Source organism: Mangifera indica, chromosome 10, assembly GCF_011075055.1.
Source record: "Mangifera indica cultivar Alphonso chromosome 10, CATAS_Mindica_2.1, whole genome shotgun sequence".
Taxonomy (NCBI): domain Eukaryota; kingdom Viridiplantae; phylum Streptophyta; class Magnoliopsida; order Sapindales; family Anacardiaceae; genus Mangifera; species Mangifera indica.
Window position 1 is genome coordinate 6,582,661 of NC_058146.1, and position 137,426 is coordinate 6,720,086.

At 31.9% G+C, this 137,426-nt stretch overlaps 11 protein-coding genes across 15 annotated transcripts; 5 read left to right on the forward strand and 6 right to left on the reverse strand.

Annotated features, from left to right (window-relative positions):
- The first annotated feature begins 2,711 nt into the window (after nt 1-2,711).
- LOC123227606 (receptor-like kinase TMK3) lies at nt 2,712-6,429 on the forward strand. Its single transcript, XM_044652665.1, has 2 exons — nt 2,712-5,284; nt 5,694-6,429. Exons 1-2 carry the CDS (start codon nt 2,959-2,961, stop codon nt 6,200-6,202), a joined length of 2,835 nt encoding a protein of 944 aa, XP_044508600.1. The 5' UTR covers nt 2,712-2,958; the 3' UTR covers nt 6,203-6,429.
- Nucleotides 6,430-8,493: 2,064 nt separating this feature from the next.
- LOC123227608 lies at nt 8,494-20,468 on the forward strand. Of its 2 annotated transcripts, none has more exons than XM_044652667.1 (20): nt 8,494-8,703; nt 8,783-8,855; nt 8,988-9,110; nt 9,605-9,774; nt 10,178-10,327; nt 11,564-11,704; nt 12,193-12,253; nt 12,826-13,139; nt 13,535-13,666; nt 14,519-14,638; nt 15,221-15,307; nt 15,429-15,548; nt 15,758-15,878; nt 15,972-16,097; nt 16,495-16,629; nt 17,729-17,880; nt 18,118-18,258; nt 18,855-19,175; nt 19,741-19,889; nt 20,074-20,468. In XM_044652667.1, the coding sequence occupies exons 1-19, from the start codon at nt 8,635-8,637 to the stop codon at nt 19,849-19,851; spliced, it is 2,667 nt and encodes an 888-aa protein (XP_044508602.1). In that variant the 5' UTR covers nt 8,494-8,634; the 3' UTR covers nt 19,852-19,889; nt 20,074-20,468. The 2 variants fall into 2 exon arrangements, with proteins under 2 accessions (XP_044508602.1, XP_044508601.1); XM_044652666.1 differs by having other exon boundaries at nt 8,495-8,703; nt 20,071-20,468.
- A 2,286-nt stretch (nt 20,469-22,754) lies between these two features.
- On the forward strand, nt 22,755-29,559 carry LOC123227609 (protein CHROMOSOME TRANSMISSION FIDELITY 7-like). Its single transcript, XM_044652668.1, is given in 9 exon segments — nt 22,755-22,893; nt 25,134-25,347; nt 25,927-26,212; nt 26,301-26,396; nt 26,505-26,573; nt 26,930-26,954; nt 26,957-27,278; nt 27,619-27,751; nt 29,197-29,559. Coding segments are annotated over 8 exon segments (1,140 nt in total). The 5' UTR covers nt 22,755-22,893; nt 25,134-25,171; the 3' UTR covers nt 29,230-29,559.
- A 4,705-nt stretch (nt 29,560-34,264) lies between these two features.
- Nucleotides 34,265-35,799, forward strand: LOC123227610 (syntaxin-121-like). Its single transcript, XM_044652670.1, has 2 exons — nt 34,265-35,094; nt 35,165-35,799. Exons 1-2 carry the CDS (start codon nt 34,536-34,538, stop codon nt 35,599-35,601), a joined length of 996 nt encoding a protein of 331 aa, XP_044508605.1. The 5' UTR covers nt 34,265-34,535; the 3' UTR covers nt 35,602-35,799.
- Nucleotides 35,800-42,874: 7,075 nt separating this feature from the next.
- LOC123227611 (putative deoxyribonuclease TATDN1) lies at nt 42,875-51,652 on the forward strand. Its single transcript, XM_044652671.1, has 12 exons — nt 42,875-42,999; nt 43,102-43,122; nt 43,231-43,331; nt 47,018-47,075; nt 47,173-47,216; nt 47,337-47,417; nt 47,896-47,966; nt 48,070-48,180; nt 49,018-49,100; nt 49,977-50,193; nt 50,606-50,689; nt 51,405-51,652. Exons 1-12 carry the CDS (start codon nt 42,978-42,980, stop codon nt 51,472-51,474), a joined length of 963 nt encoding a protein of 320 aa, XP_044508606.1. The 5' UTR covers nt 42,875-42,977; the 3' UTR covers nt 51,475-51,652.
- Nucleotides 51,653-58,716: 7,064 nt separating this feature from the next.
- Nucleotides 58,717-65,062, reverse strand: LOC123228303 (nuclear transcription factor Y subunit A-2-like). Of its 4 annotated transcripts, none has more exons than XM_044653655.1 (7): nt 64,871-65,062; nt 63,760-64,079; nt 63,578-63,675; nt 62,587-62,880; nt 60,886-60,995; nt 59,983-60,123; nt 58,717-59,524 (listed from the first exon to the last, which is right to left on the reverse strand). In XM_044653655.1, exons 4-7 carry the CDS (start codon nt 62,810-62,812, stop codon nt 59,099-59,101), a joined length of 903 nt encoding a protein of 300 aa, XP_044509590.1. In that variant the 5' UTR covers nt 62,813-62,880; nt 63,578-63,675; nt 63,760-64,079; nt 64,871-65,062; the 3' UTR covers nt 58,717-59,098. The 4 variants fall into 4 exon arrangements, with proteins under 4 accessions (XP_044509590.1, XP_044509589.1, XP_044509591.1 ...); XM_044653654.1 differs by having other exon boundaries at nt 63,268-63,675; XM_044653656.1 differs by lacking the exon at nt 63,578-63,675 and having other exon boundaries at nt 59,983-60,057.
- A 1,607-nt stretch (nt 65,063-66,669) lies between these two features.
- LOC123228302 (very-long-chain aldehyde decarbonylase CER1-like) lies at nt 66,670-70,959 on the reverse strand. Its single transcript, XM_044653652.1, has 9 exons — nt 70,889-70,959; nt 69,682-69,905; nt 68,700-68,932; nt 68,387-68,606; nt 67,903-68,281; nt 67,709-67,816; nt 67,322-67,621; nt 67,017-67,190; nt 66,670-66,930 (listed from the first exon to the last, which is right to left on the reverse strand). The coding sequence occupies exons 1-9, from the start codon at nt 70,946-70,948 to the stop codon at nt 66,745-66,747; spliced, it is 1,884 nt and encodes a 627-aa protein (XP_044509587.1). The 5' UTR covers nt 70,949-70,959; the 3' UTR covers nt 66,670-66,744.
- A 14,768-nt stretch (nt 70,960-85,727) lies between these two features.
- LOC123227202 (nuclear transcription factor Y subunit A-10-like) lies at nt 85,728-90,408 on the reverse strand. Its single transcript, XM_044651904.1, has 6 exons — nt 90,161-90,408; nt 89,521-89,814; nt 87,956-88,065; nt 87,785-87,853; nt 87,039-87,179; nt 85,728-86,599 (listed from the first exon to the last, which is right to left on the reverse strand). Exons 2-6 carry the CDS (start codon nt 89,744-89,746, stop codon nt 86,195-86,197), a joined length of 951 nt encoding a protein of 316 aa, XP_044507839.1. The 5' UTR covers nt 89,747-89,814; nt 90,161-90,408; the 3' UTR covers nt 85,728-86,194.
- Nucleotides 90,409-124,810: 34,402 nt separating this feature from the next.
- LOC123227868 (agamous-like MADS-box protein AGL80) lies at nt 124,811-125,743 on the reverse strand. The gene has a single exon (XM_044652992.1). It carries the CDS (start codon nt 125,741-125,743, stop codon nt 124,811-124,813), a length of 933 nt encoding a protein of 310 aa, XP_044508927.1.
- Nucleotides 125,744-129,090: 3,347 nt separating this feature from the next.
- LOC123227869 (agamous-like MADS-box protein AGL80) lies at nt 129,091-130,026 on the reverse strand. The gene has a single exon (XM_044652993.1). The coding sequence runs from the start codon at nt 130,024-130,026 to the stop codon at nt 129,091-129,093; it is 936 nt and encodes a 311-aa protein (XP_044508928.1).
- Nucleotides 130,027-134,197: 4,171 nt separating this feature from the next.
- On the reverse strand, nt 134,198-136,420 carry LOC123227171. Its single transcript, XM_044651859.1, has 3 exons — nt 136,045-136,420; nt 134,795-134,902; nt 134,198-134,708 (listed from the first exon to the last, which is right to left on the reverse strand). Exons 1-3 carry the CDS (start codon nt 136,342-136,344, stop codon nt 134,397-134,399), a joined length of 720 nt encoding a protein of 239 aa, XP_044507794.1. The 5' UTR covers nt 136,345-136,420; the 3' UTR covers nt 134,198-134,396.
- Nucleotides 136,421-137,426: the final 1,006 nt, after the last annotated feature.

Below are 137,426 nucleotides of genomic sequence, written 5' to 3' on the forward strand. Positions count from 1 at the left end.
AAAGATTGCATTTTCCCTCCTAGGGTTTGTTTCCAAACCCTTCCAATTTCCAAACCCTTCTTCGTCGCTTTCTCCGACGCCATCAACGACCGTCTTCCCCTCCCAACGGTTTATCTTTTACCGACGACCCCTCTCAACTCGACCTCAACGCTTCCGATGCAGAGAGAAGCCGTCTAGAAAGAGAAATAGTCTTCTCAGATGACGAAGACGAGATCGATCGATCTCGTCTTCGTCGTCTGGGAAGACGATTGTCTTCCCAGATGAAGACAACTCGTCTTCCCAGAGGACGACGAGTCGTCTCGTCGTCTTGTCTTCGTATGGGAAGACGTCGTCTTCCCAGACGACGACGACGACTGGGAAGACGAAGAACTTCATCTTCCCCGATGAAGTTCTTCGTCTTCCACAGCTTCTCCGACTCCGATTGGAAGTCCAAATGGAAGGAAAGAGATCTCCGAAAGGTGAGGATGCTTCAGGAGGGAGAGACCGTCGACAATGGAGCCGGAGACCCTCGACAATGCTTCGGGAGGGTGAAACTGCGATTTTTTAAAACTTAGGCTGGGGGAATTTTAGTTTTTAAAGTTTAGGGGGGCAAAATGTATTCTATTTTAGTTTATTTTTAATATTCTAAAGAAAATGATGATTTTACCCTTATCACCATTAGAGTTTTGTTAAATCTAACCGGTCATGGGTGGGTGTTTGGTGTTTCCATAATTAAAAGGGAAACATTTGAAAAAACGCTAAACCTTGGGTGGTTTATAGTCGTTTGGCCTTTTTTAAATTTTATATGTGTATATTAGCTTGACTTTAAAACTTGGGTGGGACAATAAATTTACAAATAACTCCGATGAAATCTTCGTAGATTTGAAATTTCTAGACAAGACTAGTCTTGATTTCGATCTCGTGATCTGACTTAGCCTCTTCTTGTCCATGTGTCCCACCACATACTTTCTTTATCCATATAATATTCTGTTTTAAATGAGGTTAAACTAATAATTTCATTTAGCGAACACATAAAATTATGCGTACCATCCACCCGTAATTATGGCAAAAGTCGTGGGCACTGTTCCTAGGTTTCTCTTTTATTTACCAATTTGCCCTTTTCTTCAATTTATGTATTCTTGGTATGATTTATGGTCTTTAATAATCTTTATCGATACCACTACTTTAAGTTGATCATGATTGATTAATTAATTATTGAAGTATCAAGATTACTTAACATCACTTTATCTCCATGCACATCAATGATCTATGTATGCATAAATGCCTGTTTTTTATATGAATAAAGGCAAATTTTAGACGTGAAATGAGAATAAAACTGATGAAGTATTAAAATTTTTAAGATAAAAGTTTAGATTTGAGTCTCTGTCACGTTTATAAAATCTTGACTTATCTGGTATACTAATTATGAATCTGATCATTATATTTTAGGTTTATCCATCTAATAAATATGTTTGATTCTATCATCACATCTCAGGTTTACCTATTCAACAAATATATTTATAAAACTTTGACTTACTTGATATATAATTATGGATTTGATCACTGTACTTTAAATTTACCTATCTAACAAAAAAAAAATAAGTTTTGATTTATTCAATATAATTGATTTCCGATTAAAAATAAGGATAAATTTTAATTTATTCAATATAATTAATTTTATTTTAAAGGAATAATCAGATTCGGACGAGTTTTTTATTACCAAAAAAGAAAAAAGACAAATTTTGGTTATACTGGTTATATTGTAAATTTTGTTGATATTAAATATGTTATTAATTGACAACAATCTATAGAAACTGTGACTAAAAATGTTATTTATCAATTGATCGTTTAAAAAAACAATGAAAGTATTAGCAATTAGAGATAATGAGGAACACTTCATACAACAATATATCTTATCAATATCTACGAAATCTCTATTCATCTTATATTTACAAAAGAAAAAACAATAATCTTTTATCAAATCGAAATCATCATACTAATATAATTATCATGTTCTTGTACATTTAAAACAAAAGTAAATACAATAACCACAGGTAACTCCACTTCTCTGTCCAAAGACCACCAATGAGATAGAAATATAAAAAAATTGATGCATAGAGGAAAAAAATCCAAGAAATAAATTATTTCACCTTAAAATTCTATAGACATCATCTTTGGGTTATCATCAGTATATAACTCCATCAAAACACTTTTTTTATAAATAAATAATATAATCGTGAACATAAAATTTAAGATAACGAGGTGAATTACATTTAAAAACTGAATTAATAACAAAATTTACAATTATATTTTTATATTTATCTATTCATGAAAATTGTAATAACTATGAAATAAAACTCTTGGTAAATTACTCCATCAATTAATCACCACTCAATAATTATTAACTAATCCTCTAAAAAAAATATCTAATTAGATTACAAAAAAAATAATACCCTTTATAGTTAATGATGTAAGAGGAAAAAAAACTATCATAAGAGTGAAGAAAAATTGTGTTCTATGTTACAAATGAGGTAAGAAATTAATAATAAAAATACTTTAGAATGTTGCCTTGAATGTGAAAATTCTTATATTTTTAATCTCTTTGTTGACAATTTCTCATCACAGATCCGCCTTTAATGTTCCTGAACCTTACAGCTTTAATCTTTTTTTTTTGTAATATTTTATGTTATCTCTTTAGACAAACAATGAGAAAGAACAGAGTTCTTTTACTATAGTTTGTATTTTTAACTTCTCTCACTCTATCTCTACAGTGTTTATGTGATCCGAAAATTCTGTGTTGTGTGCTCAAGTTTCCATTCTGCATGCAAGATTTCAGGTGGGTATTTTGAGGAGTAGCCATTGGAAGTGAAATGAAGCTCCTTTATAACCAGCTTTTGTTTTGTGTGGTTGTTTTCAAATGGTTGTGCTGTTTTACTCACAACCATTTTGTTGCAACAGAAACAAAACCACAGGTCTAGAATGAGAATTCAGCTTGTTTTGTCACTGGTTTTCTTAGTTTTGACACCTGTTTTAAGTGTCACTGATCCTGGAGATGTTGATATCCTGAACCAGTTCAAGAAGAACTTGGAGAATCCAGAGCTCTTGCAGTGGCCTGAAAATGGTGACCCTTGTGGCCCTCCAAGTTGGAAACATGTGTTCTGTGCTAATTCAAGGGTTACTCAGATTCAAGTTCAGAGTGTTGGGTTGAAAGGTCCTTTGCCTCAGAACCTGAACCAGCTTTCCAAGCTAGAAAATCTTGGTTTGCAGAAGAATCAGTTTAATGGGAAGTTGCCAAGTTTTGGGGGCTTATCAAGTCTGAAGTTTGCATATTTAGACAAGAATGAATTTGATTCCATTCCTGCAGATTTCTTTGATGGTCTTGTGAGTTTGGAGAGCTTGGCATTGGATGATAACAATTTTAATGCTACTACAGGGTGGTCTTTTCCTGAGGGGTTGAAAGATTCAGTACAATTGTCTAATCTCTCTTGTATGAATTGTAATTTGGTTGGCCATTTGCCAGATTTTCTTGGAGGGCTTTCTTCTTTGCGAAACTTGAAACTTTCAGGAAATAGTTTGTCAGGTGAAATTCCAGGGAGCTTTAAAGACTTGAACTTGGTGAATCTTTGGCTGAATGATCAGCAAGGTGGTGGACTGAGTGGTCCAACTGATGTGGTGGCCAATATTGTTTCACTTCAGACTCTTTGGCTTCATGGGAACCAGTTCATAGGAAAAATTCCAGAAAATATTGGTAATATAACTGCCTTGAAAGATCTTAATTTAAATAGTAACAAACTTGTTGGCCTTATTCCTCCAAGCTTAGCAAGTATGCCATTAGACAATTTAGATTTGAACAATAACATGTTAATGGGTCCAATCCCTGAGTTTAGTGCAAATAAGTCTTCTTTTAGTTCAAATCCATTCTGTCTACCGACTCCAGGGCCTTGCGCCCCGGAAGTTATGGCTCTTATCGAGATCCTTGATGGGTTAAATTACCCTCAGAGGCTTGTTGCTTCATGGTCTGGCAATAATCCTTGCACATGGTTTGGATTGGGTTGTGATCACAATAATAAGGTTAATGTTTTGAATTTGCCTGGTAGTAATCTTAGTGGCACACTGAGTCCTTCAGTTGCAAAGTTAGATTCTCTTACTCAGATTAGACTTCAGTCTAATAATCTTAGGGGTGCTATTCCAATGAACTGGACTAGTTTGAAATCTTTAGCATTGTTGGATCTCAGTAGAAACAACATTTCCCCTCCGCTGCCTAAATTCAGTGATTCTGTGCATCTAGTAATGGAAGGGAATCCTTTATCGAATATGAATCAGTCCAGGACAATTCCCGGAGGTAGTCCATCCAGGAGTTCAGGTTTATCTGACGACCCATCTGCTCCAACCAAAGGCTCAAATTCTGGTGCTGTAACTTCTTCAGTTGAACCAACCAAACCAAAAAGCTCCAAAAGAGCTGTTTTGGTAGCAATTGTAGCTCCGGTTGTTAGTGTTGCAGTTGTTGTTCTTCTGGCAGTTCCTCTATACACCTATTGCCGTAAGAACAGAAAAGACACCTTGCAGGCTCCAAGTTCTCTTGTAATTTACCCAAGAGATCCATCTGATTCAGATAATATGGTTAAGATTGTTGTTGCTAATGAAAGCACTTCAACAGTAACTGGGAGTGGTTCTGCTAGTATAAGCAGTAGTGGGATTGGTGACTCTCATGTCAGTGAAGCTGGAAATCTGGTAATATCAGTTCAAGTTCTTCGAAATGTGACTAAGAATTTTGCTTCAGAGAATGAGCTCGGCCGTGGAGGTTTCGGTGTAGTTTACAAGGGAGAGCTGGATGATGGAACTAAAATAGCTGTGAAAAGAATGGAAGCTGGTGTCATTAGCAGCAAAGCCCTGGATGAGTTCCAGGCTGAGATAGCTGTTCTTTCAGAGGTCCGACATCGTCACTTGGTATCTTTGTTGGGTTATTCCATTGAAGGCTACGAGAGAATTCTTGTTTATGAGTATATGCCTCAAGGAGCTCTAAGTAAGCATCTGTTCCACTGGAAGAGCTTAAACTTGGAGCCTCTCTCTTGGAAAAGGAGGCTAAATATTGCCTTAGATGTTGCCAGAGGGATGGAGTATCTTCACACTCTAGCTCACCAGAGTTTCATACATAGAGATCTTAAATCTTCAAATATCTTACTTGGGGATGATTTCAGAGCAAAAGTTTCGGACTTTGGGTTGGTGAAACTTGCTCCCGATGGTGAGAAATCTATCGTCACAAGGCTTGCTGGGACTTTCGGATACTTGGCACCAGAATATGCTGGTAACCATTTTTTTAAGTCCTCTTTTCATGTCTTAAACTGGTACTTGATATAGATAGCTGTTATTTTGTTTAATATCTTGACAAATATGTACGTACTGCCAGAATATGCTGGTGAGAAATCAGTAATGTTTTTAGACTTACAAGAGTAATCGCCATATGCTCCACAAAAGTATCAGAACTTTTCTAAAACAACTTAAATTGCATATACAGAAACAGGTTAACAGCCTCAGGCAATAATTCACCGAGCTTGGTAGCCAACCACATCAGAAGGATAAGAATGTCTAGATGTATTTTTCTTAATTTGGTAAAATATAGGAATATTTATGTGATTATCTAATTTCCTTATCGTCCAATTTTATTTAGGATAGTATTGTACTAAAACTAACTTTCATGTTCTAATTGAATTTAGTGACAGGAAAGATCACAACAAAAGCTGATGTTTTCAGTTTTGGGGTTGTGTTAATGGAGCTCTTGACAGGATTGATGGCTCTTGATGAGGACAGGCCCGAGGAAAGCCAGTACTTGGCTGCATGGTTCTGGAACATAAAATCAGACAAAGAGAAGCTGAGGGCTGTTATTGACAGGGCCTTAGATGTGAAAGATGAAACATTTGAAAGTATCTGCACTATTGCTGAACTTGCTGGACACTGCACCACAAGGGAACCCAGTCAACGGCCAGACATGGGGCATGCCGTGAATATACTAGCACCACTTGTTGAAAAATGGAAACCATTGTATGATGATCCAGAAGATTATTGTGGCATCGATTACAGCCTACCCTTGAACCAAATGGTGAAGGACTGGCAGGAAGCTGAAGCGAAGGACATAAGTTATATGGACCTAGAAGACAGCAAAGGTAGTATCCCAACAAGACGAACTGGTGTTGCAGAATCTTTCACTTCTGCCGATGGTCGGTAAAAAAGGTATTTTGATGGCTTTCCTAGACACAATACTTCTTTCGGTAGTTGTAGATATAACATAATTCCATTCTTCCTGTTTGAGAATTCAATGTCAATATGTTGTTGTAGTGTTGATTAAGATGGAGACTTTAGATATTCTGTTGTGAGAATTTACATGCAATACTGATGTTGATAGGGAGCTCCGATGAATGAGAAGTGTTTATCAACTGTAAATTCATTCCTATATCCCGCATTGCCTCTTCATGAACTTCACAAAGTTTAACTTTTGATTGAAACATTCTGCAAGTCATATGAACTCGTCAACTTTCACCTAATTTTCCAACAGCTTTAACTGTTTTTAGTACTTTTCACCTGTAAAGCTAGGTGCTTGTTTTTTATAAGGTTCCTTATTTTATTTTAACAAGAAAAGAGAATGAAAATGTGTAGAGATTCATTTTCAGAAGTGGAGCCTAGGTCACATGTTCTCCCACCAGCTTAATTCCAAGTAAATGGGACCATTTCACCGAATCACCAGGCATTTCTTAGTAGTTACATTGGGCAGAGGGCAATTGATCTTGGCATTATCACATTATGCTTTCTGATATGTCGTTAGTGGGACTACCTTATTTTTAATGACTAAAATGCCACTCCTACGTGGATAGGATAGTGGGTTGTATCATCTAGGGTTTAATGTGACCCATTATGTATACTTATTAGTAGGTTGGGTTGATCCATTAAAAATGACATGTTTACGGCGTGACCCAACCCCCCTGAGCTTTGCTGGGTCAGGCCTTAGTAGGCTTTTGCGGTCCAACTTGCCAAACAATTTTTGAATGTATTATTAATTATTTAAAATTAATAATGTACTTATATTTCTTTATATTCGAAATGAACCGACTTTAAATTTTTACTTAAAATATCTTACTTATGATGAAGGATAATTGTTCTTATATGATAGAAAATATAATAAATCATACTTAAAAAACAAAATTAATCATAAAATTTATAAGACTCAATATAAATTTGTGATACTCTTTTAATCATTTTCAACATTTTTTGCCAATTTTATTATATTTTAAATGAAAAAAGATAATCAAATAACTGATATGAATTCATTCGAATTAACTCAAATGAGAAGGAAAAATAATAAATACTATATGAGAAACCAAGAGTAAAATCAAACATCTTATTCCCATTCTCTAATTTAAGAAATTCAGATGAAATAACGATAAAGCAAATCCGGTGCGCATTGTTCACTTTTGCCTCTCTTCCTAACACGTACTTCAGTTTTTTGCGCCATTGAAAGGAGATTCAAATTTCAAATCATGTTCAGAAAATCAAAATGTGTGAAATGCTACGAACTTGAAACATAAGCCAGAGAGGCTTCGAGGTGCAGGTTTGGAAAACACGAGACAACTCGTCTCTCTCTGGGAAGACAAGTCAACTTCATCTGGGAAGACAAGTCAACTTTATCTGGGAAGACGATCATTTTCCCAGACAACATCTTTTGACATCGGATAGGTTGGGGTAAAGTTGAGACGGGCTGTCGGAGGAAGGAAAACCATCGGGAGGAAGAGAATATTGTTAATGTTTAGTTATTATTATGATTTATTTATTTTTTAATAAATATGAAGAACTAGAAGTGAATAATTTTTATTAGATTCAAACCGTAAACAAAACCATATTTTTTCAGTTTAGTTTAGTTGGATTTATTATTTTTTCAAACCGTTTTTTTTAGTTCGGTTTGAAAAATGTCTTAACCACACCAAAATGGACTGCACACCCCTACAAAGCTATATTAAAAAAACCCCAATTTTTCCTTCTAAATCCTTAACCTCCCTACCTTGCAGGATTCACACTCTACCAGCCAGACACGTTCTTCAATTTGAAGTTTGCTGTCCAAGCTTTTGCAGTACGCCCAAGCCTTCTTCAATCTCCAGTCAAAGAATCATCGGTGGAGTTCAGTCCTCGTTCTGTTTTTCCAGAAATTGTATGCGTGTTGAGTCTGAAGCTTATGCTGTTTGTCAGGTTTTTCAGAAGGGGTGATTTTACAAGCGTTTAAAATTGTGGGGATAGGCCTGAAATAAGCCCGAAATTTGGTGAAATTTAATGATTTTTACTGAAAAAGAAAATTGAGGCTTGAATGAATAGACCGAAAGCCCAAGCCCAGAAGTTTTTTGGCCTGGGCATTAACAGATCAGACCAGTTCAATAGGCGCGATTGAGAGGCCTAGTACCCAAACAAAAGGATTGAATTATGTTCCATAAACCCTTTAGGGGGATTATAATTTGCCCATTTTTTAAAATAAAAATTAAATCTGCCAAATCCCCAGCCCAAATCAATTTCTTCAAGGTTGCGAAAGATTGTGTTATATTCTCCTCTTTCAATTATTGACTGAAACCGCAACAAAAAAGATAAAAATTACATCCCTATATTGTACAGGAGTACATAATGGCCCGTTCTAAGGCTTCATCCAAGAAGCAGCAGAAGCCGCAAAAGCAACGCGGTGTTGATTTCAAAGTAACCATGAACTTTTACTCTTTGTTTTCTTGTTTTAGTATTGATTATTTTATGATTTTTTTTATTTTTTTATTTGTAGAAAATCAAGAGAAAGCTTGGCAGGAAGCTGCCGCCACCCAAGAATTCTACAAATACTGAGATTAAATCCAAAGGTGAAGAGTATGTCATGTCAAACTTGAGTTATCAGTTGTATTTTTTATTTTTCTACAATTTTTTATTATTTTTATTTTGTATGAACCGAGTAATGAACACTAGGGATGACAATTTACCTGTGTTGTGAGCAGCTATTATACTTCCAGAGCAAAGTTTGGCGTCAGAGAAGGTGGGATTAGCTGTTAGCAAGAAGGGCTTGACTTTGAAAGAGCTTCTTCAGCAAACATCCCATCACAATGCAAAAGTTCGGAAAGGTGTTCTAGTTCAGTTTTGCTGTATGCATGGCTTAAATAATTAAAATTAAGGATATGAGGATGTTGATGTTGATTTGATAATGGCAAATAATGCACCATTTCATCATTTAGAAGTAGAAAAATGTTGGGTTTTAGTTACTTTGGATTAAAATATATGTGGACATTGGATTAGCTATGTCTGAGGCGAATATTTTTTCACATAAGAAAAAAGGTAATCAGCTTTCCTGCTGTAAGATTGATGCTTGGAAATGAGTTATCCATTGGTTTATCTATTCTGTTGGGCTTTGTGATTTATAAATGTCCTGTTCTTGTAGAATGCTTCTTTGTTATTATTTTGCAAAATAGTGTTTAAGATAATTCTTTCGAAGTGTGCTATAACCTTTTTATTGCTCTTTATTGATTTTGCATTTTAGGCTATTAGCATCAATAACAACTATATTCCTCTTTATAGAAGTGGCAATATTGCTGTTGACATAAATTATTTCTTCTTGAAGATGCATTGATGGGAATTAAGGATTTATTTCAAAAGCATCCAGGAGAGTTAAGGTTGCACAGATATGCAGCTATGGAGAAGTTACGAGAACGTGTCTGTGATGATGACAAACTTGTCAGAGAAACACTATATCAATTATTTAAGACTGTGATATTTCCTGGATGCAAAGAGGTAACTCTTCATTTCATGTATTTGTTTGAATAGATCAGAATTGATCAGGTTGCTACTGACTCACAATTACATCCGTAGTAATATTCTCTGAGTTATGCTTCTGGACACCCAAATGGCACCCTAATTTTTCCCTATTCTGATCCATTTGTTTCTGCTCTAATTAGTCTGCTTTGTATTCTTTTTATCACCCATTACCTGTATCTGTACGATGTGTTACACCTTCTATGTGATTGCAATTCTGTATCTTTTTTGTTCATGTCATCATGGACATTTGGTGAGCAGTGTTTAACTTTGGTCCTCATTATAGATGTTTTTTCATCATCATTACTATTTTTGTTGTATGCAATACTTCTAGAATCAACAATATCTTCAATTCTCTAATGGTTGTCTGTTTCTTGTCCAGGATACTCAAAGACCTTTTATTTCCTTGATGATGGCCTATATTTTCAATGCAATGACGAATTTAGCAATTGATGTTCGGTTGATGGCTTTCAAGTTTTCTGATCTTGTTGTGCAGTACTATCCACCTTCCTTTTTTTTGTATGCTGAAAAGGTACTCAATGTCATTATTCATGTTGTCAATCTTTCAATGTGAAGATTTTAATGGAATTTAATCCTTTTGGTACAATCTTAGATAGCCTTTCTGGGAGGCTATATTTTCGTGTCATCATGTTTTGGACTCTTGTGTCACTATTATAGGTGTTTGAAAAGAAGTTGCATGCTTTTTTCCTATTCATTTCTCTCATATTTCTGAAATGTCTGCATATTGTTGTTTAAGAAAAGGGTAATAAAATGCATAACAACTTAATGAGCTTGCTTATAGTGCTTGGTTGTTGTTTTACAAAACTGGGCTTTATGATGGTTTATGTATTCTGCATTGACGGAATTTTTCCTTTTAAATATATTAATTAGATTTGTTTTTGTTTTTGGATGTTGATGCTATTTAGTTTTTTCTCTGGGGAAAAGGGAAAATATTGTTTATTTTTTAAATTTATAATCTTTTTTCATTTTTATGCAATTGTATTTTTGGTTGTCATTGAAATTAAATGCCCTTTTTGATACTTCTCTAGTTAATATTTGTGTATTATAGACAAATATACTCTTACATATAATACATATAGTGTCGGCATATACATTGGTCAAATTCCTATATATATATATGTATATATTAGTGATTCTCTAGTCAAGATGTTTTCTTATTAATGGTGTCAGGGCAATGTTTGATCACTCTTGGATTTGATACGTAAATTATCATTTAACAGTGAGTGAATCTTATGAAATTTATTTAAGGATGGTCCTAGCTAGAGAATTTTTCTATATATATATATATAATATTCTTTCAGCTGGCTGGGCCGGTGCTCATTTTTTCACTAATAAGACAAAAATTAATATTCTAGTACTAATTTGGTTGTTTTTCATCATACTGACACTGCTGGATTTTCTTTTCACTTTGCTGCTGCATTTATTTCTTCCGGTTGTGCCCACAACTTGTTGTTTCATTATTAACTTGTTGTTTTTCAAATATGATTCTATTTAGTCTATTATTTTTCATAGTTGACATCCTAATGAAGGAAAAATTATTTTTTCCTGTTATGGTTCTGGGGCCTTAATGGTTTATAGTTTGAGAGATACTTTATATTCTTTTAGATAATATTTTGGAGCCCTGCTTAGGTTCTCAGGATGGCTTGATGTTCTCCAACTTTATATCTTCTTTTGATTCAATGTAATTATCTTTTTTTCTTGGTATATATATGCTGCAAGTTTTACGGTTTGATTGTTTCACCAACAGATTCTCCAAAATTATAAGGATATTCTTCAGAAAAACCAATTATACTTACAAGATATGGGCAAGCTCAAGAGCGCTCTTGCTGGGTTGGTACACTGCTTGTCACTCTTGCCATGCGAAACAAGTCAAGGCTTGTGTGAAAAGGTACTGTCAATTTGTCAGTCAAACAAAACTGTAGTACACATCTCTGCTCTCTCATTCTTCTTCTTCTCGATAGAAGCCAATGTTATGGTAAAATTATGAGGAGTCCATTGCATCTTCAAACATATTTATTATTCCATCCTACTTCATAAATCTTTTATTACTAGTTTCTCGTAATGTTTATGCATTTTGTGTGTGTAATATTAGCATTTGGGATGGTGATTTTTTCATTTAAATTGAAGTGAGAAGGATTCTAGACCAAAGACATTGAGTTCTTTTTGCAAGTTAACATATAATTTCTGAAGAGCTAATTTAGAATCTTCTTGAAGAGTGTGACCTTTCCTCCGGATTTTCAGTTCTTTTCAAGTACAGTAATTTAAGAATTTACATTGATGTATTATAGTCATCAAAGTCCTTATTTGCTTGCTGATTGTCAAGTCTTTTGCCTTCTTAGCACTTAATAATTAAAGCTCTTTCACTTAATCTCATAGAATATTGCTGGAGAAGGAATATTGCATTCTTTTGAGTCTGAACTACCTACAGAAGTTTCAAGTAAGTGAAAGCACATTTTACCTTATCCCTTCTCTCTTTGCTTTTTGTTTTTACTGTGATGGTATGGTCTTGAAGTTCTGCAGTCAGCATTAAATCAAGCAGTTTTCTGGAGTTTAGTTATGTTAACTGGTTGTAAGGCTTAAGCTTAGGGAGTATCTTCTGTCATATTGCTTTCTCTCTATCCTGTGTTGCTTTTAGTTGTATTACTTGGTTGTGGTGTAATTTTAGTGATAACATTGAATAAGTTCATAATCGTGCATTGATGATAACATCATTTGTTTGTATTTTACTTTGTTATTCTTGATTTTGACAAGTCGTACCATACTTTTTACCTTCAAATTTTGTTAGTTTCCTCTAAAAACAAATGTCTTGCATGTGGTCTTGTTATCTAGTGAAGGAGAAAGTGATTTCTACATCTGAAAGTTATTTTTTTAATGGCATAAGTTTTGTTGTAAGTATAAAATAATCATGATACCTTCTTCCTTATTGTCTTTTTGCTTTCCAATTTTTATTATTTTGGGTTGGTGAAAGATATGTTTCTGTTGTCACATCTTCTGCATTTTTGTGTGTAGGGTTTTCTTCCATCACAAAGAAACTAAAGGATCTTGTTCCAGTTTTAGTCAGCTGTTTCCAAGAATTTGTTCCGTTGGTTCATGGCATGACATCACTGGATGCACAATCATTTGATTGTATGCATTTTATACTTCAAAGCATAGATCTAGCATTTAGATTTTTTGTTTATGGAACCCACCAGGGTAAACCAGCGTTACAACCTTCTTGTGGAGGACCTGATGCAGCAATATTGGATCAAACTATATTGTCGGTATTGTTGAAAAAGTTATTCAGTGTATTTCCTCTAAATCCAATGCATCACCTTTCTGATAAGGTATTACCTATTATAAATTTTGTAATATCTATTGTTGTTTCTGATTGACCATTTCTTATACACTTTGCTTCATATTGGTATTGCAGTTTACTTCTATTTTATATCAAAACCCTCTTTCCTATCCCTCTTTATAGTCTTGCAATTATGGAAGTATATATGCCCAGCTTTCATTTCTAAGTTGCATTATTTTGTCATGCTGTTGAACTATGGGCTTGATCGTTGCTTCTAAGCTCATAGATCCTCCATATTTTGCAGTCCCACATTCTCTCATATTTGCCATAATTTTCTTTTCTTTTTTCTATGAGGGGTGTTACATTCCAAAGCTAGCTTGAAATTTTTAATTTATTGCTCTTGCATTAAGAGATATCTCTAATTTTTTTCTTTACACTTGGCAGGTTGATGATAGATACTTTGTCTTGAACATTGTTATTACAAAAATATTTTTGCATTATAGTGAGTGGATTTGCCCTCCTGCTGTCTTGTTGGAGAAATTTCTAGAATTTATAGAAAATGCGCTTCTTGACAAGGTTCGATTTCACAAATGAATTCCTAGTATTTTTTTAATGCTTGGTGATGCATGAAATTGCAATTGATGGTTATTATTATTAATATGTTGATGAAATTTTGAAGTTGATTCGTTATTTTATTCTAATAGTATAAACTATAAATTTCACTTTTTGTACCCAATCATATTGGCTAGTAGGCAATGAGCTGTAGCCAATTAAGAATCAGAGTTTCACAAGTTCAAGTGAAGTTGTCATGTTTGTCAATGTTTAATTAATGAAAGCAATGGGGATAGTTCTATGCACCACTTGAGATTCTCTGTTGACAGTTAAATGCCATTTGAAAAGGTTACAGCTTCCACAGATCATCCGCTGGTGCTGCTTTGTGTCTGTGGTAGTTGGGGACCAGGCTTGGAAGAAATATTCTAAATAGGAGGCCAGTAATGGATGTACATCTGTCCTTGTCCTTTTACTTCTAGAATCATTACAGATTGATTTGTAATGTAGGTAATTTCAGATACTAAGCATTATTAATTCATTTAGAATATGCTTTGGTGAAGGTTAAAAGTAGCCTAGAAGCAAAAATAAGGAATGCACTTTTCTAATCATCCTCCCATAAAGAGTGTGGTGTACCTCATTCTATAACATTGAAAAAATGTGCAAATAGGAGACAAAATACATATTAACCCTGAAATGGGATTTGAATATAGGTTACTCAAGTCAATGTTCTTCTTGGCATAAATTGTTGCTCTGAATCTGTTTGTATGCTGTTGAGATGTTCTGAAATTTTTATGAAAAGATCTTTTGTTTGAACTGGGTATTGAAAATCAAATGATATCTATTCCTTGTAGATTTTATTGATTTATGACTTTGCAGAGCTGCAGCGACACACGGTCTGGTAAAGCTGTTTGGGAAAAACATTTACTTTTATTGCTACCTTTTCTTCCAAAACTTTTGCTGCAAATGACAAGTGATTGGAAGCATCGTCTTTTTCAGGTTTGACGTGTACTTCAAGAATTATTTGATGCTATGATCTGGGGGTAGATTCAAATCAAGCTAACTTGAACTCATTTGTCAACTTAGCTAAAACAAGCTTGGTTTAGCTGAGCTCAAGCTTGAGCTTGGGTTTAAAGGTTTTATATTGTCAAGCTCAAGCTCAAGTTTGGGAGTGTTCGGATTGCTTGTGAGCCTAGAAAAGTTCAATTCGGATAGGTTAAAACAACATTATTTTGACCAATATGCATAGAAACAACATTGTTTTGGTTGATTTTGGTTCAGCAACAATACCAAGCTGAACTCAGCTTGATCTTGGCTCGGTACTGCAACCAAACTCAAGTCTAACTCACCTCAAGCCACTGAACTCAAACTGGTTCAACTTTTTCAAGCTGAGTCAAATTCGAGCTCGGCAATTCACCCCTACTAAGAGCTTGTCTTAGCAAATTACTTTTTGAATTTCTCTTGCTTTATTAAATTTATTGTTCTTATACTTTAAATTTGGTTCTAGATTTGTGTTCTTAAAGATAATGATTTGTGTGAAAATTGATAACAATCAAGGTGCTATTGAAAACTTTATTGCAGGCATTTACCAAGACATTTGAGGATAGCAACCCAGAGTCTTCTCTTAAGTTGGCCTGTCTTTCTGCTATTGAAGAAATGCTTGTTCCTGTAAGCTCAATTTTGCTTCTCAATAACAATTTCTTTTTTCTTGATAATCTTTGTATCTCTCTCACGTTCCAACCTTACTGTAATGAAAACTAACTCTTTACGTTTTCTAAATGAACCTTAGAGAGATGACATGGTGTTCCTAGATGCAAGTGATCCCTTATTTGAATATCAGATTACGTGGATAAGAGCCCTGCCCCAGTTGCTTGTCCTGCTAGATGATGAGCACCCATCCTCCACCCAGGTAGTTCTCTGTTTAATCTCTTGAACACTTGTTGCTGTGGCAGTGAGGCAATATAATTTTGAATATGGATAAAATTGTTGAAGACAAATGCATTAGCAACCTAGCTGGTCATTATATATCAGTTATGATAATCTTCTCTGGTTACCATCTATACCATGTAAATATCAAAAATGAGTGACCAATTTCTTTGAAATTAAAATGTCCTGTAGGTTGTGTTGAAAATTCTACTTTGCCTGGGAAAATGTTCTTACTTGAATTCTACTGTTGCCTGGGAATTTGAGAACATGCAGTACACACTTCATAAGTTCTATAGCTCGTTTCAAGAGGAAGGTGTGCATCAATAGTAGTGAGATTTATATTGTTTAAATTGCACCTCTGAGCCTTGGAATTTGGCTTCTAATCGTAATATTCCTTGTGTTACAGGAGACATAATTTATGGTCCTTTTGTAAGGCTTTCCAGGGATTCTCAAGAACTATCTGTCTGCTGCCTTTACTATTTCTCTAACTTGGGCCCTCTGCTGCTGAAGTCTATAGCTTTTTGTTGCCTATGTAAGAATAAGCGCATTGAGTATTTATGAATTTCATTGTTCTGGCTTTTAAGTGTTATCCTTTCTTAGCATTACACGTCTGAAGCTTTTCGATGGTCTGGGAGGATGACATTGACAATGAGGGAAGGCCTTTTGGCAATTGAAAGAGAGTGAATGTTCCCTTTAAACTGAAGACAGATGTACTTAAAATTTCCATAATTCAGTCATAGGGGCGGTGAATTTTACATTTTTATATATGTGGTACTTGGTTTCATAAAAATATCAAATATGGCAAAAAGGGATTTTTTTTTTTTTTTGTATTTTTGACAGAATCATATGTACCTTAAAGTTAATCAGAAGATAAATATGTTTATTACTTATATTATTTTTGTGATATTTTCCCTGCCTGTATATTTCAGGTCCTGAGTTAGACCCATTTATGCTACTTAGAATCATAGAGGTTCTGCATTCTGCCTTCAGTGTTGGACATATCCAGATTGCTGACAACATCAGTTTCGTCATCACTTTAATCTCCCGTTTTAGAGTTTTTCCTGGTACTGCAGTCATTTCTTCTATTGTCAGTCATATTTTCGTTCATGATTGTTGATAAACCCCTAAAGTTCAAGCTTGTAGAAAGAGCTTAACAGTGCTGTTTCAACTCTAGTTATCACAGGCCAATCCTGGTGGGTCGTGACATTGTGTACCCACTGATATCTAAGACTGAGTATTAGTTAATTGACTTACCACTATGGTCTGAGCACTAATAGATTCAATTAGAAACAAACATAATTGCCTCATGTTATGCTATGGTCTAGTTAACTCAATGAACAAATTCGAATGTATGCCTAACATGTCCCTCTTGGCTATAACATTGTGTTAAGGAATCATAAATCTAAAAACCTGAAATTCATAAAAGTTTCCTTAGAATAGTATCTAAACTTCATTAATTATTTTCATAAAAAAATTGCTTTTTCCATTTTTTTAAAAATTAGATTAACTCCTTTCAAATTTAAACTTGGACAATGATTTCTTACAATTTAACATATGCCTAACACTTCCCTCTTGGCTATAATGTTGTGTTAAGGTTTCATAAATCTGAAAATCTGGAACTCATAAAAGTTTCCCTAGGATAGTATCTAAACTTCATCCATCATTTTCATTAAAAAAATTGCTTTTTTCATTATTTATTCCAAATTAGATTAACTCCTTTCATATTTAAACTTAAACAATGATTTTCTCACAATTTTTGTTTCTTTGATTCATTTTTCCAAATTGGTTATATTACCATTTTATTCTATATTGCATGGTACATCAGCTGTTTCGTATAAAATAGATTTGTGTTTGGCATGCTTGTTACATCTTTTGTAGTGCTTAGCTTGCTTGGAATGTTAACTTTGCAGAAGGTTCCTGTTTTTTCTCCCCTCAAGTGTAAAGCATAAACTGACAAAGGGAAAAATAAATCTTGTCTATGATGACATAATCCCAAACTCTGCCTTTGAGAATTTATCATCTAATAAAATGCTGCTTACCCCTTGCACACTTGAAGATTTTAGATAAACCATTAGTGCTAGACTCCCATTATGTCAACTATTTTTCAATATGCCCTTCATTCTCATATTTTTACTTTATAGAAAGAGGCTTTGGTATTTGCAGAAATTATGCATCCTGCTTTAGAGAGAGATGTGAAAATCTCAAATTGTGGAACTTTCAAGCTGCTCACCAATGCTGTCTGCTCATGCCTGTCACAGATGGGTGATAATTCCCTTGTTTTCCAGCTTCTAGAGAAAGCAATAATTAACCAACTAGTAAGTTGTCATAAAATTTTCTGTCTTTTTTTTCTTTTGTGCTTTACATTGATGATTTTGTTGCACCATGATCTTGATCCTGACAGATCCCCAAGTTCAATTTTGAGAACTTTACGTCCAAATTTATTTCGCTAGTACATATTGATGTGGAGATCATCTTTTGGTTGACTAATGGAAGGCCTTAAAGAAATTTGTGGAAACATAAAGCACTTACAAAATTCATTTTATATGTTGCAGTTACTAAAGCCTCCTCTAGACAATGCATGTGCCATGCTGAGGATGCTTGTTACGCTAGACTCTAAACCCACAATGCTTTCAGAACAGGGTGTCATCACTCTAAGCGAGTATCTCTCAGGATATCTAGTTGATGTTGCTCATGTAAGCATTTTTAAAAATCTACCTTGGCTGTTTAGAAGCTGATTTTATTTAGTTCTCAACAGAATTCCTCTTTTTCCTGTTATCAAGTTTTGATTGGATTTGTGGGGATTGTTTCATGCTTATTGTTAGGGATTTATGATAATGGAACTAAGATTTGTCATAATGAAAATAATTTCTGAGTCTCATTAAAGCACACAAATGCATATGCAATTTAGAGTATCTATCTTTCCTCTGAGAAGAATAACAACTAATCACCATACTGTTATTTGCTTAATGACTGAGTAATACAGAGCCATTTTCACCTTCTGGTTTCAGATTTGGATCTCCTAGGGTATATGTGAATTAAATTGATATTCCTTTTTATTGGCTATCATAAATTAAGTTTGCCTCTCTGTAGGAGATTTTCCAACATTCTTTTGGCACCATATGTTTTAAGAAATTTTAAGAGTATTAGTTTTGCCGTCAATGACATATAATCACAGGTTAGAATGACACCCAGAAACATCTAAATTACCTTAAATCAGGTGCAGCCTATTTAAAGCTAGTATTTCAACACTTCAGTACATGTTACTGATCATATATTCTCTGATTTTCAGTGCATCCCAGAAGATGATGAGATTACTGGCCCTACTTGTACACGGACATGCCGGTATTATATTCTACCTTGCTTTTTCTTGTTTGATAGAAGCCACAAGTTATTGGAACTTGTGTTGAACAAGATGGGGTCACTGATAACTCAAAGCAGTTCGTCAACCTTAGATCATATCTATCTTCAATATGCAATGGACCGATCAAAGAGGATAGATGCAGTTGTTTCTGCAATTTTGTTGATGCATAAGGATGCTAAAGTTCGAAAAATTGTTTCTTTGTTCAAGGAAGAGGTGGTCCATATTTTACAGAGCATAATGTGTGTGCAGGTATTTTTTTCATCTCAGTCATAACATATACCATTTTTGAAGTATTCTACTTTTTTTTATATTTATGATTGCTGTAATACTTAGCAATATATTTAAAAAAATTTTTTGCGCACAAATTTGGATAAGCTCATATCTTTCTTCAATAACTTTATGGGAGTTATGATTGTTTAAGCTAAATGTTGGTTCTGATATGCCTTGTCTGCTAATTGTTTGCTCATACTGGAGAAAACCTCATGCATTTTCTATGCAAGAATGCATATTGGTTGTAATTAAATAGTATACTAGCAAATTTTTGAGGATGTGTCACATGATTGAAAGCTGTTGATTTACAAAATACGTTTCTTAATATCCCTTATGTGCAGTTTCTCTGCTAGGTGTAATTTATCATAAGATGAACCTAATTTGGCAGAAGATAAACTGATACCATCTTAGTGTTGGGTGAAGTTGTTGACATCCAATTTGCTTTTGATTGACAGCAATGATTCCAATGAATGAGGTTTTATGTCTGGTGACATGATTAGTTCTAATGAACTTGTTCTTTCGGTCGGTTTCATTGTTTATGCAGTCTGCAGAGGTAGCCAACCTAAATATTGAAGAAAGGCACAAAATACAATGTGCATACGATCAATTAAAGATGGTCACACGTATGCTACCTAATAGAGTATCAGCTATTTAATCGGATGTACATGACCAACTAATGAAGCTAGATGTGTGGTGAGTCTTGAATCTTTTACCCAGACTGTCTGAAACTGACATTTCATATAGACAAGGGATAGTTTTATATACATTGTTCATTCAGCCATTGACACTATTTCTGTCCATAACAAAGGAAAAGGAAAATTGATGATTATCATATATTGAATATTAATTTCAGTTATTGTTTTTTACCTTGCAGCAGCTTCTACATATGGCATACACACACACAATACATGCAATCAAATCAAGATAATGCATTGCTCATGAGTTATGAGAATGGTATAAGCCTATGAACCTTGTTATGATTCAGCTGATATATGTAAATCCAGGGCATGCACATCTGCAATTTTGAGTTCTCTGCTGGATTACCACCCTTGTTTCCATTTTTATTTTGTTGGAAGAGAAAAAGATGTTCGTCGAAGATGTTCTTTTGCGGCATTTTGATTGATTGTATATAAGAGTGAAATTTTGTGGGAATTTTTTTGAAGGGTTTAATTAACAGTGTCAGGTAAATTATATATCTGCCATGGAAATTTTGGAAGGCAAGGTTTAACATTTTATACAAGTTTTACAGCTAGTATTATTAACAATTGTCGATGTAGGGTTTCAATTTAAATTTGGAAATTTCTAACAAAGAGTTTGGCACGATTACCTGAAGTAGAAATGGTTCTTACAAAGCAACAATTCACCACTGAAAAACTATTGAAATTATGTTGAGGACATATTTTAATTTGGTACACAATGATACGGTTTTTCAGAGGTATTGGTTTAAGCTGTAAAAGTGGATTAGGTCAAATCTTCATAAATTTATGATCTGGTTTGGTTTTTGAGTTATAAAATAAGATTTAGATTGAAAAAATTTTAGAAAAATTATTTACTGTTTGGGTTGTTAAATGGGATCAATATAGATGGAAAATGATATTTATCATGAGGTGTATTGTAATTAATATGGTATAAGAAATGTATTATATGATTTGATATATATTAAGATTGAAAATGAGTCGAACCGAATCTGAATAAGGTTTGGCTCATTTTGGATTGGGTTTTGCTTGAGTTTGGATTTAGATTCGGGTTTGTTGAGCTCATTCGATTATATGTTTGTGATCAAGTTCGTGTTTGTTGTTTGGGGCTTGTGTTTGGGCTTATTCGAATTGAGCTCATTTCGAGTATGAATAAGTTTGTTGTGAATCTAGCTCTATCTTTGGATGGGGGTTAGAAACGATGTCGTACATTAAGGGTTCAAGCGAACCGTGTTTGGTTCACGAGCCCAACAAGTCAAGCATGACTATAGTTTTAGTTCGGACTCGAGTATGTTTTTGTTTTTACTTTTGGGTTTGTGCTCGGGTTATGTTTGTTGTCTCGGGCTTGTATTTGGGCTCGTTCTAATTAAACTCGTTTTGAGTTCGAATAAATTCGTTTTGAATTTAACTCTAATATATATTATTGATATAATAATATAATATAAGTATATATAAAAATTTTAAAATATGTTTATAATATTTTAAAAAATAATATCATGTTAATTATATTTTTTATTATTCTATTTTTTTAAAATTATATTATACAATCGAAAATTTAATATATAAAATTAGTGTTTTATACAAGATTCAATACGCACGATACGACTAACATTGCCACAGGCCGAAGTCAAAAAAGGAAATATCTCTCCCCCTTGTAGCTTAACATCAATTCAAATGCGGAGATTCTATTGGTGATTCTTTTGAAGCCCCGGCAAATGGCTGTGCTTATTTTTATTTTCAATTACCTGAGTGAGAGTCAAAGCTTGGAGGTGCAGAAATAGAGAAAGAAAATATGCTGGCTTTCGAATTAGGCTTAAGAATATTACTGAAAACTACTGTCAGTTGAAATACAGTTCAAGTTACAACTATGCTTTTCTTCCTTTCCAAGCTTGCTGCGGAAAGTCTGGCTCTTTTCATCCACTAGGGACTGCTACTAAGTCAATGAAGCTAAGGTCTTTATTTTATTCCTAATGTTACTGGTTTTGGGAATTGGCATTTTTCTTTAGAGGGGCGGAAAGATTTGCAATCAAATGAATGTGCTTGTGTACTCTTCTTTTACTATTATAGCTCCTGTATAATTTGACTCTAGCCTGCCCGATCCATTGCCCTTAGAGCAAAAGCCGACCTTGTCACCTTGAACTCTCCGGCGTTGTTTCTTGCCGGAAAAGAACCGTAGCTTTGTCATCATCTCAGGCGTCTATCAACTTGTCATCCAACAGTTTTGTAGCTGTGCCATCGTTAGACTGTCTCAGTCGTAGCTCAACTCGCCGGTAAGTCCTTCCCGATTGATTTTTTATATGCAATTTTTTTGTTGTTTACTTGAACTAGATTACAGAGTTAACAAATGTGTCTGTTTCTTTTTCTTTTTAATTCTTTCTTACAAATTTAGCTTAAGTTTATTTACCATTCATTTGGTTGATGAGAAACTGGATAAGTGTCTTCATTTGTCTTTGCATGTTATTAGAAAAAGTGCGGGTGCTTTTGTAATAAAGTTTACTGCATGTTATTAGAAGATGTGAGTAAATTACCATTATAACAAAGAAGTTACAGAATATAAAGTGTCGAAGGATGTGTAATTCGAAAGTTGTAAGATTAAGGGCAAAAAAAAAACTGGGGGATTAAAGACATCTTTTACATTCATAATAAAAAATGTTAAAATCTATATATCCCGGCCTAAACTAGCCCATCGGGCTTTCAGCTTCTTCTCTCTTCTCCTCTTACTCTCAGTAGCTCTCTCTGCCTGATTTCAATGGCGAGTGTACGGATGATAGGTGAGTAGGCTCAATCAATTCAAGACACTCAACTTAGTCTTTGTTGCAGACCAAAATAAAGGAAAATAAATAAATAAAGAGGCAGCGTTTTGTTCTTTGTTTCTGAGTTTAACCGATTTCAGTCACTCAGATGGCATGTCCAAAGGAATGTACCACGGCAAGCAGTGTCACGTGTCCGATATTGCCACCCTTTTGAACCTGGCATGGAGCGCCGGTGTTGATCGAATTATTGTAAGCATTTTCTTTTTTTCTTTTATGAATTATGTTCTAATTTAATTTAAATGTCCTTTATTTGGATTACCTTGTGATGAAAGACTCCTCGTCTTGTTCAAATTGCCGTGTGATAGAGATAATTTTTATTTTATGTTTGGATTCCATGATGTTTTGAGGCTTTGAAGATAGTATAAATACAGGTTGTTTAGAGAGAAGGAAATCTACTTCCTTTCACTCTCTTATACAGCAAAAAATTAAGGTTTTTTTCATTCACTCCCTTCTCTTCAACTTCTGTAGCTTTCATTCACCCTCTTCTCTTCAACTTTTTTAACTTTCATTCGCCCTAGAAAATTTTCTGCGATTCTTCATTTTAGTTACCTATCAATTGAACCTGATAACAACAATTCACTGAAAAAGCAATTTGTCTCATTCAAGATCCTTTAGGCCACTAGTTACTATTGATTCGATTCATCTTGTTCTGACATTTAAACAGGTTATTCTCTCTGGGCTCATTAGTTAGGTGAGTCGCTAATTACTTGGAAAATAGTTGAATAAATTTTGTTGATGTTAAGTGTTTTTTTTTTTAAAGTTATCTTTAGGGTTAGATGAGGGTTTTTTTTTTTTTTAATAATTAAACAGGTTATTCCACCTTTGTTATGCTGTAATTATGAAGATGATTATTTGGTCCCTGTTCCTAAGTCTCCATAACAGTGATTGGCATTCACCTTTGCAGCACCTAATAACTAATAAGACACTAAAGCCTGAAAAATTCTCAAGAAATCTAATGGCCTTAGTGGAGTGCATTTGTTGTGCTTGATTTTTCACATTTTTGTTGAATTAGGTTCACTTGTTGAGTGCTACAAAGGGTAGGAGAAATTTTGTGCATAAGTCTTAAATTATGTATTTGTAGTTAATTTATAATTCTTGATCTTGATTTGTATCTAGTAAAAGTTCTTGATTGGGTGATTCATTTTCTTTTTGTTCTGTGTCTTGCTTATGGTTTATATTTTCATTGTTCAAAGGTGGAAACAATTGTTTTTATAGTAGATACTTTTATAGAAGATACTTGAACTTATAGGAATTGGCACAAAGGGGCTTTTGTGGAATTGGCTATTAAGATTTTAAGTTGAAGATATTAGGAAGATTTTTACTAGAGAATGGATAGAATTCTTTGGCTACATCAGGGACATTATTGTTCTGTATGTGTAAAAGCTATTTTTGGTGGATGTGTAACACTTTTCTGTTAGTAATTAATCAGGAGTAATTTTGCCAGACTGGTTGGGCATGTCAAGAATAGATCACACCAGTTCTTAGGTGTTCCTTTGGTGAGTGTCCTTGAGTATATGGCATTGCTATTTTTATTAACATTAAAATTGATCTACTAGCTATCAATGTATTAGCCTTGGTGAAACATGAGAGCTTCTAGAAATTGCATGTGTGTTGAGTCTGAAGCTTATGGCATGTAAGGTTTTTCAACCTATAGGAATTGCCAAAGTGTTTTTGCAAGCTTTTAAAGTTGTAAGGATGGACCTGAAATATGTCTGAAATAAACCCGAAACCCAAAAAAAATTTAATGAACCGGGCTTGAATAAAAAAATCTGAGACTCAAATGAGCAAGCCCGAATCCTGAGCCTAAAATGTTTTTGAATAGTCCGGGTTTGAACAGGCCAGTCCCAGTTTAGTAGGTTCGATTGACAAGCCCACTTGTATTGCATATGATACAACTCCCAAACAAAAGGACTGAATTATATTCCACAAACACTTTAGGGGGATAATAATCAGCCCATTTTTTTAGGGGGATAATAATCACACTATCCATCTCTCCAACCCAAATATTGTTAGTGCATCGACTTGTTCATCTTCGTCAGAGCATCGACAACGTTTGATGGGAACTTGTCTTCTCTCTGTTGTCGCTTCTCTGCTCTGTTTGTCTTTGACTCCTGTATGATATTCAATTTTTCACATTATTCTTTATATTGTATATTGTACTCTGTGAATCTGTTATGTTATGTTATTGTTAGCTTTTCAAATGTTATTGTTATGCTGTTGGCTTGTTGCAAATTTTGTGATATTATTGTGTCAATTTCGGAATGCATCTGTTGAGAGTTTATTGTCTGTTAGTCTGTTATGTTATTGTTAGCTTTTCAAATATTATTGTTATGTTGTTGGCCTGTGAATTTTGTGATATTATAAAAAATAACCCCTATATTTTTTATATTTACACGTTTTTCCACATTTCCGTTTTCTATCTTTTTTAGAATATACGTTTCCGCGGTTTTGTTTCCATGCTAGTTTGATGCAACCCAAAATCAATTCCTTCTTCAAGCCCTCTTCTTCTTCTTGTTTTTCTGAGCCAAAATCTCAAGACCCAGCCCCCGTTTTGGAGGAAGAAGATGATGAATTGGCAATTTGGGAGAAGAAACAACATGTATTTGTCAATACTTACAAGCGTAGAGCTAAAAAATTAGATAGGTATGGATTTTAGTTTATTTTATTTGTGGGTTTAATTTGGTTTGGTATTTATATGAGTATGAGTTGGGTTTTGTTTGTTTCTTCAAAATTGAGGAAAATGATGGAAAATTGAAGAACGGGAAGCATAAATTTTTAATGTTATCTTACTTAAATAAGGAATATTAATGTTTGGTTATAATTTTTTTTAATTTGTATTGGGCACAATAAATTATATTTGGGTCATTCGAGTGACAATTTCAATTAATTTTATGATTCAAATAGTGATATTATAAGTTTGTTTAGTGATTTTTCTCCTTTAAACTGCAATTAATGGAGTCCATTCTGATTTTTTGAAATTCGTTTGGATTGAAAGGGAAGTGAAATCTGTGTAGAAAGTGCATGGTTTATAGCGTTAAATGTGAAACTTCAAACAGCAGGAATTATAAAATAGAACATAAAACTTGTAATATTGAAATGTCAAATGATGTTTTACAATCAGTACTTTCTAGTATTGCATGGTTCTTCGGTCTAGAGATTTACTGTTTATATTTCTGTAAGACTTTGGGATTACTTACTTTTGGGGTGTTTTTCAAATTTTAGGGCTTCATTTGAGGGTGGAAGAAGTGAGGTAAATGAAGGGTCAAGTTTTGATACACCAAAGGAGGCTAAATTACCAGATTTGAGTCTGAAACCACAGTTGACAGCATGTGGAAGAAAGCTAAACAAGAAGAGAAGCTATGCACAGTTTCATTTAGAATTAGGTCAATCTGATTTTTTTCTTCGCACATGTTCCACTTGTGGAATCCAGTATGCTGCTGGAAATGAGGAAGATGAGAAGGATCACAAGACATTTCACCAGAATTACACACATGGGGTTCAGTTCAAGGTCCAATTTTAGAACCTGTTGTCTTCCATTCTGTTTAATTGAATAGTTGGGACACTTGGTTGATCAAATTGTTGTGTAATTTTATTAGAGTTGGCGCAATGAAAGGCTTGTTCAAATGCCTTGTGTTGAAGGGGGGCGCATTGTTTTGGTGCTAGACTGTGACTCTCCTGCTCAGAGAAATAAGGTTCAGTTTTTCATCTTCTTTTATTTTTCTAATTCAGGGTTAACGGGTGGAGTTGTTCACAGCTGATATTGGTTGGAGAAGTTAATAGGGATTCTACTGGATTGGCAGGTTCAGGAGATTTTGAAGATGATGGAAATTGAGTTGGGTGATGGATGGATCTTTCATAAGCTCTGCAAGGTGCCATATAATTGTATTTACCATTGAAATATTTAATGAACTAGTTATGCATAATCCAAAGTGCTTGCAAAATTTTGTGAGGCTCTTTCATTATTGATATGCTATATAATCTAGGCTTTTGGTTTCCTCAAAGATTGTTTTTACCAGTAGTAGCATTCCTTACTATTAATTTGCATTATTTTAAATTTAAATTTTTTAGATGTGATTGGCTTCCATGTTAATGCTACTATGTATTCCAAATTCTTCACTTCCCAACGTTGAATAATATATGGATAACAGCTCCGTTGCTAAAGCTGAAGTGATTTCTTGATGCCATTCTGATAATTTTTTTTTTTAATCATCTTAAACATTTGCAGGTGTATCTGTTTATTTCATCTCAGAGAGTAGCGGTTGTCTAATTGCTGAACCAATAAAAGAAGCATTTAAAGTTCTATCATACTCAGTTAATGAAAGAACTGATGACACTAACACAAAAGAAACAAGATCAAACTCAACCACTCTCCAGTTTGGGAAAATTATATTACAGAGAGAAGTCATAAAAAGAATTCCTTCGGTCAATTGTTCTAATCTGCTAAATGGAAACCACAATGGCGCAATTTTATGTGAAAAGGAATCCATACCTGCTGTTTGTGGCATTAGAGCTGTATGGGTCACTTCCTCTAACAGAAGAAAAGGCATTGCAACTAATCTGCTGGATGCTGTCAGGTAAATCCAAGAACTCTTGCTTTATCCTTTGTTCTTTATGTAGTTTAGGCTTATTTATGCCATAAAAAGCTCTTATTATCATCCACATATGAAGGTCAATTTTGCCATCTGAATGGTGCAAGTGAAGCATTGTATTTATTTCATATTATAAAGTGGGTCCAAGAATCTATCTAAGATAGTGGGACAACGTCGTAACTGTAAAACACTAAACAATTCATACAGAGGATGCACTGGATGCCCGCATTATATGGTTGAATGAAAAGCTTGATTGGGTTGCTTTTTTCTTGTGCAAAATTGAGTTTTTTAAGATCTTATCTTATTTCTTTTGTTATGAATGCAGGAGAAGTTTTTGCATGGGATTTATTATTGAAAAATCTAAGTTAGCATTCTCTCAACCGAGTTTAGCTGGGAAGGCGTTGGCATCAAATTATTTTGGTGCTGGATCTTTCCTGGTATACAAGGCTGAAGAATCAGTATGTTAGATCCTATATTAACTTTTTAACAAATTTATTGTCTAGTGTCATTCATCCTATTTTTTCTTTTTTTCTAATTCTGCCTGATATATAAACAGACCATGTTGGTAAACAATGGTCTGCCTTTCATTTGTTGTTGCATTGGCTTGTGTGAGATTGAAATTGGGGAAAACAGAGATTAGCATGTCAACTATTTCCTCATTTACCAAGTGTATTTTTGTTTTTTATTGTGTGTATTTCTTGGTAAAATCAGAGATTAGTTTCCTTCCATTAGGATGAGCTTGTAAATAACTATATAAACCATACAGTTTTAATCACAATAAAGAAGTCTTAGAATAATTTAAAAATCTGTATGGTATATAAGCAAAATATTTGGAAAAATTTGTCTTTTTTTCTGTCGGAAGAATCATCAAAACAGTCTCAATGGTTGTCAAAATCTTAAGAATATCATTGGAAGTTGCCAATTCACCTTAGATCTACCAAATCATAATTAGAATCTTGGAGAACTCATTGGAAGTCACTAATTGAAACCCTAGAGTGCTTTCTCCTGGTTAGTGTAAAAAATTCTTAGATAACAGAATTCACTCAAAAGACATCAATATCCTTAAGAACGTGTTGAAATCTACTAAGGAGTTATTAGAATCCACTCAAAAGTTGTTGAGAATTGTACATTTTCCTTCATCATTGTTGGAATTGTTCAAATGTTGTTGGCAACTCAAGGGTTGTGTGATTCTCCTCATAAAATTAGAGATTAGTTTCCTTATATTGGGATCTAGATTTTTGTTTTGCGAGTTTGTAAATAGTTATATAGACCGGTTTTTTCCTTTTAATAAGTAATATTTTTATGGTTATATAAGTGTAATAGGGAGTTGAATTCAAATTATTTATCAGAAAGTTATAATATTTTACTAGTTTTGTTAACTTTAGTTATCTTATACAGTTTTAATAACAATAAAGAACATCTCAAAATTGCTCAAAAATATTAAAAAAAAAATTAAAGATTTGAAGTCGCTGGCTGAAATATGCATTAGCTAAAAGTTTTTAGCTCAAAGTTTGAAGTAATCCTAGCCTTAAATATTAAAAGTTAGCAGAAATTGGGGTATAAGATACGAGATAGTATAAGATCAAAGCTTTTTGCTCAAAATGGCAGCCTTGATTATCATCTATTTGGTAATCAAAGACCTCTGCCATGGAGTATAAGATACAAGATAGCATAAGGCTTGGCATCTGAATTTGGGGTAGCAAAGATTGTGAATTCTTGGTCTTAAAATCAAGCAACCAATGTGGTTGGGATAGTTGGCTACTTGGCCCCTAAATATCTGAGAGATGGCCACACCACTAAGGAATCAGACATGTTCAGTGTTTTGTAAGTTTAGAAATTGCATGTAGGAGGCAAGCGGACAGGGAGCCACTGATAAAGTCAGTTTGGGAACTCTACAAAGCAGGTGAAATTATGCAGGCAGTGGACAAGAGACTAGAATTGAAATTCGAGAGCAGAGAATTGGAATGCTTACTAGTTGTGGGGTTATGGTGCAGACACCCAGTTGAAAAGCAGAGGCCATCTGCAGGACAAGTAATTCAGCTTCTCAATTTTGAAGCAACACTGCCAGTCCTTCCTTAGGAGTTGCATGATCCTCCCCAGAAGCAGATGACTCAGCAGAAGTGTGATTCTAGTCTGTCAAGTTAGTATTAGCAGCCGATGAAATAACAGTTTTGAGAAATTATACTTCAAACAATATTCTGTTACAGGATAACGAATTATTGTAAGTGCAACATTTCATATTACAAAAAACTCATTCATAATACAATAGCTCATGTCCTGTAACATCACTAATGGGAAAAGGATGATAATTACAAGGGCAACATATTTCAGCATGAGAAAAACTATTTCACCAGCAGAACTGTGCATGTCTGTGAAAGAGAAATAAATGATGAGATAAAGAAAATAGCACATAAATAAACGGCAATCTCATAATAAAAGAGGGAGTTTTACTTTAATGTCTAAACAAAATCTTGACAGGTAACACAATCAAGTAAGTTACTCCATATTATTGCTAACCCTGAGATATCTGGAAGCATCGGTTGATAATACATTCACCCAACTTATAAAATGATGTATCCTGGAAAAGGGGAAAAAATAATAGCAAATCTTTGGAACTTTAGATAAATATGTTGGGGTGGGGTGTTAAGGAAAGAATAGCAAGTTGCCTATCATCTTATGGTTGTTGGTCCAAAGAAAATGCAGAAGATTAGTAATGCACATTTTGACTATGCAGTAACTCAACTACAGCAGAAACCACTCCCTTTCCCTCCACAGAAAGGCCAAACCCTGGTTCCTTGATCTTCCTATCCAAAAGCTTGTCCAGCTCACCCCGCAATTTCTGCAAAATACATTAACATGATCAACCACAATTTTTTCATGTTGTTTTACTGAGATTTAGAAATAGATAATTGCATTGCTTTGAAATCTTAGCATGTCAAGAAAAATTCAGTAGAACTAGAAATTATTCTGAAGTTCATCATGCAGCTGTTGCGCACACACTGTACAGTGCTAATAACCCTAAGGGGAGAAGAGACCGTTGGAGGGAGAGGTAGTCGGTGATGACATTAGAGATGACGCTAAAGAGGGAAGAGTAAACTCTAAAAGGGAAAATATTATTTTTTTAAACTTGAACTAGAGGGAATTGTTATTTTTTAGAGTTTATGAAAATAAAAAGATACAATTTTAAAACTAACAGATTTGGTTAATTTTAATAACTTATGAATAGGTAAAAAAGTTTTTTAGAATTAAAGGGTAAAAACTTGAGATATTTTTTGTGTGGGAATAAATTCTTTGGCCTTTTGGAAATATGTTCTAAAATGAAGCTAAAAATAATTTGTCCTCCAGAACTTAAATAATTCTTTTCTACACCTAGTTAATAAAAATGCCAAAACTTTATTAAAAAAAAAAAGAGTGACAAAGCTTTTTCCGTTGCCCGTTCATTTTGAAAGGAAGGTCGAACCAAAAGTAGATACTCTAATGAAGCAATATGGGGCCTCCTTCAATTCTAATTGGCAATGTGAATTTCAAGACTTTCATCTCTCATTATTGTAGTAAATGTTTCGCGGAACTAGTTGTCATCGACGGTCGGACTGGAATCAAACCATCAAATCACCACCCCCCACATCACCTTACCACCGCCACCACCCTCGAAATTTAAACTTTAACCTTTGATCAATATATTAGTCAAGAAGCCACAAATAAATCATACAAACACAAAGTCATAAGTAGAAGACACAAATCAATTAGTCAATTACCATAAAAATCTTCATTAATTGACGAAATTTCATTACAAAATCCATTAAAACGCTACCAAACCAAACTCTAATTGTAACCACCTAAACCATAGAGAATTCTAACTCTATAGCTTCAAAGCATAAATGTCATCCATGATAGGATCTACCTCCTTATGAGTATTCCTAGTGTAGGTCCTTAAACTTAATCATCGGCCTACATGGTAGATGACAGAAGATGAAAGAATGAAAAGAGGAAGAGAATAAAAATGAAAGCACGAAAAGAGAGATAGTTAGGGTTCTGCATAATTTGACTCAAACAATAGAACCAAATCGAACCGTTTAAAAATTTTGGTTTGGTTTGGATTATAAAACAGTTTAGTTTGGGTTACGGTTTGGGAGATTTTCAAATCGAACCAACTAATAAACCATATATATATATATAATTTTGTTTTATAAAAATTGTTAAAACCCTAAGTTATTAACTCATCTCACCAAACTTTCTTTCCTGCCTTTGTTTCTCCTTTGCTGTTGCAGCACCAGACTTCCACCCCTGCCTTAGTTTCTCCTCTGCCATTACAACATCCACCTTGGGTCTCCATCATCACCGTGGTTCTTTCTCGCCAGAAACCATAGCTCCATCACTGTCTTCCTGGTCTTAGTCATCATCTGAAACATCGGTTAACTCGCCGTCATTTAACTTATCATCGTTGTCATCAATAAATCATTAATTTACTTCAAAGACATTAATGATTTGAGATTTAGTAGATTTGAGTCTTTAAAAGTAAATGTTCATAATTGAATAGAGATTTTGTTGAGGAAAGAGTTGTCATTCTATGTGATTTGAGAGAAAATCTCTTAATAAATTGTATGCTCTGTTAGATGATATAAGGAACATGATTCGGTTCTTATCCAAAAATTTTGAAGTTGCTTTTTGTGTTTTCAGTATTTGTTTAATTGAATCATAATATTCATGATTTTGTAGTAGTTGGGTTTTTGTGTTTAAAACTTAATCATTTGAACTTTTTGGCACTGTAACTACAAGTTTCTAATATGTAATATCTCTTACAGGTGTATGTAATGTGAAATTAAATATATTTAGTTGTTATAATCTTAGTTATATATAAGTGACAAACGTATATATGTATAGGTTAATCTCGTTTATTCATGTTAATATAATATTATCTAATGTATAGTTTATTAAATTTTGTAGATAGAAGACATCAATGATGAGTTCCCACTAATTATGCCTTTTGATCATTTGAAAGTTTAATTGAACTAATATTTGAAAGTTGTTGATTATTTTTTTCGACATTTTGTATAGGTTTGTCGATATTACCAGCAATAATATAAAAAATCGATATGTCTCTTTTAAACAGCAAAGTTGAAACGGTAATATTTTCTATTAGCTTATCTTAAAACATATTTACCATTATAACAGTAAAAAAGATTATAATTCTTAGTGGTATGTTTAACATTTAAGTTATATTTTATGTTGTAGATACTTATAATTCATTTATTTTTTATTGAATATGAAATATTGGAAGTGAATGATTTTTATTTAGTTCAAACCATAAGTCAAACTGCACCAAATTGTATATTTTCAGTTCGGTTTGGTTTGATTTGTAATCTAAAATGGTTTGATTTGGTTTGAATTTTTTTCAAACCCTTTTTTTAGTTTGAGTTGAAAAATATTATAAACCACATTAAACCGGATTATGCACACCCCTAGGGATAGTCGAAGAATAAATTTTACAAAAATATAAGATCATAAATGGGAGAGAAAAAAGGCCAAAGAGAAAAGGGGAGGTAAAAAGAAACAAAATAGAGAAATTAAATTTTAGGGATGTAATCAATATTAATTATTTAATACAATTTTTCAAACTAACGAAAATATTATTTAACTAGCTAAAATAACTTCAAAAATTGGATGATGGGAAAACTGTAATTCTAAATTTAAAGGGTCGTTATTTTAGATAAATAGGATAAAAGAAATATTGTTGTAATACCATATATTATTTATTCCTATAATTTTATTGTTAGAGACGAGAGGTTAAGACAACAAAGTCTTAGTTTCGTCGCACCAAACGACGCGTTTTCTTCAGAAATAATATATGGGAAAGTTATGTTGTTATTTAGCCTCTCCGTACTTGGAAGCGACTATCTCACCTTCCTTGTTATTTCCCACGAAATAATTCAAATTACTAGAAGTTTTACCAATTCTTGGTTTCTCTTCTCATAATTTTTATTGTCACATTGAAATAAGTATTTCATATTATCCAATAAAATAATTGACATACTATTGTATTTGTCTAAATTATATTTTTTATTGTATTTTATTATTTATTAGATCAAAATCTATTTATAATAAACTGATCTGACACGTTTGTAGTTAATTATTAATACATAGTTGAAATATTTAAATATGTCCAAACTTTTACATTCCATATTAAAACCAACACACAAAATACATAAAACTAAGGTTTTCTCTATTTCTTCTCCTTATATGCACACGTAAATATATAAAAGATAGTTTCCTAGATACAAAATCTAAAATGCAATACTCAAATAAATGGTGTTATGAAAATAACTCACGTTAGATTTTTAAAAGGTCAATCTCGATATGACCTTGTGTTAGGCCAATCCCGACCTAGTCCATCGGGACTACATGCTAGGCGAGCCAAGTCGGGCCAATCAACTATAATTCGTTCATTCTATTTTCATAAGATTATGATTCTATTTCAGATTGTATTGCAATACTATATATTATATAATTTTTTTTATTAAAAAAATAATAATTCAATTAACAAAATTTTCAATATAAAAAGTAATATAATTATAACTTAAACTTTAAGTAATAAAAAATTATCTAGATTACCCTAATTTTATTATATTCTTATTATTATTAAAATTTTAAGATAAAAGTATTTTTACTTTTATTTAAAATAAAAATATAGTTTAAAAAATATTAATAATAAAATAATTTTAAAAATAATTTAATTAATTAATTTTATAATTAAATAATATTAAAATTTAATATATTATCCTTACGAAAAATATTTTTAAAAATAAAAATATAAAAATTTAATTTAATTATATATAATAATCATTTAAAAATATTTAAGACTTTTATTACTGAAAAAAAACAGTAATAGTACTGGGAAAGCAACCGTAGTCCGCGTAAACCATCAATGACTTTTCCCCTCTTTTGACCCTCTTCAGCTTCCTCGCCCTCTTCGTAGTAGTGGTTGAACCGAGTAACCATTTGATCTTTCTCGTCCTCCCTCGTCCCATTTTCATATTCCACGAAAAACTACTTCCTCCCAGTCCCATTTCTCTCCATTATCGAGCTCTTCCATTGCTTTGCTCAAGTTCATCGACTCGTCTTTACTTGAAAAACGAAATTTTTATAGAACTTCATTGATTCGTCTTTGCTACGGAAAATAAATTTTAAGTTGGTTGATTTTTTTTAATTATAGTTCGGTTGTTATTGAACCCAAAAATTCAAAAGATGAACGATCTGTTTTCAGGGTCTTTTTCTCTCTTTAGAAGCGAGAGTGCGTCGCCTGATAACCGCCACCACTCCGTCCAAATGTCCGAAGCACCGTCAACCGGCGGCGTCAACCTCGACAAGTTCTTTGAGGATGTCGAGTCCGTCAAAGACGACCTGAAAGAGCTCGACCGTCTCTACACCAATCTCCAATCCTCTCACGAACAGAGCAAGACTCTTCACAACGCGAAAGCCGTCAAAGACTTGCGTTCTCGGATGGACGCTGACGTCAGCTCGGCTTTGAAGAAGGCGAAGCTGATCAAGGTCCGTTTAGAGGCCCTGGACCGGTCCAACGCCGCCAACCGGAGCCTTCCAGAATGCGGACCTGGATCGTCGTCGGACCGGACGAGGACGTCGGTGGTCAACGGATTGAGGAAGAAGTTGCAGGACTCGATGGAGAGTTTTATCGAGTTAAGAGAAAAGATTTCCGGCGAGTACAGAGAGACTGTCCAGAGGCGGTACTTTACGGTCACCGGAGAGAATCCTGATGAAAAGGTTCTGGACCGTTTGATCTCAACAGGTTAGTTTGTTTAATTGATGATGGCTGTTCTTTAAAGAAATTTTCTCACAATTTCTTCGTTAAAATGCAGGAGAGAGTGAAACATTCTTGCAAAAGGCAATTCAAGAGCAAGGCAGAGGCAGAATTTTGGACACTATAAATGAAATTCAAGAGAGGCATGACGCTGTGAAAGAGATGGAAAAAAATCTGCAGGAGCTGCACCAGGTGTTCCTGGACATGGCTGTGTTGGTGCAAGCTCAAGGAGAACAATTAGACGACATTGAAAGCCAGGTGGCGAGAGCTAATTCATTTGTTCGTGGCGGTACTGAGCGATTGCAGACGGCAAGAAAACACCAGAAAAATACCAGGAAATGGACTTGTTATGCCATCATCCTTTTGCTGGTAATCATCTTATTTGTTGTTTTGTTTACTGTGAAGCCGTGGGAAATAAATAATAATAACGGTAGCAGTAACAATGCCGGGACAGCGGTACAAACTTCACCCTCGTCGCCGCCACCACCTGTTTAACCCTGAGATTGATATGTTCATGGTAGATTCAAGGCATACGAGATGAGATTACACCGCATCTTTGAGTTTTTTTAATTGATTTAATTTTTTTAGTCATTTGGGCAGTTGGGTTTGTGAAATATATTTGCTTTGATTGAATTTAGATTCTATATTGTATCTATATAATACATATTATTGTCGGATTAGCATTATCATTTCCATTCTTTTGTAGTTTGTATGATAAGCCCACCCAAAGCATAGTGAAACCCCAAAGAGGCTTTCTCCAACTTTTAAAAATTTAAACACCTATCTAGGAATAAAATTCTATTAAAATTATTAATTAACGTTAAGGGTGAAACTATTATTTAACAAAATAATTTTAAAAATTAAAGTTTTATTATATTTTCCTCACTTCAATTTGCAAATCTATAGTTTTTCTTTAACCCAAAGTTTGAAAAATAGTAATTTCACACCTAAGGTTTTGAAACCATTGTTAGAGACAACAATGTTGACCTAAGAGTAGAAGAACTTCAAAAGTAACCAAATGCTTCCTATGCAACAAATCTGGTCATTATGCAAAAAACTGTCAAATAAAATTCTGTTAAAATTCTTTATTAAAGTTAAAGGTAAAATTATTATTTAACAAAATAATTTTAAAAATTAAAGTTTTATCACATTTCCCCTTTTCATTTTGCAAATCTATAGTTTTTCCTCATCCCAAAGTTTGAAAAGTAGTAACTTCACCTGTAGGGTTTTGAAACCATTGTCAAAGACGATAAAGTTTACCATCTCCGATCACGTTCGTCCTCCCACCTAGGTTATCTCTCCGTGCTAACTTGTTTTCAACCACTAATTAAAAAGATTAACTGTGATGAAGACGACATTGCCTTCATGGAAGTGTCTTCTCATCTTCGTCCGAGGAAATACTTGTCTTCAGTGGGTGGGAACAAGTCGATATAAGGAGATAAACCGGGAGGGAGAGCTAATGTGGTCGAAGATGGCGAACTTCACCGTTTCTGGCAACCGTTTCAAAATCTAAGGGGTGAAATTACTATTTTTAAAACTTGAATTAGGGGAAATATAAGGGTTTTCAAACTGAATAGGGAAAATACAATAAAACTTTAGTTTTTTAAGTTATTTTGTTAAATAATGATTTTATCCTTAACATTAACAGAGTTTTTTAATAGAATTTTGCTAATGGACAAGTGTTTGGATTTCATAAATAAGTTGTATTATAGTTAAAAAAAAAAGGCCAAAAGACTTATTCCCACCCAAGCAGAGACGTCAATGGGCCGGGCCGACTCCAGCTCGGCCCGTTGGGCTAATGGGCCGGGCCCGAGGCCCAAACAGTAACAGGCCTTCAGGGCGGGCCAACCCTTTAAAATATCAAGGCCCAAAGCCCGGCCCATATACTAACGGGCTTTAAATGGGCCGGGTCGGGCTTTATTAAATGGGCCGGGTCGGGCCTTATTAAATATTTTAAAAAAAGTTTTAATTAAAATTTTTAAACACAAATTATTTTTCAATTATTAAAATCGAGGACAATACCCCGAATATTTTATTTATAATCCCTCACTTATGGCGGAGGAATACCATGGTTACATGATAAAAAATATTATAAATTGTTAATAAAATACAAATAAATTAATTTACATATTGTTTACAAAACATAAATAAAATTTATCTATTATATAATATTTATCTATTCATCTTCTACATCCAAATCTTTGAATTCTTCAAAGACATCTTTTGTCACACGATTCTGTAATTTAAAATCAGCTTTGATCCAATCTTTCATACACATTATCGCTTCGACCATATTTGGATGTAAATTGGATCGTCTATCATCCAGCACGCATCCCCCTGCACTAAAAGCGGATTCCGATGCTACAGTTGACATCGGAGGTGTTAGTAGATCTCGAGCCATGGCTGCAAGCACCGGAGGTGTTGGTGCTCCACCTATTCCACCTTGTGCATCATCAATAATATCATCAGCGTCAGCATGATAATATTCAAATGGATTGAATTCATTTGACATTGGATCCATTTGTAATATTTTGTAATGATAAAATTAAAATAAAATGAGATTTAAAATATAATAAATAGTTGAGATTGAGAGTTTGAGAGATTAGGAGTTTGAGAGATTGAGAGTTTGAGAGGTTGAGAAATTTGTAATTGTAATTGAAAATGAAAATGAAAAATTGAATGGGTTTTTATAGGAAAAAATAAATTAATTAAAAAAAAATTTAAAAAAAGTTTGGCAACAGCTACTGGCGCCAGTAGCCGTTGCCAACGGCTTCTGCCACAAGGCAGAAGCCAGAACGACTTCTACCTTGTGGCAGAAGCTAGCCAAAGGCTTCTGCTGCCTTACGCAGAAAAAATTAAAATATATATATATATATATATGAACAATGTCATGCCGGGTCGGGCCAGCCCATAGGTTTAATATTAAAGCCCAAGGCTCGACCTGATAAGCTCATGGGCCCGGCCCGACACGCTACAGTACTGGGCCGGGCTTTGTTGTGCCCGGGCTTTTTTTCGTGCTTCGGGCCGGGCCTCCATTCGATCCGGCCCAATTGACGTGTCTACACCCAAGGTTTAATACATCCCTAAACTCTCATTTGTTAAGTTTTAAAAATCCAAATATTCAATTGTTTGTTAAATTTTTTTGTTATTGTTAGAGATAAAAGCGACATTTAAAAAAAAAAAATTTATCTCTGTTTTCTCACTTTAATTTAGAAAATTAACAATTTCTTTCTAGTTTAATTTTAAAAAGTTACTTTTTTCTCCCACTAATTAGAGTTTTTATATTTTAGAGTTAATAACTGCTCCTTTAAAGGTTAAAAACACATTGCACTTACATTTCAAAAAATGCATTCTCTCTTTTCAGCGATTCACTCTGACACATTATCAATCTTATCACCGACACTTCTTATCCCTTCTTGGCGCAAAAACAACCCAAAATTCGATTGAAATGATTGAATTTGTTACACAAAATTTGTGCAATTTGTCACACAAATCTAGGCATTGACTAACGCACAAATTATTCAAACAACATCTAGATCCCTATTACATCATTCGATGAATCTGTGTAACAAATTGCACAGATTTTGTGCGACAAATTCAACCATTTTTATTGGATTTTGGGTGGTTTTTGTGCCAAAAAATCGACAGGGAGAGAAGATGTCAGTGGTAGGGTTGACAATGTGTTAGAGTGAATCATCAGAAAGAATGGTTATCAAAAAAAGAGAACACATTTTTTGGGATGTAAGTGTTATGTTTTTCAACTTTAAAGGGACGATTAACCTTATAATATGATAAAAAATAACTTTTTAAAACTATGTTAAGGGGTGAGAACAAAAGATAAATTTTTTTTTTCTTTTTAAATGAAATCATTAAATAATGTTTATACGTGGGCAATAATAACAAAATTTAGCAGACACGTTGATATTTGAGTTTTTAAAATTTAGCAAATTGAAGTTTAAGGATACATTAAACCTTGAGTGATATATATATATATATATATATATATATATATATAATGGGTTTAAAGCTAGTGAATCTAGCTTGAATAAAATTTTAAATTTGATTGGACAGGCCTAAGGCCTGAGTATGAATTTTTTGATCGACTCAAGTTTAAACAAATCATACCCAATTTATTGAATCCGATTAATAACCTTAGATGTGGATTAGTAAGAAATTATATAGCTAACAATTTTACATACAAAATAATTAATATAATTAGTTATGTATAAATGTATACGTAATTTACAATGATATAAGATATGCTATATATAATTAAATAAAAATTATAGAAATAAAAATATTTACATAACGATCATGCCTTAAATAGTGACAATAATTCTAGCATGATGTTTCACCTATCTATTAATTCAATATATTAGTTATATAATTATTATACCTTAAAAACGATTCAATAAAAAGAAAAGTAGTTGAATTAAAAACTGGAGCAATTTGTGCTAATAATGTTGTCAAATTGATAGCATTATTTCAATAACGGTTCGTACCATAAGATCGTATTTGTATTATTTTAATTCAAGTTTTGGATAAAAAACATTCAACTCTAACCTGATCTAAATTAAAATCTTATAAAAAATTTTCAATCCTAATCTAATATTTTAATATTCAGGTTGACCTGACACAATTTAAATTAATCCAAAATTGTCTATTATTTTTACTGGAGATGATAATTGGCATGTGAAATTGGGTCTTTGGCTTATCATTCCCTGAACAAGGAGATGATTCTTCGGTTAAGACAAAGATAGGAACGGAGATGGGGATAAATATGTTATAGCCCCATTCCCTCTTTGATTTGTCCTTTCTCATACATATTCATTAAACCCTTATATATTGAATTACTTTTAAAAACTTTGAGTTATAAAAAAATATGTTATAACACCAAATAAATATTATATTATTTTTCTAGAGGGGATAAGAGAGGAAAGTATGGGAAAATTTCTTTGTGGTGATAAGACGGGAAAAGGGAGAAAAATTTCTTGTAAGGAGGGGACAATGATTTCTTGCCATCCTTGTGTCAAGGATCGGGTGAGGGTGGAGGTGGAGGTGAGGAAACATTTTTCCTCCAAAGACGAAGATAAAGATTAAAGCATTTGACCTTACTCGGCCTATTGTCATATATAGTTTTCACTTTCCTAAGTGTTTTTAGCATTTTAATTTATTCATCAAATTAACCCAATTTATTATTAATAAAACATATAATATAATATTTTGTCTTATTTATAAATGGTCTAATAATTATACACAAAAAAAACCTTTAAAACATATAAATAATTTTACTAATTGCATTCTTCCTACCAAATAATAAAATAAATATTTAAATAAAAATTAAGAATAATACGAGTAATTATAACTATATAAAGATACAACTATATACAATTTGTACGAATTTTAACTATTGTTGATATTATCCTTTAACATTTTTATAATTTATCTCTAATAAATTCTACTAATGTAATATTTCTTGAAACTTTGTATCAGTTTATGTTACTTTTGTGTCAACTATAATACTATTTAATTTAGTTATGAGTTGTATCAAGTTAATCTAAAATAAATTTTGTATCAAATGACTCAACTATAATCCAATTTTTTTCATATCGTATTGTATCAAATTAATGAGTCGTGTTAAAAATTTTCAATTTTAAGATACACAAGAGAAGAACACAAGAAAGAAAACACATGGAAATTTATGTTATATTTGTTATGTTACCAAATTCCCTTTTCATAAGGTTACAAAAATCTTTGAAATTCTAAAGATTTAATGGTAAAATAAATTTACAATAAGAGGAGCAAATTACCATTTTAACAAAGAAGTTGCAGAATGAAAAGTGTCGAAGGTAGGGGTGGATTCGAGCCGAGCCGAGTCAAGCTCGGCTCGATCGAGCCCGAATCGAGCCAGGTAATAACGAGCCCGAGCCTGAGTTCGAGCTTCAATTTTCAGAGAAACCGAGCTCGAGCCCAAACACGAACTATAAGTCGAGCAGCTCGCTTTGGCTCGTGAGCCAGAGTTCGTCAAGGCTCGCGAGACAGTGCTCGTTAAGGCTCATGAGCCAGTGCTCGTCAAGGCTCGCGAGCCGATGCTCGTCAAGGCTCGCGATCCAAGCTCATGAGCCAAGCTCGCGAGCTAGTGCTCATCAAAGCTCACAATCCAAGCTCGCGATCTTTGTTGGTTAAGAAGTGTTACTCTTCTCAAAGTGAAAATTTACAGTGTGTAATTCTTCTTAATCTATGATATTTGTTATCTGTTAGCTGCTCTCAATTTAGGCTGCATGCCAAGAAGAACATCGAGGAGCCAACGAAATAGTTAACCGAGATGATACCTTAATTTGGGCACCCAAGAACACACTAGTTTAGAGAACATCACTTTAGGACATCAGACTGTTAATCAACATTACATGCCACGTAACTCTACTTTGATGAAACTCACAAGCACAGATACAACTCAAAATCCTGTTGTTCAAAGTAATATCAACTCCACCAGGAAACTTCCCTTTGCATCTGAGAATTTTCCTCACATGAAATCCTGTTGTTCAAAGTAATATCAATTCACTCACATGGGTTCAAGTTGACATTTACGAGGACAATTGTAAATTTTGCCTTATTTAAATCGCAATACAAGTGGGTGCTTAATTTTTATTATTAGATTAAATAACTTTAATCTAATTTTTATTATTTATACAAATATAATAAAAAAAAACTTTTGTCAAAATTACCCATGTGTCACGCCAACCTGTTTACTGTTTTGTTAAAACTTAAGATAATTTTATTTTGTTCATTTTCAATAAGTGATTAATATAAGAGAATCGATTCTATACAATCAAATTTAAAAATTCAGTTTTAATTTGAAAAATTAAATAACATATAGTATAATTAAATGTTTACATAGATTAAAGTAATTTTGATGTAAAATTTATTTTATTTTGAATTTTAGATGAAATTAGGGATGGGGTTAAAATGATTATTAACTCAAAATCTTTTTACATTTGTATAATAAATAAAAATTAAGGTAAAATTGTTTATCCAATTAAAAAATTATTTTAATTTATTTAAAAAAAAAAATTCCAGTTAAAATTAATGTATACGGATTAAAATAAGATAAAAGAAGTTAAGTCAATTAAGTTAGTGCCCGAAAAATGAAAAATTATTATGAAAACCAGAAAAACCCTCGCTCGATACACAACTAACAACTAACAAACAAGAATGGAAGTTGCAGCGATTGATTATCTGCTGAATTAGTTTTGTGTTTATTCTTGAAAATATTTAAAATATATAAATAGATTGATTTACAAACAATAAAAATATAATAAACAATGTTTAAACAAAAATAACATTTTGAAATTGAAACTGTGATCCTATGAACAAGCTCGTTAGGCTCGGCTCAATAGCTCGCTCGATAGTTCTGCTCGATGGCTCGCTTGATAGCTCGACTCGTTAAGAGTAAGCGAGCCTAGCTCAATATCTCGGCTCGTGAAATATATTCGATTTTCAGCTCGATATAGGCTCGTAAGTAGCTCGGCTCGGCATGTATTCCGAGCCAGGCTCGTTAAAGGCTCATGAATAGCTTGCGAGCCAACGAACTCGAACACGAGCTGTACTTTCATTACGTTCGACGAGCTCGAGCCGTGGCTCGGCTTGAATGAACATTTATTGAGCTGATACCGAGTTTGCCTGTGTTCGAGCTCAACTGGGCTTAAATCCAGCTTGACTCGAAGGCTGTGCAATTTGAAAGTTATAAGATTTAAAAAAAAAAAATTGAGGGATGTTAAAATCTATATATCCGGCCCTAAACAAGCCCATCGGGCTTTCAGCTTCCTCTCTCTTCTCCTCTTACTCTCGGTAGCTCTCTCTGCCTGATTTCAATGGCGAGTGTACGGATGATAGGTGAGTAGGCTCAATCAATTCAAGACACTCAACTTATTCTTCTCTTACCATCTTTATTTATTTATATTTTATTAGTAATCTCATTGTTTCTGCTCTAAACAGATATAGCAGTTAACTTTACAGGTCAGTCAGGCATTTTGTCGAACACTTTTACCTTCTACTCGTAATGAACGCTTCTTATCTTCAATTTTTGTTCTTTGTTTCTGAGTTTAACCAATTTTAGTCACTCAGATGGCATGTTCAAAGGAATGTATCACGGCAAGCAGTGCCACGTGTCCGATATCGCCACCGTTTTGAACCGGGCATGGAGCGCCGGTGTTGATCGAATTGTTGTAAGCATTTTCTTTTTTACTTTTATGAATTATGTTCTAATTTAATTTAAATGTCATTTATTTGGATTACCTTGTGATGAAAGACTCCTCGTCTTGTTCAAATTGCTGTGTGATAGAGATAATTTTTATTTTATGTTTGGATTTCATGATGTTTTGAGGCTTTGAAGATAGCATAAATATATTCTGCCGTAAGCACGAGTACTCTTATTTTAGAATCAAATTCCTTTTGATTGCTTTCAAATTTTCCTTAGAAACCCTGAAAAAGGAATCCATACATTTTTTTTTAATTTATTAAAGGTCAGGATAGAAGTATAAAAGTTGTCTTCTGAGAGAAAGAAGTGAAGGACAAAGATGAGCCAGTGGCTGGATTTTTCTAAACACCGTTTTGGGATTGTTATCAACTGTCAACTTGGATTGCAGACTTGATCTTAGGCTAGTTGCTTTGCAAGCTTGAAATTCGGAATATAATTTGGAGCCTTTTTCTGCTGTCATAATGAGGATAAGGGAACCAAAAACCAATCCATTGATTTTTCCCATTTGAAGTGGGCTCTGATGGCTGCTTCAGTATTAGCTTTTGCCTAGTTTTCCAAACCTTTTATCTTTGATATAGATGCTTCCGGTATGTGAATTGGTGCTATATTAACTCAAGATGACCTACCCGTTGCATATTTAGCAAGAAACTGAATAGTTTATTGTAACAAGTGTCTACATATGTCTAAGATTTGTTCACCATAATCGAGGTTGTAGCTAATTGTTGTCAATATCTCTTAGGCAACCAGTTTACTATTCGCATTGATCAACAAAGCATCAGAGAACTCATGGCCAAGTTGTCCAAACCCTTGAACAACAACGTTTTTGGTCAAGTTGGGTTTTGATTTGATTGTATAATCCAAGTAGCTTGAACAAGGTACGTGACACACCACTGAGGCAATCAGATGGGGTGGACTCAATTGTGGCGTTGACTTCTCTGATGCATATGGCGAGTAGCCGAATGGCTTCATTAGTGAAGGAAATTAAAGTTGAACTACAACAAGGTAATGAGTTCTTGCAGCTCATCCATTCCATTGTGGCTAAGCCTAGGAATCATTCGCAATACCTTTGGTGTGATGGTCTATTATTCCAGAATGGGTGAATAGTGTTACCTTCAAACTATCAGCTCAAGGCTCATATTTTGTATGAGTTTCTCTTGACACCTAGTGGTGGTCAGGGGAGTGTATGCAAGACTTTTCTTTGGGTGTTTGCTCATTACTATAGGGTGATTTGAAGCAAGATATCTAGGAATCTGTTCAAACCAATCTTGTTTGCCGGATTACAAAATAATAGACTTTGGCTCCTACTGGTCTCTTGTAGCCCTCACCAATTTCATTGACATTTTGGGATGAGTTGCCCATGGATTTCATTTTCGGCCTTCCCCTCACCGAAAGGAAGATAGTGGTTGTGGTTGTGGTAGACTAACTTTCATAATATGCCCATTTGGTGGCTTTGCGACCCAATTCATAGCCACCAAGGTTGTATCAACCTTTGTTGCAAAGATAGGTCGTCTCTATGGAATTTCAAAATCCATTACTTCAGACCACAATCAGATTTTTGTGAGCCAGTTTTGACGTCAGCTCTATCTCTTGAGTGGTACTGAGTCAACTTTAACACCATGCCCCACCCTCAGATGGGCAGTCAGACTTAGGTAACTAAATGTCGGTTAAAGCAATGCTAAGCCATTGATCTTCCCAATACCTGGTTACAATTTCTTCCATGGGCAGAACACTCTTGCAATTCCTTTTGTCATTCTTTGACTAGACACTCGTTGTTCCAAATAGTTAGCGCCGTACAACACCTGCACTTATTCCATATAATGGTCTGCATGCTAATGTGGAAGATTCTATGCTTCAACGACAAGATTCTATCCTCTGCCAACTCAAAAGCAACATGCACAACACCAAAAACAAGATGAAACAATTTGCGGATCAAAAGAAATGTGATCTCCAGTTCAATGTGGGTGACAGGTTCTAGTAAAGCTTCAACCATACAGACAACTTTCTCTTGCACGCCAAACATATTCCAAGTTAAATCGACGGTTCTATGGGCCCTTTATGGTGATGGCCAAGTTTGGGTCTATGGCTTATAAATTTGGATCTACCTTAGCCCTCCCGCATCCATTTGGTCTTCAGTATGTCTCTATTGAAGCCATTTCACAAATATCTAACCTTTCATACTCCTACCTTGCCTAAGCTCATTGTTGATGGTCACTTGTTGATTCATTTGGTCGTGATTTTGCAGGGCCATCAGATTGCCAAAGGTGGCACCTTGGAGATTGTTTAGTGGGAAGGATTGCTGGTTGAAGATTCCATTTGGGTTTCCTTGCCAGAGTTCAGTTGTCTTCACCTATACTTTGACCTTAAGGGCAAGGTTCCAGATGGGAGAAATCTGATACAGACCTAGTTGGAGATAAAGAGGCTGGGAACAAGGAAAAGAAGGCCATCCAGATTGAGGAAGGCACCAACAAGGGATTACATGTCCATCTATTTGAGTGATGGTGTGGCCAATCCTGCATGTGACAATGGGTGAAGTGTGATGTCATTAGTGATAGTCGTGTGACAAGTTGTTTAGTCAAGTCTCCGGTATGAATTTAGTTTTGCTTAGTGCTTTGTATTATGTTATGCTTGGATTATGTGTCATGATGTTAGTAGTTGTTATGTTACCATAAGAATCTTCATATTATGTGGGGAAGCAATGAAAAAGGAGGCTGGATTTAATCTGAATTCTCTCTTTTCTCTTTGAATCTTCTGGAGTTGCTGTCATCCTTGAATTGCCTAACTTCCCTTTCTGATCCTTGCTAATATAGAATCATCCAGAAGCTTGGTTTTCCTGCTATGTTTAAGCACTTCAACATACAAAATAATGTTGGCCCCTGTGATGTTAAATTTCCTATTTGATTGTAAGGCCTAGCATGCTCCCATGGGGACTTTTCAAGCTATGAACCAAGACTCTTTTCTGGCCTTATATATCGCATAAGAAAACCAAAAACTGTGCTCCTTATCTTTGTTTCTGGAAAAATTGTGATCGCGGGAGCTAAGGTCAGAGATGAGACCTACACAGCCTTTGAGAACATGTACCCTGTCCTGATAGAGTTCAAGAAGGTTCAACAATGATGATACATGTTTGAATGTAGCCTCTCCTCTGCTTTCTTCCAAGCGCAGTTTTGAAAAAGACGGATTCAAGTTTGAATTGATGACACATGGACTTATGGAGCTGGCATTTAGGCCTGTTGTTATGTCGTTAGGATTTCCTAATATGGTCCTTGTCAGTCTTACTATCAATGTGGTACCTTATTGGACTAAAATATCTTTTCTTATTAGTTATGTGGTTTAGAGGGAAAGGCAGAATGAGTGAAGCACATTCTTTCTTTCATGGTGAATTTTATGTGGACCGAAGCTTTTGGTGGATTTTTGTAATTACAGTTTTCTTCCAATTTTGATAGAATGTCATGTTAAGGACCAAGGTCTTCCTGTAATGATAAATTTTTCTTGGCTGTAAATTCTCATTGTCTACTACTAAATGGATGAAATTTCAAAATTTATTTTTAAAAAATATTATTGCATGATAAAATGGGTGAAGGAACTTTATTGTTGACTATTGCAAATCTTGGTTAATTTTGATCATTGTAAATTTGGAAAAGTTGATCCTCACAGGTGACTGGTGGGTCTCTGGAGGAATCAAAAGAAGCTCTAGCCATTGCTGAAACTGATGGTTTGCTTTATCCCTGTTAAGTTGTCTCAAAATTTTACTTTTAGTTTTGTATATGAACTTGGGTTTTACTTGTTTGAAAGCCTGTTGTTTGTTACAGGAAGGCTTTTTTGTACAGTTGGTGTCCACCCCACAAGATGCAAGGTTACTTACTGTTTCTTTTTAATTTTATTTTGTATGATTGTTGTGATGTAACTTGACTACTTGTAATTATGTGGGCTGTTTCGAGATGTTTGTGAATGTTGTTTTTGTATGTTATTTCAGGAATTTGAAGAGAGTGGAGATCCTGAAAAGTATTTTCAGGCTTTGTTGTCATTGGCCAAGAAGGGAATTGAGAAGGGAAAGGTATGATTTAAATGAAAAGTGAAGGTTATGGTATTTAAAAGAAAAAGGAAATGTTTACTTATAAATTGTAAATATAAAAGATACTATTACCAAAGTTAGCAGTCTAGTTTGAAGAGAGTGATTAGCTTTGTGTTATGTATGCCATTGCTAGATCTTAAATAAATGTGTACCGAATTTTGAATTTTAGTTGTTAATTCATCTCTCGTCAGTGTGGCTCTGTGATTAGATGATTGAAATACTACTAGAGTTTATGTTCTAATAATTGTAAGAAGTATCCATGCATTTAGAATCTGTTAACAAGTTTCTGTTGATTTAGATATAAAGATCCATTTCTTGATTACAATTTCAGTCGTATGACCCCCTTGTTAAATGTTTAGATCATAGTTATAAATTTTTGTACTCCTGAATAGTACATAAGACATCCGGACTCCAAATGAGTTGTATTTTATGGTAAACTTACATATTAAATGCATATAAGGTAGTGGCCATTGGTGAATGCGGATTGGACTATGACAGGCTTCACTTTTGCCCAGCAGAAACTCAAAGGAAGTAAGTGGTGACTGAGGCTCTTCATGTTATTTATTAGTTGCATAGTCCTTTCTTACATTCAGATAATCCATGTTTGCATCACCTTTTGTGACGTAAAAACTAGGTATTTTGAGAAGCAGTTTGAATTAGCGTATGCAACAAAGCTGCCAATGTTCTTGCATATGCGTGCTGCTGCTGAAGATTTTTGTGAAATTTTAGAGCGAAATAAGGACAGGTGAGATTTCTTGATTCTGTGGCTTTCAAAAATTGTGCAGAATGAAAATCATCACAAAACCCTTTTCTCCTTTTGCAGAACTATACTCTTTTGCACTTGCACTCAATGAATGATTGCTGCAATTGTGGATTTTTTACTTTCCAGAGTATTTGTGGCTTTTTCCTTATTGGGAAAAACAACTGTTATTACCATTGACTATAGGAGAGAAATTTAAGCTCTGATTTACCCCCACCTTGTCTCTGAAGCTCTAAAAATGTCACTCCAAAAGTGCAACATTTTGTTTTATCAGTCAGAAAATCTTTACCTGTGCTTACGGATATTTAGAGGAAACTCCAACATAATTCTGCTAAATGGCTGACACTATATGCACCCTTAAATTAGCCTTGACACCCCTATTTTAAGTATAACAATTATTAACTTTGTATGTGAAAAATTAATGTTGCAGCTAATTCCAAACTAATAGATCAACATGTAACTATGTATAAAAGAAATTAAAACAATTTTTTCCTTTTTTTGTAACAATTGATAGGGAAATTTATAAAAAGGTATTTCCATTGATAAGTTATCTTTGACAAAATCTTATTTCAGGTGTCTTTCCATTCAATTAAAGAGTCAGTCTCCTAAATTAAATTGATATATGTATTTATTTTCTTAATTATAAAAATTTTCTGAGTAAAAATATAATTCTTCCTTTTTTAAATAGTGTGGCGTACTTCGAAGAGAGGGTGTGGAGAGTTCTTTTAGAGGTGCATATAGCTTCATTCTGCACAATATATAGTTAAATTATCAGATGACTTACATGTCTGCTTCTTTAATAAGTTATCTTCTTATTTTTAGTTTCAGTGCTGGAGTTACCCATTCATTTACAGATAATGCAGAAGATCGTGATAAGCTTCTTTCATTCAGTAATATGTATATAGGTGAATATTCTGCTGTTTTTTGGATAGCCTTTTCACATTTCCATCCCTTTGTTGAATGCTACTTTGCATGCATCTATCATGTCATATTTGACCCTTAAATGTCAACTACCGCACCTGATGGATTTGAAAATGAGAGCTGTGCTGAGTAAAACAACAGAAGATTATATCAGTATTAATACTTTTGGTTCTTATTGGCCAATTTCTTTAATTGAAAGCTACACGTTAGGATGTAAAAATTTTCTGTATATTGCCTGTAAAGATCAGGCTGTTTGTAATGCCTGAGGATTTGAAATGATGATATGAGATTTATGAACACTGGAGAGTATTTTATCAACAACATACATGATAATTAAAATAAATTAACAATCTGCTGAATGAGATAGAATCATATAAAACTGATGCTCCAAGGTGAGTGATGTAGTATAAGAGAGCTTGTAGAAAGGGAATGGTGGGATGAAATGTTGGGAAATTATATAATAGAATCTCATCTGTTTGTGATGCTACACCTCAACTTTAACCTCTGGATTTTTTTTTCCTTGCATTTACTATTTTGTTAACTGTCATCTACTTTCTACAATACAATTTGATAGACAATTCTTCAATCTTGATTAGATGTATGTATCCTCATATAATGAAGCCATAGGAAATCACAACAAAACTGGTGTATGATAATTCCTCAAATTTGTGGAGTTTAGAGCTCCCATTTAACTTTGATCTTATTATTATTTTTGATGGATAAGACATTAGAAGATATTTGTCTTTCTCTTCTATTCAATCATATTGATTTAGAAGAATATTTCATGGAACGTTTTGGTGTTAAAGATGTTACAAGTGTAACGTTTTGATGATGTTGCTAACATCTTTTTTACTGAGCAGGTATAAATGGTTGCTCACTAAAGACAACTGAGAATCTTGATGTTGTAAGGGGCATACCTGTTGAAAGAATGATGATTGAGACAGATTCTCCATATTGTGAAATAAAAAACACTCATGCTGGGATTACTTATGTAAAGTCTACATGGCCTTCAAAGAAGAAAGAAAAGTATGATCCAGAGTGCATAGTAAAAGGCCGCAATGAACCTTGCCTAGTTCGGTGAGTGCCAATGTTTTCTTCTGCAATATTGTATATTTCTTCACCTCAATAAGAAGGATATCTTATTGCATGAGAATCAACTAGGAAATCAATTTCTTTGAATGGAATTCATTCTTGATATTGAGTATTCTGCACTACTATAAATGTGGTGGCGGTTCTACAATCTGAAGCTGCTAGATGAGTTTGGCAAAGCTTTGGATACACAATTTTGATTTTGTCATGGCATATATAAATCTTTTAGGTCAGACAACTCACTTGTTTATCCTTTTAGTGTGCCATATTCTGATACTAAGACTTGGTTTTTGTGCATTATATGCATAGATCTTCTGTAAAAATGTTTCCCTCTGTTACAGAGTATGTTTAGTTTTTAATTCTTATGCACATCCTCATATTATACCATTGTGGTTTCCAGGCAAGTTCTTGAAGTTGTGGCTGGGTGCAAAGGTATCAATGACATAGATCAACTAAGTAGGACCTTATACCAGAGCACCTGCAGGTAATTTTGTCGGCTCTGTCAGAACTTTTTATTTTGACATCTAATGAATCATTCAAGCATCCGCCACCACTTGGCTGAATTGATTACTTAGGCGCGTTTAGTTTAGATAATATTTTATTATCAAAATTGAAATATTACCTTGAAGATAGATTACATAGAAAATTACTGGGTGTAAATTATTATTCTATTTGATAAAATTTGATAAAAATTGGTAGGTATAAATAATTATTGTGTTTAGTTAGAGGTAATAAAAAATACTAGCATATTATTTTACTTAAATGCTTTGGGGCATAATTATTTAAAAATATTTTTTATGTTATTTGTTATATTAATTGAAAATGAAATTATTTTTATCTTAAAAAATTAATAAATAAAGATGCAATTATAATAAAATCAAGATTATTTTAATAATTTTTCAAAACCTTATGTAGAGGCATATCTTGTATTATCTGTTATATTACTATTGATAATAGAAAATTATCAAAATTAAAAAAAAAAACAAAATGATGTAAATAATAAAAAATAAATTATCACAATAATCTTTTTATACCTCCAACAAACTCATCTGTAGAGTTAATATTTTGCCGATTTGGCTGTTTATGTGTCAACTAGGAACATTCAAGTCAAGATATACTGCATTCTCATTGTCATATTGCTTACCATTATGCTTGACAATCCTTTTATCAATTTAGAAATTATGGCTATTGTTTTGCAGGGTCTTTTTTCCTCAAGACTTGGATTCTGCCGCAGATGCTCTTCTTGCTGGTCCACATAATGTTCAGTGAAGAACTGATATCAATTGTAATTTTACTTGAACAAACTCCTTGTAGGACTGTTTGATACTCAATTCCTTTTCAATATTGAAGAATACAAAGTCCTAGTTTTTCATCAGAAACTGAGTTTTGGCATAGCAGCAGAATTGCTTGGACAATAATATGAGCTTTAATAGCCTATTTGTTCTCATATTTTTGTTATAAATGCTGAATATCAAGTCAGTCTGGATCGGATTGAGTAGGGGTAACAGAATACAATCAATTTTCTTCAAGAGTTCATCCATTAATTATAAAGTTTTCATCTCTTCATGATTGAACATTATCGAATTGCATCTCTAGATGATTGAATTGTTCTGTTGCCTAGTAAATCAGTATCCATACTGCAGCATCCACTCTTTATATCTTGCTGAATATATGGGTAAGATTCTGCTTTGCTATATTTTGTATAGGGATGGCAACAGATTGGGGTGAGGAGGGGATCCATCCCTGTCTCTGTCCCTGTAGAGGATATCAATCTCTGTCTCTGTTACAGAGATGACAAGGATTTCTCATCCCTTCCCTCTCCTACCTATCCTTGTCTCTGTGGGAAAAAAATTTTTTTACCTTATCTTTTAAATATAACATAAATATATTAAATAATAAAATTAACTAAAATTAAAACTAATATACTATTTTAAATATCACAAATGTCATATATTAATCATATTATGTATAACAAAAATATAAATAAATATAAAATTATAATGGTATGTTAGTATTTTAAATAAATATATTAATATAAAAGGGATAAAGACAAAGACGGGGATAGGGATAGGGATAGAGATGGGGATAGGTGTAGGAAGGGGACACACATATCCCCGTTTTTGATAGTTAGGATATTTTTTGTTTTTATCCTTGTTACTATTAGGGAATCCTTTCTCTGTTAGGATCATGGATCCTAACTTTAAATCAAAATTGTCATATCTAATTTTGCAGTAATTCTCTTGTACAACAAACTCAACCCTGACCAAAAGGACTTTACCGTGAACTTCCCTTCACATTTTTGTTGCTCTCTTATCAGGGTGAAGTATTTTGTAAAACAGGAGTCAAAATGTAAAGGTAATATTTCGCAGAATACTCCAGTAATACTCTATTCAATTTTTAGGTGGTGTTGGCGCAAGAAAATAATTCACCACTGTCAAGACTGTTTTTTGTGTTTCTATCCTATGCTTGCACTGAAGTAGGTGAAACTCTTGCAGCAGCAACATTCAATAGTAAAGGTCGCCCTTCGACCTCCTAATTGAAGAATTCATTACATAGAAAAAAAGAGGAAAAGTTAACTTTCGTTAAGAAACTTAATGTGTCACTAGACCATTTTACCACTGCGTTCATGGTGTTTAAGGTAGATTCTACATCCTTGCTGGTTTCAAACGAGATAAACCCGATTCCTCAAGATCTTCATGTGTCCCTCTCATAGATGACCTTCGCACTCAATGTTGGATTCTTATGGGGTCAAAACAATGATGAACACAGCCAAAAAAAAAGAAGAAGTTAAAATATACATTATTTAGACTACGAGATCAGTTTACAGGTGTATTATGCATGATATAATTATAGTATTCAAAACAAGCATACAATGTCTAGAATTCTCATTCTTGTTGGCGGCTTCTTCGTCTTTAACCAGTTTGTGTATCACTTTCGTTCCAATGTACGTAGGATGACTTTGAGGTATCCACATGAGGCAAACAACGGATAAGCTCTGGGGACTGCTAGGTCCCTTAACAGCATGGAGCAAAACATAGAGCGTATGTAAAAGTGAAAAATTGTCTTCAAAAGGTCAAATTTCCATTAGTTTATATAGAAAACAATGAACAAATGTTCACATGAATTATATCATATAATAATATCGCGCTAAATTTGTGATTATTTAGATTTTTGAATATATAATAAAATCAATTTGAAATAATAAATACTCGTTCATCTGTCATGAATGCCCTGACATTTATTTGTGACACTCACAAATATGATTTAGGGTCATTTTAGTCATTTTATATAATTGATGTTTTTGAATTGTTGAAAAATGGTTAAGTGTTGATGAAAAAGTGATTTTTAATTTGATGAACGGTCATACATGGAAGGTGTATGCGCATTCATATGAGTGCCAGATGGACGATATAAATATCATGTCATACTAGAAAATTTTAGAGGATGAACGACCATTTATAGATGATGCACAACCGTTCATATAGCTATGATATGAATCTATTTAAGGATCATGTTCCACATGATTTAAACATTATCCAAACCTTCCATAATTCAATTTCAAATTTTCATACGTATCTTCTTTGAATCAGCGACAATAGAGTGAGGAACCCCGACTGTCTAAGGAGTTTTCAGGCAATCTGAAAGAGGGTATTATGCTTCAGTTCTTCTAGCTAGGTGAAAGGTTAAGTAAGAATCATGTAAAATCTGTTCAGGTCTTTATTGGTTGAATTGTGTTATTTCATGGGATAGGAATGAGTTAAGAAAAACCGGTTACATGATTATATATGAGATGGAATTGATGTATGTAGGAGATACAATGGTTGATCATGGAACCATGTTTAGGATTTAAAAAATGATGAGAATATGTTTTGTGTGCATGTTATTGAATTGATCTAAATAATAGTTGGACATGAATATGAGAAGTTGCTATAGAAATTATGTATAAGTCATAGAGATTGAATTGACCATGTAATACTCATAGGTATGTTTGAAAGATAATTTTGTCATTTCATATTTGTTTCGAGATTAGTATTGAATGTGACATGAGACAAGAATATGGTTATGGTTAAGTGTTAAAAATTAGGTTCTTAAGTTAATAAACAACTATACATAAATATGTACACTAATTCATTTGATGTCACGTAAGATAAGTGAATAACGTAGAAGTCATATATGAAATTTTAAAGGTTTGCACGACCATGTGTGGTGAGTGCATGCCCATGCATGCGGTTACAACTTGATTTTATATAAGATACGTTATTGCATCAATTTTTGTCATTTCCCATATCTTATACAATCAGTCTTTATTCAAATTTGAAAGGGTGTTTTGATAATAAAGGAGTCTGACAAGCAAAGGAGGCATTCGACAACATCAAGTTGTATTTCCGGCATCAAACTTTTTTGCTTGGAGTCACGGCTATTAGAAGAACACTTCAAGTTTGAATCTTTCTGAAGTTTGAATGGATTTTCTGATTTTAGTTAAAATATTGTGCTAAGATATGGAGTGCATGATTAAGTTCTTCTTAATCATGATCATAAATTACTACGAATATTAAATCTGCGAATCAGTATTATTGATTTGTATCTGCACATGATAGGAATGGACATGATGTATGACAGTACAAATGAACATGAATTGAACAGTTTTGCTGTTGTCTATTTTCCTATGTTTAGAAGCTTAAAAAAATAGTCGGTAAACTAATAACCTGATCTGTTTGTGGATAATATTTAAGACGTATTTGTCACCAGAAATACGTTAAGAACAGAAGAATTGTGTTTGCCATGTTTAGTAAGGAAAACTATGCCTAGACAGCCTAAAAATGGCATTCTAGATGTGAGTGCACGGTTGGTTAAGGACTGGCACAATTGTGACAAATGTCAAATCATAGTATACATACATGTTGTATAGTTGTGTATAGGAAATGCATGACTATACGTTATTTAGGGTAGAAACATTGATGTCTGATGGGCGATTATATGAAGGACACTTATGAACGTTTCTGACACAGGATAATTCATAGTGAACAACTATGCAAAACGGTTTACAACCGTTCACGAGGGTGAAAGGATAAATATACCTTAGGTTTATGTATGACAGTGAAAGAGATCATAATTGTTCGTGACATAAGTATGCATAATTGTCTTGGGGACAATTATGCATTAAGTCACAATTAGATATGATTTTGAACGAGGAAGTTGTATGTAAGAAGAGGGGATGCACACTAGTTAACCCAAGATGTACATACATGCATTAGAACAAAAAATAAATGGACATTAATAGTAAATGTTCATTTGTTCGTAGTAATGTCCCGATAATTTATAGGGATGCATAGATACATAGAAGTATCGAGTCATGTCAAAAGACTGCACATACGAATTAGCTCATGAAAGAAAATTCAGTTAAGGGTGAAAGCTCGAAATGACTATGAGTTATAATAGTGGCACTCAAGTGCATGCACAATAGTTAAATGAAAGCATATCATAGTACAATTTTTCATAAAGATGAGTTTTTATGCATGCTTTTCTAGAGTTAAGGTGTAATAATATTTTGGAACTGATCCCATAGGACACATAGGTAGCTATCAATCCGTAAAGCATGTGTAGAATTTGATCTTGTAGGACACATGAAAACTTAGGGTATTTGTAGATATGTATCAGATATATTCTGTAGTCATAATTTTTAGAATACTCATTAAAACATGATTTCTTATAATTAAGATTAAATTCGAACTGAACCAAATTTGAACTTAATCGAGCTTAAACTTGACTCAGTTAATAAATAGTTGAGCCCGAGCTCAAGCTCGGCGAGCCAAAAAATGGTTGCTTGAAGTCAAAGCAAGCTTAGCTATACAAAACAACAACGCATAAATGAATGAAAATATGTATGAAGTAAAGAGAGAGAGAGAGAGAGAGATGCTTTGTGACTATAACACATCAAACTGCCGAACATTGTCATTGATTGGAATTGACGTCGTCGAACGCCTAAGTCTGGAACATGGAGTGGATGCACGAAAATGGAGACAGAGTGAATGACAAAAGAAGAAGAGAAGGCCAAAAGTAGAAGACAGAAGAAGAAGAAGCATAAACGCATGCATTAATTAGAGGGAAAGTCTTTTTTCCCTTTGACCAATGTGGCACGCATTAATTGGAGGAGAGAAAGCTTTCTTTGCTTTGACCAGTGTGCATTTATTAGATGTAGGAAAGTCTGAATTCATTTGGCCAATGTGCGTGAAGACAGAAGAGGCAAACAGAAACTTTTCCGTCTAATTAAAAATTTTAAAGCGAAACATACTGTTTACTTTAAAAATTTTTTAATAACACAAACGGTTTGGCTAGTGAGCCACATGAGCCGCTTGGCTACATAGCTTAAGCTCAAGCTCAAGTTTGGACTCTTTTATATTGCCATATAAAGCTCGAGTTAAGGTTAAATTAGTTTTGACCTTGTTCAAATCAAGTTTCGATTCAAATTCAATCCTATTTATGATAGTGTTTTTTTTTAAAAATATGTTTTAATTAGGCTTATTATAAAGGAGCACTTATAAGATTCTTTTTTATACACGCTTATAGTAAGACATAGTCATGACAAATTAGTCCAATAGTCTATGCAGGAAATGGAGATTGGTTAATGTGCAACATAGGAGGTCAATGTGTCAAATTCCTATCTCAGCGCAGACCAATCAAAACAAAGGAAAAATGTTTTAAAAGAAAAGGCTTTCACCACATTTTTTCATACATTGCATATAGAAAGTCATCATAATATAAGATTTAGAGGTGTATTTTAGATTATTGAGTTAAAGTCATCAAAGTTCTTAGACAAAAGGGGTTTCCCAAGATGACTGAATAGGATTGAAGGTGCTCCTGAGTTAAGTTAAGACATGGATTCCATGTTATTGAAGTTCTGAATCTAAAAGTGCACACTTGATGACTAAGTTAAGATAAAATAAGTATTTAAGTAATAAGGAGGGTTAAGTTATTAAGGTGTAGATTAAGTTCTCAAACTTATTGAGTAAATAATTAGTCAATCTTCGTTTCTTTATGTTTTGCAGGTAATAAGTAAGGATGACAATTGCAGTGCAAGGTCATTTAGCATGAAGCCAATATGAGGATAGATTAGTCATTTCCATGCTAATGTTTTATAAAATGTACTTTCAGATTATTTTGTCTAATGTTTGGTTGTGCTATACATATTATGTAATATTTTACTTTGGAAATCTTTTATACGCTTTTAGTGAATGTTCATGTATGGGCATTCTAATCATTTTTATAAAATTTTGAGTGTTTCATTATATTTCAAGTGTATCATGCTTTAAAAAGGTCAAGTTTAGTAATATTCTCCTTTCGAGAGTAGTATTTCTAGAGGGAGGTTTCACAAATTGGTATTAAAATATGGTTTTAGTATATAAAAAATGTCTTAAAATGTATGTAGTTAAATGAGAAAAAGTTTAAGTAACCCTTCACACTATGTTGACTATACCCGTAAGCCAACCACCGGTAAGTAAATTTAAATATTTCATACTAAGATATTTATAAGGGAAGAGAGGTAAGTCGGCATAAATTAACCAAAAATTCAACAGCTTGGCTTCAATAACGAGAAATTATTCAGTAGAAAATCTTAAATGATGCTTCGATGTCTTGTGAAGAAAATTATCAGAGTTTGAGAATTGAGAATAAAAATGTAGAATAAACAAATGATATGAAAATGTTTTGGTGAAGAATGAAAGGGTTTTCTGGGTATTTACAATTGTGGGGTGTGGGCTGGAAAGTTCACAAAAACTAATTATTTTTTGCACTCCCCTCACCATTAGTCAAGACCAATGTTTTCATGACCGAAATTGACCTTCTGAAGGGAAGGGTTTGGTCCAATCAATAATTGGATGGATTAATTAGTAGTTAGACTGATAAATTGTTTAAAAATAATATTAAATTTTTTTATAAAATTTATTATTAAATATATAATTTAATTATTTTAATGTAAAAAGAAATCAATGAAGAGTTATGTTTGTATAACCAAACTAGATATTGTTATGGTGAAAAGGGTAATCTAGTCTAATTAATGGTTAGCCGATTAATTGTTTTGAAATAATATTTTAAAAAATAATAATTTTTATGTAGATCGAGTCAAACTTAGTTTTACACCCAATCCAATCAAATGATTCAAATAGTTTAATTTAATTCAATCCGCTCAAATACGGTTTAATAGTTAATAGTCCAATTGGTCGAATCAACTGATTTAATCTAATTTTTAAAACCATGGTCAATTGACTATTGTCCAAAGGCGACACCAACAGTATCTAGGGCTTGTTTTTCCCAAGTCTCGGGCCCTAGTCCCTAGGCCTAGCCTGACCCGAGATTTGCCCTTCCCTGGGTCGGGAACATAGAAGCCAGGCTACTGAACATAGTACTTTGATCATAATATTTCATGTTAGCTCAAAAACTAGTGGGAAAAAGGAAAAAAAAACCACACTTCAATTTCTATCAACAAATGAAGGCGACATCTACAGAACACTTCTATTGAATAAACACTTCATAATATAACGATCAAGTAAAGCGTTTTCTTACATTGAGTACAGTACATACGCTGGAACACAAGTTATAGACTCTAAAATCCACAAACTCAAGACAATTTACATTCAAGACATGCACACTCGACCATAGTCTTTTTTTTATATCACAAACCCACATCTAACACATTTATTGGATGATGGGCATAAACCCATTTTATAGTCTAGATTTTAGGTTATAAGTTTTTTGAAGTGCATCCAGGTGTAAGCATCTCTAGCACAACACGACTACAAGTGCTGCATGGAATGGAAAGACCATAATGCTTAATGCGCCAGGAATGACTTTCCCTAAACCAAAAGAAGAGCCGAGATATCCAACGAACTTCTTTTGGTCACAGCAAGGAGGCGGGTTGGTGCATGAAGCCCCAGTCCCAGCCATCTGCTGCAGCAAACCACTGGTTGGGCAAAACAATGTCGTGGCCACTGTCCATATTTCCAGAGAAAGACGGGACAGATGGTCTGGGATGACTAAATGGAAAGCGAATGAAATCCCCCCAAGAGTACATGCTAGTCATCTCTGAGCCTGAAAGAGTTGATGTGTTGCAGTGTGTTTCTTTTGAAGAACTCAAATTTCCACTCTCAGATTTTAGGACTTCAAAACTCTGAGAAATAGGGGGCAGCAACGGTTGTTTCTCAACACCTTTCTTCTCCTCTGTTCTGCCATTCTCTTCTTTTATATCTTTTTTGTTCAAGAAACGGCCTCCACAACCCCTTGGCCGACGAATGGCATGGAGATGGCGTGAATAGTGCATATATTGCTGAAACCAGACAAGGAGGAAAACCGTTACAAGTTACAAACAATGTTGAAGGGGAAATAGAAACTTACAGAGAATAGAATTTGTTGTGATATTGGTTATGACAAATATAAAATCTCATGAGCTACACATATTCACAAGGTCCTATATTTTGGCAATTTGTAGACAATTTCATTTGGTCAAATTATTAGATAACTTATAAAAACAAAGTTAACAAAAACCGCAAAGAAACCCAATAACTGGAATTTAGTGCTGCAATATACTGAACTCAAAATCGCTTAGCCAACCAATCAATTAACAAAACTACACAATCATATAATGACCAGATCAAAGGATAGACTTGTCACATTTGAATAAGGCCCGGATTATTTTCTGAAAGGGAACCCATCAAGTTGGTCAATTTTATATGAATTTTTTTTATAAACAATAACATATTGAGAAATTGAATCCAGATATCATACCTTGCGTTTGGAAGTCCTTTTATTATCAAGTACAGCCTTAGCACGTAACTTCCGGCGCCTTATGATTGCATGATACTGCTTAGCATTAACATATATTGGTTTGTCAGCACTTGACAGGCTTGGTGGCAGCATGATCCGGCCCTAGTTTATTGTGAATAAGTATATGCATAAATCAAACTTGGCCAGATGTATAATATAGTCAAATGTAATCATTTGCCTAATGCAAAGACCAGATGCTTGACAATATAAGCTACATCTCTTCTTCCAATCTACCTTATGCAATTATCTTCTTGTGTTTATATTTCTTTCCTGTTTTGACGGGTCTCCTCCATTCAACAATGTTGTCATCATGCATATCCTAAATGGTTGAGAACATGATATTCCAGGAATACAGTTTTTTCTCTCATCCAATTTTGTAAGAGACTAACACATGATTATTTTTCAATGATTAGATCCTAAATGCAACTTTTGGCTCATTATAATGTTAAATTTATAACCAAATTAATTAGATGCCGAATTTCAAGCTCAAAAGTAACATGCTGTAAAATTTTTTAACCTCATAATATTTACTAATAAGATTCTTAACTAAACCAGAAGGACAGAGATTAAGGAATTTTTATCTTCCTAGTTTGTTTATTTATCTAAACAAGTGTGTCCCAGAAGCGGTAACATGTTGAGATGAGGATTCTGCTTTTTCATGCAGCAAAAAAACAAAAAAAAAAAAATTGCAAATATAGCCACATAGACATTATGCCCATGCTAAAAGGAATTATGGGAGACATGCAGCCAAAAAAAGAAAAAATTATTACAAATAAGCCGAGGGTACTCCATAATATTGATGCAGCCCATGAATGGAGAGAAATAATGTATTAAAGAAAGTATTGAGTATAATAAAGTTCTTACCATGGGCTGCCCAAAACTTATCTCAAAACAAGCATGATTTTCTGGCAGAGTTGATTGTAGAGAATTGGCACCAGGATGCTTGTGTCCATCTGGGGAACTTTTGCAATCACCTGATGAGAAACTAGGATGGTTAAAAATAATCAAAACGAGATGTTCTGTATAAAAAGAAAATTACAACTATTGATACCTTTCTTTGTAGTGATAAATCAAGATAAGTCAGCAATACTAAGTTTCAAAGATGTTAGTAAAGCTCAGAATTCCTTCATTTTAATACATCTATGATTTCGTCTAAGCGAGTTATACTTTTGGTGTTCTTAACAGATATGCATGGAAACAATATGACATATAGGAAAGATGACCCAATACCAAATCTATCAGTCCATTTCTTCCCAGTGATTCTAATTTACAAAAGAAATAATTGACTCAAACAAAAGGCTACTTTTCCATTGTATGTTGGTTATTACCTCACCAAATGTCCTAGAAAAAGGATCATTTGAATTTCCATTTGGTGTCTCATCAATAAAGTTTTAGAGCAGCTATTTAACCCGAAAGCTAAAAATTATTATTAAGGAATTGACAAGCTCTTAAACAGGTACATTCACATGTAAGATGAAATAACAGAACCAAAAGGATGGAACATGTGAAAAATGGAGCAAACCAAAGTAGGATGGAAATTTTAACACAGAGAACAACCGAACCCGATATACACAGTATGTGAAATCTGAACTTTGGACTTTCACTCTGATACCATGTCAAATTACCTAAAATCTTAGCTTTTAGTATATACTAAGCACTAGTGTTAAGCCCTCTAATATATAAGGTAGAAACTTCACCAAAGACATTTTTATTTAGGAGCTATTACTTCTTCACATCTGTATTATATTTTGCTGTTACTATGCTGCCTATTTTCCAAGATAATCAGTTCTTGGTAGATTGGTACAATCTCACACAGAAGATTCTAACTAGACATCACAAAAAGAGATTTTTTACATCAATTTATTCTCCTTAAAATGAGAGACTCAAGGTCCCTTCTGCTAGCCTTTAAAGTTATCAATTCAGAAGCCTCCACTCTCTAAGTAAAATTTAGGCCTGCATTATCTGAATCTGAAAGCAGGCCACTGGCTTCCAAAATACTGACGAAGACCTTTAACTGCAACGTAATGAAAATCAATTATGATTCTGGGATATCTTTTTTCTCAAAATTAGAATTATTTTGATTCATATAACTTGGACTACTATCCTATCAAATATGTGTGACTTCTACTTTACTGTAGCTAATTCCCAAATAAGATCATCAAAATACTTGAATACCAAAACCATAGTCATGCTGCAGATTTGTAATTTGACTGAGAGAGAAATCCAATCAACAGAAGAAACAATAGAAAGGAATAAAGTAGTTATATGAATTTCCATCATCCTGAGACGAGCTTTTCATCCTCAGACAAGCAATGTAACCAGTGAAAAGTACTCTTCCCATTGCTGACAACTCTTGTGTTATAAACAGATTAGGAATCCTTAGGTGTTAAGAACCAATAACCTTTCGGCAAAGTCCACTGAAAGAGTTAATTTTCTTCCTCCTAGAAAGGCTTAAAGTTGAGATCAATCAACCATCAGGCTAAAGAGCAAGTACAGGATATTCATGGTGATAAAAAGTGATTAAAAAGTTTATGAACAACACTACAAAATAGGGAGATTAATTACCAGGAAAAGAAGTGAAATGTGTTGGCTTCCCCTTATCAAGCCTTGGAACTTCCTCTTCAATGGAGGTTTTCATGGAAGAGGATTTCAATTGGCCACAAGTTGCCCCATAAACCAGCTGAGATCCCAACTGACTCCACGAAGGTGCTGCTGGCATATATGAAAGTTGCCCGAATGAGTTATGCACATTCCATTCATGCTCTTTCAAATACACAGTTTGCATAGCCATTTCTTCCCTCAAAGAGTTCCAAGCAACAAGTTTTCACCACCTCCTTTTAAAAAACTTCCACAAAGGACCTACAATTCAAGTTTTGACAAAGGTCACGACAAATTCTCTGCCAACGTGTTAGTTGCCACAGTACCAAAGTAAAAAAGGAAAAAAAATTAAAATATTTCAAAAATCTAAAAGAAAGAAATCAAGTTTATGCCATATATAATCAGAAACACAATCATCATCTTTCTACCAACAGAAACCAAATATGTACCCAAAAAGTAAAAAACCAAAAAACGGAACCAGGTTGTTAGATGAAAACATTTAGAAGAAAAGAACCAAAATAAAAGGAATCAACATAAGAACACAAATGGATCATCACATCAGCATAAGTGAAAAAAAGATTGAAGCAAGATCAAAAGAGGAGAAAGTTCAATCCCATAGTCAAAACAAAAGGTGAAAGATTCACTCACTTTCACAATCCCAGCAAACGGTAGAAGAAACAACAAGACTGAAGCTAAGTGAGTTGGAAGGCTAAGAGGAAGAAGAAGAAGAAGAGAAACACCATTATTCAGGCCTCATGTCGGTACATTAAGAAGCAAAAGAATTAGAGAGAAAACCAAGAGCGAGAAGAGTGGAACCGTGAACTAGTCCTTTCACATTTCAGAGTGAACTATTTGTAAAGCAGGAGTCAAAATTTAGTTGAGGGTAATATTTTCATAGAATACTCCATTAATACTTTATACATCTTTTAGGTGCTGATGTCGGAAAATAATTCACTACTGTCAAGAATTTTCTGTGTTTCTATCCAATGCTTTCACTGAAGTAGGATAAACTCTTTCAGCAGCAACATTCAATTGTAAAGGTCGCCCTTTGACCTCCTGATTGCAGAATTCCTTACATTAGATAAAAAAGAAAAGTTACTTTTCATTAAGAAACTTCATGTGTCAGTAAACCATCCTTACCACTCTGGTCATGGCGTTTAGGGCAGATTCTACATCCTTGCTGGTTTTAAACGAGATAAAACTGAATCCTCAAGATCTTCATGTCTCCCTCTCACAGATGACTTTGGCACTAAACACCCCAGGTTGGTCGGCAAATGCATCTCTAAGACCTGTGAGTTGAGACCCAACAAAGATTTCTGGCATAGATCTTGTAAGGAGTATTGACAAAAGCCTGGTTACTACTCTGCATTCTTTGTCTCATAACTGCCCGCTCACCTTCCATTGGAGCTTCCAGGAAATATACTTTAACAATCCGGCCTCCAATTTGCTCTTAGCAGACCCTAACAAGGAAACAATGTTAACTCTGTATTTAACATAAAATGTTCCTCTATATTCAACAAATTATGGACACAGAATATTAAACTTGGGAAGTTTTCCTTTTTGAGAAGGAAGTTATGCAAAATGTTAAATTCAAATGCTATATAAACTTCATTACAAGCTCTTGTGTACAAAATGACATGACACAAAATAAATGGAAAGGCGACTATATGAATCAACTCAATAAATGTTATCAGTAACAATTAGAAATTTAGTATATCTACATTGTGCAATCTATCTCATTAGCAGTATCCGCAACTCCTGATACCCGATTTGTGTTTGTTAATATGGACCAATGATCACTCTACCACCTTAACCAACACGATAAAATTAGCATGAAGATTAGTAGATTCGTTTTTCTTTTTATCTGAATTCTTTTAAAATCCATCTGTTTATTGTTACAAATGTCAGTCTTCCAGCAGATTCAGCACCACAATTCAGGAATTTGCACTCAGAGTAATGTTACTAGAACGACATGTACAAGCCACATTCTCATTCATTAAACATTGTACTTTACCCTCCCAAACACAATATGTGGTTCTGCCATTGCGACTAATCTTACTAAAAGTACATCTACAAGTCAAGTATTGTCATAGACTTAATGTTTCATGTTTTAAGCGCGATATTCTAAGTTGCAAAAATTCCAAGTTGAGAAAGTTAATTCAAGAGACACTACTGTAGCAAGACCCTAAAGTTTAATTAAGAAATTAAAGAAATATCGTAAGTAAAAATTCCATGGGAAGAAAACACTTACAGAACCATCAAACAAACGGATGGTTTCTTTAGCTTCATCGACACTCCCCATTTTTACAAAGCCAAACTGAGAAGAATTCATTGAATAAGGCACGTTGCGAGCTGAGAGAAGGTTTGAAAGTTTGTTGAAGTTGCAGAGAGAAGATGAAGCAGCCATTGAGAGAGTAGAAGAAGAAGCTGCAATTATCGATTGAGAAAAAGACGGATACGAAAGAAAGGAAGGGAAATTGATTATACCAATATTAGCCTCCCGCCCACAGCTGGATTCGAACCGAGTTGAGCTTCAAACTTAGCTCGGTTTATATATAGTAGAGCTCGAACTCCTCGAGTTCATAGAAGCCAAGCTCAAACTCAGCTTAAATTCAATTCGATTTGTTTTGAACTTGAGTTTTTAACTATTTTGTTATTAAAATAATATCGTTTTAATATATATTGATTTAAATGATGTCGTTTTGTATCAAAATTTTTAATTAAAAAATTTAATAAGTAGCTCGAGCTCGAACTAGTATAGGACTGACTCATTTCAGATTTATTTAAACTAAGTTCAAACTCGAATTCAGTTCAAGTCTAGCTCTATTCCCGCTTTTAAGGAAACAACACGGTTGGCCACTAGAGGGCCTAAATTAATACATTAATATTATAAATATTATAAAAAGGTTATTTTGATAATTTATATTTTATTTTAATAATTTATATTTTATTTGATTGTAATGCATTTTTTATTATTAATAATAATATAATAAATAATATAAAAAGTAATTTGATTAATATTCTACCTTATATTTTAAAAGGTAACTAAAATAATTTTGATTTTATTATAATTTATTAATTTTTAGGATAAAAATATTTTATTTTAAATTAATATAATAATAATATTTTAGAATAATTATATCTAAAAATATTTAAATAAAATAATATATTAATATTTTTTATTATCTTTAATCAAACGCAATAATTATTTATATTTATCAAATTTTATCAAAAATATTAATAATTTATACTCAATAATCTTTTAACTAATCTATCTTTAAAATAATTTTTTAATTTTAATAAAAAAATACTACACAAACCAAATGTATCCTAAGAATTCTTCAAGCTCAGACAAATTTTTCTTCTTTTAAAATCTTCTATAATTCAATTAAAAATTAAATAAATTTAGTATCCATTTAAGAAGTTCTTTTTGTTATTTTTTTTTTCAAAATTAAAACCATTTAAAATTTTTTAGGATAGAAGCGACGGACACCTCTTAATTTTCTCTTCTAACTTATGTTTTTTTTAATTATATTTTAATTATTATTATAATTTTAAGTTAATAATATGATTTCTAACCTTTTTTTTAATTTGATTTAGACTTAAAATTTGCGCAAGAAGTAAGATATTATATTAAAATCATGGGCACACCTAATGTATGAAAAATGGTAAGAGTGTTAAATAAATATTTGTTTTCCTTTCTTGTTATATATATATATATATATATATATATATATATATATATATATATATATATATATATATATATATATATATATTCTTTATTTGATTATAATCTATTTATTCAATTTTTTTAATTTTTAATATTAGGATTTTTTATTGGATTGGATTGTATTGTAATTGTAAAAATTTAAAAATTCTTTATTATTAAACCAAAATATTATTCACACTTCTTCGCAGAGTTGCATATAAATAAAAAACATAATTATTGGTACTTATCCATGGAGTTGCATATATATAGAAACAATTTTTATATACAATTTTATACATAAATAACGATATATTATTATATGATTAGATAATTAAAACTTAAAGATAAAACAATACTTAATTATATGATGATATATCATTATTTGAACACATGTTATTATTGAGGAGCAAAATCTAATGAAGGTGGTAATAAAATTGATTTGGGATGGTAAGAGGTTGAAAGCCATGTCGAAGACTTGCTTCCCAAACTTTGTCATAGTTGGAGATTTTGTGACCACACTCCTCTTCCTCCCATCCCTCTAGCCCATGAATTATTCCACCAATACGCCACGCACTCATCACCCTTCTTGGAAGCCAATTCTGATCATTTATTTTAATTTTAACTTTAGAATAAGTTACACATTGTATATATAAATAATTAATAAAATGAAATTAAAATCCCTAACCTCACAAGAGTCCACATTCTCAAGAGCCAAAGGAGTAGACATTGCTGGTGTTAGGTGGTAGAAACAATCTCTTCGTAGTTCTGTAAGTGGAAATTGTGAAAAAAGTATGAATAATGTTCCTTTTGTTGCTTTCAACTGTTCTTCTTTAGTCAGTCCATCTCCAACTAACCATATCTACACATATATCAGTCAATTAATTATATAAGGTGGTTAAAATATATTTTACAAGCATAAAATGTATCTATGTATACATATATATATATATATATATATATATATATATATATATATATATATATATGTACCTTTTGAGAATAAGTACTTGAAATATGCAAATTGCTCTCAAACTTGCCAACAAATGATTTCTTCAGCTTTTGATACTCAGACTGATGTAGTGTTACAACTTGAATGCCCCTTTGACAAAGAGCAAAAGCAATAGCATAAGCAACCTTGGTGAGATTTCCTCTAAGGATCACTTGGGTTGTTTCTTTAGGTAAGCTGTTTACCACAACAACTATTGCTAAACTACTCCCATCCACCACTTTTATCTTCAAATCCAGATGCCTTTCTACATAAATCTCACCAAACCTGTTCAGCTCTTCTCCCTGCAAATATTTATTTATTTATTAAACAACAACCTACACTAGTAGTTCAACTTTTTTTTTTTGTTTTCATATAATTAATATGCTCACCTGATTCAATAATCCTAGACTTATTACTTTAGCACCTTTTTGCTCTGCAGCTTCTATGGCTGCCTCAATCAAACTATTGATTAATTCCTTTTGCCAATGCAAAAAGTACTGCAACCCAATGAAAATTTAATAATTCAACTTCAAAGTTGAAAAGAAAAAAAAAAATAGAATGTAGTGTGATGATGCCTTCTTACTTGAAAGTTATACTTGGGTATGACCCAGGTTTGCAACTTTACGTCATTAAAACGATTTCGTTCAAGCACGAAAGTACGACCATATATCCAAGTTATCAACATGGAGCAAAAGGTAACCGGCCACATCAACCAAATATACCGATTTGAAGATGAATGTGGGTTAGCTGCAATGGAAGCAAATCCAAGGCGTAGATGGTATATGGAATCAAGTGTGGTTAAGTGCGTAAGATGCACTATGTCTGGCTTTTCTTCCCCTTTCTTGAGTGAAGTTTCATATAAAATATCTGAAGATTTGTCCATGGTACCATATATCAAATCATATATTGGCATGAATAATGAATAATTTGTTCGGAATTGAGTATGATGGAGTGAGTGGAACCTGCAATGTTAATTTATTTGAACCAACTCATTTACAAAATTATAAAGAGTAAAAAGTACACATACGCATGTATAAAGAGAGCGAGAGAGAGAGAGAAAGACATACGAAGGAGTATACATGAAGTACTTGAGAGGAGGGAAAATGGAGAAAAGCCAATTAGGAATGACCTCAAAATTGCAGTGACCCAAGTTGTTCATTAGATCGATATAGGTGATGTAGAAAAATAAGGCTGAGAAGGAAACAGTTCCGGTGAGCATAATTGTAAACAATGGTATCGCAAAGAGGGTGGAATATGCAATGTGCTCTGCAAATGGGTGTATTACAGCTGCCATTATACCCAAAAAGAAAAAAAAACGTATTAGCTTTTATAATAACATTCATTAAAATTAAGACTTAAAAAGGAAAATGGGAGAATTACAGGTGATAGGCTCCGTTACAATAGAAGAATGATGATGAGAGTGGTAGCGAGAGTAAAGGTAATGGTGGTGTAGAGCTCTATGAAGCCAATAGTAAAGGAACTCCACTGGACCAGCATGCAGTAGAAATGTGATAATTATACCATCTAATCTCCACAAGGGTATGTGAGAACCACCCATAACCATCTTACTGAATACGTAGACTAGGATTCCATTGAATATTATTTGGTCATCCCTGCATGCGCTCCAAACACATATATTCATTCATTTATTTATTTAAGTATACATGGGATTGTTTGGTTTTATTAAATCTTTGATTATCTAATTAATCTATGTTTTATTATTGATATTATTTTATTTAATTTATCAGATAATAAAATATTGTAATAATATAACGAATAATCTAATTAATTTATATCCTTATCGTGAGGGATTTTAATTTTTAACATCACTTTTTATATCTTTGAAACAAAAATATATTCATTTTAATTAAAATAATAAATAATATAAAAATATTTAAAAAATATATATTAACAATGAGATTATAACTTGAAAAATTATTTGCTAACATGAAAGATCCTACTATATTATTAACATGAAAAATATTTTACAAAAAATTATACTAGCAATACGATTTCATAATTTGCTAACATGAAAAATCCTACTATATTTTTAACATGAAAAATATTTTAGAGTATATACAAATCAAATACTTTAACACAAGACAAATTAATCTAACGAAATACAACACTAATTTATACTCATTAATCATTTAATGGCAAAAAAGTTTAACACTATCTTAATTATATTAATCAAACATAATAATTATTTATATATATTTATCAAATATAAAAAATAATTTATATTTAATAATCTTTTAAATAATTTATGTTTATAGTAATATTTCGATCGTCGTAATAAAATATTCTCTATGTCAGAAGCACCCTTATGATAGAATAATGATTCATTTACGTTATTGCTCACCAATTACTTTCTCTGTCCACTTGGTCAAACTCAATAGCTTTGTCAACAATCCTGGTTGTTCCTTTAGCTGATCTAAAACGAGAAAGGCTAATCCATATCTGATTGTGAATGACTCTCCAAACCAGTAGAGGAAATATCATAAAGTTGAAAAAGTCTTTCTCGTTTTCGTCCTTAACTATGTATGAATAGATGCCCTGAATAACCCAGGGAGCTAGTACTATATACTGCAATCACATAATCAACATATATTAAGCCACGTTATTCAGTGTAATACCACATAAATTAAATATCCAAAAACTTTATGTGTATGATTGATTGCCATTACCAATGCCAATACATAAACTTAAAACGTCTCTTAATTATGTGAAGGCTTTAGCAACTATGATAATTTTTTATGCAATATATAGAAACATGATAAAAACATGCAAATGGGGTGTTTTATTGAATCAAAAATATTGAGAAGAAATGAATTTCAGACATTCGTGCTGTGTGGCAAGATGCATTGATGCTTGCTAACTAATTAATTATTAAGGCCATGCAATGCTACGACTATGACCGATTCACAGGGTTTAGAAATAGTCCCGAGCACATGCTTTGAGAAATGGTAATGGGATTTATCCTAGATGTATTGTCTGGGATACCAGTGGATAACCACAACACGCAGACATTCAATTTGGAAAAGAAGGGTAGTGAAAGGGGTAGAGGACGTAGATGATAGCGTCTGTGATGGATGATGGTGATAGTGAGCCAAAGATTGTGGGAGCGACAATTACGATGGTGATATGTTCCCTTCGATTTCATCACTGCCTCACCTCTTCTTCTCCCCAATTTTGTTGATGACTTCTCTAACTCCTTAGGTGTTTTCTAGTGGCCAAGAGAGAATAAGAAAAGAAAAAGAGATAGAAGGGAAAAAATATAAAATGGTTAAGATGAAAATATAATTTATTTGTGCTGTTAAAGGTGTAAGTGATGGTAATAATCATATATAAATATTATTTAAAGTGACAAATGTTTATTAAAACTAAGGTTAGACTATGATGGGATGAGTGAGAAAATAAACTTTTAAATATTGTTTCACCGAAGAGATGAGAAATAGTCATTCGGCCTAATTATTATTTCAGAAACACAAGTTTCTGGAAGCTATATGTATGTTTGTGAGGGTGTGTAAGATTAAGAGAGAAAGATAAACAAGTAAGTTGAAGTAGACCTTAAAGTTGCCAAGAGGTTTCCATGGCCAGTCGGTGAGAATTCCCGGATTAGAAGCCATAGATTGTGCTGGTATTAGAGGATTCAGATGATATTTATAGTGTTAGAGCAAGTTTTACAGCTGTGAATGCATATTTAATACACCTACACCCGCCGACAAACCTCCTGTTACAACCGCCCAATCTTCAAATGCTGGCTTTGACTTGCCAAACTAATTCATGAGCAGGTGCGGGGCTATTGAACTGGCCCCGGATTGTTCATGGGTAGGTGCAGGCTTAATGAATGGCCCGGGCTTTTCATGAGCAGGTGATTGAGAATTCTATCACATTTTTCTGTCATACACATTATTATAAATCAAAATCATAAGACCAATTAATATAAATTAAGATGTATTTTAGTTCTAGTTTCATCAAATCACTGTGTAATTGAATTCACTTATAAAATTCAATAATATAGAAGGGAAACAAACATAACAAAGGCAACCCAAGTCTTGATCTAACCTCTCTGTCTTACCATTTTTGCTTTCACAATTTGTGCCATGGAGAAAAGGTCAATTGTTTCATTCAATTAGTCTTCTACCGATAAATCAATCATACGGTTTGGGGATTTTTAATGTGGACAGTAAAAAGCTCCTTCTATCTCCTTTTGTAAACATTTACGAGCAAATTGTTGACTGATTAAACACTAACCACAGAAATTTGCTTAATTGTGCTTTACTTGATTGCAGCCAAAAGCAAAGTGTATCAATTTGTATTGGTACACTAAAATATGTGATTTGTCATTCTTAACATTTATAATTTTCTTGTGAAAGTTGGAGTAGTTATTGGTTATTGCAAATCATGGAACAGCCACATCCAGGTTGTAGAGGTGCCAAAGCGATGTTCAATCTCCATCCCAGCTCTTCGATTTATATTGCATATCATTGTCAGTTTGGTCCATATGATGATCTAATCCTCTTTCAGGTTCATGAGAAACTCCTTTTGGATTTCTTTCACCAAAGGTGACCACAACTGCAAACTGAAATTTTATTAATTCATTTATTTCATCGTTTTTAAACAGTATGTGAGGACCAGTGGTGAGCCACAAAGATCGTAAAAGGTAATTTAGTTATACATTATTTATGAATGGTAAAAAGTCCTAGTCATAGCACATGGTTATGTTGTTGTTGAAAAGAAGAAAACTAAGTAAGGTGAAATGAATGGTGATAGGCTCGACGGCTACACAAGAGTGGTGGGGCAAGTGGTAGCATGAGTAAAGCAATGATTGTGCAGTGTTCCACTGGACTAGCATTGTACTTATGATGTGGGGAAGATCATAGTACAGTTCTAGGTAGGTTTGGTGGCTGAAGTCAATCAAGTAATAAAGGTAGAATGTTTGTCTCCCACCCAAACTTTCACAAAACGATAGTCTCTCACTTTCTTCAATCGTTCACCTGTCATCTATTTCCATCAGCGTATTTGTTAGCTTTATCCATCCAATTGATGAAAATATCAAAATATCCTTTATTAGTTTATGTAAAATGTCCAAGATGTCTTTCAATAACTGATGAAAAATAAATAATAACCTTATTTCTTTCTCTTTCTTTTTTTTTTCTGTTCGAACACTCTCATCTCACCATTACCCACCTCAGCTTAATCGCTAGCCACAAAATCCACATTACCTGCTGGAATTTCTCTGTATTCGATTTTTCCTTAAATTTCGCACATAAGCCAATGAAGTTGCTGCCTAAATGCATGGTGTTGTGGGAGTTTCAAGACATTGCCTAAATTTGCACTTAAATTTTTAAAGCATTGTCTGTGACCCAGTCAGCTGATGATTTCGCTCTCCCTGATTCTGTTTCTTGTGTTTTGAAAATTAGTGTTAGAATCACCTCCTCGACATTAACAACCTTGAAGAGGATGTGACCTAACCCATTATTTCCGTCGTGCAGACCTAATTTTCCCATCCCAAAAAGATGTCAAAATCAGACAAATTCAAATGTGATATGTATTAGATGGGTTTTCACTAAATAGAAAAACAATAAATATGAGGATAGGTAATTGAATGTGAACATATTTAGGTATGGTGGGTTAAGAATGGTAGAGAATTGACTTTGGAGGAAGCATTTATTGCCTTGCATAAAAACTTATTTATATAGGAAATTGTCTTAAATGTCATTTGTAATATAAAGTTTATAAAATAATGAATTTAAACCTAAAATCACAAATATCGTTTATAATTCAAAGTTTATAAAAATATGAATATGAAATAAAAGTTTTAAATATTATTTGAATATTTATTTATATTATAGCAATTATATCTGAAAAGCATGTGACCTAACCCACTTCTTTCATTGTGCAGACCTAATTTTCCCATCCAAAAAAGTTGTCAAAATCAGACAAATTCAAATGTGATACGTATAAGATGAGTTTTTACTAAATAGAAAAACAATAAATATGAGGATAGGTAATTGAATGTGAACATATTTAAGTAAGGTGGGTTAAGAATGGTAGAGAATTGACTTTGGAGGAAGCATTTATTGCCTTACATAAAAACTTATTTATATAGGAAATTGTCTTAAATATCATTTGTAATCTATAGTTTATAAAATAATGAATTTAAATCTAAAATCACAAATATCATTTATAATTCGAAGTTTACAAAAACATAAATCTGAAACAGAAGTCCTAAATATTATTTGAATATTTATTTATATTATAGCAATTATATCTTATTTGTAACCTAAAGTTTACAAAATATTGAAAATATATATATGGGCTTGAAGTCCCAAATTTTATCAAAAATATTTATTTATTTTATATTAATTATATCACATTTGCAACTTAAAGTTTGTATAAATGGTAAAAAATGTAGACTTGAAATCTAAAATATAATTAAAATTAAAATTTTAAATACTATAATATTATGAATACTAATTACAAAACCAAAAGTTTTGTAAATATGAGATAATATATAAACCTAAAGTTTTGAAAAATTAATCTTAATATTTCCCCTACAAAAGCAATTGTCTTGTAAATATGAGATAATATTTGAATCTAGAGTTTCAAAAATTAATCTCAATATATTCTTTATAAAACCAAAAATTTTGTGAATATGAATAATATTTAAACCTGAAGTTTCTAAAAGTATATGGATATAATTAAATGGACTTTTTACACGACTCTCCACCTTGAATATATAAGCCTTAAAAAATTGATTAAATAAAATGTTTCAAAAGGACAAATATACGACTACTATTTGTTTTGGTGTTACATCCTTAAAGGATTGCAAACAAATATATGGATATAATGATAAATTTATTAAAATCGTGGAGAAATTTAAAAGATGAATTTAAACATCAGATTCAATAGCTATGAATTTAGTACAACTCTACGATGTTTAGAATTTTTTCTTGATTATATAATGTGGGAGAGAAAAATATTCTCACATTTTATTTTTTTAATATAATATGCTCTTGTAGTACCAATATCGGGAAAAATAAATTCTGAATTAATATTTTCTCGTTAATGAAAAACTGTCAAACTCACCTCATAAGTGTTGCATCATTCTCTGAAGTGAACGCAACTACTAGAAGTAATTATCATGGGTGTGAATAAGGTCATAAAAGAAATCATTTTTAATCCGAAGATAGTTATAATAGAAAATTTCAATCACAATATCAGAAGTGGACTAAAACTATAACAAAATAAATAATAATGCAGAGTAAACCATAAAACAATAGGTGTAGGTGTAAATGTCATTGGTTGTGTGCATGTAGTACACACAAACATTCGGTGGATCTATATTAAGCCTCCACAAAAGTTAAATTTAATGATGATTTAGATTCTATCGATTTAATGAATCTTAATGTTTCAAAACTTCTTTCAAGAATAAAAATATGGGTTACTTGAGTAGTGACATGAATGCCCAAAATTTTTATTATTAAAATCTATTATATATAATTATTTTGTGTTTTATTATCACACTCTCCTTCCTTTCAATATTTTGTGTACATTATGTCAACATAATTTTTAAATGAAAGGATATGGACTCTAAAATTAAAACGTTGACTCAAAAGTTAAGATGGAGACATGTGTTTGGTGGATAATGCAACAACACACATAATTCTCAAAGAAAATAAATTTTCCTTTACTTTAACAATAATTGAAGCTAAAGTAAATACTATATCAAGAGCAACAAATATGATTGAAGGCTCCGAAAGAGCCGTAATCTTGTAAAAAAATAGGATCAAATTAAGCATCAATGATGTATTATATTCAAATAGATCTAGAAGAAATCTACTTAGTTTTAAAGACATAAGAAATAACTGTTATCACATTGAAACCATGTGTGAAAATAGTGCATATATAACTGATAATGCCTTTGAAAGAAGACTTATACTAGAAAAATTGTCCGCTTTATCATCTAGATTGTATTATACAATCATAAAACAATTGAAACTTACATAGTATCAAGCCAAAAATTCTTTGATCCAAAAGTCTTTATGTTTTAACATGATCGTTTAGGTCACTCAGAATCTACAATGATGCGTAGGATTATTGAAAATTCACATGGACATGCATTAAAAAATCATAAAATTTTATTATCTAGTAAAAAATTATGCATCGCCTATACATAAGACAAATTGATAATCTGACTATCTCCCTCCAAAATTAGAGTTGAATTTCTATCATTCTTACAAAGGATTCAAGGGTACATATCCACCAAGTAGGTTATTTCATTATTTTATGGTTTTAATTTATGCATATACACGATTGTCTCATATTTGTTTATTGTCAACTCAAAATGTTGTCTTCGCTAAACTACTAACACAAATTATCAAATTAAATGCACATTTCATAGATTATTCGATCAAGTCAATACAGTTTGATAATACTGGTGAATTAATATCCAGACATTTGATAATTATTGCATATCTATGGGGATTAATTTGAACATTTAGTCTCACATGTCTACTCTCAAAATAGATTAGCTGAGTCTTTTATCAAATGACTCAAAATAATTGCATGTACCTTATTACAAAGAACTTAATTATCAACTTCTATGTGAAGACATGTTATATTATATGTTGCAACATTAATTTGTTCGCGACCTTCCTCTTATCATCAATATTCTCCCTTACAATTAGTTTTTGGTTACCAACTTGATATTTCTCATTTAAGAATATTTAGTTGTACTGTATATGTCCCTATTGTGTCTCCTCAATGTACAAAAATGGGACCCTAACATCGTTTAGAAATTTATGTTGGATATAATTTACCATCTATTATCAAGTATCTAAAACTATTAACAAGTGATCTTTTTACTATACAATTTGCAGATTGTTATTCTGATGAGACAATATTTCTACCTTTAGAGGAAAAAAAAATGCCTCTTAAAGTTGAATATAAACTTACTTGGTATGTACCTACAATGTCCCATCTAGATCTTCGCACATCCCAAAGTGAAATTGAAATACGTTTACAAGATAGTGTGTTTACAAATTATTACCAATCAAATGACTGATGCATTTGTAGATACGACAAAAGTGATAAGATCACATGTACTAACTAGCAAGGCACCAATAAGAATTAATGTGACTGTTGAACAACCTGTTCGAGTCGTGACTAATCAATTTACTGCACACCAAAAGCATGGTAGACCTATTAGATTGAAGGACATTGTTCCTCGAAAAAAAAAGATAAATAATCAAACAAATGTCAATTATGATGATCGTCTTCCCAGAAGAAGACCTCTGGGAAGACGACGGCTTCATCTTCGTCTGGGACTTCGTCTCCCAAGGTGTCTCCATCGTCGATCGGGCCTCCAAATAGGAGGAAAGAGATCGTCGAAAGGAGAGGATTCTTCAGGAGGGAGAGGCCGTCGGCAATGGAGCTAGAGATGTCGTCGGAGATTTCAAAACGAAACCCTAAGGTGGAACTGCCATTTTTTAAAACTTAGGCTGGGGAAAAATTTTAGTTTTTAAAGTTTAGGGGGGCAAAAAAAGGTAAAATTTTCAGGCGTTAGGGTTCTGTTAAATTTAACCGGCCATGGGTGGGTGTTTGGTGTTTCCATAATTAAAGGGGGGATATTTGAAAAAATATCAAACCTTGGGTGGGAAATAGTCGTTTGGCCTAAAAGATATTATGACATATTATAAATAAATACATTTACATAATATAAAAACAATAAAATTATGTACACAACTTTATACACAACCAATGACATATTACCATGTGATTGGTATTATCTTATATTTAATTTTAAATTATCAAATCACATAGTTACATGTTATTAGTTGTGAACATAACATTACTTAATATAAAAATACAAATATAAGTACAATATATGTACCATCATCTACTCGTCCTCAATGTCTAGATTCTTGAATTATTTAAAGATACCTTTTATGACTCAATTTTGTAATTTGAAGTCAGCTTTCAACCAATTCTACATACACATAATCATTTTGACCATGTTTGGGTGTAAATTAGATCGTCTATCATCTAGCATGCATCCACCTGCACAAAAAACTAATTTTGATGCTATAAGCTACTTACTTTTGTGCAAGAGCAACATATGTGTGACTTTCTTCTCCCTCTAAACTAGGGCTCGACTCGAGCCGAGCCAGCTCTAGCTCAAGCTCGAGCTCGGCTCGGTCGAGCCCGAACCTGGCTGGGGTTGGCTCGGCTAGATTGAGCTGACTTGTGTTGGCTCGGTAGATTTTTTAAAAATTTTTTTATACAAAACGACATCGTTTTGATCAATATATATTAAAAACGATGTCGTTTTGATAACGAAAAATGAGCCGAATCGAACTTGAACCGAGCCGAGTCAAGCGCGAGCCGAACTCGAGCCGTCCATATATGAACCGAGCCGAGCTTGCGCTGGCTGTGAGCCGAGCTCGGCTTGGCTCGAATCCAACCCTGCTCTGAACTACTAGAATTTACCTTGGGTCTTGAATTTTATGCCTTCCTTCCATATTTATTTTCATAAATGCTATATATTTCCAATATAAATTATTTAATATTGTCTATCCAATTAACAATGTTGATAATTAATAAATTATCATTAATAACATTAAATAAATTGTTTACTCATAATATTTTGTCTTAGGATCCAAGACAGTAACAACAACATAAAGTAAAGAAATTTTATTCCAATATTTTTTAAATTTCCATTTCATTTGTCTAGATATATTTTGGAAAATATTATGATACCTATAATCTACAAAAATGTCACTAATTTCTAACATACTATACAAAATTAAACAAACTGTTAGATAGTACAAACCTGAACATTAGTTCGTGGTTGTCTTCAATGACTTTAATATATTGATTAGAGCAATAACAATCTTCAAATCATGATTTGTAAAAAAAAAAAGAAGACCTTTTTAATCATTTGTTTGGGTATTGAGAAATCGTGTTATAAGTATTTCATACTCTTTGCATGTTTTCAATATAAGATATGTTGAATTTCACATAGTTTTAATATCTGTTTTTAATTTTTTTCGTCTTAATTGCATTAACTTACATAATTCATGATATGCTTGCATTCATGACGGAAATATAAAATGTAAGCGTATTGATATCTCATATTTAGTTATTTTCAATCAATCTTGAGCTATTAAATTAATAATATAATATAAATATCTAATATGAAATAATTTTTCATTAAATAAAACATATATATGATTCAACATTAATTCAATAACTCTGTCATTATTTTTTGTATTATCAAATGTTATTGTAAAAATAGAATTATTAATTTTATATTTATAAAAAATTTTTGCTAATGTTTGATAAATTGTAAGATCATTATGTGAATATTCTAAATTTCTAAATACAATTACTTTTTTGCATAACTACCATTCAAACTTAATGTAATGGGTAGTTGTGCATAGGTACCTTAAGTCCTAATTTGTCGTTGTCTATAAGTTTGAAGTTATTGAAATAATACTATTAAAACTACAAAATTCTCCAATAACTTTTAATTTTATTAATTCATATTTTCTAAGAATATCTAACATAAGAGTAGACTTAAGAATTCTTTTAAATACGGATTGAACACTATTTTATATCATCTATTCTAATATCTCCTCTTTAGCATAAACAAAAGGTTGATTATAAGCAATAACATATCTGGCCATGTAGTCTCAATTTTTATTTGATCATATGTGAAAGTAAACATTTCTCCCATGTGCTCGAAATCACTCCAATCTCCTACTGCACTAGCACTAAGACCAACGAATCGCGATTTACTGAAGACAATTTCTTGTAACCCTTTGAGCTCACGTAAAATTTTTTTTTTTTTTACAATAATTTGTAATATGTCAGTAAAGATGTGTCGTGCCACCCAAACTTGCAAATATTAAACATGAACTGTAGTGTTTGCATATTGTTCAATGAATTACTCTTCTTTTGATTGTTTTTTGTATTTGATCAAAGTGATCTTATATCATAAACTTTTGATTTCTTTTTCTTCCTATTGAACTTGTGGTTGTTCTACTTTCACCAGTTGATGCTCCTCCTATTCCACATGAATATTTCATTAGCTCTAACATGATAATATTCAAATGGGTTGAAATTATTTGACCTTGGATCCATTTATAAAATATTTTGATAAATAAAATTATGAAAAATAATAAGTGGTTAACAAAATTGAAATGAAAACTAAATTATAAACATAGAAAAATATTGTTTGCGAATTCAAAAAGTTTCAAAATAAGAGATTGATGAGAGAATATAAGATTGAAAAGAATGAAAGATTGAGAGATTGAGAGATTAAGAGTATGAGCGTATATAAATTTTGGGAGGGGGGTTTATGTAGAGAAATTTTTTTAGAAAAGTCAAAAAAATTTTAAAAAAATATTTTTTTTTTTTTAAAGGCCAATGGCTACTGGAGCTGTTGGCCTTTAAAAGCAAAAGCCGAAAGGCTTCAACTAGTAGCAAAAGTTGTCGTAGTTACTTAAAATTAAAAAAAAACAATTATTTTTTAGATACAGCTGTAGTGCCTTACTGGGTCAACTTAGCCCATGGACCTGAAGGCCAAGCTTGCGACACGGTCCACTGCAATAGAGGGTTGTGCCCTTTTGAGCTAGGTTTCTTAGTCATGCCTCAGGTCAAGTTGCAGGCCGACCCACCTATTTAACATCTCTTGTTGGAAGCGGTGTCATAACCCAATATTGAAAAATTGGAGGGATACAAACATAACAAACGTGCCCAATTGTCGATCAAAGCTCTCAGACCCAAGTTGGGTCAGACATGAATTTTGGTTTGTCTTACTTTTTCGACTTTTCGCAGTTTGTATTTTTGTGAAATATTAAAAAGGAATAATTGAAAATGGTGAGGAGATTGGTCATATTGCTCTTATGAACAATTAGGATATACGGAGAGAAAGTGAATTGTTTCATTCAATCAATTTTTGTCAAATGGTTTTGGGATTTTTAATGTAGATAGTAAAAATATCTCTCTATCCCTTTCTGCAAATTTTTATGAACAGATTATTAATTGACTAACTATTGTTGCTCTCTGGGAAGCACAAAATTTTTGGGTTTTCGAAAAACCCCAAAACTGATACGTAACATTTAAGGGCTATTTCAAAAATTTAAAAGAAATTTGAAACACATTTTTGAGAAAGAAATGCGTTTCTTTAACAATTTTAGTGAATAGATTAAAAATCTAGTCACTTTTCACTATCCTTCACCTTTAGGCAGCTGCATAACCTTCGATAACATTCTTCCCTTCAATCTTCCCATATCGATGAAGTGATGATGTGATGGGTTGAATTTGGTCGGCTGATGGCGCTTGAGTTCCTTGTTGACACAATTCTTTCAATGTTCTTATCTGCTCCGGAGTTGGGTTCCACCTTGAACTTACCACATAGTGAACTCCCTCAGCTTGTTATGTTCACCAAAATTTGAACCTATTTCATATTTAAAAACATATGAAAAGAGCAACAAGTTAACAAAAAACAAAGAAAGAAGTGACAATTACTCACCAAGATGATGATGGTTTGCATGGTTTGGTAAGGACAAGTTGTGTTTGTGGATAAGGGAAAGTTAATTGGTTTTTCTCTTAACAACAATTTGGGTTGCTCTATGAGAGAGATATCATAATCTTTAAAGGCATAGACAAATCCCCATGGATTATAGGTGTATTATCGATTGGAAATTAGAGTGATTGAATGGGAATACAATTTATTCCTGGAAACAAAGCATTATCTTGGATTATTGCTTGTTTTCATACTTAATGTAGGTTTGCAAATACTTCTTGGAAGCAGTGGAAAAGCAACAGTATGGTTAGTTCTTGGTCTGTCCAAATGGTGGCAAAGATTGTCACCATGGACATGCTCTTCCTCCTAGATATGTCTTAAATTCTCAAATGAAAGCATGACTAGATGAAGAGACTGTGAATACTGTTGTTGAGACGAGAATGAAAATCGGGTTGGCTTTTTTTTTCCATTTTTACTTTGTTTCTAATCTTTTCCTATAGTTGGAACATGTTGGTTCTAATTTGCCAATTAAAATCTAAAAAGTTGCTATATATTTTTTTTAAAGAAATATAGGTTTTTATAATTTTTTTAATAACATATGGTTTTAAAAAAAATCTATATTTTTCATATTTGTATATTTTTCCACGTTTTTGTTTCTTATATCTTTCGAAAAATTGTATTTCTGCTTTTTATGTTACATAAGTTCCTATTATTGATTAAATCCTAACCATGGAAATTTGTTTAATTGTGCTTTACTTTAATGCATCCAGAAGAAAAGAGTATCAGAATACTAGGATTTGTGATATGTCATTTTGAATCATCGTTGACGTTCATGAGTAACTCCTTTGTTAGCTTATATAAATTTTTAAGAGAAGAAATAAGACAAAAGATTAAAATTTTCATTTCTAAAACATAAATTATGGAGTATTAACTACTAAAACCATTTTTGGAAAATTAACTTCTAAAACTATAATTTCTACAACCACTAAATCCACTACACTATAACTATTATTGCATAAGTTATCTGTTCAAACCATAACTCCTACAACTATTATAACATATATATCATTTACTTGATCATAAACTAAACTTAAATTTCACCATCAAATATATTTTTATTAAAATCAAATAACCAAAATAAACTTGTTATTGTGACAACAAAGTGTCACAACTTTAACACTCCTCCTTGACACTTTTGTTGGAAAAACCAAGTGATTTTCTCTATGTTTCAAACTTTGCCTTAGGCAAAGTTTTGGTTAGGATGTCTAGTAGCTAATTTTTAGATGAACAATAAATCAACTTGATCTTTTCTTCGTTTTTTACATCTCTAACAAAATGATATTTGATTTTCATGTGCTTTGTTTTGCCATGAAAGACAGGATTTTTCATAATACCAATGGTTGATTGGTTGTCACACAAAGTTTTAGTAAGATTTTCCTACTTCTGATACAGATCATTCATGATCTTCCTTAACCAAATGCTTTGATTGACTGTTCCAATAGCTGCAACATGTTCAACTTATGCAGTTGATTGAGCAACAATATCCTACTTTCTTGAATTCTAATTGAACATATTTGAGCCAAGTGTAAATAAATAACCAAATGTGCTTCTCATATCCTCTTGTGAACTAGCCCAATCATTGTCAGTGTATCCAGTTAAACTGAACCCTTGAGCTTTCTTGAATCAAATTCCCATATCATTGGTGTCAGTAACATACCAACACCCTTTTAACAGCTGTTTAATATAATTCACTTGGACTCACCATCAATCTTGAGAAAAGGCTTGTTGCAAACATAATATCAGGCCTTGTGGTAGTTAAATATAATAAACAACAAACCAAGCTTCTGAAAACTCTTTCATTTGCTTTTTCAACAACATCATTCTTACATAATATTTCACTTAACACCAATGGAATACTAACACTCTTGTTGTTCTCCATCATGAACTTTTCTAGGATTTGTTGAGCAAAATTTTCTTGACATATAAAAATATCTTGATCACTTCATGAAATTTTTTTGTCAAGAAAATATGACATTTCTTCTAAATCTGTCTTTTCAAATTCTTTTTTCATCTTTGCCTTGAACTCATTTACTAATTTGACATTATTTCTATTCACCAATAGGTCATCCACATAAAGGGATACTATCAAAACATCATTTCCTGATTTCTTCACATAGACAGTATGCTCACTTTTGCTTCTTTCAAACTTCAAGTTGTTGAAGTATTGATAAACTCTATTGTACCATGCTCTTGGAGCTTCTTTTAAGCCATACGAGGTCTTCATGAACAAATAAACTTTATCTTCTTAGCCTTTGATAACAAACCCTTCAAGTTACTCGACATAAATTTCCTCATTCAAGTAATCATTGAGAAAAGCTGACTTCACATCTAGTTGGAATACCTTCCAATAATTTTAAGTTACAAGTGTCAAAAGAAGTCTAATAGTATCATACCTTGCTACTAGAACAAATATATTTGAAAAATCAACACTTGCTTGCTATGAGTAGCTTTTCAGAACTAGTCTAACCTTTAGTTTGTTTATAAAACCATCTAGATTCATTTTTGTTCTAAAAACCCATTTCAAGCCAATGACTTTTTTGTTGTCAGGTTTGTCAACCAATTTCCAAGTCTTATTTTTGTTGATCATGCATAACTCCTCATACAGTGCATTTATCCATTTGTGTGAATTTACTACTTCATAAGTGGCAAGTTCAATCAAGGAGGCAACATTGCATCTTTCATAAATTTCAATCAATAGTCTTGTGCCTCTTGAAACTCTTTCTTTTCTTTATCATTTTTTTCACCAATTTGCTTTTTCCCTTCATTGGTGGATGAAGCTTTGCCCTTTTGTTGAGCCAAGAGAGCTCCTTTTGTAGCTTCTTCTTGCCTAATTGATCTTCTTTGCTCATGTACCTGTAAGGCATTCACCAATTCTGACATGGTGAACTTATCAAGATATCTTGAATCCTCGAGGGATGAGATCTTTATCTTAAACCTTTCAAGTAAGCTCACCAATACTTTCTCCACAACTCTTTTATTAGTCAATTCTTCACCCAATAGTCTGATTTTATTCACAATTCTAATTGTCTTAGAATCTTTCATTCTAAGAAGCTCAAATTCCCTTTTAAAATTCATGACTTGTATCTGCCTTATTTTGTCACTACCTTGAGACTCCTCCTTAAGTTTTTCCTAGGCTTTTTTAGGTGTTTTGCAGACTAGAATTTTGTCAAAAATAGCTTCAAACACTGCTACTTGTAGGCATGATAAGGCCTTGAATTTCTTGGTTTACTCTTCTACATGGTGCTTCATTTGTGCTATTGTGGGATGACTCTAACTGGAAAATAATCTTTGTCTGTTTTTACTACTTCCTATAGGTCAAGACCTTTCAAATATGTTTTCATTTTCATAGCCTAAACTTGATAATTTTCTCTAGAAAAAAAAAGGAGTTGAAGTTGCTACAAAACCACTTGAAGCCATGATTGATCTCTCGAGTTTTTTTGTTTTTTTTTTCAGTGAAGGAGAACTTGTTGGTTTTCTCTCTTTCTCACAGTTCTTCTAAAAACTTAAAAGCTTTGATACCATACGTTAGTTTATATAGATTTTTAAGAGAAGAAGTAAGACAAAAGATTAAGATTTTCATTTCTAAAACATGAATAAATAGAGTTACAAGTAACTCTTACAACCATTTATGGAGAATAAACTTCTAAAACCATAACTCTTACAACCATTATTGCATTAATTAATTGCTCAAACCATAATGTCTACAACTATTATAACATATTAGCTACTTTATCATAAACTAAACTTAAATTTCACCCTCTGTTACATTTTTATTAAAATTAAATGATCGAAATATACTTACTATTGTGACAGCTAAGTGTCACAATGTTAACATCCTTTCAAATTTCTTTCACCAAAGGTGAGTAACAACTGCAAATTGAAATTTTACTAGTTCATTTATTTCACAGTTTTTCAATGGTTTTTACTCAATTTTAGTCTTTATCCTAGGGTAAGTTTGAGAGGAGAACACAACGAGGATGTTGTTCCTTGCACTCAATAAAAAACTTAATACATCAAGTTTGTTGGAAATTCTCTTTCCGTGTTCCTCATACTCCCATTGTCTGAAAATTCAAAAGACTGCAACGGGAAATATTATCACAAAGCTATTGTGTCTGTTATAATAGTTGCACTTGAAATATGGAGCTTTTTAGGTCAAGTATTGAAAAAAATAACTTTTGTCAAAGAATCTTTACAGCCAAAGGGAGGCATTAGAACTTCAGGGCTTGGAGGAGATGGGTAAAAGTATAACAAATAGAATGTACAAGTGGGATGATCTGATTGACAAGGCTCAGGTCAGTAATAATGAAGTATACTCTTAGATATCAAATACGCATATGCCCTGATTGATTGCTTTGATTTGAAGTGTTTTCCTTTAGTCACATCCTCACCTTTCTTCTAAAATAGTAGAATTGAACAAGCTAAACAAGAATAATGTCAACTCTCTTCTCTTCTCTCCTCTAATATTGGTCTCATTTGGTTAGTCATAACAAAAAGCTTACATTGCAAGTAGGAAAAATATATTAATCATTTTTCAAGAACACATCTTGATATTTAGCCCTTTTTCTCTCTTATTAGAATAGAATGTCATCATAAATATATATCCGGATGACCTCTGAAATCAGTTGTAAATTCTCTTGCCATAAAATTAATCATAAATCAAGTCAATCTAGTTCTTTTCAATGTCGAAGCTCAAGCTACAAAGTCCTTTGTTCACATGATTTCATGTTAGGTAAAAAACTACCGAAAAAAAAAAAAAAACATTTCAATTTCCATCAGCAAATGAAGGTGGCATCTACAAAACTCTTCATCGTATAAAGCACTCCATAATATAATAATCAAGCAAAGCCTTTTCTTACATTGAGTACAGTCGACATGCAGGAACACAACTTCTATGATACCATAGACTCTAAAATCCTGAAACTCAGACAATTAACTTTCAAGAAGTGCACACTTAAACATAGTCTTTTTTTTTTTTTTTTTTTTAAATTCTCAAACCCAAATCGAGCACATCTATTGGATAAATGGGAATAAACCCATTTTATGGTTTATTTTTTAGTTTATAAGTTTTTTGAAGTGCATCAGGGTGTAAGCATCTCTAGCACTCCATGACTACAGCGCTGCATGGTGTGGAAAAGATGACCATAATGCTTAATGAGCCAAGAATGATTTGCCTAAACCAAATGGTGAGCTGGGCAATCCAATGAACTGCTCCATTTGGTCACAGCAGGGAGGGGGCTTGGTGCATGCAGCCCAATCCCCCGGCAGTTCCTTGCTGTCAAGCTTTAAGGTTGTTGCAGCCATCTGCTGCAGCAACCCAATGGTTGGGCATAGCAATGCCGTGGCCACTGTTCATATTTCCAGAGAAGGACTGGACAGATGGTCTGAGATGACTAAATGGAAAGCAATCAAAATCCCCCCTAGAGTACATGCTGGTCACCTCTGAGCCTGAAAGAGTTGATGTGTTGCAGTGTGTTTCTTTTGAAGAATTCAAATTTCCACCCTCAGATTGCAGGACTTCAGAACCTTGAGAACCAGAGGGCAGCAAAAGTTGTTCCTCACCACCTTTCTTCTCCTCAGTTCTGCCATTCTGTTTTCTCAGATCTTTTGTGTTCAAGAAACGGCCTCCACACCCCCTTGGTCGACGAATGGCATGGAGATGGCGTGAATGGTGCATATACGGCTGAAAACAGAAAAGGAGGCAAACCATTACAACCAAAGTTGGAAGGGAAATAGAAAGTTACAGAGAACAGAACTTGTAATATTGGTCATGATAAATATAAAATATACACATATTCTCAAGGTCCTAAATTTTAGCAATTTGTAAATTATTTCAGTTGGTCAAATTATTAGATAACTTATAAAAGCAGAATTAACTAAGACCATAAAGTACCCAAATTACCGAAATTTAGTGCTGCAATATATTGAACTCAAAATTGCTTAGCCAACCAATCAATTAACAGAACTACACATTCATTTAATGACCAGAACAAAGGGAAGACTTTTCACATTGAATAAGGCTAGGATTACTTTTTTAAAGGGAACCCATCAAGTTGGTCAAATTTATATGATTTTCTCTTCTAAATGATAACATATTGAGAAATTGAATCCAAATATCTTACCTTGCGTCTGGAAGCCATTTTATTCTCAAGTACAGCCTTAGCACGTGACTTCCGGCGCCTAATGATCCCATGATACTGCTTAGCATTAACATATATTGGTCCGTCATCACTTGACAGGTTCAGTGGCAGCATGATCCGGCCCTAGTTTGTTGTGAATATGTATATGCATCAGTTAAACTTGGCTAGATGCTTTATAATCATTTGCCTAATGCAAAAACCAGATGCTTTATAATATAAGCTACATCTGTTCTTCCAAATCTCCCTTATGTAATTATCTTCTTGTGTTTAAATTTCTTTCCTGTTTGTTGTTATCTTGCATATCCTAAATGGTTGAGAATATGATTATTGGAGAATACAATTTTTCCTCCCATCCAATTTTGTGAGACTAACACATGATTATTCTTCAATGAGTAACTAAATGCAACTTTTGGCTCATAATAATGTTTAATTTATAACCAAGTTAACTAGATGCCGAATTTCAAGCTTAAAAGAAACATGCTGTAAAATTTTTTAAACCTCAAAATATTCACTAATAAGGTTCTTAACTAAACCAGAAGGATAGAGATTAAGGAATTTCTATCATTCTAGTTTGTTTATTTATCTAAACGTATAACTAAAGCAGTAACATGTGCAGATGAGGATTCTGTTTTTTCATGCGAAAAAGATAGCTATCAGGGACAAATTTGTTAACTGCAAATATAGCTACATAGAAATGATTAAGCTAAAAGGAATAATGGGAGACATACTGAAATTTGAGGTCCGTAAGTGGAGAGTACTCCATAATATTGATCTACATACGGGTATTTCGCACAGATCTACAGTTGTAGCCCATGAATGGAGAGATCAGCCATCAGGGACTATAAACCAAAAGAGAAATAATGGATGGAGGAAAGAATTGAGTATAATAAAGTTCTTACCATGTGCTGCCCAAAACCTATCTCAAAACAAGCACGATTTTCTGGCTGAGGTGATTGTAGAGAAATGGCACCAGGATGCTTGTGTCCATCAGGGGAACTTTTGCAATCACCTAATGAGAAACTAGGATGGTTAAAAATGGTCAAAATGAGATGTTCTGTTTAAAAAAAAAATTACAACTGAAATCTGTGGGAAAGCAAGGTTTGAAGACATTGATACTTTTCTTTGTAGTGATGAATAAAGATGAGTAAAAAAATACTACATTTTATGGAACAGAAATCTCTGATCATTACGGGAAGTGCTGGTAGACAGAAAATAGTCTTTGAGGGAGTTGTAAAAGAATGAAATGTAGCAACAAAGATTGAGGATCAGTACCAAGAAGTTGAAACTAAGGCTTCACAAGTACACTTGTACTTAGATGAGAGTAATAAAATGAAAAGCATGTTACTGAACCTCAGAATTCTTTCATTACACTACATTTATCATTTCGTCTTAAGTGAGTTATACTTTGGTGTTCTAACAAATATGCAAGGAAACAGTAAGACATTTAGGAAAATCAACCCCAATGCCAAATCTATCACTTCATTTCTTCCCCGTGATTCTAATTTACAAAAGAAATAATTGACTCAAACAAAAGCTACTTTTCCATGTTGTGTTGGTTATTATCTCATCAAATGTCCTAGAAAATGGATTATTTGAATTTCCATTTGGTGTCTCATCAATAAAGTTCTAAAGTAACCATATAACCCGAATGCTCAAAATTGTAATTAAGGAATCAACAAGCTCTTTAACAGGTACCTTCACATGTAAAATGAAAATAGCAGAACAAAAATGATGGAACATGCAAAATATGGAGCAAACCGAAGTAAGATGGAAAGTATAACATAGACAACAACTGAACACAGCATGTACAGTATGTCAAATCTGAACTTAGGACTTTCACTCTGATACTGAGCACTAGTGTTAAGGTCCCTAATATATAAGGTAGAAACTTCACCAAAGACATATTTTGATTTAGGAGCTATTACTTCTTCACATCAGCATCATATTTTGCTGTGATTAAGGAGCTATGCTGCCTGTTTTCCAAGATAATCAGTGTCTCGGTAGATTGGTACAATATCACATAGAAGATACTAAGGAAGATCTTTAAAAGCAAAAAAATGAAAATAAATTATGATTCTGGGATATCTATTCTCTCAAAACTAGCATTATTTTGATTTTTTACAAATTGGACGTCTATCCTATCAAATGTGTGACTTCTACTTTACTATAACTAATTCCCAAATAAGATCATCAAAATGCTTGAATACTAAAACGATAGTCATTCTACAGATTTGTAATTTTTGACTGAGAGAAAAATCCAATCAACAGAAGAAACAATAGAAGGGAATAAAGCAGCAATAAGAATTAATTTTCTTCATCCTACAAATGCTTAAAGTTGAGATCAATAAACCATCAGTATAAAGAGCAAGCACTAGATATTCATGGTGATAAAACTGACTAAAAAGTTTATGAACAACACAACAATTTTTTACGGCTATTTTACCAAAAGAGGGAGATTTATTACCAGGGAAAAAAGTGAAATGTGTTGGGTTCCCCTTATCAAGCCTTTGACCTGCCTCTTCAGTGGAGATTTCCATGGAAAAGGACTTCAATTGGCCACAGGTTGCCCCATAAACCGGCTGAGATCCCAACTGACTCCACCAAGGTGCTGCTGGCACAGATGAAAGTTGCCCAATCGAGTTATGAACATTCCCTTCATGCTCTTTCAAATACACAGTTTGCATCGCCATTTCCCCCCTCAAAGTGTTCCAAGCAACAATTTTTCACCGCCTCCTTTTAAATAACTTCCAAAGAGGACCTACAATTCAAAGTTTTAACAAAAGTTACCAACAATTCTCTGCCAAGTTGTGAGTTGCCGTTGTAACAGAGTGAAAAAGGGAAAAAAAATAAATTATTTCAAAAATAATAAAGAAAGACGACAAGACCTTGTTTATGCCATATATAATCAGAAACACAATCATCATCTTTCCACCAACAGAAACCAAATATGAACCAAAAAAAAACAGAACCAAGTTGATAGATGAAAAAATTTAAAATAAGAACACAAAGGGGTCATCACATCAGCATAAGAAAAATTGAAGCCAGAACTAAAGAAGCGAAAATTCAATCCAGTAGTGAAAACAAAAGTTGAAAAATTTACTCACTCTGACAATACCCGGAAACAGTTGAAGAAACAAGAAGACCGAAGCTAAGTGAGTTGGAAGACTAAGAGGAAGAAGGAGAAGGAGAAGGAGAAGGAGAGGGAGAGAAACCCCATTTGCAAGGACTCATGTCGGTACAATAAGAAGCAAAAGAATTATAGAGAAAACCAAGAGAGAGAAGAGTGGAAGTTAGCGTTCTAGTGTAAATAGAACTGAAGTAGACGACATTAACCAATAAGCTTCAGCTTTCATGCAAGCCCTTTTGTAATTAAAAGCCATTTCTTTATTTCCATCACAGTCTTGTCCTACTGGTCACTTGTTCCCTTCTCACCTTTTTTAATCGCACAAAGCCAACCTAAGCTGCCTCCAAATCCAATCAATAATTTTTTTCCCCCCTCCAACGGGCTCCTCGTCCCCCGCACAAGTCAATCCAAGCTTCATATTCACAATCATTATAAAAAATAAAATAAATTAAAATTTTATAAATATAATAAAGATTCAAATTTTAATTTTTTTTTAAATTTTAATTCTCTGTTAATACTATAATCCTTAGGATTTTCTAATAATAATTAACTCAAATGATAATAAAACAATTTTATATATAGAATATAAATTTAAATTTTTTTATAATATTTTAAAATTAAATTTTTGATTTATTCTCATTATTAAACTTTAAATTTAATATATCCGATAACATTTGCTAATGATAAAACAGCCAATCAACTTAACTAATATTTCTCTTATTAAAAAAAAAAAAAAAACCCAACCTAAGCTTGGATCTGTTATCCCAAACATGTCAATTTTTCTTTTTGGGTACATTTTCAAGTGTCTCAAAATCTAACAAGGGCAGCGTAGGGATGTGCATCAGAAAAGCCGCCACCCAAGGACCATTGCATGGCTAGGAATTAAGCTACGTTGCCATTCCATATCTAATTTAGCAAACAATTGCATTTGCCAGAAATAGAATGATCTCTTACTGTTGCCTTTGCTGACTAAAATTACAATTAATAAATAGACATTGATGGCCTTTCAATAAACTTATTGAAACCTAAAATATTTTTTTTCTTTATTTTATTTTTCATACCTTTTTTGTGAAGGCAATTTTAAATGGCATTCCTTCAAGTTTATTTTAATTTTAAAATTTAATCAGAAAATGGTTAAAAAATAAAATTAAGTTTATTCAAGTGTCCAAAATCTATACATGGTAAAGAACGTATCATTACTTAAGGAAAAAAAATTTAATTAGTGCAAGTGGGTTAATGATAAGTTTAAATATAATTACAACATTAATTAATATATTTCTCGTGCTTCTTCGCTGGATCTAGGATTGAGAATGGAAACAGTTGTCACTTATTTTATTGGTGAATATCAACCTTGAGTATTTTAAAATTTAAAATTTAAATTACTTTATTTTGTTGCCTCTTGGTTTGATAGCTTTTACTTTTCTTTTCCCAATTTACCTGTTTGATGATACATTCATACAAATCTTAGGGGTCGTTTGGTTCCAGTTTTTAAAGATTACTTTAATAATCTATCTTTTATTTTCTTGTTTAATTTGTTAGTAATAAAAAATTACAATAATCTTCTATTACCAATGTTGAAATGTCAGGTAATACAAGTGATAATTTGATTACTACCTTCACCTTAGGTATTTAAATATTACCAAGGTAATCTTGATTTTATTATAATTATATTATTATTTATTAATTTTTTGAGACAAAAATAAATTTATTTTTAATTAATATGATAAATAATATAAAAAATATTTAAAAATAATTATATTCAAGGGCATTTAAGTAAAATAATTTACTAGTAATCTTTTATTACCTTTAATCAAACACAATAATTATTGATACCTACCAAATTTTATCAAACATAATAATAATTTATATCCAGTAATCTTCTAAGTAATCTACCTTCAAGATAATTTTTCTATTTTGGTAATAAAATATTACCTAAACCAAATGCCCAAAATAAAAAATTATTTTAATAAAATTATGTATACATAGTTTTTATATATAAATAAATATATATATATACACACATAAATATATTATTATATAATTAAATAATAATAAAATATATATATACACATAAATATATTATTATATAATTAAATAATAATAAAATAATTTTTAATTATATAATAACATATATATATATATATATAATATTTTTCAAATTATTTATGATCGGGAAAATTCATTATGCCTTACCGAAATGTCACTATATTGTAAGTAAATATTATATAAAATGTTATAACCTATAAGGGGGTGTTTGGTTTGGGTAATGTTTGATTACTAAAATAGAAAGATTACCTTGAAGATAAATTATTTAGAAGATTACTGGGTATAAATGATTACTATGTTTGATAAAATTTGATAGGTATAAATAATTATTGTGTTTGGTTAAAGGTAATAAAAGATTATTAGTAAATTATTTTGCTTAGATGCCTTTAAATATAATCATTTTTAAATATTTTTTATATTATTTGTCATATTAATTAAAAATAAATTTATTTTTATCTCAAAAAATTAATAAATAATAATTTTTCTATAATAAACTTAAGAGTACTCCAGTAATCTTTAAATACTTAAGATAAATGTGGTAATCAAATTACCATATATATTACCTGCCACGTCAACATTGGTAATAGAAGATTACTGTAATCTTTTATTACTGATAAACCAAACAAAGAAATAAAAGGTAGATTACCAAGGTAAACTTAAAAACCGCCAACCAAACGCACCATAAAGGTAATTTTCATGTGGTTACAACAGATGAAATTATTTTTCTTGTGATTTAGTCGCTGAATTTAGAAAATATAAAATATGAGTTTGGCAATTATTAATAGAAATTATGTAGAAAATAGAAAAAAAAACTTTTTTTGAGTAATATTATCTATACAATTTTATATATAAATAATAATATATTATTATATTTTTAGATCATTTTAAATTATAGATAAAACAAAACTCAATCATATGGTGATATGTCATTACTTATATATAAAATTATATATATTATTTATATATATAATTTTATTATTTTTTTACTAATATAAAGGAAATAAGTTACCTTGAACTATTTTTACGATTTTGACTAAGATTTTTAAAATAGAAAATATTTTTAATTATTTGATATTTTATGAACTTTTTACCATTAATTTTATTATTTTCCTTAATAAATGAAAACTAAAAATAAATTTTCATGGAATAATATAAATTATATAATTGTTTTCAATAAAACTATGTATACTCATTTTGGGTATACAAGTATATACACACTTATATGTGTCATCATATGATTAATTGATTTTGAATTTAAAGATAAAATAACATTCAATCATATAATGACATATATAAATATATACATATTTATATATTTAAAATAGATACACATAGTATTGTTCAACTATTTTTATATGTTATTCTTCACCCTGCAAAATATCTACTCAAGGAAACATTTTTTCAAAGCTCTGAGTCATCTCAACCATCAATTAATCATAAGACCAACAAGTAAGAAATACGAGTAGGTATTTCAATCTAAGTCCACATGAAGTTAACATCCATTAAGTGTTCTCGTGCATCAATGCTACAACTAACTTGGATAAACAACCAAAATTAGGTTACCAAATCTACGAACTAGATATGCGTGACAACTTGAATGTCTATCGAGTCTCTCTAGAGATAGTGGCTAAATACACCCCAACATAGACCAACAACAAAATCTCAGTAAGCCTTGAACAAAGAGACTTACAAGAGATTTGCCTCCTATAATAAATAATCCCTAAGCACTCTACTCAATCAAATTTATGCAATACATAAGCATAAGGAATTATTTCCCCAACCCAGGGTAGTGAAATGAGTTTGCGCTAGGCAAGACTAAGAAAAGGAATGTCATTATCACCATGATATTGGCAACAACACTGATCAATATCGAGATCTTCTAGAGAGTATCGAATACCCCATTAATAGATGATACCTTAGATAATACGTGAATAAAACCACAATGGCCAACTTTTCACCTTGAAAAATAGGGAAGGTGCTTCCAAAGGGTATCCTCCTCTCTAAACTAGTCATATATTGTATTAATGACACTTTTTTAACCCAAATGGAAACAGAAGGCAGACAATGCCTCATAAAAACCATTAAATTGTTTTCTTTAGTTTGATGTTAATTACAAATTCAAACTAAAGTTCTTTTTCAAGTTCTCTTAATTTAATTTTGTTCTTTGTTCTCTTTGGTGAGAATGTTTTTCTAACTATGGACTAATACAATGACATTAATAGGAGTAATATGATGATCAATATATATATTTTTTTTATAACTGGAGAATCTGACCCATAATTGATTAGATAGATAAATCTCGAGGTATAGTGATCGAACTTATAATCACTACACCAAATAAGTAATGATTTCATAAGTATGATAGAAACTCAAACCTAAATTTTTTTCCCTAAAAATGATGATCAATCTCTAGAAATTCACATTACCCATTTATTATCTAATTCTCATTCTAGAAAGATACTTTGGTCATACCTAGAAAGACGCCACAACTCTCATAAACACAAAATAATAAAACAAGTTAAAACCTTTATGACCAAAGACTCCCAAAGTTGAGTAACTTATTTGTCTTTCGAGTGCAATGATGGTATTCCCCTTATAAACAAGTTGAAGATAATAGTATAAAAAGACCAATAGAAATAGCAAGAAAAGAAAAAGTTGTGATGCGTGAGACAGTTAAGTCAACTCTTCCCTTTTATAGTCAAAACAAGGAAATAGGCAATGACCAATCCTAACCGTCCAACGTGGTCTTCGAAAACATTTTAACCATTGCGTGATATAAACAATGCACATCTACTCATATTTTGTGAGAAAAATAAATGATAGGATTAATACATGACTCAAAACGTGCAAAGTTATAATGATACCAATTAAGATGTCCTTATTAAAAAAAAAAAAAAAAGATATGGTAATTTCAATATAACAACAACTCACACAAGAGAGATAGTGAGCGAGGTTATTAAATTTTCCTCACACTCCAAAAATTGACAATAATTGTTATGTGATGTTCTCTAGCGAGCAAGATATTTACTTGAAAATGCATCTCTTTAGAGGTTTGAGCTATCTCAATCAATAATCAACTATAAGACCAATAACCAAGAATCGTAAATAAGTATTTTAACCTGAGGCCAAGAGAATACCTCTATTAAGAGAAAATTTTTCTAAATTCGTTAATAAGGATTTTCTTATCTCTTCTTCATAATAACAAAAGAAACTATATTCACCTTTCTAATAAAATATTTTTTCTATTGTAATATTCTCTTTTATTTAAGTTAGAATAGATTTAAATATGTTGCATCATGTTTGAGTCATATAAATCTCTTAATTATCCTAATTTGATTGTAATTTCTCCTCATAAGTCATATAAATATAAAAGACCAACAAGAAACAAATGAACTATGTTTAAAGATATCTATGGACACATGCAGTTACATAAATTCATACACTCGCTCATTGTATTCATCCTCTATTGGATGTACCTAAGCTAATTCCTTAGACGTAGACATTTCAACTATCAGGTCAAACTATATTAAAAATTTTGTGTCTTATTTTCTTTACTCTTTTTATTTTATATACATACCACATAGTAGTAGACATCAAAATATTATCATAGGTATTCTAATCGTTGCTACCATAACTTAATTTATGTAAGACTGAAAATTACAGACTTTGATTAGTGACAAAAAATTGTATCTACAACTATAATCAAATATAAAAAAATGTTATTGATAGCTTGTAGAAAGGGAAACATTTGACTTCACTGATTTTTTAACCTTTCGCATTAAAAAACATGAGCATACAATTGTAAAACAATAAATTCTAATGCTCCTTTCTAGTTATTAAGAGATTAGTGAATAAAAAAATAAATTAAAATGTCAATTTTATGCTTAAACTATGTAGACCGGTTGTAATTAAGCTCTAGATGACGATGACTTATCACAATAAAATTAATTTGCAAGTGCTGTCACTGTTCTTACCAACCTGCCAACATGTTTACAGAGACATAAAATTCATCATCCTTGTCATTGTTTGTTTCAATTAAGGTAGCTAAACAAATTTAAGTTATATTAATCATGGGTCAATTAAAACTTTCCCTTTTTTTCATTTTTTCGTGTAAATTAAAATATATCACTTTCTGTCTTTGTAAAAATATATAACCTAAAATCAAACCCACCCTAAATTTGCTTCTATCTAGAACTAGAATGATTAATTTTAGATCTAACAAATTTCATTTCAATACATTTTATTCTTATAATTTTATTTATTTACAGTGTTGAATCCAATAACTTAATATCGAACTTATTTTTAACATAAGGTCAATAAAATCATTTAAAGTAAAAAGACATAAGCATATATAAATTGATTCAAATTAATTCAAAAATTCTCATTATTTATACATTCGGATAAATACAATTGATGTGGGGTGGTGGGAGTAGACATTATAATAGAATTTTCAACATTTTGTTGATTCTATACCAAATAAAATCACACCATACTCATCAATTTTATGAATATCATAAACAAAATAATTAAATCTACATAGAGACAAAGATAATAAAAACAACCGAAATGTCACATGATTGGATAGGTCCAAAATATTTCTAGCATAATTAACTTTTATTCATATAATTGAGTTTTGGATTATACCCATGATTTGAAAGATAAGACAAGCTTCATTGTCTTCAACGAAGCTCCTACCTAGAAACCTTAACATGTTAGGATTACATAATTTAATCATACAAAACGTCAAATATTTTTTGTTTGGCTATAGCTATGGTGGCCCCTTGAGAAGATAAATTTGTGAGGTGGAGACCAACCTTTCAATTTAAACCCCCTTCTTGGTCTTAATTCAAATGGTAATTTTGTTTTGTTGGTAGTTCAAATCATATGCTAACAATCCCACCTAACTTTTCCGTTGTTGTTACGGTAGTCTCTTGTCTAATAATCATAACCTTAATGAAGCTTATTAAAGGTGGTAACAGATAATTTTTGAATGATGTTTACCTAATTTAAATTTGAATCCATAAAGGTTAAACCATTTTAAACATAGAACCTATGGTAGAAACTACTTTATACAAACTGATGTAATAACTTTTATATGATTCACATATCACTCACTTTAATTTGTTCTTAATTTTGTAATAAAACTATACATAGATCTTAACAGTTAGTAAAACTTGTAGAGTATTAAAACTTTTAAGGTAAAAGTTTTAATTTGAATCTCTGTCATACTTATGAAACTTTTGCTTACCTGATTTAGTGGTAACATGTTCGATCACTATATCTTGAGTTTACATGTTCAACAAATAGGACAAGATCCTTGGTTAAAAAAAAAAATTACTAATACTTATATGTTATTATATAATTAAGTGATATTTTATTCTTAATTCAAAGTCATTTAATCATATATTTAAATTAACTCAATAGAATATATTCCTTATATTGTTTTAAAAAACTTATTAATATCTATTCTCACCATAAGTCAAATAGCAACAGAGATTATTTAAATAGAGCATGGTATAGCCTAATTAATTGCATTTGAAGTCCCAAAGCGTGTTGCTATATGCCATTTATTTTTTTTTTTAATGGAAAAATAATTAGAGGTTGGTGATCTAAATTGACATATGAGGAAGGCAGGTTCATAGCTAAATTGTAAATTCCATTATGCATTTAGCAAGACTATAATTAATTTCTATATCAAAGTAAATGGTGGTCCAACTATTTATATTATGGATTTCAACTGGTTTTCACCTTGAATTAAAAATATCCCCAATGATCTCTTCGCCTACTCATGCCAAATTGTACTTTTGTTAATATGGAGTTTAGTTAATAAATATATGTATTATTTATATTCTCATATTATTCATATATTAAATATATTTAGAAGAATTTTTACACCTAAAACATATTAAATATGTATTTTATATCATTTTCGTATTAAATACAAATTATACGCTGTATTTTTTAACTTTTGGCTAAACTTAAATTACAAAATCCCCTTATATTTTTAATTATTTACGAAAATGTTATTGTCATTTAAAAAAAAACCCAACAATATTTCTTTTTTAATTCTCACTCTTAATTTTACGTTTTCCTTCCTTATGGCTTGTACGTTACTTGTCGTACAAAAAATTTTGATTATGTATTATATTATATTAGGTTTGATAGTTAATTAAATACTTTACATTTAAATTGTTATATTGATTTTTAACAGAAGATTCGTGAAAATTATTAAAATTATTATGATATTGTCGTATTTTTAGAAATATATTATTAACGATGTGTTGTATTAAACCCATATATTATTTATGTTCTCATATTATTCATATATTAAATATATTTAAAAGAATTTTTAAACCTAAAACGTATTAAATACATATTTTATATTTTTTTAGTATTAAATACGAATTATACACTGTATTTTTTAATTTTTAGCTAAACTTAAATTACAAAATTATCTCTTCTATTTTTAATTATTTATGAAAATGTCACTGCTATTTAAAAAAAAAAAAACCCCAACAAAATTTATTTTTTAATTCTCAGTCTTAATTTTACGTTTTTCTCCCTTGTGGCTTGTACGTTAAAAATTTTTGATTATATATTATATTATATTAGGTTTAATAGTTGATTAAATATTTTACATTTAAATTGTCATATTGATTTTTAACAGAAAATTCATGAAAATTACTAAAATTATTATAATATTGTCTTGTTTTTAGAAATATATTATTAATGATGTATCGTATTAAATTCATATATACACATTCTACAATTTTTTTTATATGCAAATTTTAGGAGTGTTTTTTTATAAACTTATTTTTTATTATTTATCATATTATACTCGTATAATTCATGTAATATTTTTTTCATTTCCGTATTTATTAACTAAGGTTTGCACAATCATTAAAATCAATATTTTCATAATAGAATGGAACGTGGAGCAACGATCTTATTTAATTGAAAACCAAATGAATTAATTACTTAAAAATAATATTTAAAATAATTTTATAAAATTTATAACCAAATATACCTTTTAAATTATTTTAATATTAAAATAAATTTAATTTAATATAAAATTAAATTTATAAGTGAGATTTTAAATTTAAATTTTATTTAAAAAATTAATTTTTTATGTAAATAGGTCAAATTTAATTTTTTATCAAATTTGATTTTAGATTAATAGATCGAATTTGATCTAATTGTAAAAATAATTTCAAATAAACTAGAATCGTTTTTGTTTATAAGGAATGATTCAATCCATCGATCCACTTAATCTAATCATATTTTAAAATCTTTATTAAAATATTAATTTTATTGACAAAGATGTCATCGTAAATTCCACACTCACCAAAAAATTACATATACAGATATGCCATTTTGATGAGGGAATCAGCAAAGTACTTTCAACGTAAAATGATTAATAACTAAGAGATAATTCAATGAAAAATATTTTTATAACTTCAGGAATCTTCATCAGAAGTCTATAACGATCTGAAGAAGATTTCGGATAAACATGAAAATAAGCCAAGAATCAAGTGAGGTTTTGTTTATAAATTAACTATGGCTTGATTATTATCTTGATTAAGGACCCTAATTTTTAATTAATAAACAAGAACCCAATATTAAAGCATATATAAAATATAAGTTTCCCAAGTGGGCATGGAACAAAATTCAATTATAGATAATGCTTAGTAGTGGGGATTCTTTATTATGTCTTTGATTTCTTTATTTTTAGCTCAACTTTAGCTATTCCCTTTCAAGCAAGCTTTGCTGTGGTCCAAAGTTAACAAGACACTGATGACTTTCTAATTTATATAATTAATTTCCTTTTCTTTATTCTCTCCTAGCTTTGTTCTCTATCTTTTCTTGGTAAAACTCCAATTTATTAATTAAATCAATATTAACAAAGTTAAAGCCTCCTTTCCTCTTGTGAGGTGTGACATGTACCACGTGTTGGTTGCACGATGGTGGTGGATCTTGTTTGGCACGCATGGGATCTTTCCAAGTGGAAATCTCTTGTAAGTGCATATACAAAAGATGGTTTATTGTGTTATTTTCTTTCTATTTTTTTTTTAAAATCATTTTGTTTGATTTGCAATCCACATCAGATGAAAGCAAAGAGTCACTAGCAAACAAACGATTTCCAATTGGTTAATGTACATATGTTGAAAAGCTTTATGCTATAGGTCTTAGTATAAATAAAATAAAATCAAGTTAAACTCAGGGTAAAAGAGGACATTGTTTTTTAATATGCGCTTAGCTATTTAAAGTATATTGGATTATTCTTTATGATAGTATTTATATATGAATGTTTTATAATATTTAAGAAAGCCCTCTTTTCGATCTTTTTCTTAGATTGAGGATGCAATCTTGCTTCATTTGTTTGTATTTGTGCTTGTACCACTAGATTGCCATCAAAATAATTAATACATTTGAGTGTAATTAATGTGTTCCCAATGAAAAGTAGTTTCACACAAGATTGTTATTTTCAAAGTGGATTTAAAAAGGCATTTGTAAAGAAATATTTTAAGTGCTTTTGCTATATTGAATTAAGCACTATAAATTATATACAAAAATACTTTTATTTGTCCTTAGCCTGAGTCAAAGTCCAATTCTAATTAGTTGTAAAACATGAGAGAAATATAATTACTAGAATAGGTAGGCTAGCGAGGCTGGTTCATGAAATAGGTCTGCCATTAACTAAGAGGGTGGATTAAGGTCTCCTAATTAATGGGTGATTAGATGTGATCACAAACTTTATATAGTTTATTCCAACAAATGTTGTGTGTACATAAAAGACATTCTTTATGATACAAATCTCGACAATCAAATGCGTCTTGGCTAGTATATAAATTACCCACCCTTGAATATCACCTTTCATATACAAAATTTTCTTTTGGGTTTTTGTTAGGTTCTGCGTGTCTTTTATAGCATCTTTGTTTTGCTTTCTTATAATGATTAATTTCTTAGATTCTTCTTTTAAGTAGCTAATAAGAACAAATTGAAGAGATTTGGCTTAATATGAGGTCAAAAGGTTTTTGACCTCCAAAACTAAAACTAAAGGGATTTTAACTTAGTCATTCAAGGGGATTTCAACTCGTGCTTATTTTAGATTTGTAAAGGTTTAAGTTTTATTTAAGTAAGCTTGTAAATTGTATTATTTGAGCGGATCTTCTAGTTGTATTTGACACTTTGATTGTGTTATAGTGGATTTGAATTTGTTAGAGGATGTAGGCTATAGTTGTAGTTGAATTGAGTAAAATTATTTTGCTCCTTTTACTGTATTGCTCATCTTATATTTCAATGTATGTCTTCCTGAAATCGTAGTTAAAATATTTATATATTGATTTTGTTCACAAAATGTGTACACAACCAATATGTATCATGAGAATTTACAATTGGTATTAGAGTAGCTTCTGAATCTATCATATTTAATAGGTCCACTCATGGGTGCTTCTAGCTTGTAAGATTTCTTTTTCTACAATTTGTTTATCCTCCTATTGGATACATTCTATGAAGGTGGTTCAACCACAAACTACTCATATTGGATAGAATTAACTATTCATATTAGAAGACAAGGATAAAGGTTTTCTAAAAGTTGATCGATGAAAAAGAATGGATTTCAACTATTAATAAATGAATGCTACTGCAAATAGAAGAAGGAATAATAAAAATTGAAACTTGTAGAACAAAAGACTAATATTGATATAACATCTCTAGTCTAATAGTTTGACCCACTGTTAAAATATTATTTACTTTGAACACATAATCTATTATAGTTTTTTTTTTAGACTTTATAATAAAAAACGTGTTTTGATAGCTTAAGACTCATAACCCTAGTATCTCTTCTGTGTTTTGCTGATATGAGATTTTCCTAATAGTGCCACATACAACCCCCTTAATGGGATTCAGTGTCCTCACTAAGGTTTGTCCCACTATTACTTAAAAGGACACGCGAAGTGGTTCTAATATTATTTGTAATATCTCTGGTCTAATAATCCAACGTACTGTCAAGACATTCTGTATTTTGAATATACAATCTATCATGATTTTATTTTTGGACTTTACAATCCAAAACACATCTTGATAGTTTAAGACTCATAAACCCAACATCTTTTTCATATTTTATTGATAAAATATTTGTTTAAAGATGTCATAATGGAATTTGAAATTTTAAATTAAAATTCGAAAGCTATCATGGTATTTTAATGTTGTTTCAATTAATCAAATATAAGTTTAGCTAACTATGAAATAACTAAAGATGCATTAGAAAGACTTAGGATAAAAAAGGAAGAAATTGGGAGTGTTAAGAAGACAAGACTTAGAAGGCCCGTAACAAAATTTCAAAATTTAACCATGCTTGATTCAAAATCTATTTAATGATTTTCATTCAAGAATTTGTGATATTTCAAATGAATTATTTGTTATAAGTGAAATATATTCTAATGCTAAACTTGTGCACAAAGTTTTGGGTTCCCTACTTGAGTGATTTTTGTCTAAAGTTACATCTAATTGGTTGAAGAATGCAAAAATGTTGGTTAAATGGTCTTGATGAATTAATTGACTTTCTTCAAAACTATAAGCTTACTTTAAAATGGGATAAAATGAAGTTAAGCATTGGTCTTTACTCAAACATTTGGTTGAATATTGTTTGACTAAAACGTTGATTTTGAAAATTTGGATAATCAAAAAATTGTCATGTTGACTAGGAATTTTGCCAAATTTCTTAAAAATATGAGAAAACCTAATGTTGCAAATAAAGGGAAACAAAATTTTGGCAAATATAATTCTAATAAAGTCTCAGGACTTGAACACTCTTAAAAAGAAAGGAAAAGTGATCACTATAAATGAATGTGATGAATCAAGGTTTGTGGAGACTTTTGTTTAATTTGTCGCAAACATATATAAAATAACAAATGTTAGGATAGTAGAAGAATTTGATGGCTATAGTGAATTCAATGATCAAGTTTATGATGAACAAAAAAAAACTTGTCATCAAATGTATGAGAATTTACTTAAAAAAAGAAGAAAATTTTGAATTAACTGATAAATTTTCTTTGACTAAAACTCTAGCTATCAAGTAGCTGTTGTTTGATGCTATGGTGAAGTAGCTTGCCAAACCTACCATAAAAAAAATTGAATGCTTGAAAAATTAAGCTAGATGAAGTGTTAAGCCGAGGAAAATCTTATGGAGACAAAACGGTAGCTGGCTTCACACCAAGTGTGAGCACATTTGTTAAACCAAAAGACACAACCGGCAAATTGATCCTAGCCTAGCCCCAGTCAATACTAAGTTTGTTCTAGTTTGTCATTTTCTGTATAAAATTTGCACGATAAAAATGTTTTCTGCTTATTATGTTATATTATGTAATGCTCTCTGTACATGATTTTATAATAGTAATTTACGGCTACGATATAAATGATGCAAAACTTACGGAAGATGTTGATATCATGTGAGTCAACAATAAATCAATAATTTCTCGATTTGAATCTTTGATTTCAAAAATATTCAAAATAATCAATCCTTGATTTTAGGAATATACAAAATTCTCAGTCTTTGATTGTGGCAATATTCAGGATTCTCAATTTTGATTTTAGGAATATCTGAGATTCTCAACACAGCGGACTTCAAACAAAATAAATGGTTCTTTGGTCCTTTTTGTGTAGTTTCTGTTGTTAGTCTTGTGCCATACAAAATTCAACTTCCAGCTAGTAGTCGCATCTGGTTTAAAGCCTTTCAAGTGAACATTACCATCTACTCTTCAACCTTGACCCCCTTCTTAGCATTGGCAATAAGCCATTACTTCTGCCCATAGCCATATTGGGAACACAGTTAGTTCAGCTCGGAGGGAAGTCTGAAAAACAAGTATTAGCTCAATGGAGCGTTTTAATGCTTGAGGATGCAACATGGAAAAATTTCTCTTCATTCTGTTGACTATACCTCAATTTCCACCTTGAGGACAAGGTGAAATTTGATGGAGAGGAGAGCGTTAAAAAGACTGATTTAAGCTAGGATGCTGTGTGCATTGAGTGGGTCAAAAATATGGATTAAAGCAAAAAGCAAGGAGTGATGCGAACACAAATGAAGCTGGCCCATCCGAAAACTACCCAATGAAAGCATATTTCAAGCCCAAAAAGAGGAGAGTTGGAAGATCTCCTACTTGGTTAGAAGAATATAAAATGTAATAGTTGAACCAATAAAACTCGAACTTCCACAAGAAAATTATAAATGAGAAGAATGACAGATCCTGGTGAGCCAAACTGATACAATTTGCTTTTGGGTGCATTAAAGTTAAACACAATTAAGCCAATTTATATGGTTTCAAAAACTATAGCGACCTATTTTCCACTTAAGTTTTAGCTTATTTTAAAAAAATACTTATGAAGTTTCAAAAACCTAAATATCGACCTATCCCTAAATTTTTGTTAAATTTTCAATTAAATCTAAGGATAAAATTATCATTTATCATAAACTCTAAAATCCTAAAAGTTTATATTATTCCTTCTTTAGTTTTGAAGACAAAAAAATTTCCCCCTCAATTATTTTCCAACTTTAAAAATTCAGTTCCCCCCAAGTCTAAGGTTTCAGCCACTCATATTTTTCTCATTTACAACCCCCTTAACCTTTTGAAAATTTTTAGTTAAACACAGGGTTTAGCTCAGCTTCCTAATCGTCATCGGTGACCTTCTTCTTCCTTTTCCAGCATCCAAGACCGAGCCGTTGTGACATCCCCTTCATCTTCCTCCCATTTCTCTTCTATTCGGAACAAAATCCGACAGAAATGGTGACATCTTTCTCATAGACATAGAAGACCGAAGAATGAAGAAGGTCAAAATCATAAAATTTGTTCAAAATAGTGGATTCACCAGAGAAGACTTGAGTAGAGTAGACCAAAGAACAGATCAAGGAGGATTCACGATGTCATTCTCCCTCTCATCAATGCAAATCCGACCAAAATCGAGTGAGATCTCTTGCTTGATTTCGGTTGGATTTTGCATTGGATCGGAGAGAAATGGGAAGAAGACGAAGGGGATGCCACGATCTCTCGGTCTTGGATGTTAGAGATAGAAGGAGAAGGTCATCAACGACAATTTGGAAGCTAAGTTGAACCTTGGGTTTAACTAAATTTTTTTAGAAAGTTGGGGGGAAGCTATAAATGGAGAAAATATGAGAGGTTGAAACCCTCGGCTAAGGGGGGAAAAAGTCAAATTTTAAACTTAGAAAATAATTTAGTTAGGGAGAAATTGTTAGTTTTCGAAACTAAGAGGGGAAATAAAATAAACTTTTAGGGTTTTTAAATTTATAGGTAAAATGACGATTCAATCCTTAGATTTAACTGAAAACTTAATAGAAGTTTAGAGACTGGTGAGTGTTTAGGTTTTTAAAATCATATAAATGTGTTTTTAAGAATAACCTAAAACTTTGGTGGAAAATAGTCATTTGGCCTAATATGTAATAGCAGCCAATCAACAGTCTGCTCATAAAAGTTTACTAGAGGAGATAGACAGAGATGTTTACTATCCACATTAAAAATCCTAAAACCAAATGATTGAATTATCAGTAGAAGATCAATTGAATGAAACAATTCATCCTCTATCGATAAGCCCTAGTTGTTCAAAAACACGAATATGTGAAACACACAAACACATGCACACACACATATATATACACTCTTTATAATCAATAATTCCTTTCCAATTTTTCGCAAAAATACAAATTGAGAAAGCCAAAATAGTAAGAAAAAGAGGTTAGATCGAAAAATGTGTACGACAGAAAATATATCTGAAGCCCGCACTCCCTCATGATTTTGTTAGAACTGAAATAGTAATTCGCATGACAGAAAAAGGCGTGTGTTTGACAGAAAAATGTGATAGGATTTTCAATCACGTGCTCAAGAACAGTGCAGGCCATTCATTAAGCTTGCTCCTACTCATGAACACTACGGGGCCACTTCATTAAGCCCGCACCTGCTCGTCAACAGTACAAGCTCAGTTCATTAAGCCCGCCGTACGGATCATACAATTTTAGGCTGGTTTGGTGGAATTTGTTACTCCGAAAAAGGTTTTGGTAGCAAGAGTTAAACAGGTAGGTTTAAGTGTATTAAATCTGCATTCACAGTTGTAAAAACTTGCTCACATTATAAATATCATCTGAATGGTCTCCTCACTTTCCATATGCATATAATAGCGGCACGATATATGGCTTCCAATCCGGGAATTCTCACTGACCGGCCATGGACACCTCTTGGCAACTTTAAGGTCTCCTCCAACTTATTTGTTTATCGTTCTCTCTTAATCTTACACACCCTTGTTAGCATATGCATAGCTACCAGAAACTTAGGTTTCTTAATCAATGATTAGGCCAAATAACCTATTCCCCGCCTAAACTTTGATCAAATAACATTAAAGTTAATTTTCTTCACTATTCATTATAGTCTAACTTTAGTTTTAAAAGGCAAAGATATTTTTGTCATTTTATTTAATATATAGTAAAGTTATCATCACTTATATCTCTAATATATAATACAAATAGATTATATTTTCATAACTATTTTGCATTTTTCTTTTTTCCTCCTATTTTTTCCTCTTTCTTCTCCTCTTTTTGGCCATTGGAAAACGCCTAGAGATGAGTCAAAGAAGTCGTCTTTGGAGAGAAATCAAAAAAACACCTTGCCGCACTTTTGCCATCTCTGGCTTGCTCTCACCATAATCCTGCCTGTTTTCCTTATTATTGTCATCACATACGTTATCATCTACATCTTCTGCCACCCTCACTGTCCTATCCAAATAAATATTTGTGTTGTAGTTAGCCACTGGTATCTCAGACTGTAATATTTGTTTGTAAACTATAAGGGCAGTAGCGTAATTAGAGCTTAAGGATGCATGGGTCATTTCATTTATAAGTGAGGGCAGTTTGGTAAACTTGCTGGGCATGCATCTTTGTTGACCTAACTATATAAACATAATATTGGCCGACTAAAGCAGAGAGAGAAATGAGAGAATAGAGAGAAAAGAGAGGCGTGAGCTGCTGGTTTTCTTCTTCTCTGTTCTTGTGCGTCTTGTGCGTTTTGGCTGCTGTGTGGCTGTGTTTGCTCTCTGAGTTCGATGTGCGTTGTCTCTACGGTGAAGTCAGGTGCTCTTTGACTTTGTATTGCCGTGTATTTGCTTGTATATTGTTTTGATGTACAGTGAGAGATACGTGTGTTTGTATATTGTAAATCGAACTTGATATTAGTGGATTTGACTAGAGGAACACCTCTGCCTTGGATGTAGGATTTCGTTTACGAGATCTGAACCAAGTAAATCTTGTTATTCTATTTTTTCCTGTTTTCCGCGTTTATATTGTTCGGATCGGATTATCTTTGGGTTCGAAAATATAAATCTATAACAAGTGGTATCAGAGCCACAAAAGATCTTTCCGATCTGTGATCTTGTGACCTATTTTTTGTTTCTTTTCCGTTTATATTCGGCTGCTTGTGTATATCTTGAGGCGTGTTTGGTTTTCATGCTTTGCAATATATTTTGGTGAAATATATGTACTGTGTTTCTTGATATATGTGAATATTTTCGGAAAGATTGTGTTCTTGTTGTGAGTACTTTGCTTTCTTGGTACTGCTGTATTTTCTTTTGGTATTTGTAGGATTAAAGAAACTAAAAGAAAAAGAAAAAGAACATAATGGGGTCAACAAGGTTGGAAATAGAACAGTTTAATGGAAAAAATGATTTTAATATTTGGAGGAAAAAGATTAGGGCTGTTTTGGTGCATCAAAGGTGTGCAAAGGCTTTGGAAGGTATAGATTCTTTACCTTCTGATATGACAGAATCTCAGAAGGCTGAGGTACTTGAAACTGCTTATAGCTTGCTTATTTTACATCTATCTGATAATGTGTTAAGACAAGTTGATGATGTTAGTACTGTCGCAAAATTATGGTTGAAGCTTGAATCTCTTTATATGACTAAATCTTTGACTAATAAAATATATTTGAAAGAGCAACTGTTTGGTTTTTAAATGGATCCAGGAAAGTCTTTAGAAGAAAATTTAGATGAGTTTAATAAAATTACTATTAATTTGGCTAATATAGAAGAAAAAATTTCTGATGAAAATCAAGCCATTATTATTTTGAACTCACTGCCTGAAACTTTTAAAGATGTAAAAGCTGCTATTAAATATGGTAGAGAGTCTCTTTCTTTAGAAGATGTCTTAGGGGCTCTTAAGTCAAAAGATTTAGAAATGAAGATAGAAAAGAAAACCATAGGTGAAGGCTTGCAAGTAAGAGGCAGAACTGAAAAGAAATTTCAACAAAAAGATAAAAGATTTAATAGATCTAAATCTAGGCCAAGAAGAGTTTGTTGGAATTGTCATAAAGAAGGCCACATGAAAAGAAACTGCCCTGAAAGAAAGAAATTGAATTTTCCTTCAAATAATGAAAAACATGAGTCTGTAAATCTACTTGATGGCTATGACAGTGCTGAAGTTTTAGTTTTAACTGAGGGGTTGTCTAGGGAAGAATGGGTTTTAGATTCAGGATGCACCTATCACATGACACCTAGAAAAGACTGGTTTATAGATCTAAAACAGATAAATGGGGGAAAAGTCTTAATGGGTAATGATGATGCATGTGAGGTAACAGGTATAGGTGCTATTAAACTAAAACTTGCTGATGGTTCTATTAAAATTCTCAATGATGTTAGATTAGTTCCTAAATTGAGAAGAAACCTAATATCTTTAGGTTTGTTAGATTCCAATGGTTATTCTTATAAATCTGAAAAGGGTGTGCTTAAAATAATGAGAGGTGCTTTAGTAGTAATGAGAGCTAAATTGATAAATGGGTTATACATTTTAGAGGGAACAACTGTTAGTGACTCAATGTCTTCTAAACCTGATAAGGTGGATGAAACTATTTTGTGGCATAAAAGGCTAGGACACATTAGTTTCTTGGGTTTGCAAGAACTTGGTAAACAAAACTTGATTAATTCTAACAGAATTTCAGCATTAGAGTTTTGTGAGAATTGTGTTTTAGGGAAGTCACAAAGATTGAGGTTTGCAGCTGCTACTCATAGATCAAAGAACATTCTTGATTATGTGCATTCAGATCTGTGGGGTTCTCCTCAGGTACCTAGTTCTCTGTCTAATGCTTATTATTTTTTAACCTTTGTGGATGATTTTTCAAGAAGAGTTTGGGTTTATTTTTTAAAAACTAAAGATCAAGCTTTTGAGTTTTTTAAAGAATGGAAAACTCTTGTGGAAAATCAAACAAATAAGAAACTAAAAGTTTTAAGAACAGATAATGGTCTTGAATTTTGTAACAAACAGTTTACTGATTTTTGTAAACAATTTGGAATCTTGAGACATAGAACCTGTGCACACACTCCTCAGCAGAATGGTCTTGCTGAAAGAATGAATAAGACTATTTTGAACAAAGTAAGATGCATGTTAGTTGACTCAGGATTGAGTAAGAAATTCTGGGCTGAAGCAGTTGCTACTGCTTGTTATTTGATTAATAGATCACCTTCTTCTGCTATTAATTTTAAGACTCCTATTGAACTGTGGTCTGGTAAACCACCAAATTTAAATCACTTGAGACCTTTTGGATGCCTTGCCTATATCCATGTGAAACAAGATAAACTGAACCCTAGAGCCTTAAAGGCTGCCTTCTTAGGATACCCTACAGGGACTAAGGGTTATAAAGTTTGGTTAATTGATGAATTAAGATGTGTGGTTAGTAGGGATGTTGTGTTTAATGAATTTGCTTTTTATAAAGATTTGTTTATCTCTAACCAATTTCAGTCTAAACAGATTCATATTGAGGTGGAGAATTCTGACTTGAGAAATTCAGCTAGTGTTAAGTCAAGTGATGGACCTGGTTTAGGCTTAGATCCAATTCATGCTTCAAAGTATGAAGATAGGGGTTTGAACCAGCAACCATCACAGAGTCAGAGTCAAAGTAGTTTAGACAGTGATTTTTCTGATTATCAATTGGCTAGAGATAGGACTATAAGAGCTATTAAACTGCCATCTAAATATGCTCATGCAGATCTTATATCATATGCATTTAATATAGGTGATTGCATTGAATTGAATGATCCTTTAAATTTCAAACAAGCCTATATGAGTAAACACAAAAAGGAATGGTTAAATGCCATGCAAGCTGAAATTGATTCTCTGCATAAAAATAACACATGGATTCTTGTTAAAAGACCTGAAAATAAAAGGATTATAGGTTGTAAATGGGTTTTTAAAAGAAAACCTGCTGCTCCAGGCTTTGAAAATGGAAGGTTTAAGGCTAGAGTTGTTGCAAAGGGTTTTTCCCAAGTAGAAGGCATTGACTATCATGAGATTTTTTCACCTGTTGTTAAACATATATCAATAAGACTTATTTTATCTGCTGTGGTGTTATTTGATTTAGAACTTGAACAGCTAGATGTTACTACTGCCTTCCTTCATGGTAATCTAGAAGAGCAGATTTATATGGAGCAACCAGAGGGTTTTGAGAAACCTGGATCTGAAGATATGGTTTGCTTACTAAAAAGGTCATTATATGGCCTAAAACAGTCACCAAGACAATGGTATAAAAGGTTTGATGACTATATGCTCTCCATTGGCTTTTCTAGAAGTGAATTTGATAATTGTGTTTACTTTTGTAAAACTGAAACAGGCAGCTATGTTTACTTGTTGATATATGTGGATGATATGCTTATTGTTTCAAAGAAAATAAGTGATTTAACTAGGCTAAAAAAAATTGTTAAAAGATGAATTTAAAATGAAAGATTTAGGACATGCAAAAAGAATCTTAGGAATGAATATTAACAGAGATAGAATTAAAGGTATTTTAACTTTATCTCAATCTGAATATGTTAAAAAGGTTCTTGAATTGTATGGTATGCATGATGCTAAATCTGTGAATACTCCTATAGGTGCTCATTTCAAATTGATGTCTGTTTTGCATGATTTACCTACTGATGAATCTGAATATATGAAAAAGATTCCATATGCAAATGTGGTAGGTAGCTTAATGTATGCTATGATAGGATCTAGGTCTGATATTGCTTATGCAATTAGTTTGGTGAGTAGGTTTATGGGAAAACCTTGTAAAGCACATTGGAATGCTGTGAAATGGGTATTAAGATACTTGAAAGGGTCATGTGATTTTGGTCTTGTATATACTGCATCTGATACTAACAGTTTACATGTTAAAGGATACTGTGATTCAGATTATGCTGCAGATTTAGACAAGAGGAGGTCTCTAAATGGCTATATTTTCACATTTGGTGATAATGTGATAAGCTGGAAGAGTTGTCTTCAACATATTGTTGCTTTGTCTACAACAGAAGCTGAATATGTTGCATTGACAGAGGCTACAAAAGAAGCTTTGTGGCTGAAAGGTATAACAGAAGAGTTGGGACTACATTGTGGTATTCCTGTGATCTATTGTGACTCACAAAGTGCAATACATCTGTCTAAAAATAGTGCTTTTCATGAGAGAACAAAGCATATAGATGTTAGGTTGCATTTTATAAGAGAAATTTTGTTTAGAGGTCAGGTAATTCTGGAGAAAATTGCTTCAGAGGTGAATCCTGCTGATATTTTGACAAAGGTGGTTCCAATAAATAAGTTTAAGAGTGCCTTAGACTTATTGCAAATTGGAAAGTTGTGAGTCTGTCTTGCAGAGGTGTTTTTTTTTGGCTAGTTAAATTCATGTTTGAGTCTTGTAGTTTTCAAACAAGGTGGAGTTTGTAATATTTGTTTGTAAACTATAAGGGCAGTAGCGTAATTAGAGCTTAAAGATGCATGGGTCATTTCATTTATAAGTGAGGGCAGTTTGGTAAACTTGCTGGGCATGCATCTTTGTTGACCTAACTATATAAACATAATATTGGCCGACTAAAGCAGAGAGAGAAATGAGAGAATAGAGAGAAAAGAGAGGCGTGAGCTGTTGGTTTTCTTCTTCTCTGTTCTTGTGCGTCTTGTGCGTTTTGGCTGCTGTGTGGCTGTGTTTGCTCTCTGAGTTCGATGTGCGTTGTCTCTACGGTGAAGTCAGGTGCTCTTTGACTTTGTATTGTCGTGTATTTGCTTGTATATTGTTTTGATGTACAGTGAGAGATACGTGTGTTTGTATATTGTAAATCGAACTTGATATTAGTGGATTTGACTAGAGGAACACCTCTGCCTTGGATGTAGGATTTCGTTTACGAGATCCGAACCAAGTAAATCTTGTTATTCTATTTTTTCCTGTTTTCCGCGTTTATATTGTTCGGATCGGATTATCTTTGGGTTCGGAAATATAAATCTATAACACAGACAATACGTCTAGGACAAATACCATTGCCATTTCTAAAAGCATGTGCTAGGATAAATCAGTCATAGTCGTGGCATTGCATGGCTCTTGCCAGACTGCAAGAATGTCTGACATTCATTTCTTCTCGATATTTTCGATTCAATTAAATCCCACATTTGCATGTTTTTATCATATATCTATATAATGCATAAAAAAATATTACAGGTGCCAACGTCTGAACATAATTAAGAGATGTTTGAGCTCATGTATTGGCATTGGTAATGGCAATCAATCATAGGCCAAAGGACTATTTCCCACCCAAGGTATGCTGCAATGTCAAGTGTTCCCCCTTTATCTATGAAAACATCAAATGTCTACCCATCAACAGTTAAAATTAATGACAGTAAGGGTAAAATCGTCATTTTCTCTATAATATTAAAAATAAACTAAAATATAATCTCTTTTTGCCCCCTTAAACTTAAAAAACTAAAAGTTTCTTCCGGCCTAAGTTTTAAAAATGGCAGTTTCACCCTAGGGTTTCGTTTTGAAATCTCCGGCGTCATCTCCGACGACCTCTCCCTCCCAAAGCATCCTCTACCTTCGACGGTCTCTTTCCTCCCATTTGGAAGCCTGATTGGCGTCGAACATTCGATCTTCGTCTTCCCAGATGAAGACGACAGCTCCATCTTCGTTTGGGAGGACAAAAAACTTTATCTTCCCTGACAAAGTTCTTCATCTTCCACCGCTCTTTCGACATCGATCGAGCGTCCAATGGGAGGAAAGAGACCGTTGGAGGGAGATAATGCTTCGGGAAGGAGAGGCCGTCAGCAATGGAGCCAGAGATGACGTCGAAGATTTCAAAACAAAATCCTAGAGTGAAACTGTCATTTTTTAAAACTTAGGCTGGGGAAAATTTTTAGTTTTTTAAGTTTAGGGGGCCAAAATGAGATAAAATTTCAAGGGGTAAGGGTTCCGTTAAATTTAACTACTGATGGGTGGGCATTTGGTGTTTTTATAGATAAAAGAGGGACACTTGACGTTACAACATACTTTGGGTGGGAAATAGTCCTTTGGCCTCAATCATATGTATAAAGTTTATGGATATTTAATTGACGTGGTATGACATTGAATAATGTGGCCTAATATATGTTGATTATGTGATTGCAGTACATTGTACTGGCTCGCTGGATCATTCAGAGCATTTACTCATACATAGTTAAGGATAAAGAAGAGAAAAACCTTTTCAACATTCTTACATTTCCTTGTCTAATTTGGAGAGCCATTCACAATCAGATATAGATTAGTTTTTCTTGTTATAGATCAGCTAAGGGAACAACCAAGATTGTTGACAAGACTACTGAATTTGACTAAGTGGACAGAGAAAGGAATTTGTGTGTGAGAACGTTAAGTGAAATAATGTTATTGTATCATAAGGGTGGTTTTGGTTGAATAATCTTTTATTATAACAAATAAAATATTATCATAAAAATAAATTATCTCAAATATTATTAAATATAAATTATTTTTTATATTTAATAAATTTGTACAACTAATTTTTTTGTTTGATTAATAATATCAAAATATTATTTTACTTTCATATCATTAAATGATTAATAAGTATAAATTAGTTTTGTGTTTCGTTAAATTAACTTGTCTTATATTAAAGATTTATTTTGTGTATTTTTAAAAATATTTTTCATATTGATAATATATTGAGGTTTTTTTTATATTAGTAAATTATAAAATTAATTAAATTATTTTTTTAAGTTGTTATCTTATTGTTAATAGAGTTTTTTTTCTAAAATATTTTTTATATTATTTATTATTTTAATTAAAAACAAATGCATTTTTGTCATAAAAATATAATAAGGTTTAAATTATAATAAAAGTTAAGATTGTCTAATGCATTGGTGGTAATTAGATTATTCGAAATATTTTATTATTTAACAAATTAAATAAAATTATACCGGTAATAAAACATAGATTAACCAAATAATCAAAAATTGAATAGAACCAAAAACCCCATGTATACTTGAATAAATAGATAAATAAATATATATGTTTGGAGTGCTGCAAGGATGACCAAATAATTTTCAGTGGAATCCTAATCTGTGTATTTAGTAAGATGGTTATCGGGAGTTCTCACATGCTCTCATGGAGATTAGATGATATGATTATCACATTTCTATTGTATGTTAGTCTAGTAGAGTTCTTTTACTGGTGGCTTCATAGAACTCTACACCACCATTACCTTTACTATCACTACCACTCTCGTCATCATTCTTCTATTGTAATCGAGCCTATTACCTGTAATTCTCCCTTTTTCCTTTTTAAGTCTTAACTTTAATGAATGTTATTATAAAAGCTAATATGTTTTTTTTTCTTTTAGGGTGTAATGGCAACTGTAATACATCCATTTCCAAAGCACATTACATATTCCGCCCTTTTTTCGATACCCTTGTTTACGATTATGCTTACCGGAACCACTTCCTTCTTAGCCTTATTTTTCTACATCACCTATATTGACCTAATGAATAACATGAGGTCATTCCTAATTGACTTTTCTCCATTTTCCCTCATCTCAAATACTTCATGTATACTCCTTTGTATGTCTTTCTCTCTCTGTATGCATGCGTATGTGTACTTTTTACTCTTTATAACTATGTAAATGAGTTGGTTTGAATGAATTAACGTTGCAGGTTCCACTCACTCCATCATACGCAATTCCGAACCAATTATTCATTATTCATGCAAATTTATGATTTGATATATGGGACCATGGACAAATCTTCAAATACTTTATATGAAACTTCACTCAAGAGAGGGGAAGAAAAGTCAGACATAGTGCATCTTACGCACTTAACCACACCTGATTCCATATACCATCTATGCCTTGGATTTGCTTCCATTGTAGCTCACCCTTATTCATCTTCAAATCGATATATTTGGTTAATGTGGCTAATTACCTTATACTCCATGTTGATAACTTGGATATATGGTCGTACTTTAGTGCTTGAATGGAATTGTTTTAATGACTTAAAGTTGCAAACTTGGGCCATACCCAAGTATAATTTTCAAGTAAGAAGACATCATCGCACATCACTCTTATTTGTTTCTTTTTAAGATGAAGTTTATTAGATTGTCATTGACTATTAAGTTGCTGCAGTACCTGTTGTAATGGCAAAAGGCATCAATCAATAGCTTGATTGAAGCATCCATAAAAGTTGTAGAGCAAAAAGGTGCAAAACTAATAAGTCTAGGATTATTGAATCAAGTGAGTATATTAATTATCTGAACACCAAAAAAGAAATAGAAGTTGAACTACTAATATAGGTTGTTGTTTAATAAATGAATATATGCAAGGGAAGGAGCTAAATAGGTATGGTGAGATTTATGTGGAAAGACATCCGAATTTGAAGATAAAAGTGGCGGATAGGAGAAGTTTAGCAGTAGCTATTATGGTAAATAGCTTACCTAAAGAAACAACCCAAGTAATCCTTAGAGGAAATCTCACCAAGGCTGCTTATGCTGTTGCATTTGCTCTTTGTCAAAGAGGCATTCAAGTTGTAACACTATATAAGTCTGAGTATAAGAAGCTGAAGAAATCATTTGTTGACAAGTTTGAGAGTAATTTGCTCATTTCAACTACTTATTCTCAAAAGGTATATATATACATTTAATACTTGTTAATTATAATTAACACCTTAACCACCTTTTATAATTAATTGATTTATACATGTGTAGATATGGTTAGTTGGAGATGGAATAACTAAAGAAGAATAGTTGAAAGCAACAAAAAAAAACATTATTAATTCCTTTTTCACAATTTCCTCCCATAAAACTATGAAGAGATTGTTTCTACCATTTAACACCAGTAATGTCCACTCTTTTGGTTCTTGAAAGTGTGGACTCTTGTGAGGTTTGAGATTTTAATTTAATTTCTTTAATTTATATATATAATATGTAACTTAATTACTCTAAAGTTAAAATTGAAATAAATTATCAAACTTCATGGGTTAGAAGGATGAGAGGAATAGGAGTCTGGTTACAAAATCTTGAACTATGAAAAATTCTAGGAAGCAAATCTTCTACACGGCTTTCAACCTCTTACCATCCTAAATCCATTTTATTACCACCTTTATTAGACTTTGCTTCTTTCTTTTATTTTTATGCAACTCTCTTGCCAATAATTGTATTTTATGTATATGCAATTCTATGAACAACTATAAAAAAATTGTGTTGTTATATTTATATGCAACTCTTTGAATAGTTGCAAAAAATTGTTTTTTTTTATTTATACGAAGCTCTATGAAGTGTCAATAATTGTGTGGTTTAATTATTAACATATAATTTTACAATTTATATGATTACAATATAATCCAACAAGAATTCCTAATCTTACAAATAATAATAATAATAATAATAATAATAAATAGATTACAATCAAATAAAGAAAACATATATGAGCATAATCGAGAAAAGAAAATAAATATTTGTTTAAAACTCCCCAACAATTGAAGTAGTAATTCATACAATTGCAATTAAGACACAATAAATGAAAACACTCATAAGAGAGCCTCTTGGCAAAGATATTTGTAAGTTAAGTAACAATAAGAACAGGAAATAGACAAAAGCACCATAGGCAACTAACTTATGAATGAAGTGTAAATCAATATTAATATGTCAAATGTGAGCATGGAAGATTGGTTTTTTGGTATGTAGAGGATGGATTGATTGTCAAAGAGCTTCAGTGGAAAAGAGTGTGGAAGACTGTCATGTAGAAGATTATAAATCCATCGAATATTAACAACACAAGCAAGGGGAAGATTCTAAGACTACTCTACATTGGAGCATAACACTATAGCTTATTTCTTGGTAATCCAAAATATAAGATTTGTTGCGATAAAGTATTGCATGAGAAAAGAGTTTGTCATCGATGGACTGTGACATCTTGGAAGGGATTAAAGATATGACATAGAGAGCATAAGAGTCAAGCTTGAAGCGACATAAAAATCTACTTCGTAGCAATAACAAATACAAGATGGTAGGTTTTCCAAAAATTTCCATGCCAAAGAAAAAATCTAGTGAATCAAAATATCAATAAGCAAAGACAACACACAATCTACAATAGTAGTTGAATCATAACCAATAACAACCACAAAGAGAGAACATCAAGAACAAGAGATTTCGATTGCATGTTAATCATTGAAAATGAGACTAGAGGTGTTAATCATAGACAAACAATTCATATGAAGAGAGATAAGAGTCACCAATGAAGAAAACACAACAAAAGCAAAGGCTTTGATCACAAGTTTTGTTGGGAAGAAAACAATCAAACTAACAAGACTAAAATCAAAATCTACCTTCTTAATCGAACTATGTAGCAGCAAACAATCAACCAAAATATGATTATATTACACCAAACAATCAAAAGCAAATATAGTAAAAAGGAATATCATAATTTAACGTGAAAACCTTTTTCGATGTGAAGAGGAAAACTATAGGACTTTACTCAAATAAACCAATTTGCTATATCCAAAATAATAATACATTATTTTTAGTCTACGAATGAGTATACAACTTGCCAAAGCAACAAAATAAAAAAACAACACAATTGCAGAAAAATAAAGAATATCATAATAAACTTGAAAGTCTATATCTCACGTTATAAAGATAAAAAACAAATCTTCACCATCCATAATATAGCAATAGATGTACCTAAATTAATATCAAAATTTGAGAGCAATCCAACAGTAAATGAAAGAAAAAGAGACGTTTTTCTAAGAGTCATCTAAACAAAACTAAACAATTCAACCAGTCATGTTCCAACACAGATAATTGCCTATCTCAAAAACAAAATGTGATATTCACAGTTCTGGATGACGAATAATGAGTCTTTTACCAGAAGTCTAAAAATTAGAGCAATCCATAAATGAAATTGAGAGAACTAAAAAATTTCCATAGACTTGCACTTAAAACCCATGACAACATTTTTTTGTCTATTCTTCTCTCTTTTTTTTTTTTTTTTTCTGAGTTTTGTGTGTTATTTATATGTATATATTGACTTTTATTTGCCTTAATTTATGAATATAATGAGTTGGACTTTTTCATTAAATAAATTTGAGTTTCTCCACATAAAAAGAGACTCAAAAGCCAATAATTCTCTCCCTTCTTACCATGTAGAGAAAGATGCAAATCTAGCAATCACGCGACAAGTATCAAATTTTCCTTTAAGTAACGACTTTGTCAGTATGTCAAAACCATTATCATCAGTGTGAAACTTCTCAAGTTCAATCAACCTGTCATTAAGGACACTACATATCTAATAATATCTCACATCAAGTTTTTTTTTTTACCTTGTATGAAAAATTGAATTCTTACCAAGGTGAATAACGCTTTAGTTGTCACAAAGCAACACATATCTCTTTTATGTGAAGCCAAGCTCTTGCAGGAATCTATGTATCCATAACATCTCCTTACATGCTTTAGTTATAACAATAAACTTTGACTTAAAGTAGATAATGCAACACATTTTTGCAATCTAGATTGCCAAGATACTACTCCACTTGTGAAAGTAATCATATAACTAGAAGTAGACTTCCTAAAATTAATATCCCTTGGCCATATATGAATTTGTATACCCAATAAGAATATGTTTCTCACTCTTAAAACAAAACTACAAATTGAAAGCACCTCAGAGATATCTCATGTCCACTTCACTGCATTTCAATGTTCCTTACTAAGATTGGAGAGGAACCGACTAATTATACTAATAGTATGAGCTATATGTAGATGTGTGCAAACTATCGCATACATTAAACTACCAATCGCTAAAGCATAAGGAACTTTATACATATCTTCCTTTTCTTTCTCTTTGAAAAGACTTTGACAAATGCTTAACTTAAAATGAGCAACAAAAGTAGTGCTTATAGGCTTCAACTTGTCCATGTTGAACCTCTGAAGTATTTTCTCAATATGCTTCTCTTGCAATAGCCATAACTTCTTGTTTTTCCTATCATGAATTATATGCATGCTAAGAATTTGTTTTGTTAGCCCCAAGTCTTTCATGGCAAAGGACTTATTTAACTCACACTTCAATCTATCAATACGAGAAACACTTTGACCAATGATTAGCATGTCATTAACATATAGCAACAATACGATGAAATCATTATTAAAGAGCTTTTGTACAAAAACACAATGATCACAAATAGTCTTCACAAAGCCTTGTCCCCTATAATAGAATCAAACTTCTAGTACCATTATCTTGACATTTGCTTTAAGCTATACAAACTTTTTTTTAACTTACAAACATAGTTATCTTTTCCTAGTACTTGAAAAACTTTAGGCTACTCTATGTAAATTTCTTCTTCCAAATCGCCAAGAAGAAAAAAGGTTTTCATATCCATTTACTCAATCTTCAAATCAAGACTATAAGCTAAATTTAGAACAACTCTGATGAAAGATATTTTCATAATTGGAGAGAAGATTTCATCAAAATCAATCCCTTTCTTCTAACTAAAGCCTTTAACAATCAATCTAATTTTGTACCATAGAACTGAAGTATTTGTATCTTTCTTCAACCTATAAATCCATTAGTTTTTCAAAGAATTTTTACTTTAAGGAAGCTTTACTAACTCAAATGTGTCATTGTCATATAGGGATTTCATCTCATCATTCATGGCATCAATCTAGTGTTGCTTTTACTCGCTCTTCATAGCCTTTTCATAACATTCTGGTTCTACTCCATCAACAAGAAGCACATACTAACTTGAAAAATATCTTATAAATGGTATCATTTGTTTGACTAACCTTCAAAGTGAAACAGCTAGAGGAACTATATTTGTATGTTGCAAATCATCCATATCACTTGTAGGAGCATTATAATCATCTATGTAAGCATCATCATACGTACCATGCTAAATGCCATCATTAAATGAATTAGAAGATAATGATGAGGTAATTGGATCCACATTAACTAGTTTGTTACTGCTTTGAGGAACTATATTCTTTACCTTATTGATGTCTTGGATAGTTTGATCCTCAACAAATATCACATCTTTGCTTCTAACAAACTTTTTCTCAATTGTATCATATAATCGATGCCTAAACTCATCTTAACCATAACCAAGAAACATGTATGGCGAGTCTTGACATCTAGCTTTAACCTTTCATCTTTTGGAACATGCACAAATGTCTTACAACCAAAAACACATAAGTGGTCATAAGAAACACTTATGTTTCTTGGTTATGGTCGAAATGACTTCTTGATACCTTGCACACAACTTAACTCATATCCAAAGTGTTCCAATTCTCAATCATAATGCGGTACTCTTGGATGTTTTTCTAGGATCCTAAATGTCTATCCAAACCATTTCGACATACTCATGTCATAACTCCTTTGGTGATGTCATCTCAAATAACTAATGTCTAATGATGCACATCAACATCCTAAATGTCTATCATAAAAGTGCACCTAGTACACTCGATTAGGCTTCAAGTTAATGATACCTTAGTCATATGAGAAGTCATACCCCGAGCATTTTCCTATCTTGTATAAGCATCCTAAATGCTAAAGCGTCTTCACATCAAATGCATGCACAAACATCCCAATGTTAATTTGTCCTAGCACTAAGTGCATAATATATCTCATGGGTAATTATTCATCTTGAAACACCATGAACGAGTGTTTGTCTCATACCAAACAGATGTTTATGGTCTGCACTACATAATACTCGTTCCTTTGATGAATAAGGAGATTTATCTCTAACCTAAGGGATGAACGGACATTTCTATACGTAGGCATGGTCGTTCATTGTCGTTTGTAAAATTCTGATCGACCTATGTCCTATGATTTTCAGCTATCCATAACAATCCAAGATTTGGTATTTGTATCTTTAAACATGTTTCTACTATGAAATAACCATCAGTCAAGCATCCATAAAACAGATCATGAATTTAATGTCAATTTCTCATAACATACTAAATCATCCTAGCTATATACATATGTAAAACAACTCCAAAATACCGATTATAGTACACTAATCATGCCTCAGTCATGTATTCATAGAGTCCGCAATCTACAACACAAAACAAAACCAAAAACATGCTTTTCTAATCATCAAATTATATTAAAGAAAAGATTATCTACTCACCTTACTTTTGATGTAGTAAAAGTCTTCATGTGACTTAAACAAATCCTAGTGTCTTTGGTGCTCCAATATCTTCCTCTCATTGTCACTTTTAAGCTATGGAATTGTAAAGTATGAATGTGAGCGAAACAATCACGAAAATCCTTTTTATTTCTTCATAATAACGCCATGAATAGTCGTTTGTCTCTTATGAATAGTCGTTGCTTCAATTACTCAAGTTAAAAGATGTCCCAAAATCATCAAAAAAACTTATTTTTATCCAAATTCAAATTTGTCACACTGATGAACGGGCATGCATTCCCCTATGCACGATCATTCATCCTCCCACATTTAGCTAATTTTCACACAACTAATGCAAAATGACAAATTTGCCCTTCTCAAGTCATGAACCAACATCCACCCCATGGTGAACATCTATTCTAGCTCCAAAACAATTATAATTTTTTAAACACATCAACACAAAGAGAAATTCCAAAAGACAAGAATACCCTTTAGCATACCTATAGGTGTTACGGTGAATGCGTGAAAAAGTGTTGTTTGCATGTGTCCCCTGTTTATATATTTAGGAGTATACTCGATAATGCACATACTATTTGGTTGGAAAGGCATAATGAAAACAAAAAAAAAAAGTGGGCTAAAAAGGTATATTAATTTCCCCTTTTTATGTACCATGCTTTTTGAAATAAAAAATGTGAAGGAAGCTAAGATTCATAATGCGTGCTGGAAGGGCATGGTGGGTATAAAATTTGGGTTTTGATTAAAAAAAAGGTATAATAAAAATAAAGAGAGCTAAAAAGGTACAAACGATAAAAATTAAGGCTATTTTAATTAATTTCTCCCGTTTCATTCCACCTGTTGTGCTATATATCTTCACTTCCACACCACTGTTAATTCTAATAAAAAATAGATAATCTAATTAAAAGTTTAAAAAATTAAAGCTAAAATAATCCTTACAGATAATTTTAAGAATGTAATAGAGTTAAACATACAATATAGATTAAAATAGTTGTCAGTATTTTGAAGAAAATTAATAATAAATTTATATATGACTACAAAAAAAATCTTATATTTCAATTTCTATCTTCATTAATAATTCTCATAAAAAATTAGAAAATAGTGGAATGTTAGAGGTATTTGTAAAGAATTGAATTAAAGTGAATTTTTTTTTTTAATTTGCAAGATTAATTTGTCATGTTTAGTTGACCTTTTAACTTATGTCAACAAAAATATTAATATTTTTCCTTCAACTATTATAATTCATAAATCGATTCTAAGATTATTACATGTCATTAGTTAGAGACATTAATTCCTGATGCTTGACTTAAAAACAAAAATTTCCTTAGAAATTTTTGAAATAACAAAATCCTTTTTTTTTTTTAATTTCAAGTGTTAATATAAAATAATAGAATGATAATTTAGTAAATATTTAATTATTAATTATAATGGTCTCAGTACTAATAGCTGACCAATACCATACCAACATTAAGATTTTTTTTTTTTAATTTCAGAAACCTTAAAGTGATTTTTGTTATAGTATAACTCAACCCACAGCTACTGCATCAAATAAATTAAAATTTCACAAACAGAATAAAGGCTTAAATCCAAATTTTTACTGTAAAAATTTTAATATTTTACTAGTTTTATTAACTTTTAAAACCGATACCTACATTGTTAGTAAGTATATACAACATATAATGTTTGATCATGTGGCATGTCGCAAAGGGTATATCTAATGAATAAAATATCGGTAAATTATGCAATTTAATAAAAAAAAGTTGTATATATCATTTTATTCTTGTAATAATTATTATTTAAGCATGGTCTGACCTATTAGCACGATAGCTTGTGTTGATGCTCGCACAGCCCATCCGGTTGGCACTTCTAGGTATTTGTAAAGAATAAAATTAAAGTGAAATTTTTATTAATTTGTACTGGTTAGTTGACCGTTTAACTTATGTCAATAAAAATGTTAATATTTTTCCTTCAACTGTGATAATTCGTAAATCGATTAATAAGATTGTAACATCTCATTAGTTAGTGACATTAATCCCTGAAGTTTGCCTTAAAAACGAATATTTCCTTAGAAATTACTTTTAAATTTGCAGTGCTAACATAAAATAATAGGATGATAATTTAGTAAATATTTAATAATCAATTATAATATTCTCAGTTCCAATGGTTGACTAATAACATTAACATACTAACACTAAGAGTTTTATTTTTTTCAGTATCAGAAACTTAGAGTGATTTTTGTTACAGTATAACACAAAGGGGTTAATGGTTTTTGTAAATCTACCATCTTGTCAGTCTGTAAACAAAGCAAATGAAATTGTCAGTCTGTAAACAACTTTCAAGATTTTATGTAACATCGTAAACAATTGTCAAAATTCATCACAACCGTTTATCAATACATGAAATAAAACCAAAAAAAATGAAACTTGCATCTGCCCACAAATGATTGAAATCTGCTTGAATCTTCAATTGTAGAGGAGAGACAACAAAGCAAACACCAAACCCTAATTTCCTCGATTCTTCTCGAATAAGAAATAGCAGAGATATTTTTTTCCTTACTTCTCTAACATAAAAGTGAAACAGTGTGTCTTATGTTTTATAAAAACGCACCGTTTGCACTTATCCCTTAATAGTTTTTAACTATACCTATATTGTTAGTAAGTATATATGATATTTAATGTTTGATCACATGACACACTGTAAAAGTTATGTCCAACGAATGAATAACGGTAAATTATAAAATTTAGTAAGAAATGATTGTAATAATTATTTTTTTATACAGTGTATAGATGTCATCTACGCAGAAATTATTTCAGACAACATACAAATGTCATTTCCTAAGAAACGATTTTATGCAACTTATAGATGCGATCCCCTGAGAAAAGATTTCATAAAGCATATAGATGTCATCTATTGAGAAAGAATCCTCGAGTATAGATGGCTAAATCAAAGCGAAATTCACTGTTATTGTATTGATGTGGGGTTCTTCAGATTTGAAAACATTAAACCTGAATTCATACTTAGATCCACCCCTATGGAAGCATATAGAAAGCTTGAAAGAACAGAAAACAGATTTCACTGCTGAACCAATACAATCATAATCTAGTGAGAAATTACTTTATTAAACCATTTATTCATACTACTTATTCAAGCAAAGAAATTGTTTGGCCATGGCTTGGTGACATCAAAAGGCATTCCAACATCACCTGATCCGGCCAAAAACTCCAACTCAGAAGGGAAACGAGTTTCATTTTCATCGCCACCACCATTTGCATTCAGATCTCTAAAACTGGTCCCAAAAGGCGGCCAAATTTGATCGGGATTAGTATTAACATTGCTTGGATTACTAGCAATATTATTATAATCAGATCTATAATTTCCCTGGGGCAACCCAATGTGATTCGTAGCAAATATTGGCAGATTTGGAGTCCTTAGCTCTACATTTGTACGATTTTCACAATTATTCACTACTTCCATGAACCACTGATCCCACTGAGCGGGCTCCGTTGGATTCCTCCCATTGCCGGGGGCTGTTTCGTTCACCAGCGCCGCCGGTGCAGGAGGGGGAGGAGGAAGAGAAGCCTTAGCTTCTTGAAGAGCATTGATTTGTTGAACATAGTCGAGTCTCTTCTTGATTTCCTTCTTCTTTTCCTGAACGAACCAATGCAAACCACGCAATTCAGTTACATTGAATTCACTTTGTCTCTTTCCTAAATGAAAGAGTTGGTGCATGAGATGGGAAACATCCATCTCTTTGTTTCTTCTTTGGTGCTTCTTCAACTGCTCCTCAACTTTTGCGGACCTTTCTTTCAAGTACCTCTCTTGATTCATCATCTTCTTGCCGCGCTCCGTCCCCGACAAACTGTGGAACTTCGCCATAAGTTGGTGAATCACCGGGAAAGACGGCCACATTGCCGGCTCGTTCTCTCCCGGACTGAAAATCACAACGAACGCATTCACACCACAGAGAGTGGTTAGTTCACTCACTTTTTTCATCAAGCCCACCCTTCTTTTCTTCAGGCTGGCCTTCCTAGCTCTTTCATTCACCATCCAAACAAGGTTCACCTTCTTCCTTGTCATCTTTGCTTTCTCTCGCATTAAACCCTAGAGAGGAAGTGCGTTTATATAGAGGAATACATGATGTATCAACTTAATTTCTATCAATTTTAGATGGGCAGAAACGGAATACAAAAAGAAGAAATATCAAGGTAAATTCAGATATTAATGATATAATTTGAACAGGCTAAGAAATCTATTTGTCAAGATTCTGATATTAAAATGTATGGTATATAATTTAATTTCATTTTTGGCTTTTATAAGGCAATTTATTTAATATTTAATACTTGGTTTGAAATATTATGAGTAGTAATTGAAGATAACTGGTTTTTGAGTCTTAAACATGAACAAAGTTTTACATATTACCTTCATTAATGGATTAGTAAGAAACTAAGAAGTGCAACCAAGAAAAGTTCAATTAATTTTTGTTTTCAGTATGTGCCTTGATATCCTAGGAGTCTAGGGTAAACTAAAATTTTAGAAATAATTTAACCAATATTCTTTTCACAAATGGGCAACCAATGATTAGAAAAAATGTTACGAATTTATGTCTATTTTCTTGATAACAACCCATATAAGATCAATGAAATTTACCAGTTGGTCTATCTTTTTAAGGCAAGAACTTTTCTTCCATCATAAGGATATGTGGCATTTCTCTTTCAAAGACAAGATCAAATTAGTATGAAAAATATAAATAAAATATTAAATCCTAATTAACTAAATATTGCATCTTATGATTATATATTTATTCATCCATATAGTAATCTATTTTTATTTTAGCACTAATAGTTTTTGTACATACTGATGCACGTAAACCCTATTTATACTTATCCATAAAGAATAAATGACCCATTTTTAGAGGACCTTATATTTCCTTTGACTCTTTATTACATACGGAATCAAAGGCAAGACCATTGTAATTAAGATAAAATCAATTTTAGTTAATTGGGTCGATAGTATCTTATCAAATTTTAACGAGGTCTTATTTCTAAAAGCAAGAAGTCACACATGCATTCTATAATTGAAGATATGCTATTGTCTCACAGGAAAATAGATATAAAAATTGAAGTATATATTTGAAAATCATATTGGCTTGTAATTAAATGAAAATCTGACATGATAGAAATTATACCATGAGTATTAAAAAAGCCTCCATGTAGTATTTCTCAATTCAAAAACTAATGTTAACTGTCAATGAAATGTCCGACCAAAGCCAGTAGTGAAATTGGATTTCTTACCGTACAAAATTTTCTTAATAAATTTCTTAATTTATTTAGCATTACAAGCTTCATATATTATATTCATCAGTTATAGTAATATACTAAGGTGGAGCAATTAAGTTTAATATGTATTATCATTGAATTTTATATTCGTTGATGTAATTTTTCATACACCATATGGAAGAATGTAATATCAAACCTAATGTAAGAGAGACTGATGATTTCATTATCCATTAGTGGATGTAGGTGAATGAGAATAAGATAAATGAATAAAATTTAAGAGATTTTTATTAAAATTCGCCCTTTGATTGAGAGTTTATGTCCACAATTATTGTATTTATCTTTGGAAAAGTATTTCAGTAGAGTGTTAATGATGTTCACAAAAGAAAATGGTTTGAGAAAGACATAGATCTAAGGATCTTCTGTGAAGATTTTGCGTCACAATTACCTCTATTTAAACTTTTGTATATATAGAATGGATGGTTAGGGTTACAATTTTATTCATTTCATTGAAATTTAAATTCAAAATTATTTTCCTATTCCATTTCGTATGAATATAAGATAATTATTCAATCTCAATTTGGTGAGAAGTTATTATTTTCCAGCAAAGACACAAGATAAAGATGGAATGTAATCTAGAAGGTTGTTGCCTCCAGGTAAGGGATTGCTATACACATGTCCAGCTGTGCCAAAGATGTGCCTATTTACTTACCAAAAAAAATAGAAGTTGTGCCTATCTATTTTTCTTGTATCTTGTCACTTAGTTGGATGTCATTTAGTGACTTTGTTTAAAGAGAAGTTTTATTGTAAAATAACTATCTTGCAACTTCCATATATATGTCTTGAGAGAATTATAGTTATTTTGATTTATTTAAGTTTTTTTTTTTTTAATTTGAAATTTTAAGAAGATGATTGGTTGTGCATGGCTAGGCACTCCCTTTCATGTGTCAAGAATCATTCATGCAGCATGAGCAATCATGAAAAGGGTAAAATAGTAATTAAACATTATAAATGATTGTACATGCATCTATGATGTATGATCATTCGTGTGCATCAGTTATTGAATAAATCCTGTTTCCGAAGAAGAGAGAACATGACCCATGGTAGTTGAACAACTTTGAATGATTGTGCATACGAAGAGTACGTTTGTTCATGATAGATACATGTGAAAAGCTATATAAAGCAACATAATGTATTCGAAAAGAGTTTTAAAACTTTTGATACTTTTCACAAACTTTCAAAAACATTATATAAAACAATGTTCTCTTTAATTCAAACATTTTAAACATAATAATTTAACTCTTAAAAAGATTTAAAAACTTACAAATTAATCTATGAAATTTTTTCAAACTTTTATATATTTTAAAACTATATATCACCCCAATAGTTGTAATATGAATATTTGTATAGGTTACAAGGAGGAAAACATAAAATTAGAGTTAAGAATTAAAAAAATATATTATTGAGTATTTTTTAAATGACAATGGTATTTTTATAAATAATTAAAAATAGAAAAGATGATTTTGTATCTTAAGTTTAGCAAAAAATTCAAAAATATAGTAAAAATATGATAAACGTAAAATACGTTGTATAATTTGTATTTAATACGGAAATTGTGTAAAATATGCGTTTAATATATTTTGAATTTTAAAAAAAAATTTTAAACATGTTTAATATGTGAATACTGTACGTACTTACTAACTATGAGTGTATACAACATTTAATATTTGATCATGTGACATGAAGCGAAAGTTATGTCCAACGATTAAATAAGTGGTAAATTATAAAATTTGGTAAGAAATGATTGTACATGTCATTTATTCTTTCAATAATTATTGTTTATGCAGTGTATAGATATCAACTACTCAGAAATGGTTTCAGAAAACATACAAATGTCATTTACTGAGAAATAATTTGACTAAATCAAAGAGAAATTTAATCTGTTATTGTATTGATGTGGGTGTTTCAGATTTGAAAACATTAAACCTAAATTCATACTTAGATCCGCCCATATGGAAGCATGTAGAAAGATAGAAAGAACTGAAAATAGATTTCATTGCTGAACCAGTACATACAAGAGATTTAACTAAATTAATTTCTCATAATCTAGTGAGAAATTACTTTATTAAAACATTTATTCATACTAGTTATTCAAGCAAAGAAATTGTTTGGCCATGGCTTGCTGACATCGAAAGGCATTCCAACATCACCTGATCCGCTCAAAAGTTCGAACTCAGAAGGGAAACGAGTTTCATTTTCATCGCCACCACCACTTGCATTCATATCTCTAAAACTTGTCCCGAAAGGCACCACCATTTGATCAGAATTAGCATTAACATTGCTAGCATTACTAGCAATATTGTTATAATCAGATCTATAATTTCCCTGGGGCAACCCCATGTGATTTGCAGCAAATATTGGCAGATTTGGAGTCCTTAGCCCTAGATTTGCACGATTTTCACCATTATTCACCACTTCCATGAACCATTGATCCCACTGAGCAAGCTCTGTGGGATTCCAGGGGTTGCTGGGGGGTGTTCCGTCCGCCGTCGCCACCGCTGGTGCAGGAGGGCGAGGAGGAAGAGAAGCCTTAGCTTCTTGAAGAGCACTGATTTGTTGAACATAGTCCAGTCTCTTCTTGATTTCCTTCTTCTTTTCCTGCACAAACCAATACAAACCATGCAATTCAGTTACATTGAATTCACTTTGTCTCTTTCCTAAATGAAAGAGTTGGTGCATGAGATGGGAAACATCCATCTCTTTGTTTCTTCTTTGGTGCTTCTTCAACTGCTCCTCAACTTTCGCAGACCTTTCTTTCAGGTACCTTTCTTGATTCATCATCTTCTTGCTCCGGGCCATCTCCGACAAAGAGTGGAACTTCGCCAGAAGTTGGTGAATCACCGGGCGAGATGGCCACATTGCCGGCTCGTTCTCCCCTGGACTAAAAATCACTACGAACGCATTCACACCACAGAGCGTGGTTAGTTCACTCACTTTCTTCATCAAGCCCACCCTTCTTTTTTTCAGGCTGGCCTTTCGAGCGCCGTCATTCGCCATCCAAACAAGGTTCACCTTCTTCCTTGTCATCTTTGCTTTCTCTTGCATTAAACCCTAGAGAGGAAGTGCGTTTATATAGAGAAACACATGATGTATCAACTTAGTCTCTAATAATTTTAGAGGGCAGAAAAGGAAAATAAAAAGAAGAAATATCGAGGTAATTTCAGATATTAATTGTGCAATTTGAACAAGCTAAGAAATCTATTTGTCAAGATTCTAATATTAAAATGTATGGTATATAATTTAATTTCATTTTTGGTTTTTACAAGGCAATTTATTTAATATTTAATGTTTGGTCTTGAAATGTTATGAGTAGTAATTGAAGATAACTGGTTTTTGAGTTTTAAATATGAACAAAGTTTTACATATTACCTTCATTGATGGATTAGTAAGAAACTAAGAAGTGCAACCAAGAAAAGTTCAATTATTTTTTTTTCAATATGTGCTTTGATATCATAGGAGTCTAGGGTAAACTAAAATTTTAGAAATAATTTAACCAATATTCTTTCAAAGATAAGATCAAATTAATATAAAAACTTTTAATATAATATTGCAATCCGAATTAACTAAATATTGCATCTTATGATTATATATTTATTTATCCATATAGTAATCTATTTTAGCACTAATAGTTTTTGTACATTGTATAGTTATCCATACTCATCCACGTTAACCCTATTTATAGTTTTCCATAAAGAATAAATGACCAATTTTTAGAGTACCTTGTATTTCCTTTGACTGTTTATTACAGAATCTAAGGCAAGACCATTGTAATTAAGATAAAATCAATTTTAGTTAATTGGGTTGATATTATCCTCTGAAAATTTTAACGAGGTCTTTTTTCTAGAAGCAAGATGTCACACATGCCATTCTATAAATAAAGATATTCTATTGTCTCACAGAAAATTGATGGATCCATTTTTTTTTTTATGGATATATATTTGTGCAAAAATTGTCACCAAGAAAATAGATGTTAAACTCGATCGGTGAAATAGTACTGACTCTCCAAAAAAAAAAAAAACATGTATTTTTTTGTTTTTTACCGTAGCATAAAGAAAATATTTTGTTACAAATGACCAAGATATTGAATAATTGTCCATACGTAAAATTGGAAATATTGATACGGGTCTTTTCCACAGCAAAAGGGAATCTCTTGGTTAAAATTTTCACTAAAATATTAAACTTACCCATTATCCAATGATCATAATGTTAAACATCTCAAGTTTTTTCTTTAATTTTTCATCTTCAAGAATACATTATCCTTTATCATATTAGCTTGCATGTGGTATTTATCAATTCAAAAGCTAATGTTAATTGTCAATGAATTGTCTGACCAAAGCCGGTAGTGAAATTGGATTTCTTACATTACAAAATTATTTTAATAAAATTCTTAATTTGTTTAGCATTACAAGTGCCATATATTATCTTCATCAATTGTAGTAATATACTAAGGAGGAGCGAGATAAGAGATTTAAATTAAGATTCATTTGTATTTTGATATCATTGAATTTTATATTTTATTGATGTGATTTTCCATACACCAATTAAAAGTATGTAATATCAAATCTTGTGCGAGACTATGATGATTCCGATATCCATCACATTAATAGTCAATGTAAGTGAATGAGAATAAGATAAATGAATAAAAATTATGAGATTTTTAATTCCGGCCTGTAATTAGAAGTCTATGCCCACAATTATTGTATTTATATTTGGAAAAGTATTTCAGCAAAGTGTTAATTGTGTTTGCCAAAGAAATTGGTTTTGGAGCAATACTATATATACCCATTTTTTATATATAGTTTATATACACAGATGATGTATTATCAGATGATTTGATGATTTTGAATTAAAAATAAAGTAACACTCAATCACATAATGACACATCATTTGTGCTTATGAATTGTATATAAAAAGTAGGTACACATAATTTTATTGAATAAGATAACTATTTGATCTCAATTTGGTGAAAAGTTATGGCTTTCCAACGTAAGCACAAGATAAAGATGGAATGTAATCTAGAAGGTCGCTACCTCTAGGCAAGAGACAGCTATACACATGTCCAGCTATGCCAAAGATGTGCCAAGTTATTTACCAAAAATAAGATTTGCCTAGTTTCTTACCAAAAATGAGAAGTTTTATCGTAAAATAATTGTCTTGTAATACTTATAGATATGTCTTAAGAGAATTTTGGTTGTTTTTATTTATTCAAGTTTATTTAAATTTGAAATTTTAAAAGATAAATGGTGGTACATAGTCATGGTACACTTGTTCATGTGCTAGGAATCGTTCATACAATATGAATGACTGTGAAGAAGGTCAAACAGTAATTAAACATTATGAATAATCGTACATTAGTTATATACAACCATTTATATGCATTAATTATTGAATGAATCATGTTTCTAGAAAAAAGATAAGACAACTCATAGTGGTTGAACTATATTAAATAATTGTGCAAATAAAGTACACGCTCTTTCATTGTAATTACTTGTGAAAAGTTATATAAGGCGATGTAATTTATTTGAGAAGAATTTTAAAACTTTCGATACTTTTTATAGACTTTCAAAAGTACTATATATTAAGAGATCTTTGTAAGATGTGAGACTAGAGAATTGTTGAGTTTGAGGTCATCACTAGTGAGAGTCAAGCCATCCAGGGGGGAGTTCATTGCCATATAGTCATTCCACATAATTCAAGTAAAACACAAAAATGGCAGCAACTAGGGCAACTTTAACCACTTTTTTTCAACAAATTATGACTCAAATAAAGATAATTAAATAGGGTTAAGATAAAATAAGATATTGAGCCAAATTCCAAATACAAAGGAAGCTTAACATTTTCCAGTGACAAAAGCAGTATGGTAGATATATAAAAGAGTAAATAAAATTTTCCCACCTAAGGCTTGCCCTAAAAATGTTTTCCTGCTCCTAATTGGCATAAATAGCATTTTCTCAATCAAAATTAAACTCTATTAAAAAACTAATGATGTAAGGGTAAAATAATAATTTTATCATCCATTAATTTTAAAAAACAAAAAATTTCTGTCAGACTCAAATATTTTAAATATAATAATTGAACCTTTTGAAAGGTTTAGAAACTCACAAATTAATCTTTAAAATTTTTTTCAAACCCCCATATATTTTGAAACTATTATATAACCCCAATAATTATAATATGATATTTACACCTATAATTTGTTACATTATATTCAATTTTTTGAGAATATAACTATTATTTTTAAATTTATTGGGGATAGTTTCCAGAATACCCCAAATTTTTGGAATTTCCAATAACCCCTTGAAAAATTTTAAAAATTCCCCAATATTTTAAAAAATTAATTTACCTTTTAATATAAGATTTTATGACAATTATGACAAAGACACTCCAAGAGGAAGAAAATGTGAGGGTGAAAATAAATAGAAATAAGAAATTTTTTTATGTAATTTGGATTTTAAAATATTATTTTTAAATGCTATTAATTCAAAGTTGTATAATAATTTTGAAAAATAAAATAGTTGAGATAAAATAATAATTTTACTTTCTAATATTATTGTTTTATTAATAGAGTTTAACTTTAGATAAAAAAATGTTATTTATATTTGGTTTTAAATAAAAAAATATTATTTATATCAATTACTAGTAATAAGGTGTTCCAAGGTCAAACCTTGGGTGGAAAATTAAATTACTCTGTATAAAAATAACAACAATGTTCAATCTTATGCTCATGTTTTGATGGTGATCATATATATATATATATATAAGCAATGCTATGTGTATCTATTTTTGGTACACAATTTATGTACACAGTAATGTGTCATCATGTAATTAGATGATTTTAAAACATGTCACCATATGATAAAAAATATCCAATCACATGATGACACCTCATCTGTGTATATAAATTGTGTACCAAAAATAGGTACACATAGTTTTATTGTATATATATATATCAAGAAAAGAGTATTTATATGCTAACTATATACTAACTATCGCAATTTTTCTTTTGTTTAACACCCATATGGCATCTATGCACATCAAGAAAAATTATCATATTCTCATGAATTTTCTTATAAAAAGTGAATCAATACTTTGTTTTTGAATCAACTTCAAAATAAAAAATGGTGCTTCCTAGTTCAATTAGAAAATGTTTCAGAATCTATATTCAGACAAGACGTAGAGTCAAATAAAGCCAACAGTATGAAAAAAGGGGAACTGCAATGTAATAATTTTGATATATCAGTGAAGTAAACAAATTTACACATCATAACAATAACAATAAACCGGGAAGAGAGAAAACTCAAAGATCAAGAGTGATGTAGAGCCATTTTCCATTAAAATACATGGGAAAAATTACAGCCGTGAGGTAGAAAAAGATCTATAAACAATCTGAAGCACAACTAGAAGAAATTATTATACTGGCTCGTGAGAGAATCCCTTAGATTTGAATAAAGGCTATACAGTGAGTATTGTTGAAGGTTCTCCACTTCATACCATGAGTTGAGGACTGCAAGGTGCTTATCCGTGCCAGAGAATGCCAATTGTATTCCAAGGCTGCAATCTACAGAACCTCCATGGTTCTTGCAGCTGGAAGTTCTGATTGCACAATCTACATTGTTGAGACAGACAAAGTTAGATTGTCCTGCACATTTAGCACAGCCATCCCTTTTCCAATACAAGTTTTGTAGCCTGCCCTTCTGAAACTCAAGCACCTGAAGTTAACAATTTCATCGGTTGTTAAAGATCTTTACATAACATAAAATTTAGGAGAACTGAAAGAGTCTGGATTCTCTCTTACCAGGGTAAAGCTGGTTACAGTGTATGTGGCGTTTGCAACAAAAGCATAGGGAGACCTAGCAGCATATTTGCGACCAGCAAATGCAACCATATACCCACCATAGCTATCCTGCAAAGCAAAAAACAGACAATTTTATTTGGGGACTAGACCAAAAAGAAGACAAGTTTCTTTAAAAAGCCAATCCATATTCCCAATTCTAATTCGAGAGGAAACAACACATTAAGTACACACAAACTTATGTTATCACCTAACAGTGTTCAGTCTTTCAGTCCTTTTGGTAGATCATATCACATGAGATGAAATTTGTGTGCTTCAAGGTCAATGTAAACAAGTATGAACATGCTTATCACAAGAAAACTGCAAGAATATCATTTTTGTTCATCCTGCACTTCCCAAAAAGAAACCACAGCCAGTATCACAATGAAACTAACAACCATTCTATTATACTATGGGAATTGATACATCAGAGTTGTACAATTAAAAGTCTAGACTATACTACAAGTTGCACATTCTACATCAAAGTTCAGGTTTATAAAGTTTTACAAGTTTCCCGTTCTACATGCATGTCTTAACACCAGCTTTATCATTTCTCCACAATCAAACCAAGAAACTTCACCAGCAATCTCAAACTAAAATCAATTCCAAAGGCTAAAACTCAAGTTCATCGAACTTGCAAACTAAGAAAGACTAACTATCCATTTAAGTACCACAAAAATTAAAGAAAACCCCCTATAAGAAAAAGAAAATTAATCCGGCAAATGTTTCTAAACTTTAAACTTAAAAGAAAAGAATAAATGAAATCTCACCGACATTATTGTACTAAAACAAGTTCTAAAGCACAAGTTCATCCAGTTCTCAAGCTATCATCCAATCGATTTCCACAAAAAAATAAATAAACATACTAAAATATTAGCTTCAAATTTGCAACAAAAACCTAAATTAACCAAAACCCATATAAACAAAATCATAATTAATCTAACAGAAACTCCTAAGGAAAACGAAAAGCCAGAAGCATAATTAATCCAAAAAAACATTTTTACTTCTAATTTAACTTTAAAAAATACATAATCTTTCAAATAATAACCACAATAAAAAAATTAAGAATTGCACTAAGCGATTAGCTTCAAAACATCAACAAAAGCCTAAATTAAAACCCATACAAGCAAAAACATAACAAAAATTTCAAGCTCGAACTAAACAAATAGTAACTGTAGCTAAAAGATAACCGCAGAGAAAGTAGGGAAAGTAACCCGAGAAAAGGACGAAGTATTGATAGTGAGGAGAGAGATCTCGTCAACTTTGGGTCTGAAGACAGCGATCTGCGAGTTGGAGGAGGAGAGAGAGAGTCTACGGTCGCAGGGAGACAACTGAAGGGAATTGTTGTAGACGAAACTTGTGCGCTGAGCGAAGGCGATGCCGAAGGTGAATCCATCGTCGATCTGAACCGTCGTGTCAGAGCATGGCGAGTACACGTGGTTGGTGTCGCCGGATTCAACGAAGAAAATTGAAGTTGATAGAAGAACAAGTAAGAGAGTCGTCTCCGTCGCCATTGTTGGCAAGTTCGAAGCTTTCAGTTGGTGAAAGTTCTATTTCTGTATTCTTTTTACAGTTTGAAAGGAAGTCGCTTGGAATTTGATTTCAAAAAAAATATGGATCAAATTGGGCTGCGCCGGCCCGAAATTGATATCGTAACACTGGTCTGTAATAATTTCCCTCCACAAAATTTTAAAAATCAATAATACTGTTTGTGGCAATGAGTTTTAAATTAAAAAATTAAGTACTTATATGTGTATTGCCATACGAGTAAACAATTTTGTATTAAGAATAAAATAATATATAATTTAATACATTATTGAAGTGTTTAATTAAGTGATTAAAATCGGATGCACATAGGTAGACATTGTAGTTCATATTATTGAGTCGTGTTCGCATCGTATTAGTTTCGGATTTCAGATTGAAAACCCCAAATCCTAACCTGACCCAAAATAAAATTATATCAAAATTTTTTAACCCTAAATCAAACAGAAATATTTTGAAGTTAACATTACCTGATCCGAATTAACTCAAACTATATAATAAATAAAGTCGTATCATAACACAACATATAATTACATAATTTATTATGAAATAACTCATTTTGTCAAATGTTAATAAATAACACAATTTGTTATAAAATTACATATGAAAAGATATTTTGGCACAAAATAATATTTTGTCAAAATAGAATATTTCTATTTCAAGTTAATACTAATAGATTATTTATTATCTCTTTATATGATCAATTGTAAGGATATAAAAAATATAATATCATAATCAAAAAGCTAAATAAGTCTACAACTTCAACTTTAAAATGATGTAATTAATACCCAATAAGATTAACAATTATTTGTCAAATATTTAAGAAATTTAATTTATATTTCAATGATGAATATGACTATCATAAATATTAAAACTATCAACAAGTATATAAATATGACACATCAAATATAATAAGTTCAGATCAATAATACTTGTACTATACAAAAAAAAACTATAAATAGTTTTTTACAAACCTGTCAAAAAGAGTAATTAAATTTGAATAAATATCTCTTAGTAGAAATTAAAAAATTCTACCAAATGATCTAATGCTAGC

What these genes read in the sequence shown, in the direction of transcription:
- LOC123227606 (XM_044652665.1), top strand. Translation starts at nt 2,959, where the DNA reads ATGAGAATTCAGCTTGTTTTGTCACTGGTTTTCTTAGTTTTGACACCT. An exon ending in CTTGGCACCAGAATATGCTG is followed by an intron (nt 5,285 to 5,693) that starts GTAACCATTTTT and finishes AATTGAATTTAG; the next exon opens with TGACAGGAAAGATCACAACA.
- LOC123227608 (XM_044652667.1), top strand. Translation starts at nt 8,635, where the DNA reads ATGGCCCGTTCTAAGGCTTCATCCAAGAAGCAGCAGAAGCCGCAAAAG. An exon ending in AACGCGGTGTTGATTTCAAA is followed by an intron (nt 8,704 to 8,782) that starts GTAACCATGAAC and finishes TTTTATTTGTAG; the next exon opens with AAAATCAAGAGAAAGCTTGG. An exon ending in TTGAAGAAATGCTTGTTCCT is followed by an intron (nt 15,308 to 15,428) that starts GTAAGCTCAATT and finishes AATGAACCTTAG; the next exon opens with AGAGATGACATGGTGTTCCT.
- LOC123227610 (XM_044652670.1), top strand. Translation starts at nt 34,536, where the DNA reads ATGAACGATCTGTTTTCAGGGTCTTTTTCTCTCTTTAGAAGCGAGAGT. An exon ending in GGACCGTTTGATCTCAACAG is followed by an intron (nt 35,095 to 35,164) that starts GTTAGTTTGTTT and finishes GTTAAAATGCAG; the next exon opens with GAGAGAGTGAAACATTCTTG.
- LOC123227611 (XM_044652671.1), top strand. Translation starts at nt 42,978, where the DNA reads ATGGCGAGTGTACGGATGATAG. An exon ending in TATAGCAGTTAACTTTACAG is followed by an intron (nt 43,123 to 43,230) that starts GTCAGTCAGGCA and finishes TTAGTCACTCAG; the next exon opens with ATGGCATGTTCAAAGGAATG. An exon ending in AATGAACCTTGCCTAGTTCG is followed by an intron (nt 50,194 to 50,605) that starts GTGAGTGCCAAT and finishes TGTGGTTTCCAG; the next exon opens with GCAAGTTCTTGAAGTTGTGG.
- LOC123228303 (XM_044653653.1), bottom strand. Translation starts at nt 62,812, where the DNA reads ATGGCTATGCAAACTGTGTATTTGAAAGAGCATGAATGGAATGTGCAT. An exon ending in ACATTTCACTTCTTTTCCTG is followed by an intron (nt 60,996 to 62,586) that starts GTAATTAATCTC and finishes GTTTCTCATCAG; the next exon opens with GTGATTGCAAAAGTTCCCCA. An exon ending in TAAGTTTTGGGCAGCCCATG is followed by an intron (nt 60,124 to 60,885) that starts GTAAGAACTTTA and finishes ACAATAAACTAG; the next exon opens with GGCCGGATCATGCTGCCACC.
- LOC123228302 (XM_044653652.1), bottom strand. Translation starts at nt 70,948, where the DNA reads ATGGCTTCTAATCCGGGAATTCTCACCGACTGGCCATGGAAACCTCTT. An exon ending in GTGGACAGAGAAAGTAATTG is followed by an intron (nt 68,933 to 69,681) that starts GTGAGCAATAAC and finishes GAGCGCATGCAG; the next exon opens with GGATGACCAAATAATATTCA. An exon ending in GTCTAGGATTATTGAATCAG is followed by an intron (nt 67,622 to 67,708) that starts GTGAGCATATTA and finishes AAATATTTGCAG; the next exon opens with GGAGAAGAGCTGAACAGGTT.
- LOC123227202 (XM_044651904.1), bottom strand. Translation starts at nt 89,746, where the DNA reads ATGGCGATGCAAACTGTGTATTTGAAAGAGCATGAAGGGAATGTTCAT. An exon ending in CTTACGGACCTCAAATTTCA is followed by an intron (nt 87,180 to 87,784) that starts GTATGTCTCCCA and finishes ACAACAAACTAG; the next exon opens with GGCCGGATCATGCTGCCACT. An exon ending in AAATGGCTTCCAGACGCAAG is followed by an intron (nt 86,600 to 87,038) that starts GTAAGATATTTG and finishes TTCTGTTTTCAG; the next exon opens with CCGTATATGCACCATTCACG.
- LOC123227868 (XM_044652992.1), bottom strand. Translation starts at nt 125,743, where the DNA reads ATGACAAGGAAGAAGGTGAACCTTGTTTGGATGGTGAATGAAAGAGCT.
- LOC123227869 (XM_044652993.1), bottom strand. Translation starts at nt 130,026, where the DNA reads ATGACAAGGAAGAAGGTGAACCTTGTTTGGATGGCGAATGACGGCGCT.
- LOC123227171 (XM_044651859.1), bottom strand. Translation starts at nt 136,344, where the DNA reads ATGGCGACGGAGACGACTCTCTTACTTGTTCTTCTATCAACTTCAATT. An exon ending in ATACTTCGTCCTTTTCTCGG is followed by an intron (nt 134,903 to 136,044) that starts GTTACTTTCCCT and finishes TTTGCTTTGCAG; the next exon opens with GATAGCTATGGTGGGTATAT. An exon ending in CTGTAACCAGCTTTACCCTG is followed by an intron (nt 134,709 to 134,794) that starts GTAAGAGAGAAT and finishes TGTTAACTTCAG; the next exon opens with GTGCTTGAGTTTCAGAAGGG.